The sequence below is a fragment of the Miniopterus natalensis genome, chromosome 14 (assembly GCF_054644295.1).
Source record: "Miniopterus natalensis isolate mMinNat1 chromosome 14, mMinNat1.hap1, whole genome shotgun sequence".
NCBI lineage: Eukaryota > Metazoa > Chordata > Mammalia > Chiroptera > Miniopteridae > Miniopterus > Miniopterus natalensis.
Window position 1 is genome coordinate 42345455 of NC_142094.1, and position 143096 is coordinate 42488550.

General features: G+C 42.6%; 5 protein-coding genes and 1 non-coding gene across 13 annotated transcripts; 1 reads left to right on the forward strand and 5 right to left on the reverse strand.

The window, feature by feature from the left end:
- Window positions 1–285: 285 nt before the first annotated feature.
- Window positions 286–35345, reverse strand: CHUK (component of inhibitor of nuclear factor kappa B kinase complex). 6 transcript variants are annotated; one of them, XR_001603729.2, is made up of 22 exons: window positions 35241–35345; window positions 31057–31151; window positions 29195–29309; window positions 27688–27757; window positions 26822–26910; window positions 25535–25624; window positions 24900–25024; window positions 24609–24716; window positions 23442–23577; window positions 18570–18764; window positions 17212–17314; window positions 14538–14661; window positions 13989–14140; window positions 11950–12011; window positions 10923–11032; window positions 10252–10301; window positions 5501–5597; window positions 5060–5207; window positions 4365–4501; window positions 3532–3767; window positions 2745–2876; window positions 2242–2329 (listed from the first exon to the last, which is right to left on the reverse strand). XR_001603729.2 is itself a non-coding variant. In XM_016219979.2 (21 exons), the coding sequence occupies exons 1-20, from the start codon at window positions 35343–35345 to the stop codon at window positions 2261–2263; spliced, it is 2163 nt and encodes a 720-aa protein (XP_016075465.1). In that variant the 3' UTR covers window positions 286–1472; window positions 2230–2260. The 6 variants fall into 6 exon arrangements, 4 of the variants coding, with proteins under 4 accessions (XP_016075465.1, XP_016075464.1, XP_087680630.1 ...); XM_016219979.2 differs by lacking the exons at window positions 2745–2876; window positions 3532–3767 and adding an exon at window positions 286–1472 and having other exon boundaries at window positions 2230–2329; window positions 4382–4501; XM_016219978.2 differs by lacking the exons at window positions 2745–2876; window positions 3532–3767 and adding an exon at window positions 286–1472 and having other exon boundaries at window positions 2230–2329.
- Window positions 35346–37774: 2429 nt separating this feature from the next.
- Window positions 37775–56815, reverse strand: CWF19L1 (CWF19 like cell cycle control factor 1). Of its 3 annotated transcripts, XM_016219985.2 has the most exons (14): window positions 56709–56815; window positions 54422–54506; window positions 54036–54114; window positions 53430–53531; window positions 51022–51236; window positions 48966–49084; window positions 47841–47925; window positions 46358–46498; window positions 45473–45584; window positions 44660–44739; window positions 41836–42045; window positions 40909–41028; window positions 40481–40578; window positions 37775–38200 (listed from the first exon to the last, which is right to left on the reverse strand). In XM_016219985.2, the coding sequence occupies exons 1-14, from the start codon at window positions 56729–56731 to the stop codon at window positions 38056–38058; spliced, it is 1614 nt and encodes a 537-aa protein (XP_016075471.1). In that variant the 5' UTR covers window positions 56732–56815; the 3' UTR covers window positions 37775–38055. The 3 variants fall into 3 exon arrangements, with proteins under 3 accessions (XP_016075471.1, XP_087680631.1, XP_016075472.1); XM_087824505.1 differs by lacking the exon at window positions 56709–56815 and adding an exon at window positions 55662–55972 and having other exon boundaries at window positions 51022–53531; window positions 54036–54098; XM_016219986.2 differs by lacking the exons at window positions 51022–51236; window positions 53430–53531; window positions 54036–54114; window positions 54422–54506; window positions 56709–56815 and having other exon boundaries at window positions 46358–46481; window positions 48966–51008.
- On the reverse strand, window positions 41221–41369 carry LOC148091562 (small nucleolar RNA SNORA12). The gene has a single exon (XR_015715671.1). It is a non-coding gene; the product is annotated as a small nucleolar RNA SNORA12 (small nucleolar RNA).
- A 2510-nt stretch (window positions 56816–59325) lies between the features above and the next one.
- Window positions 59326–65982, reverse strand: BLOC1S2 (biogenesis of lysosomal organelles complex 1 subunit 2). Its single transcript, XM_087824506.1, has 5 exons — window positions 65895–65982; window positions 65401–65517; window positions 62191–62310; window positions 61372–61476; window positions 59326–59784 (listed from the first exon to the last, which is right to left on the reverse strand). Exons 1-5 carry the CDS (start codon window positions 65956–65958, stop codon window positions 59753–59755), a joined length of 438 nt encoding a protein of 145 aa, XP_087680632.1. The 5' UTR covers window positions 65959–65982; the 3' UTR covers window positions 59326–59752.
- Window positions 65983–67429: 1447 nt separating this feature from the next.
- On the reverse strand, window positions 67430–91014 carry PKD2L1 (polycystin 2 like 1, transient receptor potential cation channel). The gene is given in 18 exon segments (XM_087824160.1): window positions 67430–68280; window positions 68282–68321; window positions 68630–68757; window positions 69006–69124; window positions 69980–70106; window positions 71060–71181; window positions 71392–71490; window positions 72338–72458; window positions 72770–72951; window positions 73132–73302; window positions 73940–74168; window positions 74336–74560; window positions 75523–75776; window positions 76218–76345; window positions 90173–90286; window position 90408; window positions 90550–90635; window positions 90774–91014. Coding segments are annotated over 18 exon segments (2514 nt in total). The 3' UTR covers window positions 67430–68153.
- Window positions 91015–112699: 21685 nt separating this feature from the next.
- On the forward strand, window positions 112700–128436 carry SCD (stearoyl-CoA desaturase). Its single transcript, XM_016220030.2, has 6 exons — window positions 112700–113195; window positions 113693–113975; window positions 117937–118067; window positions 119526–119731; window positions 121107–121339; window positions 124102–128436. Exons 1-6 carry the CDS (start codon window positions 112716–112718, stop codon window positions 124299–124301), a joined length of 1533 nt encoding a protein of 510 aa, XP_016075516.2. The 5' UTR covers window positions 112700–112715; the 3' UTR covers window positions 124302–128436.
- Window positions 128437–143096: the final 14660 nt, after the last annotated feature.

Consider the following 143096-nt stretch of genomic DNA (forward strand, 5'->3'; position numbering starts at 1 on the left):
GTTGTGGGAAGAGGTGAGTACTGTGTTTACCCAAAAGTCCTATATACAGTTTTTAAAAATATTTGGTGGTTTCATGTCCGCAGACTCAACCAACCATGGCTAGAAAACAGTATTTTCGCATTCCCAACCTCTGTTGGTTGAATTCACAGATGTGAAGGGCCAACTGTAGAGACTAAAATGATACTCAGATTTTTGACTGTGTGGAGGGGTTGACACCCCTAACCCCCGTGTTGTTCAAGGATCAACTAACTCTATTCATCTGGTTTTAATGAATACAGTAAAAAAGTAATTTAAAAATCATTTAATACACCAAGTGAAAAACTGTCTATAATACAAAAGCATTTCACATTTTTTAAAAACAAGCATCTTTTAAGTTACTTAACAAGATGATAGATCCACAATCCTTTATCTGAAGTTGTTAGAGCCAGATGTTTCAGAATTATGAAATTTTCAGGTTTTTGAAAGAATATTCAGTGCATATACCATACTAAATAAACACCCAGCAGCGTATGTGGCAGCAGCCTTCTCCACCAAATAATCAAACATGCTAATATTTCTGCAGCAAAATACATGAAGATTCACACTAAATGGGATAAGTAAATTCAATTGTCAGTTCAAGTTAGATTTGCAGCAAATGGGTTTTGTCACCAAGCTTATGAAAAACCTTGTTTTCAGAGCTTTTTAGATTTTGGAATTACAGATAAGGGAGTGCAGACCGTTCTATTTGTATGACGAGACATGAAAGATTCCTAAAAGAAATGACTCATTTTTACAAATGAAAAGACAGATAAGTTTTCAAATACATTATAAATTAACAGACATCTCTGATATTACTAAATGTACATCTTAAATACATATACACATAGCACACTTATGACAGCCCACTGATATTAACAGCACAGATGCACTGTCAAAGGTGTAATAAAATTGAAAATGGGCATGACCCAACTCCTTATGATGCCAAAAAGAGCACTGTTGAGGGCAACACAAGGAGGTAGGGTTTATTCTTCAAGAAGTACAATTTTACTTCTGAACTGTCTCTGCCACAGAAACACACGCAAACAATGTTTACTTGGAACACGTTAGTTGAGGTTTCCTTCTCTGTATATATTACTTTTGGCCTTATGCCCAAAAGTTAAATGTTGAAAGGTATTTTTAATCAGTTAAGTAATGTTTTACAAAGTTTAAAAACAAATAGGTTGCAGTGACGCTCCTAACTAGTTGTAGTATTTAAACAAGTTCACGGACATAAAATTCTATCTGTTCAGGGGTTAAAATTACCCAAAGCCAAAATATTACCCATGTAAAACCATGCATAGTTTTTGATCACAGCCATTTCTTCCATTGATTAGTGTCTGAAGAATGGTTTCATGGAGAAAACCAATTTTGAACACGTGCAACAACAACTTCCATTGGTTTGGGTGCAGTGAATAAGTGGCGAGTCATTCTGTCAACCAACTCCAGTCAAGATTCTAAAACCAGGCATAAAAAATTACAATTAGATGTTGACTATAAGGGGTAGGTTTATGGGTGTTGATTTTTACAAGTTTTCTAAGTATGCTTGGGCATTATATAGTCAAAAGTTTAAAAATTAAAAGCATAAATAAGTGATAGAGTTTAGTTTACCTTATTTTCTGCTAATTAAAAAAATACTTCAGTTTTCATAAATATTTGAAGCAAATAATTAATGAAAGAGGAAATATAAAAAGTTGACCTTGAGACTAAATGTAGTAAAAATTAATCCAGTAAATATTTTATTGTAGCTTCTCCAAGTTTTAACAAATCAGTAATTCAGTTACTAAATATTATTAATATAAATACTTCTATTAATTACAACTATATTAACAGTATTCATTTGTATATAGCAGTTACTATATTTGAATTATAATATAAATCCTGCCCCATCTTATTGAAGAAAATTGATTGTTGAAGCAAAAAGGTACATACCATTCAATTTTAGTGGTCATATTGCAAAGGAAGCTCACCAATCATTTAATTTGACCAAAAATGCTATTGTTGAAGATTATTGATGACATAATCCTAGTACATGCATGGGTAAGAGAAGATGGGGATTTGGGGTAAAGGATATTCCTCAAATGTTCTTTCTCTTTCCTCTGAGTTCTTCTATTACCCATATGCATCCCAAATGCCAGGTAAGGCTAGCATGAAAAGTTAAATGCTTTGCACTCAAATACCTAAAATACACATCCGTATTCATATAAAACTTACCATCATCCTACTACTCTTTTCCTCATTTACTTCATGAATAATAGTGTTTAAATGGCCAAGACAGTTCAAATTTTCTTCTATCATTTGTGTCAAGGACTCCCTGTGAGATGGGGGGAAAAAGAAGCCTTTTCAAATTCAGCGAAGTGCTTATGAATTTCCTCTACTTTTTGGTCTTCAGGGTGAGGATGATCGATGCCTTTCCTGCCCCCCAACAATACAGTTGATTCCTGTAGTCTTCAGTTTCCTCACCCTTCCCACCCAGAGGCACAGCCCTGCTTGTTACTCCAATTGTTGCCTCTGCCCAGCTTTAACAATAAGAAGTCCACTATAACTCCAATATGATTTTCCTTTGAAATAAAAGTGGTACTTATATACATCCACCTCACCCTCCCGGGAAATGCTAACTGGGTGGGGGTGAGGGGTAGATCCTTGTGGCATAGACAGACGAAAGATCTCTTTTTGTTTCTGTAATATTTCCCTTTCCTTACAAGTATTAAGAACATCAGCATGCTTACTTTTCAGAGACACAAATGCAGGGGAGAAGATACAAAAGTACAATCTGTTCTGCAAAGATCAGGGAATGTGAAAAACTCTGGTTGAAAACTACAGATGACAGCAATGAAAAGACGAAACAAGCAAGCTGATTCCTGAAGACAGCAGAAGAAAATGGTGTGACAGGGGAGCTGCCCAGAACCAAGAAAATTCCTAGAAGTTTATATTTAAGGAAATCCTTAAATTCTGGTTTCTGCCTTCCATGATTTCCTCTTCCATATGATCTCCATTCTCGCCTTTTACCACTCCTCAGTCTCTCTACCCTATTAGAATCAGTTCTAGGTCATGGATGATACCCACTATTAGCTTAGAACTAAATTCTAATTCAGCTCCTTTTCAACAGATGGAAAAATTGAGGCCAACAGTTCCCAATCTTTGGTAGCTAAGTACCACAGGTACATTAATAATTGAAACTAGTTTTCCTTTATACTGTATTCCTACTGGAAAATATATTTAAAATTCCTGTCAGATACACTTTTACAAACAACCACAACCTCAAATCTGAAATTCACTGTATAGAGGTGACATCTGCAACCATTAACATCCCCTAACAAACCTAAATGCCTTTAATGAAAATAGGTTAGTGTATTAAATTTTATTTAATTTAACTCTGATTGATGGAATTATTTCCTAAAGTCTATATAATTAATTATAGCCTGTGCTGTAGCTATGGATGTATTACACTGGGCCAAATCTACAATGACCCCAAGATATAACCTGGAACTTGCTTTCTTTAAAAAAATAAAATACCTGTTATCAGCTTGCCTTCCTGCCATGTGCTTTTCTCTCATAAAAGTAGAGTACAGAATATGCAAACTGCATGACCTCCTGAGCAGTGATGTAACATGGTTGCACTTCTGCAAAACTAATTATGGGCAGAGCTTCCAGGAAATGCTGGTGCTGTAGAGGTCTCCATGAGTTGTGAGAAAAGCGACAATACACAAGCTAGCAAAGAGCCACTGGCTCTGGATACGGCACATCTTATGCTGAGAAAAATAACAGAAATGGATAGTCATTCAGCTTTTAGCAGAAGAGCAGGAATTAATAAAAGAAAATATAGGGCTTCACACTTCAGTTCTTATTTGCAAAACTGATTTAAGGCATTAAAAAGTCTGATATTAGAATACTAAGTTATAAAATAGAGTAGATTAAACTCAACAATTCATTAAAAGGGTGATCAAGACCCCAAAATGGTAAATGCAAAAGGACAGCATAATTTCTCAGAGATAAATGATTAAGGAAAGAATAAAGTTTCGGTAAAAGAACCAATAAGCCAACAACAGAGAGAGAACTTAGAACTTGGATTGAACTAATAAGTAACATTTGCTGAATACGTATTTACTTCCCAGTACTTTATATGTGTTGTTTAATTTAATTTTCACAGCAGTTCCCATCTTACAGGTGAGGAAATGTGAACATTACAAGAGTCCAGTTAATTGCACAAGGTTATTACAAAGGGACAGTCAGCGCTCAACCCTAGTCTATAGGGCACTGAAGACTATGCCTTAACTACTATGCTCTACTGCCTCATTCCTATTACTGCTTATGAAATACAACTATCTATTGTTACAAAGTGAACCCACCCATCTTGAGGAGTTACCACGCATGACAGAGGATGTTCACGTTCTGCTGAAGTCGGGGGCAGCCATGCTGATGCCTGAGGGGTAGTTACTGCACCTTCTAGACTGGATCCTACAAGGGACCGAGCCGAACTCTGTGTCTGAAGGAAAATTAAAAAATAAGATTATAGATGAACATCTCCATTGATTTATACAATTTCCTAACATATTCCTAAGACTTACACTTCTATCACAACTTATGTGTATAACCAGAGTATCTCTGCACAAAACTATTTCCAGTAGTGGGTATTACATACCACTACTAATTCTGTCCCCAGGCCTAATCTTTATTGACGAAAACCAAATGTATCTACCCACCGAATTCCACTTTAGTTGGAGAAGGAAAAAACACCATTTGAACAAAGGGTTTTTTATTAACTAGTCAGGCACATCTATCCCCAAATCAGGTTGGGATACCACAGTGGTCTAGGACTGAGAGGGGTATAAAAACAGAAGACTGGAAAGGCAAGACAATGAAGGGTAATCATGAAGTCCTGCATCTGAACTGTTGTCAGACGCCAAGCAAAGAATATGAGCATCAACCCAACACAAAATATACAGGTTTTCAAAAGGATCCAGATCATGCTGACAAAAACCCCTTTTGCAGGGAATAACAGCATATCAGTGTCACATTAAATAATTCATTAAAAGTTACTTACACAGGCAATTTTAAGGAGATGCCATATTTCTTTCTGCCTCTTTCCCTGCATAAACATGACAGTACTGTCAGCTTCTTTGATGTTACTGAGGGCCATTTCCACCTTGGGCAGTAGATCAATAATCTTCTGCTTACAGCCCAACAACTTGCTGGAGAGATGAAATTGGTGTTAGAAACTTACACATTTCCCAAGACTATACACCATACTCCCAAACCCAGCTGAATAAATAAACCACAATCAGAGTCAGATTTAATGACTGATCTTCAAAGCAGTGCACAAAAACAGGACACCTAAATGTGCATAGCTGTGGTTGAGAGACCCAAGGTACTGCCAGAGCTCTTCCTGGGTCTACTGTATTTACCAAAAAGGGGTATTACACTTTGAAAGGAAGGTGATAAAAATACCCTGGCTTCTCAATAGGAAATAAAGTGATTTTTCTACCTCAGATGACCAAACAGCTCCTTCAGAACCCGGTCCTGACTCTGCACAGTATGCACAATGATCTTCACCATCTCCGTGCTGTCACTGTAGAAGTGATCTATAAAAGACCTCAGTCAGTGAGTATAACCTCTCTTCTGCACGAACATGTCAGCCTCCAAAACAAAAAATTCCTAAAAATCTGAAACTAGTTTTAATTAATAACATCTCCACTTAAATTCAAAACTGGATTAAGATGATTTTAAGATCATATAGCTATAATCATATATCTAAAAGTATGTGTGTTTGTGCATATATTATATATATATATATATATATATATACACATATATATACATTTATCATTGTATCTTCAGAAACCTTAGTTGCCTGTTTTGAAAAGAGCTTTACCTATCTTTAACTCATACTAACCCAAGCCCCAGACACACATGCAGCCTTCTAGCCAAGAGAGCAATCTTTCTTGGATGATTAACATCATTTATTTAGAAACAGTAGGACAATTCATCAAACTTTCACTGCCTGAGAAAAAGGAGGCCCTTGCCCTAACTAGATTGCATGTAATTTCAGGTTTATTCATCTGTTCGCAGCCCATAAAAACTTAGAAAAAGTGACAGACTTAAGCCAAATCTCATACACTACTAAAAGGACCTGTAGACACCCTGAAAGTTCAGTTTAAGGATAGGATAACATCTTAAGGCAAACTGGCAGCTGACAAATGTCCTCAAATGGGATGGTTATGTGCTCACAGTGAGTTCTACAGTTTTTAGATGTTACTTTAATTTAAAAAACAACAACTATTAATTGTTATATTTCAGAAAATGGCTAAGTTTTAAAAAATCAGATGGCTGCTCATGGATCATGCTGGCATTTCCTTGGACAATCTCAAATACAAAAATATTATTTGCTATTAACTACTTATAATTTTCTCATTTAACCCTCACAGAAGTCCTGTAAGGTGGCTACTGTTGTTATCAACATTTTACTATAGAAGAATACCAAGAGGTTTAGAAAAAGTACAATGTCCTTTGTTATCACTGCAAAGACCTCCCCCATAGTTCAACCTTATCTATTTCCCACACATCTTTCTGTCTCTCCCTCACCAACAACTAGATAAGGAGGCTCCAAAAAGACTCCTCTCCAAAGAGCACTCCTTCCTTAATCCCACAGATGAAGCCCGAAAGCTTTCCCACAGAACAAACTCTCTCAGATGCTCAAAGACCTCAGAATTTTCCTTCTCCAACACAGAGAATGAAGAAAGTTGGTTTTTACTATTTTCCACTGAACAGGAGTCTCAAGTCAACTCTAAGCTAGAAATGACACCAGAATATATATCGTGTGATTATATAAGCCACAACAATAGATGAAACTTGTTACAACTAACTAGTTTGTCACTTAAGGTGACTCTCAGTTCAAAGAAATTACCTGTATAGGACTTTTATCTCTGGGCCCTATGATACACTGATATGCTCTCATGGGTACTTTGTTATCTCTGGGCCCTATGATACGCAGACATGCTCTCATGGGTACTGTGAAGTTTTTATAAAAATCATCCAAATAAATGCTATCACTGACTGGAAACTCAATTTGATTGAGTAGATCAATGGAATGTTATATATCTTCATCTGCAATATCTAAATCATTGGCTAGAACACTGGGAGTAATGAATACTAATTTAAGAAAGTAAGATTTAGACTTCTCTATTTGATATCTTTAATTTTAGTATTTTACTCTAACCACAACTTCTATCACTTCTATTACCTTTTGTCAATATCTTCAACTTTTTGTCCTTTTATTCTATCAGTAAAATCCTAGCCCTGGATCGGTCTAACCATCTGCTCTATCAGTTCCTATATCCAAGCTACAACAGTACCAATAAAAAAAAGTATACTACCATTCCCTCTGTTGTCAACTATTAATTCACAGGTTTTCACCTCTTCTCTGGATTCTTAATAAATGTGCTGGGTCAGCAACATCTTCCATTGCACATACCAGCTTTTTAAAATCTTTAGCAGACTCCTTATATCTATGAGGTCATCACCTCATCCATTACAGTTAACCTCACTTCTCACTTCAGGACAGGAGGCCATAAGACCCTCACCTTCCAACCCCTACACTCACAAAAGTGTCTGTATCTACACCATCCTTCCTCTAACGCCAGTGGCAGCAAGCCTAATCCCTGCACTATTCTATAGAGTCAGCCTTTCAAACTTGTTCAGGGAGCTCCCTCTTCACAGGCTTTGGCCCCAAGCACATAAATATGCACAAGTCTTCCTTCTGAAAATTGACCTCCCTTGATTCTACATCTCCTCATAGCTATTCACCTCTCTTCTTTCCTTAAACGCCAAGCTTCTGGGGGGGAAAAAATAGCCTAGATAAACAGTTCTCAAACTTTTGATCTCAAGACCCCTTTACACTAAAAAAACTCTTAAAAACACCAGAGTATTATTCAGGAATTAAACTGAGAAATTAAAAAAATATACTTATTCATTTAAAAGTAAGAACAAACTATTAACATTTTTATTAAAAATAACTATTTTCCTAAACAAAAAGAAATGTAGTGAGAAAACTGGCATTGTTTTACATTTTTGCAAATTGTTTTAATATTACCACTCATCTCATCAGAAAAGTCTTTTAAGTATGGAGAAGCTAAAAAATTTTAGTTGCTGGATACAAGTTTTCTTCAATTCTGATTTTGCTTGAAACACGGAACTTTATCATTGACAACTAATATTGTTGGATATTTCTCCCTGAAAGTGACAGGCAGCATGCTTCATTAATTTTTGAGAAAATATATGCCACATACCCAAATATGAATAACCAGTTTGTCTGACAGTCTTTCTTTTAAGTAAAAATGGTGTTCCATTAAAGAAGTCAGTCCATAAGCAACGTAAACAATTGCTGAAGTGGTTTTCCTTAAGACAACCATCATACTTCAGTACACAGCAGATGCACTTATGAGTATTTTCCATTTCATCACACAGAATATTAAAAAGACATGTACTCAAGGGTTGAGAGTTAAATAAAATTTTTACTGCTTTATCAAGGACACTTAAATGAAACTGGCATTAAAAAAAACCTTGTAACTGCATGGTGGTGAAAAGTATAATGACTTCTAGCATAGTTTGGTGCTACTGCCTTGATTCATGCTAAGTAAGATGCAAGCCATTTACCCACCAATGCTTTTGCAGTATCAGTGAAAATGTCAACATAGTGAAAAAGGCAAATAACATCCTAGTATCCTGAAAACAGTTTTGACCTCACTGACTCCTTGAAAAGGTTTCAGGGATCCTCAGGTGTTCATGAAACACACTTTTTGAACTGCTGGTCGAGACTGACTTCTCCATTTCCTCCTGTCCCATTCCCTCCTCAGCTCACTACAATGGTTTCTCTTCCCAAAAGGCCAAGATCACATATATTTTGTCCAAATCACAATGAAGTCCAAACTGCTTAGTCCAATGAATATTTTATCATTTTTATTACTTACACTTCTGTAGCATTTCACCCTGATTACTTTCTTCATGAAACTCTCTGTCCTGACCCTATCATGTCATTCCCTCTACATATTCTGGCATTTCTCAATCTTCTTGGAGGGCTCTTCTGCTTCTAGCCATTTCTTCAATGTTGGTACTTCCTAGGATTCCATCCACCCTGGCTTTCCTACTCAACCTTCTTTTTCAGGATGACCACTTTATTCCTACAGCTAAATACTCTCAAAACAGCTGAATATCTAACTCAGACTTCTCTATTAAATCCATATGCATATGTATGTATGTGTATATGTGTGTGTGTGTACATATGTACATATATACCTCTATATATAGCAGGTTCGCAAATAACATAGTTTTGTTCAACATCATTTGGTTATAAAGTTGACAAGATGTCATAGGAACTTAACTTTTGTTTAAATCAACCAGCCTAGCGTAAAATTGGTTTCGCTATATGTCATTTCACTTAAAGTTGCAGAACCTACTGATGACATTAAAGACTTCCTGTTCATACATACATATATATCTAATACTGTTTATTTGACAGTTCTACTTAAATGTTCCACTGACACCTTAACATCACATACAAAAATGAACTCGCCTTCTTTTCCCATCAAATCTGTCATCCTTCCTTTACTTCCTATTATGGAGCAGTCCTACCATGCACCCAGCTGCCCTAGCCAGAACCTTAGGAGGCATCCATGACTCCCTAACTCCATCTCCAGCCACCCATGTTCAATCCATCAACCAACACTTTAAGTTCTACCTCCTGAATATCTCTCTTGCCTTTACCCTCCTCTTTACCCCACTGCCATAGTTCAGGCTCTCTGCCTTACCTCGTGGTTCACCCTATACTGAACTATGATTATTTCAACACCTCATAACTAATGTCCCGGTCTCTAGCCTAGCCACAGTTTAATCCATTATCCACATGCTAACAGAGTAGTATTTCTAAAATGCTAATCTGATCATGCCATTTCCCTACTTAAAACTTTTTAGGGTTTCTCTTTGGCATTCACCATAATGAAATCTAAACTTGTTACCCATGACATACCAGATCCTTTATGATCCAGCCACATCTCCTCCTACTTTTGCCTTTTTAATCTCATAAATTCTCACAAACTAAAGGCTGTTGTACCATAAACATCTCAAGGAAATACCAAAACTGGAATTTATTCTGCAGCTAGTTTAAAATCTAGTCCCCAGAATTTGTTAGGCTTCATATGGTTTCCTAAAATGCCTTTGTGTATTGTGATGAAAGTGTCTTACCTGAAGGTCTGTGCTTTAAGTGCTTATATAGATCAATGGCACGCTGTTCCCTAAGAAAGAGAAAACATGCTTCTATGTGAAGATAATGACTAATGATCCACAACTTGAAATGAACAATATTATTTGAAGAGAGTAATGATCCAATTTTAAAGCAAGTGTATATTGCCAATGAATATTTTACAGAGAATTTCACTGCATAATTAAAACGCAAAGTTTAATATACTTCTTATCTGCTGTGGTCTACCACCACATATCTGATCCTTGTATCAGAAACACTTAAATGGGCAAAAATTATGGCCTGTGATTAGAAAAAAACATCTGAAGTTTCTAACCCAAACATTTAGGAAGTTAACTTTATTTCAGGCATTTAATAGATAATACCTTGGACCATAAGTATGGTAAGTAGGGAAACAGTGTATAACTTGGAATACTTAAAAAATTCTTAACACTCACATGAAAAGATTCTTTGATTAAAACAGTAAAGATCAACCCAAAGAGTTACTTCTAATATTTCTGACGACTAAGAAAAAAACCTTCTTTTTAAATATGATGCCAACATATTTGGGGAAAGGAGAACTATAGAAAATAACCACATATAGGCTTTATGTAAACAGAAAGAACAATCTGCTGCAAAAATTTATAGATACCAACGACATGGATTATGTCCTTACAGAGATTCCATCAAGTCTCCCTGCCGTCTTCCATAAGGGCTTTTCTGTAGCTCCATGATTTCAGTGTGCAGGCACATGATCTGATCCTCCAGGTATCCAATGACACCTACCTACAATATGATGAAACATAAAAGAAGTGACAGGCTTACCACCACACAACACAGAGAACTCAGACAAAGACTGACTTGTTGCTGCTGTAGGAGAACTAAGTGATTTAATATGAAACACCAATTTTTTTCAAGCCGCTTTATCTTTCAGATTCTGACAATCTTTCACATGAGAACATACTTGTTCCTATGCTTCTCACTTTTCTTTCCTAACAACAATAAACTACTAGCATTTGCTTTCCCTTCCTGAGGAGCAAAAAGATATGTGTCACTAACAACAGAGAAAAAATGGCCATCTCAGTCCTATGATTTTGATTGCCTCTTTTTCCCGACTGCCTTGAAATAAGGATGCAATCCCACCCCAGGATGCCAACTGCCCCACTGTGTCCTCAGGGTAAGTTCTGGCACCAAGGACAGCAACAACTTAGTGGGACCATGGAAGATCTGAGGAAGGAACCTGTCACCTAGAGAATGATCTATACCTAGCGTGACCATATAATTTATTGTTCAAACATGCATAATTTTGAGAGTGAAAGTACTGTTGATAATTATGGCAAGACAAGTATAAATGGACTGTCCTAGGTAAACCAGGATGTGCAGCCATCCTATCTAAACCAGTTATAGTGATAACAACCACTTATTATTTATTCCCATTTAATCTGCATAACCTTACTAGAAAAGATACAGTCCCCATAATATAATACAGAAACTAAAGCTCACTGAGGCTTTAGTTTAGTCTCATTTGCCCAACACCCTTATTTTTATCCGCTATGGTACTTCCCTTTATATACACAAAACATGTACTAGATATCTGATATTCAGGATGACATGAAAAATACTCTACATACCAAAACCAAAGAAAGATTCTAAGGGAGACATCAGAAATTGAAAAACACACAGAATGAGCTCAGTGATTTTACCTCAGCATAGTGGATAGCTTTTTCTTCCATTTCCTTCCATGCTTTTAACATTTTTTCTGAGGCTAAAAAAAAAAAAAAAAGCCTTAATTGGATATCTTAGAAACTACTGACCTACCCACCTCCTTTCCTATCAACATCAAAAACCATATTATGGGTTAAGTTGTCCCCTCAAAAGTGAAGCTGAGCCCAGCCAGGCGTGGCTCAGCAGTTGAGCGTCAACCTAGGATCCAGGCGATCAGGGTTCGATTCTCAGTCAGGGCACATGCCCGGGTTGTGGGCTGCAGCCGATCAATGACTCTCTCATCATTGATGTTTCTATCTCTCTCTCCCTCTCCCTTCCTTTGTCTGAAATCAATAAAAATATGTTAAAAAAAAAAAAGTGAAGCTGAAGTCCTAACTCAGTACATCAGAATGTGCCTTTATTTGGAAATAGGGTCAGTGCAGCTAGTTGGCTAAATTAAGATGAGGTCAATTTGGAGTAGGTGAACCTTTAATCCAATATGACTAGGGTCCTTAAAAGAAGAGAAGAGAAAATAGACATGCAGTCATATGAAGGGAGAGCTTCATCTGATGACAGAGGCAGAGAATAAAGTGCTACAGCTGCAAACCAAGGAATGCCAAGGACTGCTGATAAACCACCCAGAAGCCAGGAAGAAACAAGGAAGGATTCCTCTCCACAGGTTTCAGAGGGATCATGGCCTGGCCAGCACCTTGACATTGGACTTTTAGCCTTTGGAACTGTGAGATGATAAATTTCTGTTATTTTGAGCCACCCGGTTTACAGTAATTTTTATGGCAGCCCTAGGATACTAATACAGATAGTTTTCTCTTTTAAAAAAGAAAGAAAATCATTAAAGTGACACCTGAAAATGAGTTTTTTTAAAAAATCAAACATTATAAAAGGATGTAAAAAGAAAACTCTCTCTTCCTCTCCTCCACAATCCATCCTATATGATCTTAATTTAATCATCTGTTATACAGACACATACCCTTTCCTTCACAAGTGAGAATATCTATACATACCTTTCTTTCTTTGCTTTCCCCCCGCAAATTAAAATATCACTGTCATTAAAGGTCCAAGTGATCTTTTAATATCAGCATACATAGGTCTATCTCATTCTTTTTTTTATTTTTACTTTCTGAGTGACACCTTTGTATATAATCTTATATACAGTTGATAAGGATTCCCTCTACCTCATTCTTTTTCTATCGGTATCAGATATACAACTGACAAGATAAGTCAAAGATAATTTGATGAAATAATTATAATGTTTTGCCATTCACCAGAATGTCTATAATACACAACTAGATATAAAACATCAATCATAACCGGCTCTAGTGGGTAAACTTATTCACCCAACTGGACACTGCTGATCATTTATTCTAAGATACACACACCTTGTTCAAGACAAGTATACACACAGGATTTGTTTCCAAAAAAAAGGGGGAGAAAAAAGATGTTTCAATGGAAAACAAACAGAAATGCTGGTGGTGGTGACCTCTTCAGTTTATTATTTGATTTTAACTCTGCTCTTTACATTTCCTTAGTATATCTGAAGGGAAACAAGCCTGAAATAAAAAAAAATACTGAAAAATTGGGGGCTATGTATACTAAAAAAGTGGGATTTACACAGTATGTGGTTTGAGGAAAAAAACCAGAATTATTTGTATTATTATTTACAGAAAGACAAGTAGTTTAGGACTTCCCTGGCTAAGAAGTCACTCCAATATGGATTTTGTATCTATTTTTTATATGTAACTTGAAAATCACAAATTCTTAAATCACTTTTGTATTTTTCTGGAGCTAAACAACTTTAGACCAATTATGGGGGGGGGGGGGGCTGTAAAGTTGCTCAACTAAACGTTAAAATAAAAGCTAACATTCAAAACAAACATGGTCTACGATGATCTAAGGTGCCCTGTCTCTTGTTCTAATGTTCAGTGTAAGAGAAACAATTGGGTATAAGGCAAGAAGGCAAAATAGCAGATGGCTTCAAAAGACTAGACACTTCTTTCAAATACATTACCCAAAAACTTACATATCCCATAAGTCATCTGCTCACTATATCTTTCCAAGTCAAGCTGAATGCTTTTGTGAAAAAACTCCAGTTTAGCTTTCAATTGCTGAGATGCTGAGATCAAGGCGTTCTTCATTTTTGTCAAGTTAGTATTATATCTAAGAAGACTTAACCTAAACCATAGCCAAAAAAAAATAAAAATTAACATTTCATAAACATTGAACAAAAATTTAAAAACTTAAGTTGCCATAAGCCCAAAGTCTAAGTTTCTACTATCAATCTATGAGAAAGAGCTGATCTCTAGAGCCTGCTCTCTAAAGACTTTCTGCCTGTGGTAACACAATTTCCTTTATACTAGAACATTCTGCTCAGAAACTACTCTTAAGCCATTGCAACTGGATGGTTTCATACCATTAGTAAGAAATCTACAAGTTTGATCAGAATAGTACATTTCAAATTGGCCCAATATTTTAGTATTGTATGGAACATTGATTAGTGAAAACTGGCAAGATTAATTCTTGAACATTAATGGGCATGATGCTGCCCCTATAAACAACAGAATCCACTTACATGGCTGCTCTTTGTCCCTGAAAGAGCCGGCTATAGTCCTCTTTTAGCCCAGACACATAGTGCACTGCTTCAGCCCATACTTTACGCAGCTGTATAATTGGAAGCTGTATTTTGCTGTCCCGTACTATATGTAAGAAGATGAGAAAAAGATAAGCGTTACTTTTAGAGTTCATTAATGATTCTTCGTGATTTCTAGCCCTTCCAAATATCATTCCCATGGATGCTAGAAAGAATCACTTGTCACTGTTTCATTCAGTTCAATATACATTTACTGAGCACCTGCAATACACAAACCCTGCTCCCAATACTAGGGGAAATAAAAATGAGTAAGACATAATCACTACGTAACCACAAAGCCTGAGATTATTTCTGTATCTTTTTTTTCTTGCATTCCTCCAACCTGGAATACTGTTTTTTCTCTCTCTGATAGAAATTCTTTATTTCTTTCAATTTTTAAATCAAGTCCCATCTCTTCCACAGTCTTCCATGGTCTTTCCTGCCTCTGACTAATAAATTTTCATCTCCTGGACTACCAACCCAGCTTCAGGAAAACATACAGGGTAAATAGCAGTTTAATAAGATATGCTTTCTTCAATGTCAGACTTGTGAAATTATCTATTTATGATTCTCTTGCTCTTTCTTTGATAAAGGGAATGCTACTTTCTAAAATCATGGCAGGTATGTATGTATGTTAAGTTCAATGAAATCCCATTTTAACATTACAAAATTATGTAGATGTTCTCCAAAAATGAAAGAGTCATCCTGTACACGAAGGTGGCAATTATATTGTTATTTTTTTCCACTGAAAACCTTCAGAGAAAGGTTGCTACACTAGGGTTCATAATGAGAAAATATATTATCTAAAGCAGACTTCAAAATTATAAAGTTACATATCTAAAAAGATCTTTGCCTCCCCTAATAATTAATAGCCTTAATTACCCTTTCTTCTTATATACCCACACTTATTCCTGAGGCTTCCTACAATAAACAAAACCAAAACACTTTTTAAAAAAGAGTCTGAGAGGGAAGCCTGACCAAAATAAATAATCTCTCTCCCTCTCAAAAGATAAAGCCTAAAAGGGCCTAAGAAATTATACCCCAGTAGCAAGAAGCACACCTAGTGTCCAGATCTTGTTTTCTAATATTGTTCTCCAATAATGGAACCAGGCTATCTTGGAAAACGGCTGATTCCAGGACTGGAGCAGGAAACATACAAGATGAGCCTGGAGTATATTGTAGTGCCAGGAAGTAAGGAAGTGCTAAAAAAAGAAAACTCGCATTGATGGGGCAAGTAAAAGAGACACAGGAAGCCAATTAAAAGAGCTCCTAATGGCCAAAGCTGCAATGATTTGAACCAAATAAATAAACCAGTATTGGATTATAATCCAAAGTATAAAATAAATATCCATGAATCTACATTGATATAATAAATAATTGAATAAATTAATGAATGGAAGCAAAGAGACAAATCTCATGTGCAGAATTCCAAATAAATTCTGTAGGTGTCCTACCTTAAAGGAAGGAGAGTATAACTTCCCACTCCTTAAGTGTAGGTTCAGCATAGTGACTTCCTTCCAAAGAGTACAGCATTGAAAGGGGGTGGGGAGAGACTAAACTATACAGTGGGAAAACCTGACAAACACTAGTTTAGCCAAGTGATCAAGGTCTACACCAACAGTCATACACCACATTGACAGTATGTATCCTTTATATAATATGATAAAAATGGTACTTCTGTGATCTTTCTCTCAAAACCCCATAATCCTAGTCTAATCATGAGGGGGAAAATCAGACAAATTGCAACAGAAGGGCATCCTACAAAATACTTGACCAGTACTCCTCAAAATAGTCAAAGTCATCAAAAACAAGGAAAGTCTGAGAAACTATCATAGCCAAGAGGAGCCTAAGAAGAAATGACAATTAAATGCAACGTGGTATCTTGGATGAGATCCTGGAACAGAAAAAGGATACCAGATAAAAACTAAGGCATAAGGCATTCTGAATAAAGTATGGGCTTTAGTAAATAATAAATATTGGTTCATTTATTGTAACAAAATGTACTACACTAATGTAAGATGTTAAAAATGGGGAAACTATGTGTGTGGGAGGAGGATAACATGAAAACTCAATCTGCTCATTTTTTCTGTAAATATGTCCTTAAAAAACTAATAAAAAGGTAGCATAGAGGAAATATTAAATAATTTTAGCCCTTATGCACAATTTTGTTCTTGATTTTACAATTCTGTGCTTGATTTTAGTTTGGGGTAGGCAGAAATTGACCACTACCTTCTTCAACAGAAAAGATTGATCTTCACAGGATAAATGAAAACAACTGAACATTAAGCAGTACTCATAGGGTAAAATGCAGTATTTGAACATGCTTACATAATGAAGAAGAAACTAAAAAAGTGGGCTTACTGAATAATGGAGATTCATTCTTCTATCTGAGAGAGGCCTATCCTCAGGACAGTAAGCCTTTTCTCCAGGTTAGGAGTGGCGATTTAAAGCCTATCTTTTCACATTCCAAATGACAGAGATCCATTTTTCACATAAATAGGAAGCTGAGGCATGAGATACTCAACAAAAACACCAAAGACCATTTCTACTAATCATATTGAACCAAAATTATATTACTTCAGATTTAAATCTCAGTCAGTAAATGGACTAGACTTACCAATATAATTTACACAGTCAGATAAACTTCTGGAAGCAAATGGTCCTTCATATACAGTCTTACTTTTATCAAACAAATAAACCATATAGCTATCACAGCCTCTCTGAAAAAGAAAGAAACCATTTTTAAAAAAATCCTTGATAATTATAGGTTCTCCAAGTACCATGTGACTTCCTCCTCTGGAATGCAAATGAACAAAGTCAATGTTCATTAGCATACATCTTACAGATTTAAGGTCTAAACTTATGCTTGGGAAAAATAAGTAACTTCAGTATGGGTTAAAGTGAAAATCAATCACCAGACCCAAGAGGACAAAAGCAAAAAAAAAGCCTTAACAACATATAGCCATAGAATGGGAATACTATTCAGTAACCGAAAGGAATAAAGTACAGATACATGTTATGACAAGAATGAACCTCATAATGCAAACTTAATACTAAATGCAAAAAGTCTGACACGAGAGACTATAGGTTGTATTATCCATTCATACGAAATGTTCAGAAAAGGCAAATCTATAGATAAAGAAAGTAAGTTAGTGATTGCCTGGGGTGGGCAGAATGGAGATCAACAGTTAATGGACATGAAAAATCTTACTGAGATAGAAATGTTTTAAAACTGATTTATGGTGATGGCCACACAATTAAGTAAATTTTCTAAAACAAAAAACAAAACCCTAAATTATATTCTTGAAATGGGTATATAATATATAAGGTATACCTCAATAAAGTCAAATAAAATGAAAAAAGAGCCCTGGCCAGTTTTGCTCAGTGGTTAGAGCGTCAGCCCGCGGACTGAAGGGTCCTGTGTTCAGTTCTGGCCAAGGGCATGTACCTGGGTTGCAGGCTCAATTCCTGGCCCAGCGGTGAGTGCGGTAGGCGACCAATCAATGTGTCTCTCTCACATTAATGTTTTTCTCTCTCTCTCTCCCCCTTCTACTCTCTCTGAAAAGCAATGGAAAAAATATCCTTGGGTGAGTGAGGATTAAAAAATAAATAAATAAAGATGCTTTAAAATAAATAAATAAAATAAAACAAAATAAAAAAAAGTCATGACCACAATCACATTTTACCATCCATCTATCCTCTCATTTCAAGATTCTATTTCAAGTGCAAAAGGGGGGGAAAAAAGGGAGGAGAGAACTAGCACCAAAGAGAAAGTCATAACAAGTTCAAAATAACAAATGTTTCACTTCTATCTTGTTCACCTTGCAAAGCAATATGAGAAATGAGTAGGATAAAACTAAAGGAATTACAAGATGTGCATCATCCCCCAAATACACATCCAAAAATGTAGGGCATTCAACCCCTCTACTCCAACAGATTTCTTATATTCTTCTAGGTATATTAGAATTTTCTTACTACTCCTTCTAGAACACATTGAGAGGCTGGTTTCCGAGGATCAAGAGAAATTCCCGTCTCTGAAAGAAGCTCTTGAGAAGCAGTATTTATTCCAGTTTCACGCTCAATACGAGACTGCAGTGAATGAAGACTTTCATCAGGTGGTAAGAGAAAAGAAATTATCTTTGCAGAAGTCATATTTAGTATGTGCACTATCTGTATAAATAAGAAAAAAGAGAAATGATTATTAACCATCTGCTACATAAAAAATTCAGTGCTAGATACTAAAGGAAATATGAGCAAAAGGCATTATCTCTGTACTACACAAGATTCAATTTCCAAAGTGAAATCTCCTTCTATAATTATAAAATGACATCTGAAAACTCAAGACTTTACTTTTCTACAACAGATGTTAGTTCCAAGGAATAAAGTTTCAAAGTTCTACATATGCACAAAGTTCTAGGAATGTACAAAAACCCCAATTTAAAAAGGCAACACTTATTTATTCTGAGAAACATATCCCAGACCTGGAAGGAAACATTCCCATTTATGAAGTGCCTAATAGATGCCAACCACAGAGTTAAGCGCTTTATGTTTAACATAACATTCCATTAATTAGCAAAGTTATATTTAACATAACACCCTGTTAATTAGATCTTCTAATCTCCATTTTGGCAGGGGGAAAAAAAACAAACAGAGCTCTGAGGGATCACACAGCTGATAACTGGTAGAGCTTAGATCTGAACTCCTATCTGTCTGACTACCTTACATCGTCTCAAGAAATAATCATGATAGAAGAACTAGGCCTCTCTTTAAACACGAAGAGGTATTGTTATCTTCATTTTTCAAGTAAGAAAACCAAATCCCACTGTGGTGATCTACCAAAGGGCCCAAAATTAGATAAGAAAATAGTCTTATTGCTCTTACCTAAAGACCCACTAAAAGCAGGGGTAGCCTAATACAGGCCAACTAAGTGTGAAACTGAGTTAGGTGGGGCTCTACCCAGGTAACCAACAGTCAGAGGTCACAGAGTTAAAGGTAACAGAGTCAGAGGTCACAGAGTTAGAGGTCAGCCTTTTGAACACATGACTTTAAGTCCTCTTCCTTCCACTACCCTTAGATGAGCTATATAAAGATAACAGCTTGTTTCTCCAGTGCCTTACACTGACAGTGTACAGGGGCGGGCAAAAGTAGGTTAATAATAACAGTAAGTAATACAATAATTAATAAGGAAATAATATTACAAGAATAAACTGTTTCACATACTCAGAACTGTAAACTTACTTCTGCCCACCCCTGTATTCAAATGATTAAAATTATCTCTCCTGGAAATGCTTCTTACAGAGGTAAAGCATTAACTTTCCTTTAATGTATAATAACTTGTTATGTTTAAAAAGGGTAGAGGGGAACCCTAGCCAGTTTGCCTCAGTGGTTAGAGCATTGCCCTGTGGACTGAAGGGTCCAGGATTCGATTCTGGCCAAGGGCACATACCTTGGTTGCAGGCTCGGTTTCCAGCCCTGGTGGGGAAGTTTGCGGGAGACAACCAATTGATGTGTCTCTCTCACATCGATGTTTCTCTCTCTCTCTCTCTCTCTCTCTCTCTCTCTCTCCCCCTTCCACTCTTTCTAAAAAGCAATGGAAAAAATATCCTCAGGAGAGGATTAAAATAAAAAGGTAGGGGGGAAGAGAAGGGAATCTTCAAAGTTGACATGGGTGTACAGTACAAGTATGAAAACCCTAAGGTAAACATTTACTTTTATATGGGGTATATGTCAAACCAGGGTAAGTGACCATAGCATCCCACTATCAAAGCTGAAGGAGAAGGGAGCAAAAGAAAAGGAAAGAAATATAACTTAAATTTATCCTTTTGTTGACTCAAATATTTAATGAGTGCCTATTATAGTAAACATACTATCAACTGTTTTGTGGTGACAGTGAGTAAGCAAATTGAGTAACTTATGATCCTTGCCCTCCATAGGGTAATAGTCACAAAGAAGACATTAAGAAAACTAAAATACAAGGCAAAATGCAGTAGGTACTATAATAAAGTACTGTGCAGATTCCAAAGGAGATTACTTGGTAGGAGGAAAGGGATGCTTTTTATAAAAAGGGCACAATTTGAGCTATACTTTGAAAAGGAAGAAAGATTAGAATGAGAAAAACTGAAAGAAAGGTTCTATGAGGCAAAACAAGGTAGGCAGAGAAGTAGAAAGGGATAAGCATAATCAGAGAATATAAATAATCCAGTTCAAATGAACCTAAAACAGTGCCCCCAAGGGCCTAATATAAGGCTGGAAGTGTAGGCTGAAATGAGACCAACATAGATTCTGAATACCAGTGTAAGGATTTAGATTCAATTCAATAAGCAAAAACGGAACTATGGAAAACTTTCTAAATTAAGAACCTGACAAGCTCAGAATTGTTAAAACATTCAAAAGATAAACCTGAGAAAATAAGTGAATACGTAGATGGAAGGGGAAGGAACAGACAGCCAAAGTTTCCAACCGAGGTAACTGGAAAGGTGACAGTGCAAGCAAAAGGCACAGGAAATCCTGCAGATGTAGATTTAATGAAGCAAATATGCTCCTTTTTAATAAATTAAGTCTTGGGTGCCAGTGGGACCACTAGGTGTAGTGATAGAACACTTACAAATACTCTGCAGAAAATTCATAACTGAGGAGAAAATTTGAGAGTTATACATATTCAGTTTATAGTTAAAGTTATACAACTGAAGAAATGGCGGAAGAAAAAGTAACATGGAAAAAGAGAAAACCAAAAAGAGACTTTTAGGATATAGTTAGCGGCATGGAAGAGGAGGCAAAGAGGAAATTAAATACTCCTGTTTCACCTTATCCTTAGTGGAAAATTCAGTGTACTTTTCAAAAACCTTTCTACAAATTTAAAGTTTTTCATAGTAAATAGTTGGAAAACATGCAATCAGACTCTCTAAACTATTTTTTTTAAATCCTCACCTGGGGATATGCTTTCGCTGATTTCTAGAGAGAGAGGAAGGGGGGACATCGATGTGAGAGAGAAGTATCTATCGGTTGCCTCCCATATGCGCCCCAGCTGGAGATCAAATCTGCAACCTAGGTATGTGCCCTGACAGGGAAATGAACCCTCAACCTTTAGCTAATGGGATGACACTTCAACCAACTGAGCCACCTGGCCAGGGCACTAAACTATTTTTTTTTTTTTTTAAAGAAATATTTTAGTAATTGTTTCGTTGGTTTATTTTTACATGAAAACCAAACAGATGCCATTCCCTCACTGAACAATGTAATAAATACTTCAGAAGAATAACACCAAGCTATTCTGCAGTTCATGCTTGTGTCCATATCCCTCTGCCTGTTCATCTTTGCCCCTGCCCTTCCCCTGATTAATCCTTACTCATCCTTCAAAATTCAGTCCTATTTTCATGTATAGGAAGTATCCCTGAACTACTATGAATAGTACCCTATATGTTCTTTGTACTGGACAACCTCACAATAACATTGATCCTTTAAAGAAGCTATTACTGTATTTGAGCTATGACTAAAGTCTATAGACCAAAATACACAGGGAGGAATCTTTCCATACACTCTACAACAAGCAGATGATCAGAAACCCCTTCAAAGTAGAAATGATGTTACAATTACCATGAAAAGTCTGAAAAAAGTCTGAGATAAAAAACAAAACTTACTGGTGGTAACAGAGAATTAAAGGTATCACCAAGTCCTGCTTGGCTAACACACTGAGGGGTGCTTTATTCCTTGGCACAGTAGAAGAAAATCAAATCAAGAAGCCAGGTATCTTTTTAGTGTAGGTCACAAATGGCATCAGCATGACCATAAGTTCCCCCATTTTAAAAAAGTATTCTAAGACTAGTGTAAAACCTTATATGATTATACTTTTTCATTTAATTTTAGAAACCCTATCTACTACAAGAAACCAACAAATATGGAAAGACTGCAGGTTGCAGATAAGAGTTGTTGCTGGGTATATAGCATAAAAGAACTTCTCATTCATATCAATGAAGATTTACTGAGAACCTGGTACATGCTCTGCTTTATACAGAATGCCAGGGTAGGGATGGCATGGTGGTAGGGTGGGCAATTGTTAATTAAAAACAGTAAAAACAATCTCAGCATTGAAGAAGAGAAAGGAAAGGAATAAGTGGAAGATGAGAAACAATTAAGAGAATATAGTAAATATGACTAAATGACAAACTGTGGCAGAGACCATTAAGAGAAAAGGAGAGTTGAGTATATGCAGTGTAGGTGAGGAGATACACGGAGATAGAGATCATTCTGGGCAGAAGGATAGCAACATGGATAACAAACACAGATGATGAGTTTGATGGAATAAGAAGCAGTCACAAGCTGGTCCTGAGTGAAGGGTAAAAGAAGCAGGTACGAGGCAAAAACTTGGTTGGGGACCTGCCTTAGGAAAGCCCCCAAAAGCAAGGCAGATCAGACTTTACTTAATAGGCAAGGAAGAACTATGTTGGTTTCTTGGACAGGGAATTAAAAAGTGTTTTCAGAAGATGAAAAGGGCAATTCATGCTGCATGGATTACAAGATGGGTAGAACTATAAAGGCATGTAAGCCAGGTAAAAACCTTTCTCACCAAACCAAATCCAGACCTAAATGAATGAGGTGGTGATAGCATCAATCTGAGGAAGGGGAAAATCCAAAAGATGCTTCAAAGGAGTAATCAAAAAGACCACTTTAAAGTAAAACTGAGAATGCTTACTAAAATAATAAAAATACATCCACTCTAAAAATATAATTTTTTTTATCAAATAAGCATCAGGAAAATATTATTAAAATACATTTATGCTGATTTTCCAAATAAACTTATTAACTTCAATGCAAGTCTTATGAAATAGACCCCATTCATAAGAAACTAACCTTCAAATTTAGAATGTGATCCATTAATACAAAACATCTTGGCTGCTTCAAAGTAAGATCAACAGGTCCTCCTCTCTGCTGAGGGTCCCAATTCAGCATCAACTGCAGCCAGTTTTCCATGGGTTCTACTATTAAACTAGAAAACACACAAAAATGGGGTGAAAAATCCTTGTTCCAATTTTCCTTTAGTACTGCAAAAAAGGTCATTTTATAGGTTGTCCATTTCCTTTCTGATTACTTGTCTGTATTATTTTATATCTTACTTTCAAATAATTCATGAAATGGCCTGGCTAGAGTGGCTCAGTTGGTTGACCGTCATCCTGTGCACCAAAAGGTTGATGGTTCCATTCCCAGTCAGGGCACATGCCTGGGTTTTGGGTTCAATCCCTGGTTGGGGCACATGCAGAAGGCAACTGATCAACGTTTCTCTCTCTCATGTCCTCAGGTGAGGATAAATAAATATAAATAAAAAGAAAAACAAATAATTCATGAAATGATAGGGGACAAACTTTTTCCATAAAAAAAAACCCAGCCCTGGCCAGTGTGGCTCAGTTGGTTGGAACTTCATCCCCTTTGGGTTTGATTCCTGGTCAGGGCACATGCCTAGGTTGCAGGTTCAATCCCTGGTCGGGGTGTGTATAGGAGGCAACCAATCAATGTTTGTCTCTCACATAGATTTTTTTTATTATCTTGCTCTCTCCCTCTCCCTTCCTCTCTCTCTAAAAAACAACAAAAAAACCCAAAACCTATTTACGTAAGTTAGTTACTGGCAACTCCAGGAGGCAATTCCAGTAAGTTCCATTCTCCAAGGAACTCATTTACGTCAGTATCCCAAGAGTCTTCTCATTATCTAAGCCAATCAGTTGAATGGCAGCATTCATTGTTTCCACTAGACTTGTATGGTCCAATATGGAAGCTATTACTCACAAGTGGCTATCTGCATTTACACTGAAATTAATTAAAATTAAATAAAATTTAAAATTCAGTTCTTCAGTCACACCACTCACCTTTCAGTGCTCAATAGCCTCATTGTGGTCAGCAGATATAAAACATTTCCATCATCGCAGAAAGTTCTACTGGATGATGCTACTTGAAACAGACAACTCTACTGTCCTTTTACAACCCTGAAGAAACTGAGGCGAACTTCCTCAACTAAAATACACTTACCTACAAAGGCTATTTGGTTGAGGTAAATGACTACTAAACCGAACTTCTCCTGTCATCTCTTCACATGCAAATATACACTTTGGATCCTTCTTCTTAATCTTCTCATGCCTATAAAAAAACAGAAAAACTACCTCAGAAGACAAACTAACTCACAGAAAATGCTAAGATTTTTGCCATTTAATTTTATTCAATTATGTGTTTAAAAGGCAATTACTTAAATAGAGAAGGAAAAAAACAGGCAACTGAAAATTTTCATTCCCATTAAGCACACCAAAGCTCTCCATTTCTTACCAGGTAAATGGCTGCAGGTGGTGTAAAAAAGGCCTATATCCAGCAATACATTCAAACACCATGGTCCCAAAGCTCCAGTAATCAACAGTGGCTGTGTAAGGCTTATTCTCAAAGAGCTCTGGGGCCTTAAAAAGAAAAAATGCTTTAAACATCATACTATAAGAGAAAAGCTACTTCATTTTATTTATTTATTTATTTATTTATTTATTTATTTATTTATTTATTTATTTATTTATTCATTTATTTATTTATTAAATATATCTCCATCGATTTCAGAGACAGAGGAAGGGAGGGGGGGGGAGAGGGGGAGAGGGAGGGAGAGAGAGAGAGAGGGAGGGAGAGAGAGAGGGAGAGAGAGAGAGAGGGAGAGAGAGAGAGAGAGAGAGAAAACATCAATGACAAGAGAGCTGTCATTGATCGGCCGCCTACTGCACGCCCCAACTGGGGTCTGAGCCTGCAACCTGGGCACATGCCCCAACAGGGAACTGAACCGTGATCTCCTGTATCTTAGGTCAATGCCCAACTGCTGAGCCTGCCAGGCAGGGCTTACTTTATTTTTTAACTACTATATTATGACCTTCAGAAATAAAGAGAATCTTGAACACTTAAATTCAAAGAAACAATACATGTCTTACCAGATACTGCAATGTTCCCACAAAAGATGTACACAGACTTCCTTGATCAACATCTTTGGCATATCCCAGATCAATTATTTTATGTATAATCTGCAAAATAATAAGCATTAAAAGGTTGAAAAATTTGAAATGGAAAGGCAACAATGTCCTGATAAGGCTCTGGAGAGGGGGGTGGTAAAGAGCTTGAGCTCTGGAATAACACAGATGTGACTCAGGCCTGAGCTCCAGCACTTAACTAGCCTTGTGATCTTGATCAAGTTACTTAATTTCTCTTGATTTCATATATAACGATACTACTAACAATCCCTACTAACAATCCCTACTTCACAGAACTGTTATTAGGATTCAATGAAACAGCCAAAATAATAATAATTTAATACAGCGCCTGGTACATGGTAAAAATTAAATATAGATTGGCTATTAATTTTTATTTTGGTATATTAAGAATAAACTTGATCCATTCTACTGAAATGCAAAGGTAAAGGTGACTTCCAAAGGAAGAAGCAGCATACCATCTTACAGTGGATCAATGTAAATATCCATCTAACTTCAAAAATACCCTGAAATCTTTGGATACACAAAAAGGGAGAGATAGTTGGTGCCAAGTGCACACAAAAGCTTCCTAAGGGAAAAAGCATCATCGAGGTTCATAACTTCCAACTCACCACCATCTTAACTAACTACAAGACCACACAATCCAATTTAAAGTTCAGAGTTTTGGCTTTGCGTATTTATTGGGAAGGAACTTCAGTGCAAAAAGCAAAAAAACTGCTCAAATTATTCTGATAAAAATAAATATTTCAGGAGTCAATTCACAAATTCTGGTTTCTCTCAAGATAACTAATTTAAGAATCTGAGAAATCAAGGTTTTGAATATTAATTATAAACTTAGGAATTTGTGGAGAATGAGGTGTTTTGTTTTTTTAATATAAAACATACTTAAGTAACTGTACTTTTTTTTCTTAAAGTAAAGCAAACTCAAGATGCATGTGTTTGTTTTTTTTAATGCCCTTCGTAAGGATTAATAAATTACTTACTCACTGCCTACTATCTCTGTTAGATGATGTGCTGGAAAAACAGAAGTGAACAAGACAGGCGCGGTTCCTTCTCTAATGGAGCCACTGTATTAGCAGAGGAGACAAACTAAACACAAAACCATAGTTCAATGTAGTGAGGGCTGTGTAGGAAAAGTAAGAGTGCTATGGAAGGGCACCAAACCTCAAAGACTACCTACCTCAGGGATACTATATTCAACTGTCATGGAACATTTCTCCAGTTTTCACCTACCTTTCCACCAACATCCTGAAGAACTATGTTTTCGGGCTTTAAATCACGATGTATAATTTTGTTTTCATGCAAATATCGGATCCCAGACCCTAAGTAAAATTTAAAATGTATTTTGAGGTAAGAGAAAACACTGACTTTAAAAAAAAATTATCTACCATTTTGTACTTCTCTAATGCTCACATTTATAGGGACTATCACAACTACTCAATTAATACTACAGCAGTTCATATTTTCTCCACAGAAAATCCAGTAACACTTAACAAATACTACAGAATTATACGTTCATTTAATTTATGAGAATTAACATTAAAAAGAAATGGAAAAAGCAATTTAGAAAAACCCTGCATTTATCCTCGTAACCTTTCCCCCCCTTTTCAACTAAGCTTTGGCCTCCATGACCCAGGAAAAGAAGCAGAATCGAAATACATAGGGAAACATATTCTTGGCTTTTGAGCTTGCTCCAAGGGCCTAGGTACTGATTATTTTAGGGATTTTTCTAGGAATTGTTCTGATTAAAAAGATATCTCACCCTAAGAGTTGACTTGAGAATCTATTTAACAGATGCAATGTCACTGATAAATAAAATTACTATGTTAATCAAGAAGGGTGGGAGAGTAAAACTAAATTAGGTCATTTAACACCATTTTTTGTCAGCAACTGGAGCAACTATTAGCCAAAAATTGACTCCAAGCCAAAAACAAAAAATAAGAAAATATCCTAGTTTTAATTTAGCATCAACGATAACAGTTACATTTTTCTGATAATTTCTTAGATGCTAAAAATCTATGCTTTATAGTAGTATATAGAATCTTTTATGAACCAAGAGGGAATTAAATCATGATGGTATTTTCATATTGATTACATACCTATATCACTCAGTAAAGAAAGTATCTGGCTTTCTTTAAGTCCGCAGCAATTTTCTGGTTTGTTGAGTAGCTAAAGAAAAAAAAAAGTCTAAAAATGTATACTGCCAATGTTGCTGGGCAGTAACAGTGACACATTAATCACTATATTCTAACAGAATATTCAAATAAGAAAATAAGTCATGATTAAGAAAATATAAGAGGGGGAAATTGCCAAATCCACACAAAGAACATGTGAATTTCATGACAAGGCTCATACAAGTAAAGATAAAGGGAGAAAGTATTTGAAATTTAAAAAGGTTGAAAAATCTCACAGACATGTGTATATAAAAAAATCCATATGGCAGATTTATTTTTTTAACATACTTTTATTGATTTCAGAGAAGAAGGGAGGGGGGGGAGAAAGAGAGAAAGATCAATGATGAGAGAGAATCATTGATCAGCTGCCTCCTGCACACCCCCTGCCAGGGATCAAGCCTGCAACCCAGGCATGTGCCTTGACCAGGAATTGAACTGCAATTTCCTGGATCATAGGTCGATGCTCAGCTGCTGAGCCATGCTGGCCAGGCCATATGGCAGATTTAAAACAAGATGCGAAAGAAATATTTGCAATAGAGAAAATACTTTTAGAAAAGACCCTAAAAGTTGGGGTGTTGGGGGACTGGGAGAAAGAGGTGAAGGGATTAAGAAGTACAAATTGGTTGTTATAAAATAGTCACAGGAATGTAAAGTAAAGCATGTGGAACAGAGTTAATAATATTGCAGTAACTATGGATGATGCCAGTGGGTACTGGAAATATTGAGGGGATCACTATGTAAAGTATACGATTGTCTAACCACAATGCTGTACACCTGAAACCAATACAAAATAATATTGAAAGTTAACTGTAATTGAAAAAACCCCACTTTTTTAATTTAAATTTTTTATTGTTGACACTATTGCAGATGTCCCCCATTTTCGCCCCTTTGCCCACCTCCACCCAGCCCCCCGCCCCTATTCCCATGGCCCTCACTACACTATAGTCTGTGTCCATGGGCTATGCATATATATTCCTTAGCTAATCACTTCCCCTTCCTTTATCCAGTCCTCCCCACCAGTCCTATCCATGTATCCATGCCTCTGGTTCTATAGCAGCTTTATTTACAATAGATAAGATTTGGGGGGGAAACTCTTTTTTATAAACACCTTAAACATTGATATTTTGATCTAACACAATGAATACAGTCCCACCCTACAAACACCACCACTAATAAAAGAATGCATGTTCTAAATCAGGGGTCAGCAAACTTTCCCTGTAAAGAGACAGACAATAAATACTTCAGGATTTGCAGGACAGATAGTCTCTGTCACCACTACTCAACACTGTGGCTGTAATCAAAAAGCAGCCATAAAAACAGTTAACAGGCCATAGTTTACTGACCCTTACTCTAGATTATCACACTGAATGTGATTCAAACACTGTTAAAGGTCATGATTTACTATTTCATCATCTCAAAGCATCCACACTACCTTCCGGAGATCTCCTCCAGAACAGTATTCCATTGCTAGAAGAGGCACATCGTTAATCAAAAAATTCAATTCCTCAGGAACATCACAGGCCTTTACAACGTTGGAGTGGTTCAACCTAACAAAAAGGGGAAAACACTATAATCACAATTTTTTATCCAATGAAAAGGAATTGGGTTTGAAATGGTAGTTAACTGAGGGGCAGTGAGGGAAGAAAGGCTGGCATTATTTGTAATATTCTAATTTCTCATTTGTATAATTAAAAAGTAATAAATAAAAATACTATCACTATTACTACAATTATACTTCTATATGCCAAGTAGTAAGCACCTTATATACATTAACTCACTTACTTGACATATAATCTTACTATATGTAGACTTATTAATAGTCTCATCACACAGGACAAAACTGAAGCACAAACTGATTAAGTAACGTAAGATCTTAAAGCAAGTAGATGGTCAAGTAAGGATTAAAATCTGGCAGTCTGGCTCCAAAGCCTATATCATACTGCCTCTCCTATAATCATAGAATTACCCAAAGGTGAACACTTAAAATTTTGGCAAATTTCCTTCCAGTTTTTAATCTGTGCACAAATATATTTTTTCAATAAATACTACATCATGCTATACATTGTTTTCTAACATCTTTTTATTTTAAACTTAAAATATGTCATCCCAGCCATTATAATTATCATTATCATCACCATGCAGTGGATCTCAAAACTGGAATAGATTCCCAGGTCCTAGAGACCTAAAGAAACAGAATCTCCATGAATAGACATGAAAAATTATATTGTTATCAAGCTTTCCTGGTGATTCTGTCAAAAGCCAAGTTTCAGAATCATTAAAATGAATTGAAAACAAATACTAAAGTCAGAAAGTGCTTCTTTCAAAGCCAGACTGTCTTACCTACCAATTTTATGGCTCTATGAGCTTCAACTTTCTCATCTATAAAATACGAGTAATACCTAACTAAATACAGGTTTGCTGTGACAACTAGAAGAATAACTTGTAAAGCACTTAGCACACTACCTGTGGAGGTTTTAAAATATGTCCACTTCTCCCTTCAAGAGTTTAATTCTCCTCCCCTTGAGTGTGGGCTGTACTTAGTGACTCATTTCTAACAAACAGAATGTGGCAGAAAGGATGGAGTATAACTTCTGAGGAAAGATCATAAAAGATATGTCAACTTTCATCTTGCTCTCTCTCTCTGATCACTCACTTTGTAGAAAGCAAGCTGCCATGTCATGAAGACATTCAATTCATTAAAAATGCTTTTCTATCCTTTAAAACCTAATGCTGATAACTGAACAAAAATATCATTTGTGGAAAATAAAGCTTCACTAAAAACTGAAAAAAGACATTCAAGCTTCCCTATAAAGAGGCCCATATAGTGAAAAACTGATGCCTCTAGCCAACAGCCATATAAATGAGCTTGGCAGTGGATACTCCAGCCCCACTCAAGCCTCTGGATGACTACAGCTCCACTTAACATTCTGGGATGTTTCAGGAAAGATCTGCATTAAAACCACACAGGTAAGTCATCCCCAAATTTCCTAAACCATAGAAACTGTGAGATTCTAAATGTTTGTTGTTTTAAGCTACTAAGTTTTGGCGTAATTTTTTACAAAGCAATAGATACACTATTTAACAAAACTAGGTGAAAGTAAGAAATGAGAATAGTTATTGTTATTTAACTAGAAAGTTAAACAGATGAGCATTGCCCAAGATCCAGGAGAAACATATTCTGCACTCATAGAGCTGAATCTGATAATACCTAGCTGACTTTTGCCTGGTGTCCTTCTCTGTGATAACCTCTGGCTGCGCTGCAGAACTTAGGAAGCACAAGTCAAGTACACTTACTTTTTCATGATCTGAATTTCATGGCACCACCGTTCTCTGTTTTTGGTACTCAGCTCTAGACGACAAGACTTAATTGCTATTTTGAGATCAAGTTCCTACCAAAATAGAAAGTTAACAGAAAAAATATAAATTAGGTTCTTGTGCAGATTTACTTGCTACCAAAGAAATACCAACCTGGGGAAACAGAATGCTTTACCTTTACTAATTAAATATATTTGTCCACAGCTCTCTTGAGCCAATGCTTTTGCTAGGTAAACCATGAGAACCAATGTTTTAAAAATGATCAAACAGACAAAGCACACAAGCACAAAGTAACTGAGGCTGGTCCTATAACAGATCTCTTCAGAATACTGTCTCATAAAATACTGCTAGGAAATACAAAGACCCTGTCTCCCCAACAAACCCCTTTTTGAACTTAGTCAAGACAGCTAGCAAAGGTACCAGCCTCCCAGCAGAGCTAGAATGAAGAGGATACTTCAGGGCTCTCTGGCCTCAATAGCAAGAAATAGTTTTAATATGACCAAACCTAATACAAAAATCTCCAAATTAGTTCCTGATTTCTTTGCATTTCAAATGACATAGAAAAATCCTAACAATAACTGTACTTCTGTTTTCATATGTATAAAATGAACCTAACAGCTCTCTCTTATAGTTAGTAATTTACCCAATTCTGAGTGAAACTAAACCCAACCTAATGTGCATTACAGGAAATAGCCAGACTTCATCACATTCTGGCAACAAAAATAATGCAGCTCAGGAACAGCAGTCAGAATCAAACAGAAAGAAAGAAAATATATAGATGAGGAATCAAGACATAACTTGTATGGGATAGTCTAAATGGGGGTGGAAGACACTAGAGATAAGATAGTAGATGTATGGAGAGAGAAGAAAGGAACTAAGACTACAATCTAGGCTAGGCTAACCACAGTCCTGTGCCCTTCAACCTTTCTTTTGTTTTAAGCAGGTACCAGCTATAGTTAGGTCCCAAGTAAGCTTTTACCACCATGGACATAATCTGGTACAACCTTAAACATTAAACCCAAATTCTCACATGAATGAGGCAGGAAGCTATCTATTTCAAAAAGATCCCATTCTGTAAGATCCTTCAACTCCTCAGTTTCTATTTCACCTGATCTTAAAGGCTTTCCTCATTCTACCTTTTCACAAAGAATGTTCTGTGGAAAGTTTGTAGATGTCCAGCAAAAAAAAAAAAGTTCTGTGTTTACAAAAATGGGAATATTCCAGAGACAGACAGTGATGGTTGTACAACAATGTAAATACACTTAATGCCACAGAACTATACACTTAAAAATGGTTAAAATGGTAAATGTTATGTATATTTTACCACAATAAAAAAATGGAAAATACTAAGTTAAATTGGTTTCTTGAGGAGTTCTCAGAGCTTTTAATATGCTAATGTGGGTTATAACTTTCCAATGAAGGAAAGGTGTCCCAAAGAAATGTATACACACTTTAACAGCTGATAGCTCAATTTTGAAAATGAAAAGTATTTTAATAAACACTGCTTTTATCATTATTCAAAGTGTGTGTATACATTTTTGGGGGACACCCTATCTATGCAGCGTTTACCCAATGTATTTGACCATAGTATCCTTTTTTCAAAGTGTTTCAGGGGATTCACTTTTCTAGACACACTTTGAAAACTGTTACCCTATTCCCTAGGAAGAGTTCTTTGGTTATTTTGCCATGCTCCTATATTACTTTACAAATGCCTTCATTAATAGGTTACCAACTGTACTTAAGTGTTTCTGTGTCTACCTCTCCCACTAGACTTGAAATCTCCCTGAGGGCAAAAAATACTTATTCTGTTGACTTGGGCACCATCAGCCTCCAGCACAGTAATCAGCTAAATAAGCCGTCTCACATCCTTTCCTCTTCCTCATTGTGATTTAAGAGGTACAGATGAAACATTAGGACAAGGCTTCCACTAAAATGCAAGGATCTTGAATGCTGTAAACTCAAACTGTAAGTCAGGCTTGGAAAAGTAATGATGCGGTTTCCGGTCTTATGACAAGGTATTTCTTTTCTTCTCAATACAGGCTCAGCTGTCAAATGTCCCAGTTTGGGGGAAGTCCACTCTGGACACCTACAGAGTTCCTGAGAGATTTCTAGGATTCTAGAAGACCAAAATCTCTTCCATTTAAAAGGTGATAAATTCCAGAGAGACAGAAAGTAGAACAGCGGTTAACATTGGGCTCCAGGGAGGAGGAAATGGGGAGTTATTGTTTAATGGGTACAGAGTTTCAGTTTCAGAATATGAAAAAGATCTGAAAATGAATGGTGGTGATGGTTGCCCAACAATGTGAATGTACTTAAAAGCCACTGAACTGTACACTTAAAAATAGTTAAAATGGAAAATTTTATGTTATATATATAAATGTATACATAAATTTTATGTTATATATATATATATAACATATATATACACATATATTTTACCACAAAATTTTTACAAAGTGATATATTCATCCATCCCCAGCCAAGGACCAAGAAAAGCAGTCACAAAGCATGCCAGCATGCATACTTTCTTTTTCTTATGATCAGGATGATGGTCAGGCTTCAATAAAAAGACCACAGGCAACATCCACTGGAAATATGTGGCTCCCCTCCTTTTCTCTCCGAGTGCCTTTATGTCCTCTCTGATGGTGAGAATTACTAAATTTACTGCTTGTCTGGCTGTCAAAGTACTTAATGCCTTAGTCCTCACCTTCCATTCTCCCTCTCTCCAAGTCTTCCTCCTATACTCTATCTGGAAACCTACCTCACAAAATGTCCTCAGTTCTATCAGTGACATTTGTCATTGTAACTGTCACACAAACATGCCTATTCCTACCAGGTACGCTCTCATCTCCCCTATCTCCCACCCTATATTATGGGCGCTCTACCCACACCCGTATTTCTTAAGACAGCAAATCATGACTTGTCCTCTTGAATTCACTTCTCCATTCACTGCCAATTGCAAGCATTCTAGTAATATCGTTATTGCTCATCTTGGCCCATAAGTTTTTCCACTCAGATTTATCTTTCACACAAAAAATCTTCCAAGAACACCACTTTTAACTAGGCATTTCCTTTTTTAAGGCCAATTAATGATGAAGATGATGATAATACCAACAACACAGCAGCAGCAGGAGCTAACATCTGTATTGTACTTAGTTTTACAGACATTATCTTATTTAACTTTCAGACTCATATACATTATTATAACCATTTTACAGATGCCCAAACAAAGATTATACTGCAGGGGTTGTTAGTCCAGGGTCTATACATCTAAAAGGTCTGTGAATGTCCTTCAGGAAAGCATGAATTCCTCAAATGGCAATGCATAAGATTGTGTGAATGTGCCTCTGTGCATTTTTCTGGGGAAAGGGTTCATAGCTTTTATTGGTATGTCAAAAAGTGCATAGCTCAAACATGATTATTACCTGCTGCTCATTTGGCTAAACATTTTTAATTAAATCAAGGCAAAATTCCCAAGTTGGATGTTCTCTGTCTTCTGTCCACTAGAGCAATTCGCCCCCAACCTATCTCCTTTCCCTGGGGAAGCCATGGTCATTTTCAACAGCGGATCCTCATACTGTTTCCCACCTCAAACCCATTCCCAATTCCAAAGCCTACCCAATGTTTCCAAAAGCTTAACTGTGGCCCCACCGTGAAACCTTCCTCGTCTACTCCAGCCCCACTGATGCCACACGGCCTCCAGGCACACACAAGTACGCACACCTTCCAGCAGGAAGCCCCCTCTTCGGCCCCATTTTCTCATCCCCTCGTGCTCACAATGCACACTCTGCTTCACACACCCTGACACTCTACGTTCTCATGGACACATACGCACTGCCGCACTCGGTAAACACCTTGTCACATCTTGACAATACTATTAATTCTCCCTAACAGCTCTATCCCGCACACGCTGACCTAGGATCTCTCTCTCAATCTGTTTCTGTCTTTCTCTCTCTCCCCCCCCCCCCCACGCGCGCACACGCACGCACACACACACGCGCGCACACACACACGCGCGCACACACACACACACACACACAGGCTCACCGGCCGACAATACCGCCCCAGGTCTCACCGACAATCTTTCACAAACTGACAGTCGCTGTGCTCCACAGCCGCTCTGACAAACACCCGCCGCCGCTCCCTCGCGCGCCCCGCCTCACCCGATGCTGGTACAGGCAGACGTTCCCGAAGCCGCCGGTGCCCAGCCGCTCCCGCATTTCCCAGGGCCCGCCCGCGCCCGGCCGCAGCCCTGGGGGCCGCTCCATGGGGCGGGAGGGCGAGCGGCCTGAGGTTCCACCACTCTCAAGGCCGGTTCCGGGCCGCCGAGGCTCGCGCGTCTTTCTTCTCGCGATATGGGCTCGTCACTTCCGGTAACTGCCTCAGGGAAAGCCCCGCCCCGCGTTTTTCCCTCGAGCCGCAGCCTCCGGGCGGGAGTGATGGTTGGGAGAAACGGGGGCCTTTCAATCGGTGAGTACCCTGGACGTTTTCCTAGCCGAGAGAACCCGCTTGTTTTTTCCAGTCTTCAAAAATATAAGATCTCTCCAGGCCGTACATTTCCTTCAAATCACTTTCCAAGCCAGTCTGCCCCGTGTTGGTCTTTTCTAAACTTCACGTCGTCTCCACCCCTATCTACACATCACCTTCCGACCTCTGCCATCTATTCGTCAACCCCGCCACCCGCTGGGCTGGCACTGGCTAAGGCCATCAATGATTTAAATATTGCGGAATCTGAAGAACTTTTGAAAGAATCCTGCGCTAACAGGCCCACTGATACATTAGCCTTCATAGTTCATTTTTTTTTTATATGATTAATCGTCTTCCATAGACTAGTCAGGCTCTTCTTTTGCTTGATTTCCTATACACTGCCAGGATATCCCTGTAATCCCAAAAGTCTCGAGGATGTGATGCTGTTTCAGAGCAAAGAACGTTCCCCCTGACTTCAAGAGCTTGCTGTTAAGTAGTCCTACAGTGTGCCAGTGCCCTAGCTCCTCATGGTGGGGATTGTCTCATCCCTGACGCAGGCAGGGCCGCAGAGGAAAGCTTTGGGAATACTTTTAGTTCAAAAACAAGTGCTTCCAGTGGCGGAATCCCTTAGCATAGGGGAACCAGCCCACCGCTTTTGCTTTGAGTCATCATACACTTCTGTAACTGGAGAAGCTCTTCAATCACTTCAGGTATCACAATCAGCATGGAATCAAATTCTCTGAAGAAATGTGTCATTTAGGTTGAGCATGGTCATTTGAGTCTCTTTTGAGATCATGTGCACTTGGACCATCATTTGTACAGCTTGGCCCATGAACTCAGTACTTGGAATTCCTACTAACACTTTGAGACACACAGTTTTGCCACCACAGATGTAACACATGACATTTAAAGGCGGATACATTGTCTGCACCACAGCAATGTCTCTGGCTACTTTGAAAGCACTGAATCGGCTTTTGGCAAAGCAAATGTCACCAAAATCCTTGAACAGTGCATTCAGATTGTTGAGCACTGCATGATACAAAGAGAGTCATGTTGTAGGTAATCAGTAATGTGTGGCATTGGAAATTCTGGTTTCCCATACATGCTTCGTAGCCATGGAGCTAGAGTCAGAGTTGGAGGTGATTGCAAATGGCACTTCTAAGAATACGTCCCTTAGAGCTGGGCAGTCTGCACTGATGATTGTGATGAAGATTGTACTAATGGTATGAAGCCTTCATTTGCTAGGTGGATAGCATAGCTAGCACTGGAGTGTCTGATCTCCACAGGTGGGACCGAAATCTAATTCTCACTTGGAAGAGCCAGGGAGACATGCTGAGGACCTGAGGATTCTGATTGGACTGACCCTGAAGTGGCCATCTTTGCAGGAACCTGGTTATTTCCTGTAGTTTGCTCTTTGAACATCCCCATTCACATAGACATTGCACAGTTTATTTTTAAATCCTGGGCTGATTAACCCCAGGCTCCTAATATTCAAGTTTGCCAGTCTGTTTTGTCAAGTATAAAATGGAGGTAATAGTACCTACCACATAGATATTTTGTGAGGATTAAGTGAAATAGTGTCTGGCCATTAAGTGCCCAATATATAGAAGCAATTATTTTCTTTTGGCTTTCAAGATATGGCATTCTCCTGTATTCTCTCTGTGCTTCTTCTCCATATACTTGTTGGATCACTCTGTTTCCGAGGTAGTCATCTTCAGCTTAGGACTGTATTCACCCTATCTTGTTTTCATCCATTCTCGTAATTTCATCTGTGGCCAATACCCTGATGATCCCCAAAGCCCTATCACCAATCCCAGATCTCCATGAGTTTATAACTATCCAACAGCACACTAAACTCAACATATCTAAAGCAGAACTCATTTTCTTTTCTTAAATCTGCCCCTTCTCTTCCCAATTAGACTGTAAACTCTGGGACAACAGAGACCATGTTAGGACATAGCTATACTCCTGGAGCCTAGAAAAATACCTGGCACATAGGAGGTAAGTATTTGCTGAAAGACTGAATGAGCTTTTTTGCATCAATAAGATGAATGCTATAAGAAGAATGGCAAAGGCCCTGGGTCCATTCTCCATCCTAGGTTGCTCAGGGAGAAACCACCTGTGAGATCTGGGGATAACAGCCGGGCCTAAAGCCCTGGTTCCTCCTATCATATACCACTTCATTTCAATGGTTATAGATAACATAAAGATAAGGCACCTCCCAAGCATGGAAAAGTATCTGGATTTTATTTGATAATTTAAATTTTTTGGAAGTGTTGATAAACAAAAGCTGTACTTGGAGCTGGATGACAAACATGCTTTAACATAGGATTTTCATCCTACAATGTGACTTTTTCCAAAAAGATTCAATCTTAGGCCTCTTGCTGCAGACAGGTTCCATGGGAATGTACCAAAAAGAGGCAGGGAAACAGTCCCCATGGGAGACTAGTTTCTTTAAAAAACAGGCTGTTACTACATCCTGTGAAGTTCATAAAGTGCCTTTCCCTTTGCTTAGTCGTCCAGAGTGAAGTCAAAGGGCTCAAAGTCTTTCCTGAAGCGGCGAGCCAGAGTCTCCTCCTCTTCCTTGCTGATCTGACACTGCCTCCAGTCAGACTTGTCAGGAATATTAAGGATGGCTTCACTTGCCAGGACCTCCCTGCAGAAAAAGCACAAAGAAGTAAAAATAGAATCAGTTTGAAACTCCCTCCTCCATTCCTCTCCAACCAGAGTGCTCTCCTCAACATCACCCAAAGACGACCTACAAATTCCTCTGACTTTACTCACACCATTTCCTCATGCCCTGAGTGCCACCTCTGCTATTCTATCAAAATCATATCCATTTTAAGTGACCAGCTCAGGTCCTACCTCTTTCTTAACCGCTCAAATCCCATTTACTTCTCTGAACTTGGAACTACATTTATTGGTACTTAGCAAAGCCACATGGCACAGGAGAATTGAGGGCAGGCCTGGTGCCAGAAATATCAGAGAGAGTTCCATTCTTAGCTCTGCCACTTGCTGTCTATGACTTGAACAGATGATTTCATCTGAGTCTTGATTTTCTCAACTATGAAATGCAAAATAAGGGGTTTGTGAGGTATGGAGGTAACATAATAAAAGCACCAAACCCCTTAAACTCTAGCTTTGTCATCCCAATTAGACCAGGAGTTTGCTAAGGGCATGGTGCAAAGTCAGGCACCTAGTACCATAACCCACTCTTTCTGCCTCTCCTTTTAGAGGATTCAAGCCTACACAGGCACAAAAACATGGGCTCAATATAAAAACAACTTATCTTGGCTCTTAGAATTAAAAAATAACTACATACAGACACATATACAAGCTAGCTTTTAATTGCCACTGCTTTATATTTATTTTTACTTATTTTGCTATATTAGAAATAACTCTATTTGTGTATCTATATGTTCATTTTGCACTCTGAAGCTACAATAAATAGAAGAGTTCAAAACAAATCACAAGTCTTCTAAATGTCAAAGGACCTGAGTGTAATTTCTAGCTGCCTTGAACCTACTTCTTCACCTGTAAAATGAAGATGGAATCACCTTTATTGTACAACAGGGAGAAAAAGTGTCTTTTCATGTATTTTGCTAACTATAAAATGCTATATAACTGTAAGTTAGCATTTTGAAAAATACTCAAAATGTTGAAAATACAACTATCATGAGCATAAAAGCAGAGAATCTCTCTCTTGTAGGCTTATGTACCTGTGTGTATCTGCCATCATGTGCCTATGTCATCAGTGTCCACATGTGCATCTGCTGCTGAGGCAACAGCAAAAAGATAATGTCCAATGTTTGAAGCTTTTAACATACTTGGTCATTTGTCAATTATCTTTTTGAAAATATAGACAACTACATTTACTGGACTTATCCAATGGTGGAAATCTCTTGGAGGCTTTCCAAATTAGACCAAGAAGGGCTCAAGGTTGACTCAAAGCTGTTCCAACCACGGAAGAAAAACAGCTCCAATTCACAGGCACCAGCGGCAGATAATCTGTTCTCCCCATTTCCCACTCCCCTCAAGAACCTCTCTCTTCTGGTCAGCAAATTCCTGTGTTTAGTCTTTGCCTAATTCATACCACTCCCTGTGCAGTTTTGCAGTCACATTCTCTGCCTGATAGGAGGAGAAGAAAATTAAGCCTCATCCAAACCTTCAGGATACTATGGAATAATGAGGTTGAGACCTCACATTCTGTGGTCCAACTGGCCTGGATTTGAACCTACCACTGTGTGGCCATGGACAAGCTAACCATTCTACAGCCATGCTGTCCACTATAGGAGCCAGGACTCAAATACAGACATTTAAATTTTAATCACAATTAATTTAAATTAAAATTCAGTTCCTTACCACATTAGCCACATTTCAAGTGCTCAGTGGTTATTTGTGGCTAGTGATTACTGCATAGGACAGTGCGGACTTATAGAGCATTTCCATTACTATAGAGAGTTCTATTGGGTACTGCTCTAAAGCCTCACTTTCTGTACTGGTAAACTGAGGTGCCAGTACCTACCTTACAGAGTTGGAAAGATTAAATGAGGCAATGCACGTAAAGTTCTTGGCACAGTGCCTGATGAAGATTAATGGTTCAATTAATGGTAGTACTTTATTCCAAGGCTAGAATTCTGACAGTCCAATGTTTGCTGTCTAAATCTCTCTCTTGCTCAACCTCAACCCTTTCACATGTTAGATATGAGCTCTCCCTTCTCTGAATTTCTAAAATACACTGTTCCTCAAAACTTTGTTATGGTACTTTTCACATTACTGTCATGTGTGTAAATATTTGACTTGCCCTAAGACTACTCCTTCCTTTGGTCAAGAACTCTTTCTTATTTGGCTTTTTATTTAACTGTCCAAGCAGCCCACTACTTTGTTCAGAGTAGGTCTAGTAAAAATACATTTAAAACAAGAAAGCTATACAAACCTTCCAAACTGCAAAGGAAAATTCTTTTTAATTCTGTGGAAAAGCTTCTCTCCTGTGTCAAGTTCAACATAAAAATATGCTGCTCCTGGCTGTGCAATCTAAAGTAAACAGAGTTGCATGAGGACATAGAATAGTGCTTTAAAAATCTAAAATCCCGGCCCAAAAAGACAAACTGGCAGATACTAAAGACCCTCCCAGTGGCACCCATCTTTCTAAGTTCCTGCCTTAGGAAGTTTCTCATTTCTTGCTCTTCCCAGGAAAGTACTGAGGCATTGCCATCTTTGTCTCATCTAATCAATACTCCAGGCTCCTGTTGCAAGCTGTCATCTATTTAACATTTTTGGAACTCCTTGACAGTACCTCAGGCTCAACGTGTCAGAAACCAGGTTTTTACTTCTCCCTGAACATCACCTTGCCCTTCTGTTTACCTGCTTGATGTCAGAGTGCTCTGGGATTTCCAACAGCTCTATCTGTTGCTCCTGTGCCTGGGTAATGAAGGCGTCTTTAATGTCATCAGTAGCACAGCGGCTGAGTGGCACAGGAATGACCTGGGGTGGGGGTAGGGGAGATAGGAAAAATTCTTCATGTAGGTCCGAGAGAGGTCATGCCTCCTGCAGTTCCTGAGAAATAGCAAATCCATCACAGGGGTGGAAAAACACCCCTCAGCAGAGATTCTCCTCAGGCCAGGCAGGTCCATGTCAGCCTGTCTGTAAGGACTTAAACTTATGAGATAGCCTGCCAGATGTGGGAGCCAATCTCTGATGTGGAAAAGGCTAGAGAGAGCTTTTTTTTGTCATCAGGCCTTTCCCAGCTCCTATATAATATATGTGGCAGAGTCAGGCCCATTTGAAAACTTAACAAATGTGCCAAAAAGAAAACCACCACAACTACAAACAAATTATCCATAATAATCTCCAAACGACTAAGCTGCTAGCCCAACAGGCTCTGAGACTATTTCCTACCTCTGAGCGGTCACTCGTGCTGGGCTTCACACAAATACCCAATCTCTTCCAAGCTCTACCTATCCAGGCCCAAATCTTTCTTGTAACCTTCTTCAACTACCCATTCCTTTCCTAAACAAGGCACTTACCGTCTGTGCAGTTCACTTATACTGACCATGCACTTCCCTGTGAACTCTCTGGAGTTACCACCAGAGACTCTTTAACCTTTTAAATGAATATTATTTAAGTATTAATATGAAAATTCAGGTTAAAATTTTTAAATATAAAATAGTTTTAAATTGGAATCAAATATTTAAATATTAATCAAATTATTAAAATTAACATCATTTAAATATTTATCAATATCTAGGTCCCCACAGGGCCCTTCCAAGTTCTTGGTCAGAGGTTACCTACCTGTAGCTGGAGGTGATGGCTCTTATAATTTCTCTCAAACAGAATACACCGTTTCCCTCGACTCTTAAAGAACCTCCTCAGTGTAGCCTTATACTTCTCCACCTCTTCCACCACCTCTGCTGAAAGCTCCACCACTGACTGGTAGTGTCCAATGGGCAGGATAAGGACATGGTCATCAGATAAGCCTCCTTTGGCCAGGGCAAGGTAGCACTGAAGATGAAGCACACAGCAGCGATACATCAATACTGCATGTATGTCTTCAGGGAGAAAAGCCTATTCAAAGAGTGAGCCTGGAGGATGTGGAAAGAGAGCTCACGAGGCTATTAACAGAAATTCTCCAATTTTTAAAAACCTAACTTTAGAGATTACAACAATGTTCTCAAGTACCTGCTGAAGAATGAGATTAGACGCAACAAATTTCTCTGCAAGTATCAAATGTATTGGGAGCAAATGAGCAGCACACAAACAGGCTTTTGGTTTTAAACACGCCAGAGCCAAAAGGGACCAGAACAACAAGCAGTTGGTTTTTCTTCCCAGGCTCCAAACTTAAAAACAATTTTTCAGTTACTATCACCTTCAGCCACAGAAAGATACCACTTCTGATTTCAAAATGACCACTCTCCCTAGAGTAACATCCATCCCACACCAAATACACTCCCAGGCTAACAAAAAGGGCTAAGGTGACATGAAGCATCCAATGTCCCTACAGCCTTAAGCTGCTGACTAACCTCTACAAAATGAAGGCAAACATATGACCTAATAGGTGGGATGGAAGAATGAGAAACTTCAAACTGAAGTGTATCCAAAAAGGTGGAAAACTATGGTTCCAACAATGGCAGCTTTTTAAAAAAGCAACTAAAAATACTTGTCAAAACCAAAACATGGCCCTGGCCAGTGTTGCTCAGTGGTTAGAGCATCGGCCCAGCACCAAAGGGTAGTTGCTGGTTTGATTCTGGGTCAAAGGCACGTACCTGGGTTGCGGGTTTGCTCCCCACCCTTGGTTGGGGCACCTGTGGGAGGCAACCAGTCAATGTGTCTCTCTCTCATCGATGTTTCTCTCCCTCCTTCTCTCTCCCCCTCCTTTCCTCCTTCCCTCCCTTACACTCTCTCTGAAAAGCAGTAGAAAAATATCCTCAGGTGAGGATTAAAAAAACAAACAACATGTAAGGCTGCTCTACACTCAGACATTCTTTGAAGGAAAAAACACTGAGTAGAGAAAAGCCAATGCATACCAGTGCAGGCAAATGAAGGTACTAGAGCTTTAGAAAGAACAATCCAAAGTATACCTTTAGTATGGTGGATTCAGTTACGGCTGAAGGAAGGAGTCATTTATTTTTCATTTACACTGAGAAAGTCCAATAGAATGGCAACGCAGGTGGCAGAAACCAACTAAAGCATGATCATCCTTGATCTACTTAGTACAGAGGAGTGAACATATCTACAAAGTTAATTTTCCAGATGACTACAGTTCATCAAAACCTCATAAGCACTAATGCATTTTCTTTTTATAACAACTGTTTTTGATTGTTTCTTTTTAAAGCTTACTCCAGAAGCTTGAGTCTTCTAGACCTCTCGTTATGTCAAAGGGCCACTGCTATAAATAGCAGTTTTTATACTCTGATGTGCATTGAGGCTACTGAAGCTTTCTAGTCTAGACTAACTAGCAAACCCCAATGCAGTACTTTCCAATTCTTGTGAATAGTTTCACACTTGCCCACTCTCCTTCCCCCCTTTCAAACTCTTACCTTCTAATCTATTCTATACTTGATTATCTCTAATTGTACCTCAAATGTATAAACAGGACCTGAATGAATGCTTCCCCCATAGTAAAATATATAGACTTTGAAGGAGTTATTTTGGACTCTTAGCAGCCTTCTCCTCCTTTGACCAATTTGTGGCCATGGGCCATTAGCATAGTTTTATGTACATCCCTTGAGGAAGGCATGGCAAAGACAGAGAAAGCCAGAGGGGAAAAGTAATGAAAGCAGATCAAGAGGAATAGATGTAGAGAGGGGACTCCAAACCTTTTGTCAAACAAAGGTCGCCAGAGGTTCCAGAAGGTTTCTACCAGACCAAGGACAGCTAGGTAAGTGTAGATTACTAGGTAGGTGCTAAAATCCTCATGTGGCCTCCTACCTGGGGTGCTAAGCTGAGCCACAATCAAGACCTAGGATGCTCCTTGCCCCTCTAATTTCAGGTCCAAATGAGAAAAACAACAGGTTCCCTTGATTATCCCCTAAGTTCATTCCCTGGGTAATAGAAAGGTGACTTGAAAGGATAGGACATTTCTTCATGAGGCCTAGAGCAGCACTGGGCTAAGTTAGCATTCCAAGTCTCTTTTCCCCAACATGGCATTTTGAACCTAAATGTCCATCTACTGATGAATACATAGACAAAATGTAGTATATATCCATACAATGGGATACTATTTGAAAAGGAATGCCGATAGATGCTACAACATGGATGAGTCTTAAGAGTATTATGCAAGAAGCCAGACACAAAGATCACATATTCTGTGATTCCACTTTTATGAACTGTCCAGAAAAGGTACACCCATGGACACAGAAAGCAGACTAGTGTTCGCCTGGGGCTGAGGGTAGAAATGGGGATTAACTGTAAATGGGCACATGGGATCTTATTGGAGTGATGGACATGTTCTAAAACGGCATTAGGTGATGGTTGCACAACTTGGTAAGCTTACTAAAAACCGCTGGGTTGTACACTTAAAGTGGGCAAATTTCATGATACAGATGTTGATTCAATAAAGTGATACAAAACAAACACGTGTCTCTTTCTCTGTAAAAGCTCCATGAAAGTAACTTACATGTGTGCCAATGTTGACCACCAAATGCTTCTCCACTTCAGGGCTGGCAAGGCAAAACCAGCAGGGTCCTGGAGGCTGAGCTTCACATGGGAGAAAGGCAAATGTTACTACGGTCTAAACACTCCAGCATATAACCACCCTTGTCTGATCTTTATATCCTACAAAGACTGGTATATAGCACTGCCACAATGGGCTGGGCCTGCTGTGCTCACTATGACTCCTACACCATCACCACTATCAATGAAACTAAACCTCTATTAGAAAAATTCTGAATTTGTAACCATTCCACAGGTAGGTGATCCACAAGTGACAACCACATATTGGCTAAAGTAGCATGTGACTGGCAACAGGCTGCAATGAAAGAACACTGAACTGGGTGTCAGGAGCCCCGATTTTAGTCCCCGCTTTGCCACTAGCTAGCCACATGACCCTGGGCAGTAAGATTTCCCAAGGTCAGCTTCTTCATCTTTGAAAAGCGGGGGTGGATAAAAAGGATCTCAATGAAATAGTCTTAACGTCTCTCCCACCATTTTGATTACCCTATTATTTTATGAACCTACATTAGTTTTGTAGGCTCTTTAGCTCACGTTTACAACATGAATGAAAGAAGTTGTTTCCATAATTCTCATAGGAACAGTCTCAGCCTCAAAGTCAGGCCATTTTTGTAAAATTTCATTTTTATTACTGGTCATAATGACTCATTGTATAATTTCCTCTGCCAGAAGAGGCTCTCTTAGCAATGCTGCTTCCCAAACAAGACCTGAAATACCAGTTATTGCTCACACAGGAGATGTCTGGAACTGAGGTACTTACGAGGTTTGCGAGGCTGCTTTGGGTGAGGAGACTTGCTATCTCTGCCTGTAGATGAACGCTTCCTTCCCTGCCTTTCATTTAAATCAAAGAAAAACTGACAAGCTGACTCTTCCTGGAAGGGCCAAAGGTAGAAGAGTAGATGTTAATAAACTAACCTCTAGTCAAGTACCAACCATTCACATACAAAGGAACATTCCTGCCATGTAATGTCTATCTTTTATCCCAGCCTTTTCTGCCTATTCTAAAGAAGGTGTCTGGACTCAGTCATATTCCTCAGCACTTATCCAAGCTGCCACCAAATCCATCTCTTTGGAAAAGCAAGTTAAAATCTAAGTTATAGAGTAATTCTTGTCTAAAACAACAATATGAACTCATCCAAATTCCTTTCCCTTTCCCTCTAAATGCAGTCCTACACTTCACAGCTCAAAGAACTGTAATTGAGATTTTAATTAGAAGAAGGTTGCTCATAAAGAAAAAAAAAAGTCTAAGAAAGCATACTAATTTTCCCCTCATTTTCATTCCTTATTGTAGTGAAGGAGAATATTTAGGAATTTCTTTAGAGTGAATCTTATTTACCTACTAGCACTCATAAAATCACAGATTACATTGCTAAACAGTTGTTGGATCCTTGCCTGAAAAGTTAAGAATAGAGAATCAACTTTAGATATAAAAAAAAAAAAGTGAAACTATGAAACTGTTAAGCTCAAACTACAATTAAAAAAACCACTGACCTTACTTAAAAACTAAGGCTTTCTAAACAGCACCATGATTTCCTAAGGGGGGAAAAATTAGATTCTAGGGATTAAACTTGTCTTACGAATTAAACTATAACACAGGTAAAGGGAAATCCTGCCCAGAAGATGCTACTTCTCAATCAGAACATACCTCAGGGGCAGGAATTTGCTTTCCTGTGGATGCTTCCTTCACGGATTTCCTGTAAGGATTTTCAGTGACATCTGGAGGCTGTTTTACTAGTTCAGCTGCATCCATTCGTTTCATGGGAACAATACTGAAGGCATAAAGATACTTTGGAGAAAAACAACATAGTAACATTAAGGGAAATACTGTTTATCCAAATGTAATCAATCTATTTTATTGCGAAGATTTCCCAGAGGCTTCTGAAACTAAGTAAAATTAAAAGAGCAGCAATTGGCCCATCTGCAGCTCAGAGAATACCTAGTAAATCAAATGCCAATTCAGTGATCTCTGCAGGGGCTAACCAAGGGCTGACAAGTAATGAGCAACAAATCAAAGTCCCCACCCTTACACAAAACAACCATCACTAGAAAGCCCAGAAGGACTTGTTCTATAACCTTTGAAGACAAACTGCTTCTTTCTCTGAGTCCTGTATCTTCGTGTACTTCGTCAACAGAATCATGGCACTGCCATTCTTTTTTCTAATGAAAACTAAATTGGACAACTCAAGTGTTCCCTCTGACATATAATTTCTGCTGTATATACTGATAAATTTTCTTAGTAGCAAAGATGTAAATATTCATAGGAATATCTAGAATCTCAGACTAATTGCACAGTTATTAAGGACTTTAGATATGAATGGATGCTTAACCTCACTACTGATCACAGAAATGCAACTAATTAACAATACAGCATCTTCATCTATCAGAATGGCAAAAACTCTTAATAAAAATTTGACACTACCCTGTGAGAATGTGGATAGAAAATGAACTCATACACTGCTCATAGGGGTGTAAACTGGAGCAAAATTTTGAGACGAGTTTAATAATGCTCCCCAAATTTTAAGATGTGCATATTCTTAGATGGAAGTACGAGTTGCTTAGGGCTGAAGCTAACACATCCCTAAGAGTAAAGCAACAGACTGAAAATACTATGAATGATATTTGGTCTTTAAAAGACAGTAAAAAATTTTAGAAATCTAAACTTGTTAAAAATGCACTGGGCTTAAAAACTTAAGACATTATGGAAAATGCAAAATATATATTCACTTATCTTTTGCATGTACATTGTTTATGGCATGTTATAGTGAAATAATCTCCTAAGGAGGATTTTATTATTTCTGCTAAATAAAGTTGCTAAAAGAAGCAAAGGAAGAGCACCTTCTGAGGGCAAACTCATGAATACCCACAGAGACCACCACATGGACGTGGGAAGAAACATCATTCATTTGAAATTTTGCGTTTGTTCCCCAGGCCTATTTTCCCAAACCCTTCTCTAAAATCTCCTACAAAGGACACAAGAACACCTGACCTTTCATTACCATATCCTTACAGAGGAGTCACTGAGGTGCTGGAGCACTGTGGTTGGGGAGAGGAAAAGACATGAATGCTAAACTGGGAAACATGAGACAGACAATGATTATTAACCTACCCTCAAATACTCAAATCTTTACCTTTTTCTTTTCTGAATTTCCAACATTTGCCAGAGCTATGAACCTGGTGGCATGCTGTGCATTTTCCTGCAGAACGATGTGGTTTCTATAATATATTTGAGAGATTACAGGTTACCAAAAAACTTTACTTTTGATTTACAATGATAAAATATGTAGACTCCATGGGGCCATGAAAAGAGTCGTAGGTCCATCACCACCAGTAATGACGGGAACAAGTTTACTCAAAATTAAATGGAAGCTTTAATAATACACGAAGACATTAAGGAATATCCTGAGAAGTATCCATTAGGTGACGGACATTTGGGTTGTTTCCACTGTTATGAATAATTATGGATAATGCTGTTAAAATCATTTGTGTACAACTTTTGTGTGGACCTATGTTTTCATTTCGCTTGGAACAGGAGTGGAATTGCTGGGTCATATGGTAACTCTCTGTTTACTCTTTTAAGGAAATACCAAACAGTTCTTCAAAGCGTCTGCACCACTTTACATTCCCACCAGCAATGTGTGAGGGTTCCAATTCCAACGCATTACCTTGCCAACACTTATTATTTGCATTTTTGATGGCAGCCATTCTAGTGGGTGTGAAGTGGTATCTCCTTGTGGTTTTGTGAGCATCTTTTTATGTGCCTACTGGCCACTGGTATATGTTCTTCAGAGAAATATGTGTTCAGATCCTTAAAGGTTGAATAGGTTTTGAGTGGCTTGCTCCCATAACCTTTGTTTTTAATGCACCGTTTTAGAGAACAGTATTTTCTGGAATGCACATATGGAGACGTTAACAGAAAAGTCTGTAAGTTATGTCTTACACTGTGGTACTATGGGGAAAAGGAAGGTTATCCTCTTTGCTCAGCTATATTTTTTGAACTTTCAACAACACATATACTACTTTTGTGTAAAAAAAAATTTTTTATACATTATTTTAGGGATGCCCTGGCCAGTGTTGCTCAGTGGTTAGAGCATCAGCCCACACACCAAGTTGAATGATATGAGAGTCACCTGTTTCAGTGCCTGAGTAACTAAAAGGAACCAACATGTTATATGGCTGAAATGAACATAAGAAGTTAACACAAAAGATGCAAGGCAAATTCTTCAAGAATTTAAAAAGAATGAAATGTTACTCACCGATATGGAAGTCTCTCGTAATAGGTCTTTTCCAAAGCAGCAAAATGGTATCTTGGTTTCAGGCCTATGGCAAGACTGGAGACCAAAGCAGAGCCACATTTTTTGGTATCCACTTCTCCCTAGTAAACAGAAACTCAGTCATCCTAACAGACCTAAGAGTAACCAAGAAATGCAAAGAAATAACACCACTTTGAAATGTCTTTGAAATTTGTATGTGGATACAAATGTGGGCAGAATTTGCAAAGTAAATTCCATATGATGGCAGTCAGAGAAATTTCAAACATACAAGAGGAATGGGGCTATTATGAATACAGAAATAGGAATAACTGCCAGAAGCCAGAGGTTTAAAGGTAAGTCAGTCCTCCATACTAATACCCAAAGCAGGGTTTATGAAACCTCTTCAAATCTTTTTTGGAAAGTAAGCTCTATGTCTGAAGCCCACAGACTATGCTTCTATAATTTACTTTGTTGTGTACCTACAGTTCTGACAATGCAGATAGTTTATTAAAGCACAAAACAGAACTTAAAGCTAGCTTTCAGAGCCCCTAGGGCCTATAGAATACTTGGTATGGAATATTCAAGGACTTCATCCCGTAAGCATGCAATCCTTTATTTGCTTCAGTTAAGGAAGGTATGGTTTGTGGAAGAGCACATCATGTCCTTGTTATAAAGTTTACCAAAAGTTAGGCTTGTTCCCAGAACATTCCTAGCTTCCATTAACAACAAATTATGTGACCTCTCATCCATAATGTTAACTATGAACTCTAAGAGAAGATATTAGCTGGAAATCAATTACCAAAATTAATTTTCCAGTAAGTAAAGCAAGAACTCCCCTTTGTTTTTGCCTGTCTCCTTCAGGTTTCTGCTGAAGGGCAGGGAATTGGCCTTGAGGTTGGTTGTGGTATCTTAGGGACTGGTGAACTATCTTTTCTCCCCTATAAATATCTTGTATAGCTATTTATAAACCTGAATCAAAATCTTTTTTTAGCACCCCCAAAATGAAGGAGCCTCTTTCTTCTTTTCCTTTCTTACGGAGTATCACACGCCATCCTCCCATCGTCCGCTTAGCAGGCCTCTGGATCCTTCCTAGCTCTGCTGTATCTTCTCTACGCTGCATCAGCACTACCCCTTGTGGTCTAGGTGAGGAATAACCCTGGATTTATGGAAGGGGAAGAGAGTGTTGTCCTTTTTCCTTTCAACACCCTGCCTAACAATGCCTGGTATCTTTTTGGCCTTCCTGGTCACAGACACATTGTGCTAAAGTCGTCGAGAGTGCTCTACAAGACCCTTTTCTGGACCATCACTGATAACTCTGCATCTATCAACTAATATTTGCCTCTAAATGCATTCTTACATTTCCCTTCACTGAAGTTCAGCTGATGATTTCTGCCCTCACTCACAAACTCTCCAGGTCTTCATAGGCTCATTTCCACCAATATAGTATTTCCCAACCCATGACAGCTGTCACTCATCAACCAGGTGCACACCCTCTTCTAGAATGCTTAAAATATATTAAAATCAAATGCTATGGTGAGCTCCAATGCATCCCAACATTAAAGCTTTCACATTAGAGAAGTACCAAGTTTTCAATATCTCATTTCTTATCTTTATGTCTTCAGATCACTATCTTTGATCCTATAATGATTCCATCTAAAAAATATTTTGATAGCCAAAAAGCTATAATCTGGAATGGGAGGGGAAAAAATACAACTGCAGAACTGCCACCTGCTGTAAATCCTTTCACTGAAAATTAGTGAACCCTCAAAACATACTAAGAGGAAGCTTGAGAGAGGGCACCTGAAGCAACGAACATAATTTAAAGAACCATTCATTTATAATTACGATTTCAGCAATCTCAACTGTGAATCAAGCTTTCATAATATTGACTTTTGCTTTGGTCAGTTAATATAGCTTTAAATATCCTGAAAAAATTCACACAAAAATTTCTACTGAAAGGTACTAAGAGCTGAAATACTTAATATAAACAGCAGGAAAAGCCCAGATTAAGCCAGTGCAATTTGCTTTTAGAAATTCCAACTGAATAAACACTACTCACAGAAGAATTCCCAAAGTTCCCCACATACTTGGGCCAAGGGGATGTGAGCAAGATATCAACACCCTTAAACTGGGATGTCGAACACAGCATTGTTCTCAGGGAAGACACATCCTTGGGACCAAAACTGTAACCTGGGACAGGTTCATTTAAGGACTCTGTCCCACTGAGGTACACAATCTGCAGCCCCGAGCTTCCTGTGAAGACGCCTTTCCGACCTGGGTTCAAAGGAAAATGGAAAAGTTTCAATCAAAACTGCAACATGAAATGTCATTATGGTGATGAATCTCCCCATGCCACGACTCTACCTCCCTGCCTTTCTACATGTCTGAATGAGTGTAAACTCCTAGAGCCCCCTTCTCGCTGCTAGGTCTCAATGTTGGATGGCTACAACAGCATTCCTGTTCAATAAGAGTGCCCTACATGGAGGCTGCTGGAGCCCACTAGCCAGTCTGTTTATCCCAGGTGCTAATGAAAACAGTTGGGAAGCACTGAATAAAATAGGCTTTCTACCTTCTAGAGGAGATTCTACATGGATTAAAAGAAACTGAACACCTGAACATTGGGAGAAGCAATGAAAAAAAAATAACTACAGTTCTGAGGAAGGTATAGTCTAGAATAGATGTAATCTTCATGGGGGCAGCAGCTTCCAATTGAAGGAAAACATTTCAAAAGAACAACTGTTTGGGAAAAATTAGAAACTACCCTCCTAAATTTATTCCTGGCTTGCGTCTTTAAGACCAAATTGTTCCATCAATTTTCACCTTCCTTTCCTCTACTGAATCTCTTCTTCTCAACTGGTTCTTTCCATTCAGGAAATAGAATGTTAAACATACTAATTAACATACATACTAATTGATAAAAGCACATACTAATTAATAAGCATACATACTAAGGAACACACATACTAACTGATAAGGAAACCTCTTGCTCTTCAGTTTAAATTTTTCAAGGGTAGTCTGTACTAAGTGCTTTACTTCTTAATTAGCTCCTTAACCCACTGCAACCTAGTTTCCCTCTCCCACCATTCTCTTAAAGGTCATGAATCACCAATGGTCTCTACTCCTAAAACTACTCTCTTCACTTAGTTTATGAACTAGATAATATCTTTACCTTTCCCAACACTTCTCTAATTACTTTCACCTGTATGCCTATCTTCTACATGAAGATATATGCCCCCCACAAGATACTATCTGCCTGCTTCCCTTCTCATTATATTTCTTACTCAATAAAGTGATCTTCTTCTCAGCTTTGTCATCTTTATGGGACCAGCTCCCCAAAATCTATACTCTTCAACACAAACCTTGTTTATAAACTCTAGAAAGATCACGTCTTACAATAGGTTGGAGTTTTGCCAGCACTTCAAGCTCAGTATCACATGTTCACTATTAAGTTCATTGTTTGCTTCTCCTGCTGGATCTCAAAAGATCTCTTTCACAGAAATAAGTCAAATACCTCAGCTGCTCTTTCCACTCCAGCAGTAAATTTATATGGTAAAATGGCTGCCATAAATATCTACAGCAGTGGTCTTAACCCAAATCTAATAACCACAGTGAGAACTGCCATAAGTCAGGCCCACATAAAGAGCTACAACAAAATGATTTCCAAATGTATATCTCACAATGGTAGTTAAAAACAACAAAAATCTGTCCCTCAATTTTTTGCCTAAAGCAGCCCCAGATGATTGAAACAAGATGAGAATGCTTATAGGAGGGCCATAGTTAGATGCAAAGAATCAAATAAAAGCCAAGATGGACTATGGTGGGCAGGGAAAAGAAGGAAATTTACAACAAAGAAAATCTAGAAGAGAAATGAGAGGCCAAGAAAGAGGAAATGTGAAGAGCAGTGGAGCCATTTTAGGGGGAAAATGAGCTGAATGATCCAAGAGGCTGTAGACTGACAACAGGTGAAAAGAAACAAAAGTGGCCAGACATTGAGAAAACCACTAAAAGATAGTCACAGGGTGGGAGGAAACAACTTTAAGCTGGAACCAGAGAAAGGACAAAGTGAGTGAAAAACCAAGAATCAGCACTAAAAACTTCAGTTTGCAAAAGCCTAGCGAGATCCTGAACTACATACAGCTAGTTAGGAATCTAACAAGTAAGCTGTATGTTATATGGTTAGGCTTTTTTAAAACATAATTTATACCTTAAATACCCTATATTAGTCAAGTAATTTATTGCTCTGTTTGGCTGAAAGAGTATGTATTTGGTTGTGGGAACACAAGGAGATTGGAGGGAAATGGGGCAAACCACAAAGGAAAAAATGCTACAGTCTTAAGTATAGACTCAGACTTTGGGAAAGAACCCCCCTGGTCCCCATTCTCTCAGATAGTAATGGCAGAATCCAGCCACAAATTTCCTGGAAAACTTTATTATGTTCATTACAAACACAAAAAAATAACAACTTACCCAGATAAGTAATGTTTTCAGCTAATTCACACCCATCAGTATCTTGGAAATATTTTACTGTTTCCTGGTTATTGGCACCTAGCACATATGTCTGAATAGGAGCTAGTGAGAGAAACAGACATGACACCATAGAGTTAGCAGATCTGCTTTGGAACTTGAGGGATGCTTCCCCACAGGAAAAATCATCATAGCTGAAGTAGAGTCTGCAATCCTACATGTGCAATGTGATCACCAGTTAGGATACCCTACATCCAGCCTTGTGCCCTGATTGTTAAATAGTATCACTAGGATGGTGAGGTGACATCCTAAAGAGGATGGTCATTATATAATTAGGGAAACATAGTCCCTAAAACGCTTAATAGGAAAGAACACATGTGGTTTCATTTATTCAATTCCTGCCTACTTAGAAGAGAATGATTTTTCTGGAACTAATTCCAACCAAATTCCACATGTGAATATTTAGATGCATATGCATCCTTCCCAGCTCAATGCAGAGCTCAAGGGGAAATTCTTAAAGAACTAACACTTGTGAAAACAACCCAGAAAAAACTGTAGTCTTGAAACTTTATTAGAAATCATTTGTTAAATAAAAAATAATTTCTATACCTTTTTTGATGCCAGTTTTATACTCCTCCCATTCAGCATCTGGAGTGGAGCCAAAGAAATTTCCTACACACAACAGCAGCTAAAATGAGTTTTTTAAACAGATATATGAGATTTTTTTATATCAAATGGCACATAATAGTAACATTATTCAGCTTATTATCCAAGTAATGGTCTCAAACCAGGTTTTTTCCTTAATCAATCTGCAGAATTTCAATACATAATTCTTTAGTAATAATTGTATAAATTACTATGTTTCGTCTCACTGTCAAATTCAAGTTGGGGATGGGGAAGAGGGGGTCCAGGGGAGTATGCAAGAAATGAATAAAGGAGCCCAAACTTTAGTATGTTGAGAGTAAAATAAAATTCTGAGAAAGGAAATATCTTACGTCAAAGTTTCCACTTTTCTTCTGAACTGCTCGAACTCTATTGAATAAAACATCAAACTTCCCTTCAACATCTCCACAAGCCAAGCTGCAAACAAGAGGTAAGCATTAAGGCAATTCAGGAAACATGAACAGGCCTCCCTGCCAGGTCTTCCTGGATCACGCAGATATGTGGTCCAGTGTCCCTGAGGCTACCTGAGAAGTTCAGTGCACGTGAACTATTACTGACCACTGGGCAACTTCACCTGAAAGTCTCACCATATCTAAAATTTATCATTTCCTCCAAAATTGAATCATCTTCTTCTCCTCACTTCCCAAATTTTGTGGATGGGCCTATCACCAACCTAATCATGGAGAGTCAAAAATCTCCCCTCCAGTAACTCAGTCCCATCGACCCCTTCCCCCAAACACATCACACATCCATTCTGTCTTCCTCATGTCCACTGTCATCATCTTAGTACAGGCTTCAGCATCCATTCAGAATGATGGGTGTCAAACAAAGATGGCGAAGAGAGAAACAGACAGGGAATACAAATTCTGAAGACCTGGACAAAAACTGGAGTAGGATGGGAAATGAGGGAGGAGGAGGAATAGAGGACAGCTGCAAGGCTGAGTCCTGTGACATGGCAAGGGCAGCAGCAGTACAGTGAACCTGGTGCTGGACACAAAGTGGAGAATACACTTACATTTCCTCTAATGCCTTCTCTTCCTCCTATCGTCCGACATAAAGCCAACAGTTTAATGTTCTTTCCTCAAAAACATTAAGAGAACTCCACTGCGTGCAGAACCACAGCCTTCCACAAGTCCCTGATCTTTCTTCCCAGTGACTTCTCCAAGTTTCCCTAACAGAAATCTTCCCTTCTGTCAATCTGATCCCTCTTTGCCTCTGCTATCCCCTGGGGTAGTTACTTCTCTTAATAGTCCCATCCCACCAATCCTGAGTCTAAGTTTTCCCCATGCTTCAAACCCTGGCACATTTCTAAGTCTTCCTGACCGGGTCAGAAAGTCACTCTCTCAACTTCAGAAACCCATACAGCATTTCAGAGCAAGCTCGCTAATAACCTAGTAAGCATTTTAACCTTCTCAGCACCACCTCTTCTAGGAAGCTTTCCAGTCCCTATCAGTCACCAATTCCTGGTGCTCCACAGGATCCTACACTTCCTCTATCACAGCAGTAGTCACATGGAATTATAATTATTTCTGGGAGAGCCATGGTTCAGTTTGTACATCACTGAACACCTACCTCAAAATTCACCATCTCCTCATCTGGGCCCTTTTCCAGTGTTTCCTATCCAATTGAAAAAAGAAAAAATCTAGGATCTCAGCAGTGCAGACTCCGTACTCACAATCAAATCATCTCCAAGCCCTGTTCATTTCATCTCCTTCATAAACTATGAATCTTCTGCCATCAGTCTAATCCTAGCTGCTGTTCTCTAATTTGGCTCTAATTTTTTCTCCACATAGCAGCCAGAGTCACTTTCCGAAATGAAAATTTGATCATGACAAGTTGTTCTTAAACATTTCAATGGCTTTTTTTTTTTTTTTTAGGATAAAAACAAAAATATTAAGCCTCAATCCTCACTCCCCGTATCCCTCACATAAAGCCAAGTACTCCCATTATACACCCTCCCAGAACTGTGAACCTTTTTTGCCTGACGTTCATCACTCCCGCAATTGTACACGCATCCGGATTCTTTGAATACTGCCTGTTTCTCTTCACTATGAGCTCCGTCAAGGCAGTATCTCCACCTGTGCAGCGCCTGGCACAGCGCAACTGTTCAACACATATTTGTTGGCTGGATGGATGAACGGAAGTCCTCTCCAAGGTCCCAGGGGCGCTCCCCCCACCTCCCCCCAAAGCGCGCCGGGGCAGAGGCCCCACCCATCCACTCAGTCCGCCGGGGCCCAGGCCCTTCAACCAGCCCCATGCCTAGAAATCCTGGTTAAATAAATGGAGTGCGGGAGGAAAGAAGGGGAAGTGATGTGTCCAAAGCCGGCAGCCTGGCTGGGAAGAGGCCTAACTCTGGGAGCCTCCGCTTCTCTCCGCCAGTGTCGCCGACAGCTCCGCCGGGAGCGAAAACGGCCGAGGAGCGAGACCGGCGCGGCCGGGCAAAGACGCGACCGGAGCCCCGGCGCCGCGGCCGCTTCCCCCGCCCCCCCCCCCGCGCGTTCCTCCCGCCTTCGCATCTCCAGAGAACAACCCGCGGGTGGCCACACGCACGTGCGCGGGCACGCGGGGACATGCACACACGCGCGCGCACACACACGCTTCCGATTCAGGGTCACTCACAGGCGCAGCGGTTTCTCAGCCATCTGTCCCAAGCGCCGGAGTTGAGACCACCACGGAAAATTAGGACGCAGCACCCACGCTCCTCCGAAAACTGCGGCGGCAGCGCCGCGAGACGTCAGCGCGTCCCAGCCAATGAGGCTCAGGGATCTACGGACAGCGCCGAGGGACAGAAGCCCTCCTCCCGCAGGGGGCTTCTCCTCCAGGAGGCATTAAGGGAGTAAAAAAGGAAAATGCGAAAAGGAATCCCAGTATGATATTTTATTTCAGGGCAGTTGAAGCGATTGAGCTGCTAGAAAGTTCCCAGCACGGTGTTGGACCCTAGCCTAGCCTAGCCTGACCATACCACGCTAGTGAGCAAGACGCTCCCTCCACACACGCTTTTCACAGGTTTTGAACCTATAGAAAAATTAAAATAATAGCCATCGCCTTCAAGGTGCACAGTTACAGAAAGTAAATTGCAGACATCAAGAATACCTCTGCGTGTATTTCACAAGAAAAAGGACCACCCTCCTATAGACCATAACGCCATTAACACACCTAAGAAAACATTAATTCCATACTATCATCTAACACATCCATATTTTAGAGTTCTCCGTTTGCCCCCCCCCCCAGCCAAGTTTATTTTATAGCTTTGTTTTCATTCGGAATCCAAGTTTCACACTTGCGTTCCATTCTAGCTCTAGTCTCTTTTAATCTACAATACCCACCTACTTTTTTGGTTTTGTTTTTCATGACACTGACTTTTTGGAGAGTTCAGGCCACTTGGTAGGAGATAACAATGTTTAAAGAAATGGAAACAAAGGCCAGAGTTCCTGACAACTGAGGGGCACGGGAAACTCACCAAGGGCAGCCAAGCAATTCAAAATTAACTACATCTTATAAGTTTAAGGAAAAACAGCAAAGTTCTGGTTTTCCTCACAACTTCTGCAATGCTTTTTTGGGCAGTATCAAGTTCCCTGCCTCATAAATATTGATCCCCCTGCTTTGCTGGCAAACTAAGCACGTATTTTTCCACTTTGGGGTAATACAGCACAGCTCAGGAGTGGAGACCAAGCCTGCATCTTGAAGAAGAGTAGAAGTTTGCCACACAGGGACGGGTAATAATTTCAGGAAAAGGAAACAACAGTAAGAAATGAAAACTCATCTGTGAAATTCTGTATTACCTTCAAAACTTTTCTGCAAATCTAAAACTATGCTAAAATAGAAAGTTTATGAAAAGAAAGTCATCCACAAGAATTTAGATCAAGATAATTAAGCACAATGTGTCAGAGTAACAAAAAATATAATTGAAAAAAGGAAAAAAAACAAGAGCCTTGCATGCATGCCAAGTCTGGCTTTAGAATACACATTCTTTTCTCCAGTGCACATGGAACATTCTCCAGGATAGTTCATATGTTAGGCCACAAAACAAATCTCAACAAATGCAAGAAGACAGAAATTACATTGCCCTGGCTGGTGTGGCTTAGTTGGTTAAGCATCAGCCCGGGAACCGAGAGGTCGATGGTTCAATTCTGGGTCAGGGCACATGCCCGGGTTGTGGGGTTGATCCCTGATGGGGTGTGTGCCAGAGGCAACAGATCACGTCAATGTATCTTTCTCCCCCTCTCCATTCCTTTCTCTCTAAAATCAGTATTTTAAAAAATAATAATTTAAAAAATAAAAAATATTTCAAAGGAGATCTTTTAAAAAAAATTCTATCAAGTATCTTTTGCAACCACAATGGTGTGAAACTAGAATTCAATTAACAGGAGGACTAGAAAACTTATGAATATGTGGAAATTAAACAACACACTCCTGAACCGATCAACCAAAAAACAAATCAAAAGGAAAATTTAAAAAAATATCGAGACAAATGAAAATGGAAACACAACATACAAAAACTTATGGATGTAGCAAAAGCAGTTCTAAGAGGAAAGTTTATAGCTACACATTATTAAGAAAAAATACCTCAAATAAACAACCTAACATTACACCTCAAGAAACTAGAAGAGTAAACTAAGCCTAGAGTTAGAAGACGGCAGGAAATGAGAGCGGAAATAAAGGAGAATCTAGAATAGGGGATAAACAGTGGTGGTCTGGGACAGAGACAGCGGAAGTGATGGAAACAAGTTAAGAACTGTTTGGAGGTGGAATCTGGGACCTCAGGCACCTTCCTTGCTGCTAACACCCAACTCTGCATAAGATTACCTGCCTTCTAAACTAGACTGGTGCGTCAGTATCCTACACCCACTGACGTCTTTACTTTAGTCTGGGAGGAAGATGATCAGGTTCCCAGAAGCCCCCCTGACCCTGCAAACACAAGCAGGACAGTATTTTATAAAATGCTTTATTTTATGAGTGGCAGCCCCAAAGCCCACCTCACACATACACATCCCGTCTTTGTCTTTATCACATTTCCAAAAGGGAGTACATGTCAGGATGTCATCCATCCCCAGACACCTGACTCACACAAAGAGACAGGAGGGACCCATCACATACACCAAGCTATCGCAACACCTCTTTCACTGTTTCTGCTCAGTCTGGAAGACTCACCTGAAATTATTTTAAGATTTTCTATTATTTGCAATGTTATGGAAAAGTAAATTTACTGAAACTCACAAGATGAACTGTGAAGAAGTTTGTTTTGTTTTCCTTTTTTATTTTAGATTCTTGTTAGCAATACATTAGCTTCAATAGAAAAAACCACCATTTACACAGTAACTCAAAATCCAGCCACTTAAGAAAATAACGTAGAGAAAATAACCCCTCATTTGATTCGACTGAAAAGCCCAGGTTTATCCTGAACTTTCAGAGACTCTGTGTCCTAAATGGATAATTAAGCATTCAAGTAAAAGGTAAGGGGTTTTAAGTGTGCGTTTCTGAAGGATACTGGCCCAAGAGAAATTCAGGAGTAGCCACAGTTCTCCAGTTTACTCCAGTAGTGGGATGTTTCTGAGATGGCCAGCATGGTTTCCTTTTGAGGAGTTTTGACAATTCATCAGCCTCAAGATTCAGGTCTCATTCTTCCACATTAAAAAAGACTTTGTTCCACAGGAATAAGTTTTTCATCGCTTCTCCAGCTTCTTGTATTTGGCTTCTGTGCAGCAGGCGGGGGGGAGGGGAGAAATTGTATTTAAAACTGGCTCTTACAAAGATATTTTTTCATTAGCACTTCCTAGCAAGCTAAAATATGTCTGTTACATTTTTTAAAAATGTATTGGCTTCAGTCTCATCAGCTGTTCAAACTGTGTCCAAATTGTAGGCACACAATAAATGTTAACTACCGCATTAGCTAAGGACAGATATTTGGATATCTATCAAAATTTTATTGATAGGCATAGGTTAAGGTAAGAAGTTAAATACACACACATAAAGGACCCAATACAAGTTTACTATGTTCTAACCCTGTCAACAGTGCCTCCTTGGATGGTTCCACCAGGAGTAAGCAGATCTACTGGCACTTGAGCCACCAGGAGCATGAGAAATTGCCTCTCCAGGCACTGCACCAGGCACCCTCTGGGAGCTGGACTGGAATTCTCAGGAAGTATAAATGTATGTTTCACCTTTTATTTTCTTATCCCCGGAAAGCAATTTTGAAAGATATAAAGATCTAAAAAATCATCAAATAGGCTTTCTAATGTAATGAATTCCCTTTTTCTTTAAAACCTTAAAAGCACCTTGGTACAATGCCTTCTATATAGTAAGGTTCACAGTCACCATTCAGTAAATTTAATTGTAGACAATGAAACTGTTAATCACCACCCACATCAAATCTCAGTCTGCTATAAACCACTCTCTTGAAGTAGTCAACAATTGTCAATGATGAAAATTATATCTAGGATAAAAACAACTTTGTTATTTTTAGTCATAGATATGAGCCAGACCAGTTAGCAAGCCATCAACACTAAAAGTACAGCTTCCACCTTAAAGAAAAAGTAATATTTCAAGAAAGCCCTTGACTGACTACTCTGTTTTTTAAGACATATGTATCTACATTATTAAAGATGCTCTAGCTCTAGCCTGCTGAACCACAGTTAAAAGCTTGAGCTCTATAATCAATCAGACCTGCTTTGGAATACAGCTCTTCCACATACTAGCTTTGTACCTTTATGTAAGTTATTTAACCTCTTCAAACACAACCTCCTCTATAAAATAGGGATAAAATCCTGTACTTACCTCATAGGTTACTGGAAGGATAAACAACAGTGTATATGCAAAGCTTAAGAACAGCGCCTGACATAGCAAGTACCCAGGAAATGTTATTTGTATTACTACTGCTGCTACTAGATTATTCTCGCTAGGTTTTTGTGAAGATTAAAATAGATCACTGTAGCCCTGGCTGGATGGCTCCGTTGGTTAGAGCATGTCCTGTGCTCCAAAAGGTTGTGGGTTTGATTCCTGGTCAGGGCACGTATGTAAGTTGCAGATTCAATCCCCAGTCGAGCCCAGTATAGGAGGCAACCAATCCATGTTTCTCTCTCATATCAATGTCTCTCTCTCATATCAGTGTTTCTTTCTCTTTCTCTCTCTCTTTCTCTCCCCCCCTTCCTCTCTCTAAACAGATCCTTGGGTGAGGATTTTAAAAAGACCATTGTAGGTACATCATAAATATTAACAATCATATTGGCTAAGGTCATGCTGGCAGGTACTCTTATTAAATGAAAACAGAAATAAAAATAGTTACCCAGTTTTTTTGAATATGCATCCAACTTGTAGGCTGCCTGTTCAAGAGCTGCTACCTGCTCCTCAATTACATTGATTTGATCCAGATAAGGCTGTAGTTCAGCATCTTGAAAAACAAAGACAGACCACATGTTTATATGGTCTCAACAAGTTGAACAGAAAATAGTGAAAAGTAAAAATGCTAGTGTCTCTCCAGCTCTGCCTAAGACACACAAGGTGGGAGGCCATGATTCTGATCATTAGCAGGACAAATGCCTTAAAAGACAGTAGCTAGCTGATCAGGCATGACTGTGACCTAAACAAAGCAAGTCTCTTTCATCCATTAACTTTGTCTCTTTTAAATTCCTTGTTCCTCAAACAATCTTTCCTTCCATTACTGATTCCATTTCTTGGGTACTCCCGGACCAAGAAAGGGATAGAGAACACAAATATAAGCTAATGGGAAAAATATTCTACCAGTCTAAATTAGCAATTTCCATTTATAGAGGTTCTGGTTTTCTGTTTACAGCGTAGTCCTTTATGGATTTCATTGTTAAATCAATTCACTGATTTCATTGTTAAATCAGAATCTGGCCACACTTTCTTTCCCCCATCCCTTTCCAGGAATAACCTGATCAAATCAAGATTTAGAAGCAGAAATAACCATACCACCAAAACATGCTGCTCCTCAGAATGGAAGAAATTCACCTTAACTTTGTAATTCACTTTTAGAAAATGAGCTCCCTGAGTACAGGGGCCATGTTCCCTCTCCTTCTCCATGGCCCCAAGCACAAAAGAACATTTATTACAAACATGTTTAATTATAAAAATTATTACTTACACTTCTGGTTTAAGTCCTTTAAGTTTCTACTAATGTTTATAGCAATATCTTTCATTTCAAGATACTTCAGGCTGGTTAATTTATTCATATTTTCCAGGAGCTTATAGTCTTCACTGGTGGCTTTAAAACAAACAGAAGATAAAATGCTTTTAATATCTATCTTATATCATTGGAATGTGGAATTAGAGGCCAAGTGGTAGTTCAAGGCAGGATCTAAGGAATGTCAAAGGAGGAAGCCACTTTTGATCTAAGACGTTTATACTCAGCCTGTGTACTCTGAATGTCTAAGTAAAAACTCAGGCAACAATCAGCAGACTATTTAAACCAAGTAAGTCCATAAACTTCAGGATCTGGGTTAGCAAGGGATATGATAAACTATGTCCTGAGAAAAGAGAAGTGAAATAGTCTTGGTATTTCTAGTGTGAAAACATGTAAATTGGGGAACTGTGTCATATATATATATATATATAAATAAATATAAAACTAGGACATCATCACTTCTTAGTAACTCACTTATTACTGTGTGATTCTATATTGCATTTTATGCACTGACTTTTCCAAACCATTTGCCTGCTTCTCATATCCTCAATTCTCTTCCCCATCCCTACTCAAAGCACATGGCTTCTACTCCAATTTTCCAGAAAGCCAAGCCCACTTACATAAGCTTTTTGCCTCACTTCAAAATTTCTCTGTACCTTAATATCTTCCCAAGAGGCAGAAGTGCTCCTGTTCCTGCCAAGACAACAACTCCTGCTGTGCTCTTGATCTCCAATTCTTCTACCTCTTCGGGGCTTCTCTTCAATCATCTCCTTTCTCTTGTATTTCCAAACTCTTTCCACCCTGGATCTTCCTCTCTATCTAGAAATATATTCAGGTTTCCTCCAGTCCAAAAGCATTCATTTGCTCAGAAAAGCAAAGGAAGTTCACTGCTAACCCTTTTGAAAGAGTAGCTTACACTCACTGCTTCCTCTTCCTCACCATTCACCCACGTGAATCCTTGCAGTCTGGCCTCTGTCCCCACCATCTTGAGAAATTACATGTTCCAAGGTCATCAGTGCTCTCCTAACCATGAAATCCATAGTTATTCTCCTGAACCTCGCTATAGTATCTGACACTATGATCTCCCTCTCTTCAGGAAATTCTCCCTTGGCTGCTAGAGCACTGTACACTGTGTTACACTGATTTTTAAATCTCCTTCTAATGGTTCTTTTTAGGTTTCTATCCAGATCCTTTTTAACCCAACATCCTTAACTATCGGTTCTCAGCTTTTCTCAGCAGTGACATATAACTGATGTTTATATGAGTGGCACAGTCCCATGGCATTCCCATTGTGCTCCCTTTCAAACTCAAAAAAGCATTTGTGCAAGTAAGAATGACTATCGGGGGAAATTACAATCTGCTTAATATTAATTTTATTAATCATTTGAAAACCTGGGTACTTTAAATACTGTTATTAAAAACAAATTAATTGCCCTATACCAGCATTCCCTGAGATTTTAGTCAAGGCGCTCTTATCTACCTCTAAGCTCTTCTTTGCCAATCTCATCCTGCACCGCCTCAGCTCACAGCACTATCCAGGTGGCTCCCAAATCAGTTTCTCCTATTCTGATCACTCTTTGAACTCTGGACTCATGTGTGCAAGTCACCTAAGTCTTAATAATAGTCAACTGAGTGTCTTGGTAATATCTAAAATCAGCCAAACCATACCTGAAAATATTATTTTCACACTAAACATGGTTCCTCTTTCCAAGTTCCCTATTTTGGTTGATGGTAACACCCAGGCTTAATAGCTCAAACACATCCATCTTAAGTTACTCCCATCCCCCAATACCCACTTTAACAAGTTCTAAAAATTCCACTTTTGTAATGTTCTTGCACCCATGACCTCCTTTCCATTCCTTTACCACCCCTCTGTCATAGACCACCATTACTTTTCACCTGAAATACTGTTCATCTGTTTCCATCTCTCTCCTCCATAGCCATAGTCTCTACTATCAAATTAGTCTCTTTAAAACAGACACTCAAATACTTAGGAGCCAGCCAGATCATGTAAATGAGTGAAGCAAGTCAGGTGTTTGCATATTAAACACCTACGAAAGCTCACTTCCACAAAGAATATGCTCTCTCCCACTTCTTGGAATATGTGGTCCTCTTATTCTGTCACTTACTTTACCAATTTTAATAGAGATATTGGTGCAGAAAACCACTTCTGCACCAGTACTAAAAACACAATATAAGAACAGTTGCAAGTGGCAACTGACACTAGGTCTCAGTAAAAGGGAATGTAGGGAGAAACTGCGCAGCACTAGTCCATTTAAAGGAGACAGCTGCTCAGCTCTAATCAATCATAGCCTCACAAGAATGGAAGACTATTATTGCCAAATCTTTAGAATTTTTAAAGAAAAGCCCGAAATCTAGATTTTCTTATTTGGTTTCTCTTGCTCATAGATAGACAAAATGATGGGTAATCAGACTGAGAGAGACAAGCCCTTCTATTGTGCATCAGGCCTTTTCTCATAGATTCTGGCTCCCAAATTTAGCTCACAGCAATTTCCAGTGGAAGTAAAACAATATAATTAACTGCTTATGAGAGGCCACACTGGACCAGACTTCACCTTTTGGACCCTCCTCCACACATATATCATGTGGAGATACACCATGAACCAAAAACTTAATCATGTCCCAAGGGGTGAGTCACCAAATCCTCAAACCAACCTAATCGGTACCTAAACCTGCAGGTCACTCCCCATTCCCCAATCCCCAATCCCTTTTCTCTTCGCCCCAGTAAATAACAGTAGTGTGTTAGCCAAACACACTACTCACTAATTCCACTTCACTCACTCACTAGTTGGGGCAATCCACTTTTGGGGCAATCATTCCCTTCACAACCCTGCTTAAAATACTCTTCCCCCAAGGAAGCACTTCTTGATGAATTCTTTTTTGTTTTCTCAGCGATAGTCTGCAATACGGAGACCTATAGAGTTGTATTAAGTTCTTATGTGTTTCTAAAGATAGTTCGTGAATTCCTCCAGGGAAGGAATGGACCCCTTCCCATTCATGATGGCCCCCAACTTCCAACAGGCAGTTTCAGGGCGGGGCGGGGGGCGCTGGCCGATGCTGCTGAAGCACCTCCCAGGTCTCCCCAAGCCGGACCGCAGCTCCAGCGCGGGGTGCACCGCACCACCCGAATCAACCCAGACCCCGCCTCACCGGTCAGTTCCCCAGTCAGGTAAGTTGCCATTTTGGAGAACATGTCCCGACAGAGCTCCGTGATGTCAGCTTCCGCGGGCTCCTTCGCCTCCTCGGCCGTCTCCACGGCGGCATCGTCTGGATCAAGGGAGAATGACTAAGTGTCCCGCCCACACGCGGTCCTAATCCAGCCACAGCATCGGCTCCCCACATCCCTCCACCTGTCCTCACTCGACCGAGTCGGCGAAATTCTCCCTGTGCCATAATTTCCAGCCCCTCACTTCGTCCTCGCTCCTCTGTCACATCAACTCTGCTCCCTGCACCGGCTTCAGCTCGCTCGCGATTCCGCGGCCAAACCGTCTCACTCGCCGGGACCGAACACGGGACACACACTCGCACACACAGCTCCGCCCCTCCGCCCCGCGCGCTCCTGCCAGGCGAGCCCCGGCATCGGGGCCGCAACCCGGGGCCCCGGGCCTCCCCCTGGACACTTCAGCCCCATCCACTCGGCGCACCTCTCACCGGCTCCTCTCGGAGGCTCGCCGGGGCGCTCTCGGCCGCCGCAGCCGCCGCCGCCATGCTCCGGCCCGCGCCGCTTCCGGTTCGGGATGCGTGCGCATGCGCCCCGGGAGAGCGCCGCCGCCCCCGCCCCGCCCCCCACGAGCCCCGGGTTCCCAACGCTGTCTCCCGGGTAAGTCATGCCGCCCGCTAATGAGCAATAAAATGTCAACCAGAAGCCGAAACCGGAGCTAAGAAAGGTTATCGTGAGTTGATCCACTGCCAAGAGGCGCGACGTCTGGTACTGAGGATGCGCTCGTCCCTGCGGCCACTCCCAAGAGGGGTCGTTAGTCGGACTCGCCGCCTGCCTGGGTCTCGTCTGCCAACCGAAGGCGCCGGAGACGGTCACCCCCCGCAGACGCCGCACCCGGGCTGGTGTTGGTCGCCAAGGACTGCTTCGGGAGCCCACGCTTTTGAAAGAAGGCTCCAAAAAGCCAAACGGTGCTGCAGAGTTATTAAATTGAGAAACTCTGTGTGCATGGTGTGAATGACTTTTAACTGGGTATTAAATCATAGAGTTAACAAGTTGTAACTTAGAGTTACATTCTCTGAAAATTTGCCTTTTTGCTCCCAGTTTTTGCTAAAATCTGATATACTGGATACTTTAGCATAATCCCAGAATTATATAATTTTGTTGCATATAAAAGCTACCTTTTATAACGTTTATTATTTATTAATTTATTAATGCCATTCTTTAAAAAATGAGTGAGAAAGTAGTCTCATTCAGGCTTAGGAAAACCTTCAGGCTTTGATTCCTGAGCCGAAATACTCTCCCTTCCAAAGTCCCGGATTAGCACCGGCTCTTTGGCCCTGTTTTCTTAAGGTGTAAGCTGGCACCCACTTCTCTTCGGTTGATCAGCCTTTCTATAAGAAAGCTTAGGGCCAGGGATACACTGTGGTTATCATAACTGCATTTAGCTATTTCACAAGTCTCCTAGGTGTAGATGGGATGGGAGAACGGGTGAGTGAAGGAAATGAATGAGAAAAAGCGACTGGGAGCAATGGAAGGTGCAAAATGAGGAAGGGACAAAGCTCACAGGGAAAGGGGATATATAGCAGGCCTTGGGGTGCAGACCTGTACACCCAAAATCTTGGTGTAGAAGTTTTTGGTCTTTTCCCTGGTTTTCCTCCATCTGCACCCTCTCACTCTCCCACACACAGCAGCTACACCCCCTACACACACACCCTAGAGTAAGGGGGCTACCTTACTCTCTTCATCCTGAGGACCAGGTCTCCTTAGGTCACTGTCTCCAGCCTCTAATGGTACAGTCACAGTGTCCACCAGTTCAAACCATTCCTATGAGCCAGAAGTTCTTATTCCAGGACTCCTGGAGCAGCCCAGCTCCTCCATACTGTCACTGCCTTCACTCCACACCTCCCCGCAGGGATGAGCTTTCCCCAGCCCAAGTACAAGGATGGCTCACAGTTCCAACTCTCTTCTTCCCTTTACAATCCCAGAAGCAAGAGCAAAGTCTTGATTTTCCTAAGGATTTTTATTGATAGTCACCAGGGAAACCCACACTGCCCAATGGAAGAATAGAATCAGAGCCCAACACATCTTAGTCCAAAGATCTCTTAATCCCGAGGTCATTTCTTTGCCTGATCCTCCTCAGGCTCCATCTTCATCGTGGTTTACAGTGTTCTGGGGAAGGTTGGGAGTGGGGCGGGCCCCTCCACTGAGCATTCATAGGCTGTCTCCTCAGGTTCGGGGAGATCATCACTCCAACTCCTCTGCAACATTGTAACCTCCACACATGAGAAAGTCTATATGACTTCCCCTTCTCTTCTACAGGGAAACTCTATGGGGAAGACAAGACCCCAATAGGTGCTAGCAGCCGATCTCTAGATACCCAACCAATAAGACTCACCGGCAAGTGGGAAGACATCTAGATATTGCTACTCTTGGCTTCTACTTTTTTCCAAAATCATGGCTCTCCAGATGCTTGGGGAAGTCATTACCCTCCCTTCCTTTATTCTGTTATTGACCTTTTGTTTGTTTGTTTGTTTGTTTAATCACTATAGCAGAGATGGGAAGCACAGGGAGTGAGAGCCCAGTGGGAAATATTATTTCACAGAGCTATGCAGAGCTACATAGCTACACACAGAAACACTGAGTCACAAGCCTAGGCGCAATGCCCAGTTACACACAAAAACATGGGCTCCAAAGGCCAAACACAGGGTAGGACTCAGCGGCAGCAGTGGTGGGAACTGTTGCCCTAGAAGTAGAGGGCATGTGTAGAGGGGGCCTCTGGGAAGGCAGTGAGAGAGGAGCCTGCTGTCTGATGCTTTAGAACCCCTCCCCCACCACTGTCCTGCCCACCCTGGACTCCCCAGGGGGCTGCAGACGGCTGGGGCTGGCTGCAGGTGCTCCCAAATGCCCGTTCCTCCTGTTAGAAGAAAAAGGGACAGACAAGTCATTAGGAAGAGGATATTGTGTCCCACTTTTATCAGGATCTGATTCTCCAATCCCAGACCACCTCCTAGAGGCCAAGGCATCCCTCAGGCCAGAGAAACCACATTTAGGCCTTCCCCCCACCCTTCCCCCACCCCTTACACACCGACTACTGTTGCCCCATGTTGCCCCAATAACCTGAAAACAGGTATCTCAAAAATGTTTTGCCTCCACCCACTGAGTAGAGCAGATCGTAGGGTTCAGCTGTGGGGAGCCAAGAGGACCCAGGTGCGGGGCTACTCACCATGCCTGGGGAGGGAGCCAGCTGCCCCTTCCTCTCCAGCATTTTTAACATTGAGCCCACAGCATCAGCCTGAGCCATGACTCCTTCCAGGACAGTCTCCAGCTGCAGAACTCTCCTTGTGAGCCTGTGCAGGATTTGAGAGAGACTGAGGAAGCAGTAATATGTGTTTGGGGGACCAAGTGTCTACAAGGGAGGGCAGATGGAATGGTGTGTGTCTGGATGGGAGCAAAGAAGGTAAGGCCCAGGCTTTAGGGAGAATTAAAGGGGGGCTAAGGTTCTTCTAAGCTAGGACAGGGGCTTAGAAGGTTGTGAAAAGAAGCTCAAGGTAGGATATTTAAACATAGTCAGCCCTGGGTCCCTGGCTGCACGTACGTATAGAATTCTTCTCCTGAAACCCAGTCACCTGCTCCGGTAGCCTCTGGACCCGACTTGCCTGGTGAACTTCTCACAATGGACCGGCCCATGTTCTCAATTTCAGTATTGATGGCCACCTGATCAGGAATTCAGAGGTCAGAAAGGAGGTGACTCTGGGAAGCCATCAGCTCTGGTTCTAATGGGCTCTCAGGAACAGGCCTTGGGTTGTAGCTCTTTCTATGTCCTTTCCCTCCCAAACTCTGGAGACAATAGGATCAGAATAGTGGTGCTGGACACAAAGCTGGCCCAACCTCTGGGAAGGAATCACCTCCCAAAGAAACAAAACAAAACAAGAGCCTTGATTAATGAGGTGTTAATTAGATGCCAACTCAGTTTGGGAAAGGAGGGACAGTACCAGAATTCCTTGCACTGTCCCTCCTGCCCTTGACTTTTTGGTCTACACTAGATAAGGATGAAGCAGGCATAGTAGGGACAGCTAAGGATAAGAGTCTGAAAATCCCAAAAAGAAGGAATTGTCAGGGATTCTTGAGCAATTGGTCCTTTCCCCCTAAAGACTGTTTTAGAGCAATGGTTCTCAACCTTGGCTATGCATTGAAATTACCTGGGAGTTTTAAAAAATACTGATTTCTGGGGTCCCTAACACATACACAGAGATTCATTGATCAGCTGCCTCCTGTATTGAACCCACAATCTAGGTTTGTGCCCTGACCAGAAATCGAACCCACAACCTTTTGGTGCTTGAGAGGATGCTCCAACCAACTGAGCCACCTGGCCAGGGCTCAGTATGAGGATTTTTAAAACCTCTCAGGTATTCTAATGTGCAGCAATTTGAGAACCACTATTCTAGAGAGCTCTTTCCTGCCCATCTGTTGGAGGGTTTTCAGTTTGGGTTTGGGTTCTGGACGTGGTGACAGGGAGGGTCAGATGAGTAAGCTCCTTATACTACCTCTTCACCACCCAGCTGGGCTCACCCTCTCCTCCTCCGGGTCCTGTCGCATTCGTTCCTGCCCCTTCTCATCCAGGACGCGATTCCCATCTTGGTCAAACCTGGTGAAGGCGGCCGTGAGCTCAGTGATCTCATGCTCTGCGTGGCCCAGTCTGAAGAGAGCATGGTGATGAAATAATTTTTGACATGCCACGGCAGTGATCTCTTGATTATGGACGCCCTACTCTTTCAGCCATACTCTGGCAAGAGTCTCATTCTCTAGAGAAGAAGGGAAGCACATAGGAAAGCCAGGATCTCCAAGGTCTAACAATTTTACCCCCAAGAAATCACTTGAATCCATTTCTTTTATCCCTGTCTCCTGCTGACTCAGTTCGGGCCCTTGTGAGCTCCTACAGGGATTAGTGCAAAATCTCTTTGCCTCTAAATAACATGCCCCCCCCCCCCGTTCCCTCAGCTTCCCCTTTACTCCCTACCTGAAATCCATTCTCTATAATGCAACTAGAATAATTAATCTTTCTAAAGTGCAGGTCTAAATATATCCCTTCCCTGCTTAAAGTGCCCCTTGGGCACCCTATCCTTTGGATAGATTAGTGGTGTTTAAGGCTTCTTCCAATGTGGCCCTTGCCCATTTCTATGGCCTCATCTCCTGCTATGTCCCACCTTTCATTGGATACCTTAGCAATGATCAACTAGTTATGACTCAGTGTCTGGCCTACAGCTGATGCTTACAATATATTTCTTCAGTGTTTGTTTAACTGGGAAGCTGGGAGAGAATGGCTACAAGAATAGACCAGTATCTGTGGGGGAGCATGGACCCAAGATCAGAGTTTTGTGGGAGTGAGGGATGATCAGGGAATTATATTACATAAATCCCAAGAGTTGGTTCAACAAGGTCCAGAACATTATAGAACATGGTCAGAGACTTTTAAACCAAGGACACGATTCTGAAGGACATGATCAGAGACCTATAGGTGGAGGTCAAAGGCCTATTAGCCAAGGTCAGAGGTCCATAAGCCAAGATCAGTGGTTTGTAGGCAAAGGATGTATGGTTGAGTGTCAAGGACCTACAGACCAATGTCAGAGAAAGTTGGATCTGATTGCTCACTCCCTCAAGGTGTTAGTGAAATCCTCAAACTGGATCTCTTGCTCCCCACCCTGCAGGACCTTCTGTGTATCCAAAACCTGTTTCTTCCTGAGACGCAGCCTCAGTAGGGTCTTATTGTAGCCCTGGAAGGGGAAAGGAAACAGGTACCAGTTCCCACAAACTCCTCATCGTCCCTTGCCCCCGCCACCCCCCAGAGGATGGCACGCTTCTAGAGATAAATTGAAGGCACACAAGGGCACAGGCCTCTACGGTAGTCAGGAACAGACCAGGACACAGAGCCTTGGGCCTGAGCCCGGAGATAGATATGCAGCTCAAGGAGATTCAGTAGTTACCTGTTTCAGGAGGTCGGAAATCTGTAGCTCATCCTTCTGTCCAGCCAACTCCTCCTTGACCTCGGAATATGTGTCATTGATGATGGCAAGGAACATGTTCTGGAGGATTAAGCGGGGACATAGGTCCTCACCCCCAGACGCACCAAGAGCATTGAGCCCACTGACCCCATTAATGTTCTAGACACATGTTCTAAAGGGGCCAATGCTTTAACCCCACTAACCCCCCCATCTCAGGGTTCCCAGAGCTCAGCCTTTTAGCACAGTCCTGTTAATGGTGGATCACGCTCCCTCATCAACCTGGTGTCCTCACTCAATTGCTGCAGTAACCTGGCCAGAGAGATACCCCAACAAATGCCACAGACCCCCTCCATGTAAGGGCCCATGGAGCACTGAAGCCAGAAACTGTTCAAGTTGTTAATATAAGTGTGCTCTCTTTGTCAGCTACCCCTAATCCATATCTGTGTCCCCATCCATTGATCAAATAAAGAAACCTGCTGCTTTTTAAATAAAAATCAAACCCAGATCTTTCGTGGTTGTCAGGAAGAGATTACAAATACAAAGCTGTGGTGGTAAAAATAGCCAGTGATCCACAGAAGAAGGGGCGTTTTGGAGAATAGGTATAGAAGCTTTTTGGTGAAGTCACTCCTAATGAGGCATTTTTCTCTCTTTCCATCCTTGGGGGATAGGGATTTGATGTTAGTGAGGGAGCCAGCATATTCCCTTATTCTGTGCAAACTACCTGACTGTGCTGACCATGCCGACTGACCAATCGCATTAGCCAGTTCTCAGAAGATCCAATCCCCCCCCACACTCCCCATCCTTGATTTGAGAAACCCATTGTAATTCTGAATGCAGAACAGGGTGGGGGTGTCAAAACCCCACCCTGCAGGCCCTCTACATCTTCCCCCTCAGATTCCAAATCCCCACCTCTCAGAAGGACCCTCACCAGGAGCACGAAGAAGACGAAAAAGACGTAGGTGACAAAGTAGGCAGGTCCCAGGATGCGGTTGGCATTGTTGATAGCGTTGTAGTCAAAGTCCCCCAGGATGATCCGGAACTGAGTGAAACTGAGAGACCAGGGTCTGGGTTTTCCCCAGAGCCTAACCGTAACCCCAACCCCAGCCCATGTCCCCATCCACTTTCATAACTGCTCTTCAGTGGACTCAGACCCCTCACTGCACCTCCAACCCGATCTGAGAGAGACAGAGTAAGGTGCACAGACACTGGAGCGCACCCACAGGGCCTCCAGAGGCCCTCACACAGGTGCTTTAAGCACAGACATGCCCACATGAACATACTCAGCTTCCCCAAGGATGCATACACCCATGGAGCTGGAGGGTGAGGGGCCAGGGAGGAGAGAAGGGGCCAGAACACACACATGCACTTGATGAAAGTGCTGAAGTTTTCCACTTGGGTCCCAAAAAGCAGGTAGCCGAGCTGGGCATAGGCGAAAAAAACAATGAAGAACATGACGGCAAAGCCCAGGATGTCCTTGGCACAGCGCGCCAGCGTGGAGGAGAGCTGGGTCATGGTTTTGTTGAAGCTGATGTACTTGAATATCTGGAAGGACCATGTTGAACCAAGCGATTAAGGAAGAAAAGAGAAAATCTTTTAAGCTTCACTCCGGGGGACTATGGAGGCCACAGGAGTTGCCAAACCAGGCAAGGAAAGTTAGACAAGTATTGAGGAGGGAGAATGAGTGCCCTCAGGTGAAACTGGGAGGGAGGCACCCCAGGGTACCTTGATCCAAGCAAAGAAGAGGTTGACGGCATTCATGTTGTTGTACTGTGTCTGCCAGAAGGCGAGGAACTCGAAGTCAGCATACGTGTTTGGCTGCTGCAGGAGTTTCCCCATCAGCCGATTCACCTCAAGAGTTCGGAATATGTGGAAGCCCACAGCCAGAATGGAGAGCTGTCATCACAGGGGTTGGGGGTGGTCAGAGAAGGCAAGGAGATCTCAAGGGAGGTTCAATGACGAAGTCACAGGGTACGACAGGTGGGAAACAAAACATCCTTTGCTGCTGAGTTGACTATCCCAGGATGGGATTACTGGGGAGTGTGTTAAAGCCCAAGAGAAGGTTCTGGGGCCAGTGGTAAATACCTAGGTTGTAAAGGACCATAGAGAACTGGAACCAAGTAATTTTATTTCCCCCACCACTTCCCAGCCTTGGTCAGGAAATGAATGTGTCCTGTTAACAGGAAGGAGACAGAGATGAAGAGGAAGGATATTTTAATACAAGAAAAAAGGCAGGAGTTTCAAAAGGACAGGTCATAAAGGCAAGAGACAGAAGAGGAACAGAATATCAAGTACATAAAGAAAGGAGCAGGGCCTGGATCCAAGACTAGAGGGAGAAGGGGTGTGGGAGACAAGGCTTTCCCTGGGCTGAGACAGGGGGGCATCGGCCTCTTGCTTAGAGGGCTGTTACACAGGGGTTTGACCAGAAGTCATAAGGAGCACTTGGGACTCCAAAAGGAATAACTCAGAGCCTCTATCAGGGTGAAACCCCCATCTCCTCCCTTTATGTCCCAAATCCAAGATAGTTCCTCACCAAAATGACCACCAGGTCCAGAATGTTCCAGATGCTGCTAAGGTAGCGAAGTTGGTGGGCACGGAGCTCCAGGATCTCCTCCACCACATAGTAGAAGATGAAGATGCAGAAGATGATCTCACAGCCAACGATAAAGAAGTCCCAGTTGCTGACATAGCGGATCAGCTTAACTGTGCGTATCTGCCAGGATGGGATTGCACCTCCTGTAGCTGGAAACTCCACCACCAGTCTGTGAGAGGAGGGGGAGATGTCTGGTGGGGTCTGGGCTGGGACAGTTCCTCCTATTCCCTCGTCTCCCCATTCCCACCACAGGGTACATGTTTAGGGGAGGGTCAAGCAGAGGACAAGGAACCAGGAGCCATGGATGGAAGGAAGCAGTAGGGAAAGAGGACCCACCTCAGAACACAAAAAAGATTGATGTTGGCATTGTAGACTGAGAAGTCGATGAAGACCACCCGAGTGCCCCTGTCTAGCCACAAGCCCTCCTGAAGGTCCTGGAGTGCCTCTGCACTGCCCTGTCGGGAGCCTGGAAGGTCCAAGTAGTAGCCACCTCCACTGTAGCTTGTGAGCTGGCCCCAGTGAGAGGAGCCCCCCAGCTCATCCTGTGAGTGGTATGTCCACCTGCCAAGGAAGAAGCCATCTGAGCAGATGTCTGAACCAACCTAAAGCTGATCTCCCAAGGCAACGGCAATACTTTATGATTATCTGAGCTTTACAGTTTCACATATATTACATATACATATCACATGTATGTATATTTCACATGTTATCTTGTTTGATGTTAACAACTGTTTGAGAACTGAGGGTAAACATTATCCACATTTTGCAAATGAGGGAACCAAGACTCAGAGATGTCTGAGATTATCCAGCTAGTTAGTAGCCGAACTGAAAAGTCAAATGTAAATCTCCTCATTTTTCGTCATGTCACCCAAGACTATGGATGACATGAAGCCCCACTTTGACCCCAGCCTGAGTAGTCCACATATGGGAAGCACCTGGCCCATAGAATCCAGAAAAGACCCTTTCTGCTGTTATGGTTGTGCACCTGGCTGGGTAAGCTCATGACCGTTCTGATCACAAACTTTCCACCCTGGACCCTTATTTCTTCCCCCTTCTTCCCTGTCCTAGCATCCTTTCCCCCTTTCTGCCTAATTTGTCATCCGTACTTGACCCCTTGCTGCTCTCCCTATCAGTTTCAAGGGTCAGACTTCCAACCATGATTCATATGGCAGTGTCATGCTTCCTCAAATCTCCATGCCCCCAAGGGACTTCTGGGCAAGAAAAAAATGCTTTCTCTGGCAGGACTGCCTCTGGAGTAGGGCAAAGGTGACTATGATCTGTGTTGTCCTGAGGCTATGGCTGTGTCTGCTAATGTACCTTCTCTGTTCCTGAATGACTCAGACCAAGGTCTCTAAACAATCACAGTTGAGACTCAGAAAGAAGCTCCCATCCCATTTCCCTAGAGTACCCCAAGTCTCTACTCTACCTCTCCCTAAGGCTCTGTGTAAGTGGTTTCCAGACCTTGGGATGGTGTCAGGCTCAGAGGGACAAGCCCTATAACATTGGTGGAGGGGCTCACTCACGCTGTGCCATTGAGGGGCCCAAAGGGGAGCTGCTCTTCCTTGTCTGGAGAGTAGACGTCATAGCAACTCAAAATGTCCTCGCGGAAGTCCTCATGCACCACACAGGAGTCATTGCGGACCCTCAGCTGCCGCAGCCTTGGAACCCCCAGCAGCAGGTTCTCATAGTAGATGAAGGAGTGGGAGCCATGGCCCAGGCTCTGGTTGTTGTACCATTTGGTCCAGTACAAACTGTCCAGTAGTGGGCCCTGGGCAAACTAGACCACAAGTAGGGTTGGGCCCGACCCAGCCTCATCCTGACCCCTGCTCTTAGAATGACCTTTGCCCTCACTCCCTGACCCCCTAGCTTGTCTCCGGTCTGTTTCTGTTGGACTCCTCAGCTGACCCATGAACGTTGATCAGATTGTGACCTAATGTGGCTCATTCTTTATTTAAAATATATTTAGAAGTTCAGCCTTACCTCTGATTTCCAATACTAGTCCAATTACTGACTTGACCCCTGATTGTCATCTTGATCTCTCATCTACCTCCACCTTAACTCTAACCTGACCCATTAGTTCTTTCATGACCCTTTGACTCAGCCTGATCCTGGAATGACCTGTTCTCTGGATATGGCCTCATCCGCTGCCTGACATCCCTAAACCCTGGCCTTTAGGCCATTGAGAAGGAGAGAGGAAGGGTAGAGGTGATATACTCACATCCCAGAAGTCCGCCATGCTGCTGATGGCCTGGAAGGAGACTCTGGTGTCTGATGAAGTTTGTAAGAAGAGCTCAGACATCACTTTGGTGTAGTAATAAGCACTGGAGCTGGTCATTCCATAGGTCACTAGAAACCAAACCAAGAGGAATCCTGCTCACTGTTTCCATCTCCATTCTCCAGAAAACAAAAACAAAACAAAAAAATAGGAAATTCCATTGCCCTGGGGCCAGCAATGTTACCTAGATGGAAGCCCATCAGACCCACCCTTAGAGTTGACTGGGAGGCTGATGGTGGTATTGGGGAAACCAAGGACTGCATTAAGGAAGAATTGAGGCTACAAGGTCTCCTCCTTTCCTCCCAACTCACCTCAGAAAGGCTGAACTCCACTCAGTAAATGTCTCGTAACATTATCATTCTGAAAATTCACTTTTCTCTTTCTAAGTCAGCTTAACTTCCTAATTTTTACTCCCTGGAGCCAAAAAATATTCACCTTCTGCATCAGATAGTGCTTCCCTTTATTTGTCTTATAGTTATGGCCTTGGGAAAGTACCTCCAAATTCTGGGAGGACCCTGGCCAAACACCTCATAGTAGAGATGTGGTCTCCGTGACCCTGGAGTCACTGAGTCTGCAGGCACGGGAGTCGGAGGTAAGCATGGTACCTCTGGCCCCAGTACATCCTGATGGGCACAGTTGTCTCCTGAGAGAGGAACTCAGAGCATACTCAGATCAAAAAAGACCTGGCCTTTGCCCTGAAGAACTGGATCTCCTCAACCACCCTAAGACAGACACCCAATCTAAAGTAGGGCTGTCAACGGAAGGTATAACTTTCCTGGTTAAAAGGCAGAATTTGAAGAGTATAAGGCATTTATTTTATAGATTTTCCCTCCATTTAGATTTGTCTGATGTTTCCTTGTGTTTAAATTCAGGTTATGCATTTTGGTGAGGGATACCAAAGGCACATATTATCTAGTATTAACTTTGATTCCTGCTAAGGCAGTGTCTTCCAGCTTTCTTCAATGTAAAATTATTACTTTTCTCTTTGTAATTAATACATACTTTGTGGGGAAATACTTTGAAACTACATCAATGTCCTGTTACTCATCAATCTTCAACCTACTGGGCTTAGCATCCATTGATGACTTTTGCCTGGTGATTATTATTATGAGCGTCAAATTGTGATTTGCTCATTCCATCATCCGTTCTGCATTTATTAGTTGGCACTCTCTTTAGGAAGAGCTTTCCCATCTTCCTCATTTAATTTATGTATGTCAGAATAAATTCCTGGATTATTTTTTTTCTGTAGTTTATAATTTGCTAATATTATGATTTATTTTGTTACTACACATTTTAGCTAGGTCATGAAAGAGAAAGACTAAAGAATTGTTGTAGATTAAAAGAGAGTAAAGAAACATGAAAACTAAATGCAATATATGCATTTAGTTATGATTATATCCTGGACCATAATTATTTCTTTTGCTATAAAAGCTATTAGTGGAATAATTGGTGAAATTATAATAAGGTCTGTTCATTAGATGGTAGTATTGAATCAATGATAATTTTCTGACTGATAAAATGATGTCCTTGTTTTTAGAAAATACACATTAAAGTATAGGAGTAATGGGGCATTTTGTCTGCAATTTACTCTCATACAGTTGTATGTATATGTAGATAGGAATAGAGAGGTAGAGAGAATGACAAAGGAAAGCAAGCATGGTAAAATGTTCATATTTGGGAAACCCGGGTGACTGTATATAAGAATTCTTTGTATTACTCTTGCAACTTTTCTGTAAGTCTGTAATTACATCAAAAAATTTAAGTAGGGTTTGCTGGCCTCTAATAAGCAATTCCCTTTGAGAATTTTCCTTTTCAAATCTTGGGCTATATGTTCTCCCACCACCCTACCTGAAAAGGGAAAGGCTTGGGGTGCCCTGGAGCTCATCCACAATCTTGGAGGGAAAAGGGGCCAATGTGGGCTCAGATTAGACACAAGTAACCTCATACTTTTCCAAAGGGGAAATCAGCAAAAAGGAGGCTTGTTACTTCACATTTCCCCGTTCCATTCAATGAAGCCCAAGAAATGACTTTACTTCTCTTTAACTGGAATCTGTGATTCCCTATCCTAAGTAGCTGGAAGACTCAGACTCAGCTTTTCTGGATCTGGAGAATGGGCTGGAAAACAAATTTCTGTCTGCTGAGAGCCTATTCCATTACACAGCTAGAGCTGATGGTCAGTGAGCGGAACTTTTCCTAATGACATAGGCTGATTAAATTGTTGCATCTTCTGGATGGCCACTAGGTGACACTCTTTGCCATATCTTTTTCTCTAATTCTCCAAATCTGTTGCTGCTCAGAACGAGCATTGCTCCGAACTGGCTGTCCACCCTTTATGGAGGCATAACATCTCTGATTAATATCCAAGACAGGAAACGATTATGCATTGTGAGAAAAATGGTTTCACCTGGTCAAATGCCCACTGATATGCAGAGCACCTATTACATGCTTGACATACCTATTTTATTTAGTCCTACAACAACCCTATGTATTAGATATAATTAGTATTGTTCCCATTTTCCAGTCTCAGAGAACTGAACTTTGTGACCACTAGTGCTTTTAATTATGAAACAGACCATTCACAAACATCCGTTTCACCTCTGAGAGTGTCAGCTAAAGACTGAGGATCAGATGGAGGGGGCTCCTGCAATGGGCAGTGGCTGGCCCTCCTGGTTCCTTCCTCCCAGTGACGGAGTGGAAGTGCTCTGTGTGTTTCAAAATGTGACGCTAGGCCAGAGAATGGTGGGAGCTGGAAGGAGTTGAAATTTGAGTAGGTACATCAGATGTCAGTATGTCAGTATATTACTACCTTTTTAATGTATCGAGGGCCTCATTCCAGGAAATTTTCAGACACGGGACAATAACTGCATGGGAATGCTACGAAGAGAATTCAGAGACCAGGTGATGGCTTCACAATCCAGTACAGACTATCTGATTTTTTCGTCTTCTCTTGGACAGAAATTAAGTTCTCTTAGACACACTATACCATGCCTTTTAACCTTGGCCTCAGATCCTGTTCACAGTTGCTGAATAATAACAATAACCGCCATTTATCGATACTCGTTTTTCACAGGGCTATGCATACATTGTCTCCCATATTCCTGAAAAAAATAACACCTCATAAAGTAGGAGCTACTATCTGCATTTTATGCAGATAACTGAGATCCAGAATGTTATTAAATAATTTGTCCACGGATCATATAGCAAGCAAGTAGAACCTGATTTTAAACTCAGGTCTGCCTTACTCCAAAGACCATGAATTTAGCCACCACTCTAATTACATTAATTATCACTCTTCTACTCAAAATCCTTCTCATTAGGGACTCTGACTCTCCGTCCAAAAACCAGCCCAGCCCTGGACAGTGTGGCTCAGCCGGTTGGAGCATCATTCTGTACACGGAAAGGCGGAGGGTTTGGTTCCCAGTCAGGGCACATATCCAGGTTGCGGGTTCTATCCCTGGTCGGGGCTTGAACGGGAGGCAACCAACTGATGTTTCTCTCTCACATCCAGGCTCCTCCCTCTCTCTCTCTCTCTTTTCCACTCACTCTGAAAAGCAATGGAAAAAAATCCTCAGGTGAGGATTGAAAAAAAAAAAAATTTAAAAAAATAAAAAGGCCAAATCTTATCGCAAATCTCTTGGTTGGAAGCATCTACCGGCTAGGCAAACCCTTTTCGTTTTCTTTGTAGGAAGTCCCCTATCGAGATATTCTTTGTGGGTGTCCTGCTTCCCAACGGGGAAAGGCTGCAGAGCTGTAGGCAGAGGCAGTGAGAAGAAAGCAAAGTACCCGAGGGGAGAGAAGAAAAGAAAGGAGGGGCGTCCAGAGCGCAGAGCGTCCAGCAAGAAGCGGGGTTCCTGCCCCCAGCTTTTGCCGCGAGCCAGCAGGCGGCTCGTTCCCTGCAGCTATTTTGAAGGGCGACTTATTCCCACAAAGCGCATCAGGACGCCCGCCCAGGCCGACTTAGCCCGTCGCCCGCCTTAGCAGAGCCTCCCACGCTGGTTTGACCTCTGAGCATTTGTCTCAGGCAGCATTCGTGTTACTTCTCACAGCTTTCTTGTGTAAACCACCCACGGCCTCCTCTCTAAACTTCATGTGTGTTTACATGTGCTTAGAAAATGGCTGAAATGATATACACCAAAGTATTAACTGGTTAATAGCAGTGACCTTTAATATCCTCTAAATTATTTCGCTTTCTTAAAAAACAAGGACTGTGTATTAGATACAATTTTAATTAAAGATATTCCCAGGCTTTGGGGGAAGAGGTAGGATTATTTAGTAGTGGAATGAGGAGCTCTTCTCACTTGCATTTTTCTCTGAGACTTGACCTTCAAGACCCTGGTTATGGCAAAGCCCCAAGGCCTGTTGATTCCCCACATCCCTGCTTCCTCCAGGCTGAGAGCCAGTAATGTTAAAACAAACAAGCATGCAAATGACAATGACTTTAGGCCTCCCTGGAGACAACTCGGGGTCTCCTCCCACTTGACTGGTTGTCTTTCTCTGGGATCTGCAAGCATTCCTAGGTCTCCTTGACCGCATCTTGCCAGGGTCCCAGATCCCCCTCCACCACAGCGTTCATCATGCTGTATGTCGCTGTTGGTTTAACACGACAGCCTCCTTTGTTCCTTGAAGGCTGAGGTTGTGTCTTGTGTACTTTAAAACCTGTGATAGTTGGTGTAGGGCCTGACACATTGGGACTTCATAAATGTTTGAATGAATGAGTGTGTGAATCCTCAGAATCCTGTACTTAGTTGGAACCTTTTGCTAATAAGCTCTTACCATCTCATCTCATTTCTCATCATGTCCTTTTTCGTGCTGTGAAATAATCTGATTTGACCAGATCAGACTCAGTCTCAAAGCCAGTGGTTCTCCAAACGTTTCGTCCTCAGGACTCCTTAGTAACTCTTAAAAATTATTGAGGACTCCCAAAAGTTTTTGTTTATTTAGCCTGAATCTATCAATAATTACCTTATAGAAATTAAAACTAGGAAAAAAATGTAAATATTTATTTATCCATTTAAAAATACTAGAGGTAACAAACCAAATACATGTAAACATAAATAACAGTTTTATGAAATACAACTATATTTTCTAAAACAAAGCAAAACAATTTACTGAGAAAAGTGGCATTGTTTTATATATTTTTGCAAATCTCTTTAATGTCTGGCTTAATAGAGGACAGCTAGATTTTCCTATCTACTTCAGCAATCTATTGCAATCTGTTGTTCTGGTCGAAGCATACAAAGAAATACTGACCTGTCAAACTATGTAGTTGGGTTAGGGAGAACCTCACCAATACCCTGAACGGGTCTCAGGAAGCTCCAGGGGCCCTTGGAGCACACCTTTGAGAACCATCACCCTGTGCCTTATTCCTGTGACTAGAAACTCTGACCAGTCCTGAGAATCTGCCTGAACTAAAAACCCTAGCCTTCCTGCTGCCACAGCCGAAAAGCATAAAGAGGTGATCGATATTATATTCCCTTACCTGTGTACCACATTTGATGGTATTCAGAGAAATTTCCCATGCAATGTTTCCCAATAGCCTGTCAGATTATTCCACTTTACTCAGGAGGAGTTTTCTAGAATCATGAAGTTCAGAGTGTGTATGATTTGCTCAGGGTCATTCAGCAGGCTAGAGGCAGAGGCCGTACTCCGACTCACGCCTTACAAACAGGAGCTACGTGTTCTTTCTCTGGCCACTTACATTGGCAAGGCCACAGCCTGATCCCATCTACAAAAATCCACACTATCTAAATTTCATCAGCTAGTGCAGCCGGTTTTTCTGTACTTGATCAAAGCAGAGTTCTTGATAAAAACTGTTTCTTTGATCCCAAGAACTTGCACTCAAACGTACCACTTTATTCCTAGAAACAAGTGACAGCCCCACATGGGAGAAATGTCAGGCTGTCACTCAGCACTGGGCGACAGGATATGCACGGGCCCACCAGTGTTGGAACTGTAATCCGGGCCCTGGGGATTCTGGGACACCAAGAAATTCTGCTACGGAAAGTATAGGCCAAAGCCTGCTGGTGGGGCCCAAATCCCTATCGTTAAGGTTGAGCTGGCTCAGGTCATTTCACCTTGGTACAAAAAGGACTTTGTAACTCTGTGTCTGGATGGGCTGTGGTAACTGAACGTGCTAGGAAAGGCATAAAATCGTCATCTTATGGCCACGCCTAATCTCTGGCAACCGCTTCTAGAGGGCTAGTCTTTCTGATCCTTCATAAGCGTTATCCTGATGCTTTCAAACAGATCTGTTTTCCAGTGGGTTAAATCTTACTTTTCAATGTTTTTTTAATTGATACCTTGATGTGGAATGACAAGTGATATTTATTGAAAGCCCACTATGTGCTAGACACTATACTAAGTGCTTTATTTGGTTTCCACTAGTCTCACAAAGGTAGACATTATCCTCATTGGATATATAAGGAAATCAAGGCTACCAGAGATTTAAGTATCTTGACTTATCTTGCCAAAGGCACATGGCTAATGATAACAGGTTATACTATCATATGAACCAAGGCATCTTATTCCAGGTTCCATGCTCTCTCCATCACCATTGTGCCATCACTAATGTCATAGCTCTATGTGACCAATTTTTTTCTGCCATCATTATATGGCTGTACCACATAGGAAATAGAAGCTCACCCACAATTTCCTACATTTCCAATATATTTCTGTTCCATTCCCATGTCAATTCTAAGAATGCTCAGTCAAGAAAGATAGCTTCTATGGAGGTTCCTCAAAAAGCTAAAAATAGCCCTAGCCGATTTGGCTCAGTGGTTAGAGCGTCAGTCAGCCCACAGACTGAAGGGTTCGATTCTGGTCAAGGGCACGTACCTCAGTTGCAGGCTCAATCCACGGCCCTGGTTGAGGCACATGTGGGAGGCAACCAATTGATGTCTCTCTCACATTGATGTCTCTCTCTCTCTCCCCATTCCACTCTCTCTGAAAAGCAATAGAAAAAATATCCTCAGGTGAGAATTAAAAAATATATATTAAAAATAGAACCACCATATCATATGATTTAGCAATTCCACTTCTGGGTAGTTATCCAAATAAAATGAAATCACTATCTTAAAAAGATATCTGCACCCCTGTGTTCACTGCAGCATTATTACAAGAGCCAAGACATGGAAACAACCTATATATTAATCAACAGATGAATAGATAAAGAAAATGTGCTGTATATAAATACAGTGGAATATTATTCAGCTGTCAAAAAGGAAATCCTGCCATTTTCAACAACATAGATGGCCCTTGAGGGCATTATGCTAAGAAAAATAAGTCAGACAGAGAAAGACAAATACTGTGTGATTTTACTTATATGTGAAATCTAAAAAACAAACAAACAAACACCCAGAACACCAAACTCATAGATACAGAGAACAGATTGATGGTTGTCAGAGGCAGGGGGTGAGGGGGGTGAGAAGGGTGAGTGAAATAGTGAAAGTGGTCAAAAGGCACAAACTTCCAGTTATAAGATAAATAAGTCCTGGGGATGTAATGTACAGCATGGTGACTACAGTTAACAATACTGTATTGTATATTTGAAAGTTGTTAAGAGAGTAAATCTTAAAAGTTCTCATGACCAAAAAAAAAAAAAATTGTAACTATGCCTGCTGATGGATGTTAATTTATTCTGGTAATCATTTTGCAATACATACATATATCAAATCATATTGTACACCTAAAACTAATACAGCATTATCCATCAACTATATCTCAATAAAAAAGGAAAGATATCTTCTTGATCTCCAAGCTTACTTCAACCTCTTTTGTTAATGCAAGCTTCTACCAATCTATGGACAGAACCTTAAAATCCACTAAAAGAAAGTAGACTGATAAGAGGCACTCATTTCCTTATAGCCAGTGATGGGTACAGGACATCCAGTTGATGTTAATTGGCATGTAGTCACAAGTCACCAAAGGCCAAGGGTCTCTGCCCTCCTCCCCAACTCCATGGTGACCAGACCCAGCCTTGTCCTGGCTCAGAGCCACTCCTATACAAGGCCAGTCCCAGGTGCACCTTTGAGATAACAATACTGTCTCCTAAAACAAACAGCTATTGTTTCCACACAAAGACCTTCAATGTTTCCTCCATCAACAAAAGGCCACAGCCATCCTTCCAAGAAGACAAAGGACTGGAAGCTGTTTCATAAATATCATGATGGTGAGAGGGGAGGGGTGGAGACAGAAAGATCATTCTCCGGCACCTTCTCTGTGTAGGGAAAGGACCAACTCCGCCCATCAGGGACCATTCTGAATTTGTGATCATCCCTCAACCATTCATAATGGCAATAATAACAGCTTCCTGATCTGTGGAAGAGAAATAATAATATCTGTCCCTTACAGGACTGTTGTCAGGATCAAATGAGATAAAAGGTGTGAAAGCTCTTTGTAAGGTTTAAAGGGTTGCAGAACCGATATGGTTATTATCAGAAGATTGATGGTTCACCCACGTTGCCTGCATTAAAAAGATATCTCTATTTTAGCCAGATGAGACTCCAAATAGCCCTGGTGTCTAGGTCCACCCAGTTCCCAGAATAATGGCTGACCATTATAGTTTTCCTGGGTCCATCCCAGGCCAAATTGCTGTGCAAGTGATATCTAACTTTGTTGGCTGCTTTTTTCAGCCCCAGGAACCCAGATCCTGGAAATGAACCCCCTGTGGTTGGTCCCTCACCTGGGGCCTAATGCTCCAAACTTCATCCCCCAATTGCTCCCTTGCCTCTCTTAAAACATATCTTTCATATGCAATTAACACAAAAATAAATACACATAATAAATTAAAACATAAAAAAAGTATCCATCCTTGCTAGTGATCAGGACAAATAAATGTAGGCAAATTGTACCACTCCATGCTTACTTAATAATTAAAATTATAAATAAGAATATCCAATGTTAGTGAGGTTGTGACAAAATTGGTGTGATCTTACAGTCCTAGCAGTATAATAAATTTGTATGATCCCTTAGAGAGGCAAAATGACAACCCACAGAAAGCACTGAGAAGATATTCTTATCTTTTGGCCTAGTCATCTCTCTCCTTGGAAATTCCCAAGGAAATGATTCAACAAAAGTGAAAAAAAAGCCCCAAGAATAGATGTACCTACCTATAATAGGCAAGTATCGAGATAACAAAAGACATGTTTTAGTTAATTGTGGTGTGGCTCTAATCATTAAAGAGAAAAATATAAAAATTACTTACAAACATGAGGAAATGTTTATGATATAATTGTAAGTGACAGTTAAAATATGATACAACTAGGTAAAATATGTAAATCTATGGATAAGGACTGGTAATGTGAAAAAGCGAAAATATCTTTGGTGTTGTGGTGAATTATAGGTGAATTGCATTTCAAGATGTTCTTTAATGTTTATATCATCTTTTAAATACAGCAATGCAAAGAAAGAAAAGCAATCAGCTAGTAGAATTCTATCAAGAGTCTGCTTCTGTTGGGGTGGGACAGGGAGTTATCCTTGCTAAGATGTTGCTAAATTAACGTGTGACCCATCATCATGCAGAGAGACTGTAGTAGACTTGAGCAGATAAAAGCCTCAGAATTTGAGTCAGGCCACCTGACACTGAATTGAATTCCTGCTTCTGCCATTTGCTCTCTGTGTGGCCTTTGGTGAGCTATTTGACATATCTAATCCTTCCCTGATTTGTAAAATGATAACAGAACCAATTTCATGGAATCATCAGGAGTAATCAAGGAGGTAATGTGGATAGCACAGTGCTAGGCACATTGAAAAATTATTCAGTAAAGGCTTGTTGTTTGTGCTGTTAATAATAATGATGGTGGTGGTAGTGGTGGTGATAAACTGAGGTCTTCTTGAAAACAATGCCTTAACTTAAAGGTCCAATGTCAGAAGTGATGCTGCTCAAAGGACACTACCCCTATATGTGGCGCTAACTACAGACTGGGTATTTTAAAAATAGACTTTACCTTTTAGAGCAGTTTTAGGTTCCAAGCAAAATTGAGTGGAAGGTACAGAGGTTTCCTATATATACCTCCCCCCTATAAAGCACAGCCTCTTCCTCTACCAAAACCCCACAGCACAGAGGCACATTTGTCACAGCCGAAGCACAAATCAGGGAGGGCTACACTGGCATGTCATCATCACCCAAAATCCACGGTTTACTTCAGGGTTCACTCTTGATCTTGCCGATTCTATGGGCTTTGACAGAAGCTCAACGTGCTTCCATTATTCTAGTGCCATACAAGTAGCTCCCTACCCTAAGGATCCCCTCTGCTCCACTGAGTCATCCCTCCCTTCCCTTGAGCCCTGGCAAGAGCTGGTCCTTTCACTGTGTCCATAGTCTCTCCTTTCCAGAACGCCATATACTTAGAATCATACAGTACGTAGCCTTTTCAGATCGCCTTCCTCCTTGAAAGGCTTTTTTTACAATCAGTCTAGAAGCCTGAGCGTTCTGAAATTCCATTAGGTAATATAAAGCTGGTTACGACAAGTGACTGTGTTAGATTCTCTGTACAAGGTCTCTCCGTCATATAAGTGACTATGTTTGTTCTACCAAAAAGGAAGTACCCAAGGTCACAAAACCAGTGAGTGGCAGAGCTGGTATCTGAACCCCGTTTGTCTGACCCCAATGTTCACATCTTTCCACGATGCCACAGTGTTTACCCTAATACCGAACATGGGCCCTGGAGCCTCTGAACCCAGTCACAGGCGCCGACAGGGAAAAGCACACTAGTCAAAGCGCATGTCCAACCCCATGTCACTGCAGCTCTTAGAAGACAGCACCCCGATAGGACAAGGCAGCAGCCACCCCGCAGGCTTGCATCCCTGTTCTTAGGCAGAAGAGCTTAGCCAGCACACTTTGTCAGGATACTACTAGCACCCCAGCCGGCGTGGCTCAGTGGTCAGGGCATCGGCCTGCGGACTGAAGGGTCCGGGTTCAGTTCTGGGCAAGGGCATGTACCTCGGTTGCAGGCTCAATCCCAGCCCCGGTCGGGGCACATGAGGGAGGTAACCAATAGATATATCTCTCTCACATCTATGATTTTCTCTCTCCCCCCCTCCCTCCCACTCTCTCTGAAAAGCAAGGGAAAAAATATCCTCTGGTGAAAATTTTAAAAAAAAGAATACTACTAGCAAAATTAGATGGGTCTAGTTAAGTGCTTCTTAGCCTTTCTGCATTACTTCCCAACTCAGGGGCCTCTTCACATCTTTTCTTTTTAATCATTCCGCACCCCAATTAAATTTTAATACTACATACATACTCTATATTTGTCTATGTACTGTGGCCCTTTGGAGGGCCCAAACTATTGTAAAACCTAAGTGTTTTGCCCTTTAAGAAACTATTTGAACCCCCTTAGGGTTCAGGGAGGCTGCCAGGGTGTTGAGATGCCAGCAAGGTGAGGTCAGGACCTTGGAGAGCACCAAAGTAGCCCTACTGTGACCATGTCGAAGGCTGGATGTTGTCAGATTTGCCCCCAAAGAAGGAAGAGGCCAGGAGAGGTTGGGGGCTCAGAAACTAGCATCAGTACTCTCTGACTGAACATTGTAGGGACCATCAGCATGTAAAAGCCTCCAATTCCTTTTCATAAGAAAGTTCTTGAGGGGCCTGGCACTTTGTGGACAGGGAATTCTCAAAGTTAAAGGCAGTTAATGGCACATCTTCAGGTAGTTGAATGGTTTCAAGGTCTTTTACTGAGAGCCCAACCCCACAGCAGTTGGAGGTTTTCAGAAGTTTAAAGTATCACATTAATTCTCCATCACCCTCCCTTACTTGTTTGGTCATGACACTGCAGTATAGTTTAATAGTGTCTGTTGTGACTTGAAAATGATAGTAAGTATTATTTATCATGTGCTAGGCACTGCACTAAGCATATTAGTGGGCCATTTTATTTAACCTTTACAACAATCTTGTTGGGTGGATCTGATCATTGACCAAGACTAAGAGATGTTAGCAAACTTGCCCCAGATCCCACAGCTGATAACTGGAAGTGCCAGACCTTGAACCCACTCTGGCTTCAGAGAGTAACATGGAGGTAGATGGCTCAAGAGAAGAAAGTTCTAAAAAGGAGAAGGTAAGCCCCTGAAAGGCCCAAGAATCAGTCATTTCTATATCCCTCAGTCCAAAATCTGGCACGGAGGATGGGGGTCCATGGATAGATGGAAATAGAGCTGCCCAGCAGTAGAATGTGTTCCCCATGAAATGATGAGATCCCCATGGAGACTCCCCAGAATAAAGCTGGTTTGACACTTGATAGACACTGAGGAGGGATCATAGAGAAGGGATTTCTGCATCCTTTACTTGGTGACCTCTAAAGCTTGTGAATTCTGTAATTATTGGACTGAGTCTATGACTAAGACTTTGGGGAGTCACAGACCACCTAGCATTCAGCAGTGCATTAAGATCTTGAAAAGTGGAGAACATGGGTAGATGGGACTATGGGCTTCCAGAACCCGCATTCCACCCCCTTCCAGTCCCTTACAGAGGAGTCAGAAGTGGTTCCCCATAACTCTGGGGAGCTAGAAACCTCCCAGTCTTGCTCCAAAGGCTAATCTGGAAATATAAACATTCAAATCATTTACTATAGAGAAAGGCTCTGCCTGTGGGCTTCAGCTGCTGTCATGGGACGTGAAAAAGAAGAGGAACACTCCTTCCTAGCAGATGGTGAAAACAAAAAATCAGTATGTCAACAAATGAGTTTCTGACAGTCCCTTGCTGAAAGGAATCAAATGGGACCCACAAAATGCACACTGGCTCAACTGTTGTTCCCCACATGCACTGTCTCTTTTCAGTCCATGCTGATGGCCCATGGTAAACACTCAGAAATGCTCCCGCTGTCCCCATGGAGTGAGTCCCAACAGGAGACAGCTAGATGCAAGTGCTTTCTGCTCAGCTTTCTAGAGGGCTCACACAAAGATAACAAAAATTTCCATCAGCACTGATGTTATCAGACCTTCAGATTCCACTGTCAAAAGAGCCATGCATCCTAAAAACATAACAACAAAAACCCAGAGCCTTCTGCGGGGCATAAGGCCACCTAGCAATGGAGGTACCTTAGTTGTATGATCCAAGCTGCAGCTTTAATCAACACACACACATATACACACTAGTCTATGAAACTAGCCAAACCTCACTTGTGCAAGTTTTTTAAAGAAGTAATGTACAAAGCACTCTCATCTGCAGGCTTTGCAGACTCTGTTAGGCTCAACATCATTATGATTTGGAGTTCTTTGCTTCTATCCTTTTGTGATTCACCATTTTATCTTTTCACTTGCTTCTCTCAACTTGGAGACCAAATCTTTCCAGTTTGTGTCTATAGCTAGAGACTTGCATCTTACCTTAATGCCTGTGGCATTGGTGTCTCACGTGGGAGAACCTAAACTGCATTGACCAACACCACACCATTTGTATCTCCAACCATTTTTTCCAGGGATCTGAGCTCTAAGACCTGCTGAATCTTTGTCAAACATGGAACAGACGTAGTATACTAACTATGTGAAACCCACCAAAGTATTTTTCCCAAACAGAAAGGAGTGGTCTTCCACTCTTCAAAAGGGTAAAAACTTCCACCTGCCAGCAGAAACCAGTGGCTGCTGAGTAGGTGTCAGGAACTTGAATTCTAAAACCGGGTTCTTCTTGTAACTCTGGACAAAGCAACTTCTATTAATAGCTTTTGAACAATCTACCTTCTTCTCCCAAACTCAGTAACTAGTTCTTGACTAGTTCTTTTCAAACAATATTTTTAGCTGAAAGGGTAATACATAGAATTTTATTATTGCTATCAAGATCCCAGGACACAGTCTGCACACAGATGGATGCTGTCCCCACAGATGTTGCCTGCCGAAGTATGTGCCCAGATGTTGTACACATAGATGCTTCTCACAGACAGATGTTCCTGCGCCCAGAGACAGGTGTTACTCACAGAGACAGATGTCCACCAGGAACACGATGTACACCAAAAGCTCCCTCAGGGTGGTCTTGACATAAAGTTCCCGGTTCTCAGCTGTGTTCTCAGTCAGGGTTGTTCCCCAAAGTCCTAAGGGGCATTGGAAAGATGCCCAGGATCCCCAACAGCAGGGCCCCTCCCAGTTATTCCCACCCATCAGTCCCTGTATTTTACTCCCATTTCCACCCCAGCCCCTTTCCTCACCCATCACCCTATCTCTTGGCTGAATCTAGCCACTCTAACCATGCCTGCCCTCCTCAATCAAAGGCCCTGAATGAAGACCTGGGAAGGGGGCGCTTGTTCCAGATGGGGAGCCTACACCCATGTCTTTCCTCAGACTAGCTCCCACATACTTTCTAGGCCTCCCAGTGATGACCAACCTTGCAAGCTTCTCCTCTGGGGAACATAGGCTGGCTTTTGTGTTCTGGGGCATGCAGCTCTGACACAGACAATTCACAAACCTCAACAAGACATTGAGATGCTACCTCTTCTTCAGGTCACACCTCCCCCCAAAGCTTTTGGTGACCCCCTTCTCCCAACTCCGGTAGCCTAGGAGAACCCTTCCCCCACCAGCTACCTCTGATGCATCGACGAATCTGAAGGCAGCAGCCGGACACCAGGGTCCTGCGTGCCTTCTCCTGGAGTCTATCTTCAGGCTTCGTGGGCTGGGGCTGGGGCTGGGGGGGCACTGCACTGGAGATGGTGCAGATCCTCAGCGTCCCGTGTGGGGTGGGGGGACCACTGTAGGCCGGGTTGTCCCAAGCTTTGCTCCCCAGATTTTGCAGCTCCTGCCCCTCAGGACTTCCCATAGCATTCATGGGGAGTGAGGTGGGGGACCTGACACGTCAGGTATCCACTCTCACCTGGGAAAGAGCAAAGGCCCAGCCCAGCCAGGCCAGCAGAGGGCAAAGGGAGACTGAGAGCAGCTGATCTCACTGGCCTCTGCCTCCTGCCTTTTGTAGGGGGAAATCTGTGGCTGCTTGGGGGAGGGGACAGATGGGAAGGGGAAGGGGAAGGGTGGGGAATGCCCATCAGTCCTGCAGGGGCTCTCTCCCTTCAGCTGCACGCCCTGGGGGACCAGAAGAAAGGGGTGGGAGGGATTTAGGAGGCAGGTGATTGATGTGAATCTGGGGGTGGAGGCGGTGGGGGGGAAGCTGCTCATAGGTGGGGCCTGATGGAGGGCTGGTCCAGAGTCCAGAGAGACAGAAGAGGTGATGCAAGAGCCACGGAGGAGCTGGGAGAAGAGGAGCTGGCTGACTGCTGCGGGTCTGAGCTCATCTCCACTAAAATCTCCTGAAAGGGCTGACATGGATTGGGGTGCGGACCAAGGCCAGGGCCCGGAGGCTGCAGGGCTGCCCGCCTCCCCCCCCCCCCCCAGGCTCAGCAAATGGTGCCTGGGGCTGCCTTCCCGGCTCACCTTGAGCTGCCCCCCCCCCCCCCCGTGGGATGCAAGAGGGGAGCTCCGCTCCCTCACGTCACCCCACAGCTGGGGGAAAGGATAGTGGAAGGAGGACCCTGTTTCAGATACTTAAGGGACAGGGTCGCTGACTGCTGATGAGGAAGGGAGAAGGTCTGCAGAGTTTCAGGTTGTATCCTTCTTTCTTTTTTAAATACATTTTTATTGATTTCAGAGAGAGGAAGGGAGGGGGGGGAGAGGCAGAAGCATCAGTGCTGAGAGTCGGGGATCGGCTGCCTCCTGCCTGCCCCCTGCTGGGGACCAGCCCGCAGCCGCAGCCGGGCGGGCGCCCTGACCTGAGGGAACTGGGGCCTCCTGGCTCAGGGGCCAGTGCTCGGCTGCTGGGCCGCGCCGGCAGGACCGTATCTTTTTTTTCTGAGGTCTTGATGTAAAGTTCTAATTTCTCAGCTGTGTTCACGGCCTGGCGTGAGCACTACAGATAGAAAGGCGCTCCTTAAGGGAGTGGGGCTCAACCTAGGGAAAAGGCTAAGCCCTGATTGTGAGGATGGATCAGAGAGGACAGGGTGACTTGGGACTCCTTAAGGGTAGTGGGTTCTGGGCCCAGCTATGAGCGTGAGCACAAAATGGGAATGTGAGAGATATCAGGGCTGATCTGCTTTCTTTTCAGTCTCAGGTCTCTGAATTTAAACCCTGGCAAGAGCCCTCAAGCACACCTCTGTCTATGCCCAGCTCTGGCCTCTGATCACCTGTCCTGGCTCATGTACAGGCATGTGCTGTGGCCCAGAAAGGGGCTGGCCCCACAAGTGGGGTAGATACCTCCCCCTTGAATGCTGGAGTCGGGGCTGCACTTTCCCCAACCCCTGACTCCCCATCTGGGCTACTCTATAGCTGTACTGGCCTGAAGCCCCCCAGTTTCACACTCAGTAAAACATGAGCCTGGTGGAAGTCATCAGTCTTGAATGTCCCAATAAAGAGATCCTGACCCCAGACAACCCAGGGCCAGGCTCAGCTCCTTGATGAATAAGTGTACCCCAACATCTGAGACAGGGCTGGAAATGCAGCACTGTCCTACCACTGGGTCCACTGTGTGGGTCTCCCGCTCAACCCAGACACCGGTAAGGGAGCTGACTCTCGTCTGGGCTGGAGCTAAGGCCTCTCCGTGAGCCCTCCAGGATGGAGGAGGTCTCAGCTCTCCATTTTATTGGCTTGTGAGACACATTCTAAGGTACTTGTTTTCTTTGAGAAGACAAAAAATAAGGAACTATGCCAGTACTGACAATTTTGTGTAAAATCAGCTGATTTTGTGCCTGTTACCCACAAGCTTTCAAACAATTGCAAAAGGACCCCTGGCTTGCAAAACGGAACACTGGGACAGGGGTGATGAACAGGGTAAGGAAGCTAGCAGTATAGTCCATGGAAGTGGGGAGAGGAACCGGAGATGGTTTCTGATTTCTTTGCGGTAATTCTGTATTTTGAGGGACGTCTTACATCACCAGGGCCTTGAACAGACTCATCATATGACAGGTTCATCATATGACAGGTCCCATGCTCCTGAGAGCTTATGGCCAGAGCTGGACTATGGTCATCTACCTGGACAACCTTGCTATTCTCTGCTCAGTCTTGAGCACTCTCCATTTGTGTAGATCAACCCACAATGCCCTTGGGAGCACAGGTTATACAACAGCTTGAGAAATTTCCCCCCAAAATGCTCCTCATTTCTAGCATTTGGTCTTACTCAAGAATTTGCTGATATTGTAACTTGATGATTGTGTGTCTAGCAGTTCTCCACGTCCTCAAACTTCTACTGGCACTTGGCTTTTCTTGTGTGACCCTATTAAAGAGGGCAAGCAATTTCAGGGGAGTCCCATGGCTCAGGCTACAAAACCCAAGGGGCTTGAACTTGAAACCAAACTCCTGGGTGTAACTCTTGGCTCAGCACTTTCCTAACCATCTGCTTCTGGCCAAGTCACTTTTGAGACTTAGTTTACCTCTCTGCAAAGTGTTGGTAATAAAGCCTGCCCTGCTAACCTTAAGGACTGTTTTAGGATTAAAACAGTAGAATATAGAAGTCTTTATAAACAGTGTACTATAAAGCGTGATACAAATTTATCTTATCATAGCATCCATCCTTGTGCATTCAGCTCATGCACAGCAGTTCAGATTTATATACCTTCATCCAGGACTCTGGTTATTTTTCCAGAGGCACAAGAGCCCCAGAATCCTCTGAGCCCACTCCCATTCCATTTCAGCTGACACCAACGAAATGGAATAAGGGTACTTCAGCTGGAGCGTATTACAAAAGTCCTGGAATGAAAGCACCGCTGAGAAGTTTTATAATCACATAAAAAGCCTTGTTACCATCAAAACCAAAAGACCTCTTTATCACGATGCCTCTTAGCCCACTTGGTGCATTGGTCCCATTGCTTCACAGGGATAAGATTTTTGCTCTCCTAGCTCAGACACCGAGAAGAGAATTACCCTATTTCCACCACCAGTACACTCCCTTTGCACACGATGCCCATCCCAGTCAGATTCTTTGTGTTATTCAGATCTACAAGGCCCCGACAAAGCCCAGAGACATCAAAGTCTGTGGGATGAGAACCTGTGGTCCATCTCCCTACAAGTTTTCCATATAAGTTCCCCTGGGATAAGCCACCTCCCATATTCTAGAGGAAGGAGTCTTGGGGGCAATTTACAGTCCAGATTCTACAGGGAGAAGCAAGCTGCAAACCATCTTTGGTGTTCCACATAGTGACTCTCAATCTCCTTCATCTCAATAAACATGAACAGTAGGACATACTCTGTAAGTAGCAGCGGCTCACTATGGTGATGATCCTCAATGGAAGACATTGGAAACCACTTATCTATAAGAAAGAACCCTGCACGTAAGAGCTTAACCTTGACTAATATACCACCAGAGTCACCTGCAGAACAAAAGTTCTGAAATCTGAGTAGCCCAAGTTTTCAGGAACAAACATGGTGGACCAAGCAAGCAGGCCTGAGTAGGCTGAGCCCCAAAGAGTCCTCCCCTACCTGTCTTTATGTAACAAACGCCACAGCGTGGCACCAGGGGCCTCCACAAGCCCTAGCTTCTCAATACATCAGAATGGACAAGCCGGATCCAGATCCATTGGAAGATTTGGGTGTATGGGGTCCTGTTGCAGTTGTCCCAGCTCAGGAAGCCAAGAAAATGGCACTAGGTTCTATTTCATCAAGGACCTCAAAGAGAGGCTATAGGTAAACCCCCCCCCCGACACACACACATACATTAAAATGACCAACTTTAGCCCTTACTTCCTTCCTAGCACCTCCCCAATTTCACAAGTCCTGCTAGAATACTATTTGCATCTTCCATCTCTCCAAAGAGAACCTTTTTGAATGAGACCCTCAGCTTTCCTCCCATTTCTAGAAGACCCTCCTGGACATCTATGTCCATTTGTCTATGCCTTCTACAGAAGACTGGACAGATGGAGGGAACCAAACCAACCCAGGTGGGGGGAGAGAGATGATGCCATCAACAAAAATGAGGAAGTGAGTCCTTAGTTGGCTGATCACGCCCCTCGCTGAGTGTAGTCCAGACATGGAGCGCTCACATGGCCCTGAAGTCACCCACCAGCAGAGCGCCGGCTGTCGCAGAGTCCTGCAGCTGCTGCTTAGCGTTAAGTCAGGCCGCCTGCTGGAGGGGGTGGTGTGGGGAAGGAAGGGGCGCCATGTGCCCTTGAGACACCAGGCTGGAAAGAAAGGGGAAGGGAGAGAAAGAAAGGCATGTGAGGAAAGGGCATGTATGACAGAGAGGCCTTGGGAAGAGGCCCTGAGAGAATGCAACTCCTCTTTCCCTCAAAGCCACTCACCAAATGTCACATGAGGCGTGACTGACCGAATGCTCCTGTGAAGAGGGGACCAGGGCAGATCCCCCCAGTGCCCACTCTTCCAGCATCGTGTCAGGGCCTCAGGTCAGTCACCCATGACACCTCCTTGTCTCAGCCTTTGAGGGCCCAGTTCCAGGAGGCGCATATTTCCCCCCCTGAGCTCTCATCTCATGGATAATCATTTGCATGCTGACTGTACGGCAGGGACCACGCTAAACTCGAGGGTAAGTAAAACCATCGGAAGCTTACATCCCGCTGAAGAAGACAGGCCCTAAACGAACACACCAACAATTTTTCATCATAAAAAGTTCTGCAAGGGAGGAGTGCAGGGCGCTCTGAGGGCATCCAGCAGGAAACCTGACTTTCTGAGGCTAATGAGAAATGAAAAGGATTTCTACCTCGCTTCCCCTTTCTTGTCCCTGCAACAAACAAGGTTTTCTGAGATTCAAAAATGTTCTACTGCTAGAACGCGCAAGGAAACAGACCGAGTTAAAAAGAGAGAAAGTTACAACACCAAAAAAACTGCTTAAGACTTAAGTAATCTTGATCCCTCATGGTCACTGGAATGTAAGTTGAGCTAAGCTTGAACTCTCGTATTAGATTCTTTTTTAAGACATGGAATCCAACCACATTTTTCACTCCTGAAATTGGTTATCTCCTCAACACTTAGAAGAGATAGAAATTAATACGAAAGCTAGAATATAGCTACTGACTACTGGCTTTTTAAGAATAATTATTTTTAAATTTAGTGAGTGGCTTTGAGGGAAAGAGGAATTGCATTCTCTCAGGGCCTTTTCCCAAAAGCCTCTCTTCCCTCAGCCTTTTGTATGTCAATCATGCCTCAATAAAGGTCAATCATACTTCCAAATTTTTTTTTTTAATTTCATGAACAGGAATTCAGAACTAAAAGCTTTATTATTTTTTTTTATTCCATTGGTTCTTTAATCCAAAATCCAGAAATCTATCCTGCCATTTCTATCAGAATAATTAATAACAGTTTTTTTGAAAGCTGAAAAAGAGGAAGCCTAAGTATCCAAAGGTGGGAAAAAAAATTAAATAAATTAAGATACATTCACATGATGGGTTATTGTGTAGAAATTAACATTTAAAAATAATATTTAATGTCATCAGAAAATGCTCACCACATGTTATGTGAAAAATTCTGGCATATACATCTACAGAATCCAAATTTTATGTGTATATTATACTTTGATGCATAGGAAAAAAAGGCTAATATTAAAGAATATAAAAGTTAGTACTGGTATATCTAGAAGGTGTGATTAGAGATGCTTTTCATTTTGTTAGTTGTTTTCTATGATTATGAGTACTTTTATATTCAGAAAAATAATTACTTTTAAAAAGCCAGTAGTCAGTAGCTGTATTCATAAATACTTGAGGTTCATTTCCATTTCAGGCTCAGAGAACCTCTTGGCTGGTTACTTTCACCACCCTAGCTCCCCATGTCAGCAAAAAATCATTATTGTTCATTTTTTGATGTGGGAGTCATTTAGGCAATAGATTTATTTACCACCTCCTTGCTCCAAGGCTTTGTATTAATTGCTGCTTCCTTGGAGATAACATTTGGGCACAAATGTGGGTGAAATGTGTAACCAGTAGGAAAACAGCTACAATGAGAAGTCATGTAAAGAGAAGTTGAGCATCTAACAGAGGTGCAGAGGAAGGAAGGTGATTGGGTTTGGAAGTGGGACAGTCACAAAAGGGATTTTGAAGGGAGTGGCACTGAGATGGACTTTGAAGGGTGGGTAATATTTAAGAGACAGAAATAAAGTATAGCTCTCATTTATTAACCACCTCCATGCCAGACACTTTGCAGTGCATTAGCTCAGTTCATTCTCACACCCTCCTCTGGGGTAGATTTTTATTATTTCCGTTTACAAGTGAAGAAGCTGAGGATCAGAGACATAACTTAGGGTGAAATCAGGCTTCTGAATTAGGTCTGTCTGACTACAGTGATAGCGACTTCCTGAGTGTCATCCGTGCCAAGGCCGGCAGGGGGGAACATTGCGCACCATTTTGGAAGAACAATCCCACTTTGGCTAGAGAACAGGAAGCCTGGTAAGAGGGTTAAGAGTGAATATAGAAGGTTTCAAATGTCAGACATTTAATTCGTTAGGCAATGTGAAGACAAGGCTTCTGAAGAGAGGAATGTAGTCCAAGTAGTATTATGTGAAAAGCAGTCTGACAATAGCATGGGTTGGTTTGGGTGTGGGGGCCGGCGGGGAAATTGGAAGCAAGGAAATCACTGGGCAGGCTGTTGTGCTAGTTTAGGGCAGGTAGTGAACACCTGAACTATGGTGGAGAAATAAAAATAGAAATGAATGGAAAGACACACAAGACATCTCATAGGTAAAACCTGTTGGACGAACACCTGACTGCACGAGCGGTTAAAGGGAGAGAGAAATCACAAGTAGATCTAAGGTCTCAAACCTGGGCAACTGGAAGGATGGTGATGCTGTTAAAAGGAGGTGGGAAGAAAGACCAAAGGGAGCAGGTTTCAGCAGGAAGGTGATAAATTCAGCTGTAGGTATTTTTCAGTCTGGAAATGCTAGAGCTTGAGAGGAAATAAAGGCTGGGGAGAGCGGATGGGGGATCATGTCGCTGGAAGTGTTCGTTGGAGCCACAGGTAAGGCTGAGATCGCCAAAGGATCCACTAAAGATGGAAAGGAGCTCAAGGGTTTGGGGGAGGGAAGGGGAGACAGAAAGGGGGGGAGTCACAACAGCAGGAGAACCAAGGGCTTTCAAGACACGGAGCCAGAGGAGTGTTTTAGGAAGGGGATGGTGATTGACAGTATCAAATGTTGCTAAAACGTCAAGGGTTCTGGTAAAAGCCTTTGGGTGTTTACACTAGAATCCTTCAGGTGACCTTGGAAAGTGAGAAGGGTATAGATGCCTGATTTGGAGAAGTGGGGGTGGAGGGGTTAAAGGGTGGGTAGTGAGGTAATAAAAGAAGTAGCTCCACTTAACTGCACAAGTAATTTATTAAGTATTTATGGAATACCTAATATGTGACCTTCTTGCATGCCTGTTTGGGGATGTCCCAAGAAACTAAAACCAACCATTCTCATTTTCATGTTCTAAAAGCCTCAGTTCATCCCAATTCCTCTTTTGGTGCTGATTTTTAAAAACAACTTCATTGAGATATAGTTTACAATCCATACAATGTAACCATTTAAAGTGTATAATTCGATAGTTTTTAGTATATTCACAGATATGTGCAATAATGGGGCTGATTTTATTATTTTTTTTTTATTTTTTTTTATATCTTTATTGATTTCAGAGAGAGGAAGAGAGAGAGACAGAAACATCAATGATGAGAGAGTCATTGATAGAGCCCACAACCCAGGCATGTGCCCTGACCGGGAATCGAACCCTGCTCGCCTGGATCCTAGGTCGATGCTCAACCTCTGAGCCACGCCCAGCTGGGCATGGCTGATTTTAAAGGAGGAACGCTTTGGATTTAAAGTTTGGAATCAATTCCTATAATATATGCTGTAAATGAGGAAGAGAGAGGACCCCAAACACCAGAACAAATTCTCTGCTGGCACCCTCTGGAGCAGCATCACAGAACTGAATGGGAGCCGCAAAGATGCTTTTCCCATAATGGCCACCAGGGGGCAGAAGGACCCTTGTCCTGTCTCCGTCAGTAGGGGAAAAAAAAGCAAAAAAAAAGCAGATGAACCAGTTGGGGGGACTGTGTGTTCAGAGGGTCCCCAGCCTAGGGGCCATTTTTATTCCAGGCTCCTTCCTGTTACTTATTATTTTCTTCTGGGTAACTCTAAAGGATCATGTCTGGCCCTGCTAACAGGTCTTACTTAAGCTGTGGGTATTTATCATTCTGGCGATCTACTTCGTATCCTCTGCGTTAGTATGGGTCAGCTGAGAAGCAGACACCAAGACTGAGTAATGGTGAAGGGTTTTAGCTGGGGAATCACCTGTGAGAGAAAATAGGACGGAGCCAAGGAAGGCAGGGAGAACTGTCAGACCATGATAGAAGTATGATGAAGGAGAGAGGGCAGGAAGATTGGTGGGTTTCTGCGGAGTAGTTAGCCTAAGAAAGGTTTGCCAAGACCCCAGGGAACCAAAATAAACCATCGGGGGAATTCTGTGTCTCCCAGGAAGAAGCCTACTTTAGTATCCCTGTTAAGTTCAATTATTGGTTGGGAGTGTGGCCCAGGTGAATGCTGTTGGTCAATCATTGCCCTGGTAGTTGGAGATCTATGAGGCCCACCCTTGTGGCCTCCACACCTTCCCGTGGAGAAGGGGTAGCCTCAGCCCTCAGGAGCCTCTGCCAAGTGCCATCTGTATTCCCCACCACTGAAGAGGGACAATTGAATCCCCGCCACTCACTTCATGTGCTGATTTCACTCTCTCCTCATCTCTCTCCCGGTGGCCAGATAGGCTCCTCCATTCCCTGCATCTGACTCTTTCTGCTCTTCTGGATGAACCCAGGTACATGCACCTTCCCAAGCAAGTCCTACCTTTTCCCTAACTGCCTTTGGCTCCTTCTCGCTTATAAGTCCTGAAATGTGAAGGAGATGATGGGATTAGCAGGGTGGTGGCTTCAGCCCTGACCCACAGGCACAGGTGCCGGCCTACCCTGACAGGAAGCTGGCCAGCGCCAGGCCCCATCTCTTTATAGAATCCTTCTGTCTCAGATGACCCTCCCTTGACACCAAGTTATGGCCTCAGCCAAAGCCAAGCACGTGGCAGGCTGCCATACTTTTGCCAGGTGGTCCAAAAGGACTGGTAGCTCTTGGGGATCAGAAAGAAGAAGTTGCATTTGTCTGGGGCAAGGAGAAGTTTGGGAAGGAGGGCATTAGGGGAGAAGGCTGCTGGGAGCCCGGCAGGACAGGGACTGACTGGGTCAACAGCCCCTGTGGGCCTCCCTGATGTTCTAGGGGCTGAAGGCACCGCTGTCTCTCGCCTTTCCACCCGGCCACTTCTCAGCTGAAAGGCAGGCTTGGGAGGGATGGGATGAATATAGTCGGATGCCGCTTGAAAGGACATGGAGAAACCAAGGATTCCGCAAGAACATGTCTGGGCCAGAAAGCATTGCGAACCCGGAGTCTCCTGGGGAAATAGGAGGAAATAACTCCAGGCTTTAAAAGGGAATCCAGCCAACCCCTGGTGTGGAAACAGCAGAGAAATAGCTTGTACTTTAAACCTTAGACATAATTATTTTGCATCTTAAGTAAAGCTAAGGGCAAGTGTGGGATTTCCCCTTTCCTCTCTTGGGTAGGGAGAGAAAGAGAAGAAAGGTGGAGGTGGGGAGAGGAGTAGAATGAAGATGCCTTGAGGTGACCCAAGAGGCCTTTCACATTGGAACTTGCCCAGGGGCCAGGGAGGCTGGATGGGACCGTGGAAGCAGTGGTGGATGGTGGGAGGACAGGGGAAGATCAGGACCCAGCAAATCTCCTTCCCACTGTGTGCTTAGCATGTTTGTTTCTGTGCTCAGAAAGAACGACTTGCTAGACAAAATCTGTGATGTACCTACCACACACCTAGCAAGCATATCTGATGTCTCCCCACCACGTCACCCCCCAGCCAGTAACCCCAGGCTGGTAGGACTTTTCTGAGCCTTGTAAAAGAGGGGTAAATATGTGGGTGAATATTAATAGATTTTCAAAGCATGTAAGTACACATAAGCAGACATTTTTTAAAATGCCAAATGAGTGTGTTTCAAGCCCATTTTCTTCCCCTAACTAACTCTAGGAGCCCCTCTATAAGGAAGGGCCCCTCTCCCTCCCTGACCCATACCCTACTTAATATGGCATGTTTACCCTCGGCGACATCAGATACTATCCTGCCCAGATGGCTATTGTGCTTTGTCCTGTTTCTCTTGGAGATCTGTGAGCTCCCCAGGGGTGGGCCCAGAACTCTGGCTCCATTCTCCCTCCCACAGAGCTGGGAGGGAATTAATTGACTTTCCCCTGGGCACACGGAGGGCCCAGTCAACACTCAATCCCCAGGTGGATACATTGGCTCAGAAAGACGGAATGAGAGAGCAGCAGACATTTGGGGGAGGGGGGAGCTAGAGGAGTTGGGGAAGGGGGGGGACAGGAGGAAGCTTGGCTCAGAACACAGCCAGCTGCCCTCTGGACCTTGCAACCCTGCTGAGCCCCACTCAGCTGCTGTGTTAGTGCAAAGCAGGGGGTGACATCAGCCTGGGAAGAGGTTACTGTCAGGCAAAGGGAAGGCCAGGGGAGAGTGGACTGAGTGTTTGCAACCCTCCCTGTGCAGGAGGCTAGATGACTGGGGAAAGGTTGCCTTGTGGGGAGGGGAAGAGCTCTGGCAGGGGCCTGCTTGTGGGAAGGGAAAGAGGGGAAGAGAGAAACAGAGTGAGGGGTGAAGGGCTAGGATTGGTTAAGGTCTCATACCTTTCACAAATGGGAGAGAGCAAGGCCCTGGTTTGAACTTCTGGAAGACGGTTGTGGCCTCCTCCAGAACACTCTTAGCAACTACAGAAAGCAAATGGAGTTTACCTCTCTCTGGCCACAGAGGGAAGTTTGGGGCAAGCCCCTCCCCTCTCCCCACTTTGGCTCCAAAGCACAGTCAGGGCAAGGAAGACTTTCCTTTTAGTTCATGAAGGCACTGGGCCTTTATCTGCTTGCCCTCTTCATATGTCCATCCTGGATGGAATGCTCTGGCATGGGGCTGGCTTTCCAGGCTGGGGAAAGATTCCCTGTGGGAGGTCAAGCCACCACAGAAATCAGCCTGACCCTGGTTTTAAGACTTCTGTCTCCAGGTCTCACCTGCCTAGGCTATCAGCCATATACTCTGCCCCAAGAGAGGAACTGTTCCCAGTCTCATGCACTATGTGACCTGCAGACATGCACCCAGGTCAGAGATACAGGTAGTAATAACCTGGTAGAATCCGCTCCCCTGGTACATACACCGGAGCATGCAAGTGTGTGCACACGAACTCTCTCCCTCTCCCTCTTCCTCTCCCTCCCCCTCCCTTCTCCCTCCCCCTCCCTTCTCCCTCCCCCTCTCCCTCATTTCTCTCAGGAAAAGGGCTGGAGAGAGAGGTAGGTCCTAGCTCTCTGCACAGTGTGGTAACACAGGGAACTGGTAGGACAAGTGCACTGGCCTCTTCTTGACCAGAGTCACTCAGCAGACCTGCCACACCATCTGTCTGGCTTGGGGCCCAGGAGGAGCCATATTCGAGGGTCCTAGTCAGTACAGTATCAATTTAGAGTCTCTTTCCTTTTTCTGGGCTTCTAAACTTGTCAACTGCCCTTCTCCACATCTACATCTCAACAGCTCCTTGGGATTTAGCACTGCCACCTCCTCCAGGAAACCTTCCCTGATTCTCCTGAGCTGGCCCTGTGTGACTCTCTTCTGGAGTCTATAGCATCCTGTGTTAAGTATGCTCCATAATCCAGCATCATAAGGCTCTCCTCCCCTATGCTGAACTGCCAAAGGTCAGGACGGCCTTAGCGCTTACCACTGCGCCTGGGTACACGTAGTGCTTCATAAACATTTGCTGAATGAGTGAACCAATATACTCATAGAGGTGTGGGGGCCCCATCCCGTTTCACTCAATCTTCTCCGGAAGCCAATGGTGCCCAGATGGGATCCAGAAGAGCAGAGCAGCCTAGTCCCCTCTTCTGTGGGCAGGACAAGGGGAGTCCAATCACACTAGCTTTCCTGGATGTTGCTGCCTGTGACTCAGCTTAGGCCACAAGACAGGGAAGAGCTCACAGTGCTTTTGCTTGGCGTGGGACAAACGCTGGCCCAGACTCAGGAGCTGGCTTTCATCCCTTGTTCACATCGCCCTCTGTTCCATGGGAAAGCCTGGTAGGGTTGTGAGGACAGTCTGTACAGCTCTGGCCTTCTCCCCTGGCACCGCGATGCCTTGTACAGTGCAGCTGGACAGGTATGTGGGCCTGGGTGGATCACAACTTGTCTCTGTGCTTGTTTATTTGAGCAAGGTGGAACTTTAATTTCAGGATATGAAGAGACTGTGGCTTGAAGAATGCTTCCTCCAGTACCTGTCAGGTATGGGGGAGGAGATCACCTAGGTTCTGTCACTCATGGGGCAAGGCATTAGGTCAAGGGCGTGTATTACCTTTACTTATGTAAACACCCCAAGTTTGGCTTAGATCTGCGGTAAAAAGTGTAAGAGAATTAGGAAGAGTAGGTAGGGAAGGACAGAGTGGAGGAGCAGCAGGCACAGGCTGAGCCTTAGGGTTGCTGCTGGCCTCTCCTCGCAGGCCGCCCCAGGGACAAAAGGAAGGGCATGTAAAGTGGGCAGGCCGGTTGCATGAAGATCTGTGAACGTCCTATCCTCCTTTTGCCATATGGCTAGGGGCAGTCACAGACCTCGAAGGAAGGCCTTACCCAGAGACCACCCCCCACCACTGGGCTGTCCCTCCATCCCTCTCTTCTATGCCATGACCCCAGGCGTGTGTCCCCAAGCTTCTTTTCCCCAAACTGTATGGAAATAAGAAGAGGGAGGCCAACACCGTGCCCAGTGCTGGGCCTGTGTGTCGTAAGTAGGTATTCACGAGAACAGCATGATCTCCTGGGATAAAGGTTGCTTGTGTGCAGAAAGCCTATCACAGGGGCCTCTCCCTTTCCCCAAGCTCCCAGGAGACCAGAGCTAGGTAGATTGACTTCCCACCTGCAAGGGCAATACATGATCATTGAAGTCAGCTTGCCCCCATTTCACAGAAGAGAAACTGAGGATCAAAGCATCGAAAGAGCAAGTCAGAGGCTACAGTTGGAAGAGACAGAAACAGTCTCCAGAATCTTGTTATTTTCCATCCTTCCAAGTGTTCGCTTCTGTTCTGAGCACGGTCAGCTACTGTGTCACCCCTTTCCTACCGTGACATAGGGAGAGAAACTGAAACCAACAAAGGGTGTTGATTTTTTGTTGGCCACAAAACAATGCAGCATCTGTGTCATGATGCCCAGGATTCTGGGGTCTTCAGCATGACCCCAGGAAGCAGAGACCTGAGAAACTGAGTGTGCCCATACCTTTCAAAATCCTTGCCCAGGCCAGGGCTGGGTCAATCAAAGGGAACATCTGACAATAAAAAGGACATCGCGGATGATTTTACGGGGAAGAGTGACTCACAGCCACAGGCAGTGAGAAAGAGATAAGCAACAACGCCCCACAGGGCTGCTTCCATCTGAAAGCTCTGGGAGTGGCCCACCCTCCCCACCCCGATGCCTGGATGACTCCCCTTCAGAGAGACCTCGGCATCCCAGGGAAGCCCACTGCACTGTTGCTGGGGTGCTTAGAGTGGGAAGCCCAGCCGAGCGTGGAGCAGTGAGGCCATTAGACAGGCCTCCACCCCGGGGCGGGGCGGGGGAGGCTGGGGCTGATGCTACTGTGAGAAGAGCCTCCACGCTCAAGAGGCACAGCTCTGTCTCTCTCACCTGCCTTGGCAGTGACCTGCTTGGGTCACATGCTTTCTTTGTAGGTAGAAGGAAATTTTGACAGGACAATCAACATGTTTGTCTCCTTAGCAGTGGGAAGAGGTGGAGAATTCTTCAAACTGTCCCCCTTCTGTCAGGTGTCTGTGAGGTAGAAGTGAGATCAATGCAACAGTGCAGGTGCTGGGGATGGTTTAGCCGCCAGGACTCAAGAGGACAAGCAACACCAAATAAGAGCTAAGCCACAGGACTCCTCACCCCTTGCAGAGGTCAGGGTGGGGTGAGAAGCCAGGCCCCCCTGGTGATCCCTGCCCTAAGGCACACTCCAGAAATCACCCGAGGGACACTCTGGGTCCAGCCCTGGAAACACCCAGGAGGGCAAGTCGTGATTTCCATATTTGTGGCCCAAGGGGAGCTAGGAAAGTCACTCTCAAGTGGGAACTCAGCTAGGAGGATTGATTATTAGACACAAACATGGAAGCCCCAGGCATATAGGGTAAGTGGGCAACAATTAAAGAAAAAACGAAAAAAAAGAATGGACTTTGGGTTCCTCTTGAGCAAAGATGATGCCTAGAATCTCGTAAGTTTCTGCATTTAGTAGAATAATTTACTTTAAATCCCTTTATCCTGTTTCCCCCTTCCTTTATATATTGGTTTATTTTAATTGTCCTTCCCACCAGAATGTAAGCTCCAAGAACATGGGGCTTATTCACCAGTGTCGCAGGCTCCCAGGACAGTGCCTGCTCAGTAGTAGGGGCTCGATACATATTTACTGCAATGAATGAAGCAGATTTTAGGGCTGCTTTTCCTGGGCTTATACTCTGGTTCCCAATCCTTAGTAGTTAAGTTGAGGTATAATTACCATACAATAAAATGTGCAGATATAAAAAAAAAAAAAGTGGAGATCATAAGTGTTCAGTTTGATGAATCATGACAATTGTATACACTCAGGTAACCAGCAACCAAAACAAAATATAGAACATTTCAACCATTAAAATCTTCCCTCGGGACCCTTTCCAATCCAATCCAATCCAATCCAATCCAATCCAATCCAATCCAATCCAATCCAATCCAATCCACTCAACTCAACTCAACTCACCCTATCCTAGGCGGCCGTGTTTGGACTTCTCTCATCACAGATTGTTTTTTCCTGTTACTGGATTCCATATAAAGGGAATCAGTCAGTACTTACTGATGTTCGTAGCAGTTAGTACATAGTTGTGGTGTTCAGCTTCTTTGGTGTGTTTATGAGAATCATCCATGTTGTTGCACATACTTGTAACTCATTCTTTGTTTCTGAGTACTGATTGCATGACTGTGCCATCAATTGTTTATTCGCTCTTTTATTGCTTAAGTTTCGGAATATTTCCCATTTGAGGCTATAATAAATTTTAGCTGCAAAGAGTTTTCTTGGACAAGTCTTTTTGTGGACAAACATTTTTATTTCACTTAAGGAAATTCCTGAGAGTAGAATCACTGGATCTTAGGACAGATGAATGTTAAATGTTACAAGACACTGCCAAACTGTTCCCAAAATAGTTGTACCATCCTATGCTTCCACCAGCGATATAGGAGAGTTTCATTTGTTCCACATGTCTATCTACACTTAGTGTTCTGTTTTTTTAAACTTAGTCATTCTAGTGTGTAGTGGTATCTCACTGCAGTTTTTGTTTTAATAGCTTGTTGAGATGTAATTTACCTACCATACAATTTATCCACTTAAATTTTGCAATTCAGTAGCTTTTAGTATATTCACAAAGTTTTTAAAAAATTTTAATTATAGTTGACATGCAATATTATATTAGTTTCAGGTATACAACATAATGATTAGACATTTCTATAACTTGCAAAGTGATCACCCATTTGAACCATACATAATTACAACATTATGGACTATATTGGCTATGCTGTACTTTATATTCCTATGACTATCACAACAATTTTGCAAAAACAAATATTATTATTCTCATATTACAAATGAGGAAATTGAAGCTCACAGAACAAAGTAAATTGACCAAGGTTAGTGAGTGTCTCAGTAAATTTTCAGACCCAGGATCTCAGCCTATTAGCTCTTTTTTTCTCCCTTTTACAATGTTGTTTTACAGTTGTGATCACATAAATACATGTTTTTGTCCTACCTTCTTAACATTATAGCATGAACATTTTCTCATGTCATTAGAAATGCTTCTTGCAGAATATTTTTATTGGTGTGGCTGCATAAAACTGTATCATAGGCTCTGGCTGGTGTTGCTCAGTTGGTTGAGTGTCACCCCATGTACCTAAAGGTTGCTGGTTCAATTCCTGGTCAGGGCACATTCCCAGGTTTTGGGTTCAGTCCCAGGTCACAACACATATGGGAGGCAACAAATTGATGTTTCTCACATCGATGTTTCTCTCTCCCTCTCCCTCTCCCTCCCTCTCTTTTCCTTTCTCTCTAAAATCAATAATTTTTTTTTTAAAAAACCAGCTAGATTTAATAAATAAATTCAGCGAAGTAGCAGGATACAAAATTAACTCCCAGAAATCGATGGCATTTTTATACACCAATAATGAACTCTAAGAAACATAACCTAAAAAAAGAAAAATCCCATTTACCATTGCAACAAAAAAAATAACATACCTGGGGGTAAACTTAACCAAGAAGGTAAAAGGCCTGTACTTGGAAAATTATAGGACATTGAAAAAGGAAATAGAGGAAAATACAAACTAGTGGGAGCATATACTGTGCTCATGGATCGGAAGAATTAACATCATCAAAATGCCCATACTACCCAAAGCAATCTACAGATTCAACACAATCCCTATTAAAATACCAATGGCATATTTCACAGATCTAGAACAAATATTCCAAATATTTATATGGAACCAAAAAAGGCCCTGAAAAGCCATAGCAGTCTTCAGAAAGAAGAACAGAGTTGGAGGGATCACACTACCTGATATCAAACTATACTACAAGGCCATAGTAATCAAAACAGCATGCTACTTGCACAAGAGCCAGCAAATAGATCAGAACAGAGACCCTAGAAATTGACCCACACCAATATGGTCAATTAATATTTGACAAAGGAGGTAAAAGCATGCAGTGGAGTAAAGACAGTCTCTTCAATAAACGGTGCCAGAAAAATTGGACAGTTACGTGCAAAACAATGAAACTAGACCACCAACTTACATCATACACAAGAATAAACTCAAAGTGGATAAAAGACTTAAATGTAAGTCATGAAACTATAAAAATCCTAGAAGAAAATGTAGGCCATAAAATTTCAAACATCTTACGCAGCAGTATTTTCACCTATACATCTCCTAGGGCAAGAGAAACAAAGGAAAAAATTAACAAATGGAACTACATCAAAACTACAAAGCTTCTGCATAGCAAAAGAAATCATCAACAAAATGAAAAGGGAACCTACCATATGGGAAAATATATTCGCCCATGATAAGTCTGATAAGGGGGTACTTTCCAAACTAAACAAAGAACTCATACAACTCAACACCAGGAAGACAAACAATCCAATTTTAAAAATAGGGAAAGGACTAGAATAGACACTTTTCAAAGAGGACATACAGATGGCTAAGAGACATGTGAAAAAATGCTCAGAGGCACTAATCATCAGAGAGATGCAAATTAAAACCACAATGAGGTATCACCTCACACCTGTCAGAATGGCACCATCAATAAAACAACAAACACGTGCTGATGAGAATATGGAGAAAAGGGAACCCGAGTACACTGCTGGTGGGAATGCAGGCTGGTGCAACCACCATGGAAAACAGTGTGGAGGTCCTCAAAAAATTAAAAATGGAGATGCTTTTTGACCCAGTGATCCTACTTCTAAGAATATGTTCTAAGAATTCTGAAATACCAATCAGAAAGAATAGACGTACCCCATGTTCACAGCAACGTTATTTATAACAGCTAAGATCTGGAGACAGCCCAACTGCCCATCAGTAGATGAGTGGATACAAAAGCTGTGGGACATTTACACCATGGAATACTACTCGGCTCTAGAAAACAAGGATCTCTTACCCTTTGAGACAGCATGGATGGACCTGAAGACCATTATGCGAAGAGAAATGAGCAGTTAGAGAAATGTCACATGATCTCACTTATATGTGGAATCTAATGGACACAATAAACTAACAAAGTAGGTGCAGAGGTACGGATGCATGGAACAGAATAACAGATCTCAGTGGGGGTGGGGTGGGAGGGGGCAGGGGGAGATTAACCCGAGAGCATGTATGCATATATGCGTAGCCCATGGACACAAGCAACAGCATGGGGAAGGCCTGGGGTGGGCTGGGGTTGGGTGCAGGGAGACATTTGTAATACTGTCAACAATAAAAACAAACAAAAAAACCTGTATCATAGTTTATAGCTTTTATAATGTTATGTAACATTATTTTAATATTGTAACTAATGTTGTGGTAAATGTGTTTGTGAATCAATTTACCCTCCTACCAAAGACTTGACTATCCTCAGGTCTTTGGTAGTGACAATTACATATCATTATTATTTGATATTGAATAATTAGTAAAAGTTTAACATGTTTCAAGTGTTTGTTTGCCATCCATATGTCTTCTCTTATGAAGTGCCCATTCAGCTCCTTTGCTCCCTTATCATTTAGAGTTTCAGCGAAGTTTATCAGCCTGGATGAGCCCGTTACACATAATGGCTGTTTACTGTGATAATTGTTGGGACAATTTGTTTCTTTTTCTGCCCCTTGACCAAGAAACAACTTAGAATCCAAGTCAGTGTGTTGGTTTGACGATTGTCACTTAGAAGCCACAGAATGACCAGGGCCAAGGCGAAACAAATTCCCAATTAAGGAAACAGTAAAAATACTCTCATATGATTAATTTGAGGTAGCTTTCTTCCCCCAGCACAATCACCTCTAATTTTTTTATGCTAATAAAGAAGGGGGTGGTGGCTGAAATAAATGCAAACACTGTATCATTCCATTCTAAATTATGTTTTCATCAGTTTCATGTCCAAAGTAATGACAATTTCCCAAGGCTGTGGCTGAGAAACAATTATAATTCTGGCAAACTGTTGCAGGGAAATAGCCCTCTGGGTCTGTCATGTTACCTGGCTGTGCTGGATAAGAGGCCTCAGGCTTTTCAGGCTTAGAGCACCAGGACACCCAGAAAAAGTGGGGGTGAACCAGAGAACTTTTCCAAACATAGATTTGCATTCCCAACCCTGTCCTGAATATGAACAATTCCTTGCCTAGAATAGCCAGGTCCAGAAACCCTTGAGACAGGCTGAATGAACAGGGAGATGGTTTCCTGTGACTTCCTGCTATTGACGCCTTATTTATGTAAGATGGCTGAAGGGCATCTGTTCTTCTTGCCCTTTTGAATTCAAGAATCAAAATGAAGTTTAAAAATTGCCATGGTACCTTGTGCCTCTTCTCATAGAAGATTTATAGCTCCAGTCTCCATCTCCCAAGCGTATTTTGTGCTTTCCTCTTATATAATAAAATATCTATCATCTTATATATAAACTCTATGGTGTACAAATATTGATCACAGACTTATTTACAACTTCTACTTTGCCATTGGCCTAATACTTCTTGATATCAAAGCTCATGCTTTCCCATAATATTACTTCTACCATGTGGTCATATTTTGTGGGCAGCAGCAAGTCACTGAGAGTTTTAAAGTAATGGGTGACACATTCATAGCTATGCGACATGGCCTGGATGAACTTCAGGGAGGAAGCGCAAACTAGGGAACCAGTCACCTTTCAGTCGTAGTTATCAATAATGAGACGGGCTCGGACCCATTTCCCCCCGAAAACTCTCTCCCCAAGCCAGACCCTCCCTAGACTCCCAAAGTTTGCCCCACAGGATAGCATCTTATCTGTAGAGAGGAATAAAATACTCCGCTTCTACATTTTTGTCTTAGCAGGCTTCCCCTTTCTCAGGCAGAAAATGAATTATTACTAGCGCCTGGCTTAAGCACTAAGTAACACCAGCAGTAGCATCTATCAGAGTTTAAGGGTGAGGAGAGCAGTTTCCAGGAAACCTTGATTTTTTCATATTACTTCCTGATAAAGTCCAGAGTCTGGAGGAAACAAAGTCAGATATACTTCTGCAGTTAAAGAGAAAGAAAGCTGGTCTCAATGGTAAAGTCAGCATCAGCCACAATTAAAAATACATCCCCAAAGAAGAGAGAGAGCCTGAAGAGGAACAGACTTGTCTTCCACATGCCACGCATTTCTGAGCCGTGACAGGACAAGCTGTCCATATCTGAAAACATCTAGATTCATTCAAAACTTCTGCACTGGCCCTGGTTGGGTAACTCAGTTGGTTAGAGCGTTGTCCTGATACGCCCACCAAGGTTGGGGGTTCGATTCCTGGTTAGGACATCAACCAATAAATGCAGAAATAAGTGGGACAAAACAAATCAATGTTTCTCTCTCTTTCTCTCCCCTCCCCCCAAATAAATAAATAAAAATTTAAAAAGAAAATAAAACTTCTGCACTGGACAGGGAGCCAGGGCTGGAATGGAGGTGCCTGGTGACTGACCAGAGAGTTGGCCTGACCCTGAGACCAGTGGCCAACAAGGATCTCCTAGTCTTCCTCTCAAGCAGTCCCAGGCGCCTGTCTTCCTGAGAAGCCAGTTGTTGGCACACAGTCCTTATTTCTCCCTCTTCCCGGGGAAGGACCCTGGGCTAGTTTGGGGAGGCACAGCTATGGAAGGAGGCTGGGAGAGTGCATAGCCTGCCTGGTTCTCAGCTTAGTCTCCTGGTAAGGCTCGCACAGGGCTAGAAAAGACAGGGGGGACACGAGGGACAGGTGAGTGCGGTGGAGCACCTCAAGAACCCAGGGCCCTGCGCAGGGAATAAAGAGTTTGGGCTCCTAGCTCCCCCACTTTAGGGCTGCAAGTGATTTAATCTCTCCATATCTCACTTTTCTCATCTTTAGAAGGGAACATGGACTACCCACCTCACAGGGTGACAGTCAGGATTGAATTAAATGCTTCTTGAGAATTGGCTTGGAGTAATCATTCCTACCTGTTAGCTAGTCCAGTTTCATGTAACCTTTCTCCTGCTTTGGGCGAAAGCACGTGTCTGTACTTCCTGCATTTTTTCCCCATGAAAGAAATTTCAAAATTACAATCTATCTGAAGAATCTCCAAAACATCCCGCACGCCGTCCGGAGGCGTGGGCTCAGGGCGGGAGCGCTCGCGGGCGCCGGGGGGAGCGAGCCGAGGGGCGTGCCCGCCGGCCGCGCGTCCTGCGCGCGTGCAGGTCCGCACATCGCCGGCTGCGCGCGTTCGCTCCTCCGCCCGCGCGGAGACGGCGGGCTCGGCGGTCCCGGGTTAGCTCCGCGGAGCCGGTGGGCGGGGCAGGCCATTGTTCCGCCGCGGACCGAGGCCCCGGCGCTCGCTGGGGAGGGCGGTGGGCTTCACCGGCCCCAGGCGGTCCCGACCCCGCGGCTAAAGCCGCGTCTTTCCTCCCCACGTGTCCCGGGGAACCGCAGGGAAAGCGGGATGGAGTTGTGCGTAGTGGGCGCCCCCGTGGCTTCTCTACTGTTTTCTGCGAAACTTCCCCGGCGCCCATCCATTCGCCAAGTGCCGGGGGCCAGTCCCGGCCTGGTCCCCGTCCCCCGTTCCCGGATCGGGTCCTCTCGGTCTCCCGGAGAGAAGGCTCCCGCGCGTCTCCGCGGCCGCGGGGTGCGGGACGGAGGCCCGGCGGCCGGTGGAAGAGAGGCCGAGGGGAAGGGGCGGGAGGGGGAGCGAGGAGCTCGCGGCAGAGGGAACAGCAGATTGCGCCGAGCCAATGGCGACGGCGAACGAGGTGGCACCAAATTCCCCGTGGCCAATGACGCTCCAGAGTCTACAGAAGCCCATTAGCATTTCCCCAGGGGCAGGAGCTGCGGCGGCTGAGCCGCGGTATGTCTGCAGCATCCAGTTTTCGCGTGTCCTTCCCCTGATACCCCTTGTCCCTGTCCCCTCCCCTCCCCGCCCATGCAGGGATCCCACGGCGAGCCGACTCTGCGCACTTTGCCCCTGTTGGCAGCCAATAAAAGGAGTCCGAGGAAATACGGGACACTGCCATCCTCGGCCAGCTCCAGCCTTTAAGTCCCCAGCCTCGGCTGCTTCACACGCAGTGGGTCGGGTCGGACATCCATCCGGCGCGCACGGCGGCAGGAGGATCCCGAGCGCAGCGCCCCGCGAACGGGCTCAGCCACCGCGACCTCGCCGCTGCCCGGCCGCCCGAGCCCGCTCCGCAGCCTCAGCCCTGGGACGGCGACCCCAGCGTCCGAGAGCCCAGATGCCGGCCCACTTGCTGCAGGAGGAGGTGAGTTTCGCGGCGCGGGCTCCCACCCCGCGGGGCCGCGCCGCTGCGCTTCTCGGTGCCGCGTGGATGGAGGAGTGGAGACCTCCGCCGAGGGCAGAGCCATCTTTTGCGAGTTGTGCCGCCTTCGTTTGTTGGGAACGTGCATTGTAATTTGGTTACTTGGTTTCCGAACTTTTTGTTTCTTAAGCTTAACCGAAAAACCGGGTCGTGCCGATACCCCCCTGCATGCCTGCGGGGGTTCCTTTGTGTGTTCGGAGGGGTGAAAGTGTTTCGCTCCTTCCTATTGCCCCTTCACCTCGAGGTTTCACCCCCCCCCCATCTGCACGGTTCCTGGGGACTTCCTTCCTTCCCTCCGGGGTAGACCCCGCCTTCAGTTAACCTGGGTATTGGGGCTGGGTCTGCGCTAATACCCCCCTCCCCCAGCTTGGTTCGAGGGGGGCCCCTGCTGCCTCCACGTGGGCCCTCCTCTCCTGACTCCCCCTTCCTCGCCCCTGCAGATCTCCAGCTCCTACACGACCGCCACCACCATCACAGAGCCTCACTCCAGGATCCTGCAGAATGGGGAGGGCAAGCTGGACAAGAGCCTCCTACAGGCGGAAGAAGACATCCGCCCCGAGATGAAAGATGACATTTACGACCCCAGCTACCAAGACGAGAAGGGCCCGAGGCCCCAGGTCGTGTATGTTTGGAGGAACATCATCCTTATGTTTCTGCTACACTTGGGAGCCCTGTATGGCATCGTCTTGGTCCCCACGTGCAAGGTCTACACCTGGCTCTTTGGTAACCACTTTCCTTGTCTTCCTGACCCAGTACCCCAGGCTCTCTCCATGATTAATAAGATAGGAGCTTTCGAGGAACAGAGGCACCAGCCCCTCCAGGCCCAGGTTTTCCCAGAGATTTTTGTTGTTGTTGTTAATCTTCACCTGAGGATATTTTTTCCATTGCTTTTCAGAGAGTAGAAGGGAGGGAGGGGGGAGAGAGAGAGAGAGGGAGAAAACACACACAGAACTATGGATATGAGAGGGACACATGGCTGGTGCTGGTTGCCTCCCGAACCTTCCTGACTGGGGGGCAGGGTGTGAACCCGCAACCCAGGTAAATGCTCTTGACCTGGAATGGAACCTGAGACCCCTCCCTGCACAACACTCTAACCATTGAGCCACATGGGCCAGGGCGCCCAGCAATTTCTAAGAGGCTGAGTGGGCTGGGAACAGAGCCTAGGGGAACTGGGAGGCAGGAGTGGCAATGCCAGGGTCTTTCCATATGGGTGTTTGGAAGGGAGCCCAGAGATCATGCGCTGCAGGCATTGAAGTGAGTAGACCTGTACCAGAAAGACCTTTTCTGTTTCAAGCCATTTGCTTGGCTGCTTCTCCCAGCCCTGCCAACCACAAAAGAATCAAGGCCCCTACCTGGGAGGCATGGAAACATGGACGGAGACCAGTGGTTTCAGGGGGTATATGCTGAGCACACTCCTGGGACAGCAGGAGAAACTGCTCAGGAAGAGAGTAGGAGAGGGAGGAAGAGAGAGGTGGTTACCCACAAAGTTATTTGCCCTGACCCTTGGCCCACCAGCCTCCTTTGTTAGAGAGAAAGATGAAGGCTCCTGTAGGACCCAAGTTAAACAGATGTGGTCCTCTGTGACTCCCTGTAGGTTTCCAGGGCACTGTATGCACCACTCAGCATACCGTGCCTTTGAAATAAGGTTGAAGGAATGTTTCACATCCCACCCGCCATCTAGCCTGCTCCAGCCCCTGTCTCCTGATCCATGCAGTCTCTCCTTGCAGGGACAGCCAGACCAGGCCAGAAAAGAGCCCCAAACAGCCCCAGCCTTGAGGCTGCCGCAGTGAGGGAGACAGTTCCATTTCTGTCCCTGACCTGCCCTTAGCTCAGTGTTTTCAGGGATCCATGGGTATGAGCTGATAGCAGGGCCCTGCCCCCTGGAATCACACATGCGCTTTGCAGGCATTTTCACCTCTGCCACCATAAGCCTGAGTTGGGGAGGGGAGAGCAGGGAACTCTAAAGAGCTGGGGGCCCCACATTGCCACTCTCTGAGGGTAGTGAGCCAAAACTCTCTCCAGAAAACAACCTTAGGGTTTCCAGAGTAGTCTCAGGTGTGGGGTGCCTGCTGAGAGCTGTACTCCTGGAGGCTAGTTATATAGAAGGGCTGGTAGGCCAAGTTTTAGCTGATTCTCCTAGGACCTCTTACATCTAAAGGTGTTGGGATCTGGTCCCTAGAGTTTCATGCTGGGAAATCCTCTCAGACAGTAAAATGCAACTGGGTAGCTCCCCTCTCTCAGGATCTCAGTCCTTCCAGGTACAAACTAGAACAACAGTACTTTTTTAGGATCAGGAAGGTAGTGGTCCTTAGGTTACAGGTGTGTCATTGCTAGGGCTGGCCAGGCACCGGAAATCAGTTCTTCTGCGGACCAGGAACGACTTTTCTGTTTGGGAGGGGAGGGGCACATCTGTTCTCCAGCCCCTCTGAGAACGCAGCCCAACTTCCCTTGCAGCATGAGGATTCCCCAGGGAAATTGTGGGCTCTGCTCCCCACCCCTCCTCCCCCAAAGAGGAGCCTTCACAGGTAGCTTTGTTGCGGGCAAGCCCCTTCCAGCCTCAGCACTCCCTGTAGGTCTGGTTAAGTCCAGAGTCTGGCCAGGCTGCTTCTGCTTGCTCCGCACCCTCGGCTGCTGGTGCAGGGGGCAGAGTTCGGTCCCCAAACCAAGGCTGTGCTCACTACCTTTTTGTGCCCCGCCCATTAGTGTGCACAGTGCCTTTGGACAGAGAATTGTGGCACACAGAGACTGGATGGTGACCATTCGTATACTCCTTTCCCTGGGCCCTGTGGTAGACCATCCTGATAGGGGGATATCAGCACTCCTCTGTCTATCCCCAAGGACAGTGTTAAATTAGCAACTGGTTGTGATTGCAGCATTTCTCGTGACCGAGCAATTTAGAGAGCCTCCCAGAAGGGCCCTTAGGGGTAGGCTGAAGGGATATCTCTGGCAACACTGTAGGCCAGGGAGCAAAACTTCTGTCTCTTAGGGCCAAAGCCATGAGATTTTGCTTACCCATCAATTTGGACATTAGAGAAGAATGAGCCTCCTAGTTGATAGGCTTAGAGGTATTGATGGAAAAGGCACCAGAGTGCCTGGGTCCTTTTTCCAATTCCCCCATTAATAAGAGTATCTCCCGTGCTTTCTGAGTTAACTCGCTAGGCTCATCTGTGGCCTGAAACAGCCCCAGTAGCTTCCTTGGTCCTGAGCCTTCTGCTTTCATGCCCAAAGCCGTTTTTCATTCTTTTTGATTCGTGTGCTTGTGGCTCAGCTGTCATTTTCCCAGGTGCAGATGCAGGCAGATTTTGCATCTGGGAAGATACTTGCCACATGGCTCGGGGCCAGCAAGTCACAGCGCAAAGGGATTAGAGACAGAACTTCCACTGGGATAGACTCTGGCTCCACGGCTGTCCTCGGGATCCTGTAGGAGGGGACGGGGGGAGGAACATAGGGCAGGGCAGAGGAGGGGGCTGTTTAGGCAACTGCTATCTATGGCTCTAGAAGAACACAGAACAATTTGTTACAATGTGTGGTGTCTCCAACTGCAACTAAATTCTGTGGCCACTGAGGATCCATTGTTTCTAGCTGTTTTCCTAGGAATGAAACATTGTCAACAGTCAACTGCTTTCCCAAGGCCTCACTTAGCCCCTGCCTCCAAGAGCTACTGAACAGAGGAAGATGGGTACGCCCAGCAACCTGCTTCCCAGCTAGAGGTTATAGCTGGCACCTCCTGAGCTGGCAGGCCTCCAGGAAGGTGACGGAGGACAGTCCTGGGTGTTCCACGGACAGTTTTGAGCATATCCCACTATTGTCTAAAATTAGCCTTGCCAGAGAGTGTATGAGCTGACAGAGGGACATGGCAAAGGAGAGACACAGGAACTGTATGTGCATGTCCTGGGGAGCTGGATAGTATAGCTGGAACATGAACGCTTGTTGACAGAAATCCTAGTTTCAAACCATGGCTCCACTTCTTACTGGCCTTGTGACCGTAGATGAACACAACCTCTCTGAGCATCTTTTTCTTCAACTGCAAAGTGAGGCTATTAAAGCCCATTCAGGGGATCCAGAGAATCAATCAGAGAATATAAAATTCTTGGCTAAGCTTAAGACACTGTGCAGATAGGACTTATATGCAGGGCAGATTGTCCCCTGCATATGGCCACACTGCCTGTTAAATATTGAAATGTTTTTGTACCAGTTGGTAAATAGCCATAGTTCTGAGCCCCCGAGTGTCCTCTAGAACCCAGAGCCCTTAGAATTGGTGAGTGCCCGGACCATACTGGCTGTTAAAAAATTTAAGACCACCCTTGTTTATGGGTCCTAAACTCCGCAGGAGTAGTCTGTGGTCCTTAAAATTTAGGGGAAGCTTAGCTGAAGATCAAAGGAGATGGGACCTGGGATAATGTTCCTCATCACTGAGAGTGACTGGGTAGCAAGTGCTCCCTTCTCTCTCTTGCCTTCCCAAAGTTCCTGGAACTCCTTAGCTTATTCCATTTCCTAGGTGGAAAAGATGGGAGGTGATGGTATTTTTCAAGTAATAAAATCAGAGAGACCTAAGAGACCAAGGTGTCTCTGTACTTCAGGGAAAAGCAGATCCTCACCGGAAGCCTCTGAAGACACAGCCAACATAGAGAAACCAAGTAAATGTTTTCCAGATTATTGACCTCTCACTGTTTCTGCCTGGCAGCGTTTCTCTATTACCTAATCAGTGCCCTGGGCATAACAGCAGGAGCCCATCGCCTGTGGAGTCACCGGAGCTACAAAGCTCGGCTGCCCCTGCGGCTCTTCCTGATCATCGCCAACACAATGGCTTTCCAGGTAGGAAGCCAGCTCTGCTCAGCTCTTCCCTCCACTCCCTCAATGGTCGGGGGCAGATGGAGGAGATCAGCACTTGGAGAGGAGCAACACCTGGACAGCCATTTCACTCTCCTCTCTCCTGTGGTCACCTCCAGTGCAGGCCCAGTCCTGAAGTCCATAAAGCGTGAGCATACTTCTGAGTCACTAGGAAAGGGAAATAGGAGATAAATTGGAAATACTCTGTTCATCCTAAGGTTCCTCTGTTATCGCACATTCTGGTTGTTGAGGTCCTTCATCTTTAGGGGCTACAATGCACTAGCCTTAGGTTATGATGCTGGTTTCCTGGGCAGACACTGGACAATAGATTCACCATTTTAGGTGAATATCTTAGGACTCCACCATGATGGGACTGAGTGGATGTTTCACAGACTCAGGAATTCTCTTGTTTTCAAGTGATAAGATCAAACACTTACAGCCCTGAATGTGTGCCTGGTACTATTCTAAGCGCTTGACATAGATAACCTTATTAAATCCTCGTAGGAGGCAGGGACTGTTCTTATTCCCATTTCATAGATGACAGAATTATGCCACTGAAATGTTAGGGAGACCAACATTATGGTCCTATCTTAGGCCACCAGGCTGGCTAAGTCAAGTATGGATGTTTGTTGAGGCAGAAAGTTTATAGCAGAGAGAGAATGAAGGAAACTGGGGGGTGGGAACTCATAGCTATTAAGTGGTGGCAATGGGCAAAGGATAGCATGTGATGTGGGGCTTGGCTTGGAGCAGAGGGGGAAAAGGGGGGGCAACCAAATTTGTTCCCTTCCTCATGGCAATATTCTAGGTACTTACCGTAGTTATATAACCATCTGTGCCAAAGGACTTAATACCTGCTCCTGATATTGGGGCAAAGATAAGGGATATTAACCCGTTCTTTAAGGGCTGAAAAGAGGTCCCAGAGGAGCCCAGAGGTTATTTGTGAGTGTGGCCAAGCTTGTGATTTATGTCTGGCCTTGCTGAGTTGCGATCTGTCTCTGGCCAAGGCATTGGAATGGAGCTCCCTGAAGCTTCATCCACTGACCCCGGTCCCCAGGACGAGAGGCTGCCTGCCTTGTTCCCCCTGCCCAGGATTAGGCACCCATAAAGACCTTTTCCAACATTTCTTGCTCGAAGAATGCAATGTTCTCTCCTAATGAAGCTGTCTGAGCTCTGTGATCTACCTCCATTCTGCTCTCTGTGTAACCTTCATGAAGCATCCAGGCCTATCCATGTGGTCCTAGGACTTTAAGTTGCTTTTCCACTTAAGCTCCAGTGTCAAGTTGGGGGGGAAGCGGAGGGAACTCCATGACCCTCCTTTGGTGCCCGGGTTCCTGGGTATTTTGCGAGGTTGGGCTGAGAGCCATGGGCTCTTGAAGATGCCTACCCATTGGGATTCCCCTAAGGGGTGTCTCTCCTCCACTACATTCTTCTCTGTCCCTCCAGAATGATGCTTACGAATGGGCCCGAGATCACCGTGTTCACCACAAGTTTTCAGAAACAGATGCTGATCCTCACAACGCCCGACGTGGCTTTTTCTTCTCTCACGTGGGTTGGCTGCTTGTGCGCAAACACCCAGCTGTCAAAGAGAAGGGTAGCTTGCTAGACTTGTCTGACCTAAAAGCCGAGAAGCTGCTGATGTTCCAGAGGAGGTGAGTGGAGTGGTGATGGAACTGGGCACCTGGTATTTGGGGAGCCCCCCCTTTTTTCTCCTTATAAACATAAGCTGAGAAATTTACTGGGTTTATATATTCAAAATCAGAATTTAAAACGCCTAATTTTTAACAACCCCCAAGTCCACCGCCGTAGACTATTGTTCTTTCTGAGCTATCTTAATTAAACCAATTAAATTCAACAAATGTTTATTGACCTAGGAAGCCATGGATACGAAAACGACTGTGTCATAGTCCTTACCCTAAAGGAGTTTATAGCCTAAGAGGCATGAAGGATATGGAGAATGCATAGTGGGGAACAGCAGGGAAGGGTTTGTGAAGAAAGTAGTTTTGGAATCCACTGATGGGCAGAGATTTTCACAGGTGTAGGGAGAGGGAGAAACAGTACAAACAGAACAGAATGCGCTAAAGCCTGAAGTATGTTCCAGCAACGTAGTCCTTTCGCTTGAAGTATAGGGTGTGGTAGGATTAAGACTGGAGAGGGAGGCTGGTGCCATTCTTGTAGGACCTCAGAAGCAGGCTCCGGATTTAACTCGATAGGCAACAGGAAACCATTCCACGTTTTTGGAGTGGGAATGTGTCGCGGTGGGAGGCACGCTTCAGAGAGATCACGCTCATGACAAGTGAAGAGACCGTTGGCGAAGGGGGTGAAAAGCAGGGAGCGAAGGGAGGGAGCGAGGATTCGTTAGGGAAGCAGCGGCCAGAATGGAAAGGAGTTGGATGATATAAGAGCCTAAGGCTCGACCGCCGAAGAGATGCAGGAAATCAAGTCAGCGGCCTGGTCTACACTTGAGAGACTGAATTATGAGTCAGGGCCTCCTGCAGAGGATCAGAGACCTGCAGGCATCAAAGATCCTGAGGGGAAAGAAGGGGAAGGATTATAGGATGGCTGGCAGGAAATGGAGGCGAGACACTAAACATGGGCTCTGCAGAGAACACTGACAGGGAAGAGAGAGAAGCCCAAAGGCGGAATGGAAAAACAGCCTGGCAGGAGAACTCAGTGTACTCGTTTGCAACCTGGACCTCGCCTGTCTTACCCACATGGAATTATGCTATAGTAAAAAAAAAGAGCAATGAATTTGGAATCAGATGACCAGCATTCCAATTCTTGTTCCACTGGTTCCTCGTGGTGCAATCCTAGAAAAGTCACTTAACCCCTCATTACCTCATCTTAAAAGTCAGATAATAACACAGCATTCTCACAGGATTTCCCACCCCATCCCTCCTGCTCTGTTTCCTGCCACACTGTCCTCACAATGTAGAAGGAAAGAGACAGCCCAACCCTGATGACGATGGCAATGGGCTAGGTCCCAGGCCTCTGTCCGCTGACTCGGCACCTGGTCTCTCGATGTAGGTATTACAAGCCCGCCGTCCTGCTGATGTGCTTCATCCTGCCCACGTTTGTGCCCTGGTATTTCTGGGGTGAAACTTTTAAACACAGCTTGTACGTCGCCACGTTCTTGCGGTATGCCATTGTGCTCAACGCCACCTGGCTGGTGAATAGCGTCGCCCACCTCTACGGATATCGCCCTTACGACAAGAACATTAACCCCCGGGAGAACATCCTGGTCTCGCTGGGAGCTGTGGGTAAGTGGGCAGTGCGCCCCAAGACTGCATCGAGTGGTCTGCTGTTTTGGGTATTAGACCGGGAACCAGAAAAACCAGATTAACTTGTTTTATGACCTCTCTCTATGTGTTTTCCTACTCTTAAATTAAGGGGCAATATATTAGAAAACTCTTGAGAGCCAGGTAACAAGTCTTATATAAAAAGGAAAGGGTAAAAAATAACAACGGCTTTGATTCCAGGTTCTAAAACAATCCCCAAACGCACCGCAAATGAGCTCCTTTGGGCTTCCCTTTTGCCAGTCACCTCTGGGCTGGGCTGCAGTCTGGCTTGAGGCAGGGAATGTATAAACGGAACTATAGGGTCCTCTGGATGGCTGGTGTGCCTAGTGGTTTATATTTAAATATGCCATATAAAATGTAGAATTAATACTTGTCATTTAATTCAGGAAACTTTTATCTTTCTGCTGTATTCAGATAGGCCCTGCTTGCAGTGTAAGCCTTGCCTCACTGCCTGGTGATGCTGATCTGAAGGACAGCAGAGCAGCTGTTGGTGGCCCTTTCCCACCACCTGCCGTTCTTGTCTCCTGTCCTGGATTTCTCTCTCTTCTGCTTTATTCTATGCCGGGAACGCCCCCTGCCCCCAGTATGCCTTAGGGACCCCCTGCTAAAGCAGTTAGTTTGATCACAAGTGCCTGCTGGCTGATCTAACGCTGGCTAGTCATGAAATTATTCGTTTCTATAATTTGAGTCCTAATAGCCAGAGTCCGGGACAGCAGGGTTCTACTATCTGTCTCCATTTTTTTTTTTTTTCTGTCACTGTTTTCAACCAAATAGGAGTTAGCTTTCCTTAAGCAAACCCAGCGACCCCTTCCTCACCGGTGATCAGTACCGTTGGCCACCCGCTACATCTAGGAACCTCACTGTTCCACGTGTTTATGCACGTCCTGGCCTAAATTCACTTTTTCCTCTTTAAAATCTTCCTTCGTCGTCTCCATCCTGACCGTCTTTATGAGTACTATCTGTCCTCAAAGTGTTTGGGGTTTTTTCACATCTCTTTTTAACTTTCACGCCTCTCCCTCGTCTTTTCAGGCAGCTTGTACCATTGCGCATGTCCTCACTCTGAACCATGTTTGAAACACACCACCTAGGCCACGGAAGTCTAGGATTTTCATAGAAATGGAAGTTTCTGGAATGTGATTTGCCCTGTATACTGCAAATGGATCTTTAGTGAGCTTCCCAGCTGCAGCCTCTTTCTGACCACCCGTCCGTTCAGAGTGGCTCCCTTGTGGAAAAAAGAAAAACAACAACGCGGCTCCCAGCATCTTCCTTTGCCTGTTATTTATTTCTCTGTACCTGCAGCTTTCCTCTGTTATCACCTCGCTCTTTGTTCTCCAGCTCGCTTCCTGCCTTCCTAATCTTTTCTTCTTGAATTGCCTTCCCCACGGTCACATGTTCATCTTCTTTCTGCCAAAGCTGACCTCCCTGGAGCTTTTCTTGGGCCATATCTTGCTGCCCCAGTTGCAAAGTCTTGTCCTTCTTCTATCCATTGTCAACACCCACCCCCCCCACCACCCACCCCACCCCCGCCGTGGCTGTGTGTGTGTCTGATTCAGTTTTAAATCTGATAAGTATAGGCCTGGTGAGTGCCCGACACAGAGCCTATTTGCAAAGCGATTTATGGAAATTAGCAATCCCGTGGCCTTTAGCCTCGGGATCATTCCACCCTCCTACTCAGTTCACACTGCGGATAATCGAGTGTCACAGAGAGGACGCGGCTGGAGGTGCCTCGCAGGGTGTCATTTACTTTGCCGGACTTCCTGGGCTTGCTCACTGTTAATGTCATTACTAGCTACTGAGGTTCTTTTATCTTCAAAGGGCTCGATGTGCGCTTTTACTAGACATTCTTTGCCTCGCTTTACCCCGGCCTTATAAGGGTCAGTATTGTTAGTGCTGAGTGCAGTTCAGAAAGAAGAGTTCTTCCAAAGGTGGAGAACTCTCTGTGGAGTTTCCGAAGTTTCATCCGTTATAGAAATCATCGTGAATCCAGAATTTTGTTTTTCCTCCATCCGAGCAGAGTGAACTGCTCATCCCAGAATCTCAGAAGCCAGAGCGAGTATCTAAGCACTTTGGGTCCGGCTCCCTCGGAGAGCTTCTGTTTTATCTGCATCACCACCACACCAGGGTCAAAACTCAGAGAACTTGAAGTCAGAGAATCTACTGAACCAGTAGTGGCCGAGGACAATCGAGCCCCTGGGCTGGGCCTCCTTCCTTCTGACTTCTGGATGTTGCTGTCCGACTCTGTTGGCGTCTCTCACACTTGGAGGTGGTACCAGGGCAGGCGCACTCCTTGGCTCACCTTTCTATGAAACACAACAAAAGTTCTTCATTCTGGACTCTCCTCTCCCCACCCTAACATGCACAGACACACAGAGCCTTGAGGATCTCAGACCAATATTTAGTGAAGCCCTGGAATTTTCCAATCTAAAATCCATTTCCAGTGATAGCAGTTTCTTTTAAGTCATCTTATCCTCTGAGAGAAACTGCCAGTCCCCCTCACCCAAGGGCTCCCAGCCAGCCATGGGTGCCTCCCCATCCATTTCTTAAGAAGCCTCTGAAGGGATCTGTTTGGTTCAGAGTAGAAGAGACTGGTTTCACTTATTCATTCAACAACAGCAGGTTTCTACTCGGTTTGAGGCACTCTGCTAGGTAACTGGTGTTCCAAGGTCAGGAAGATAACAAGTCACCGTAGGGTGTGGTAACTTCTTTCTTTGTTTCTGTTCCAGGTGAGGGCTTCCACAACTACCATCACTCCTTTCCCTATGACTACTCCACCAGTGAGTACCGCTGGCACATCAACTTAACCACGTTCTTTATCGATTGCATGGCTGCCCTCGGCCTGGCTTATGACCGGAAGAAAGTGTCCAAGGCGGCCGTCCTGGCCAAGATTAAAAGAACTGGAGATGGAAGCTACAAGAGTGGCTGAGTTTGGGGTCCCTTGGTTTCCTTTCCCAAAAGCCAGCAAGGCAGAGTTTTAATGTTCTGTTTATTAACTACTGAATAATGCTACCAGGATGCTAAAGATGATGATGTTAACCCATTCCAGTACAGTATTCTTTTAAAATTCAAAAGTATTGAAAGCCAACAACTCTGCCTTCATGATGCTGAGTTCTTCTCTTCTCTGTCTTCTAGACCCATCGCCCTTTTCTTTGCTTTGGTCCTGTCACCTTCCTTTCTCTTCTCCCCGTAGCCTCCCAGACAAGCAGCTGGTAAGGCATTGTTGGGTGTCCAGCTTCTGGAGTCTAGGCAGCCTTTCTATCCGAAACTAGTGGTTCTGCCCCAGGTAACTCTTTCCTTGAACTGTTCTGAGCTTCAAGGTAGGTGGCTCAAGCTAGAGATTTGGCAAAACCTTCTGGGAAGACTCCTATTAATGATCTTCATGTCAGGCTTTTGCTAGATGGAATGGAAAAGCAACTTTATGTGGCACAAAGCTTCTAAAGCAGGTAAATTGTCAGGGGAGAGAGTCAGCATGCACGGCATGATTGATGAGTAAGGATGGGGTGAGGTGGGAAACAAAGCAAGAAGCTCCTGATGTGAGCAAACATATAGCTGCCTGCCTAGTGAGGACATGGAGCCCCCACACAGCGTGCTTCCTTTCTCTCCTGACTCCGAGTAGGGAATGGCCGTGGAGCTTGGCAATGCTAGAACACAAAAGCAAATCTTAGGTCCCAAGGGACTGTAGGCTGAGGATAGAGAAGAAGCATTTAGTTTGTAGTACAAGTGGTCTTTGATGGAGATTTATTTTTTCTTTAATAACAGAAAGATTTATTTCATATATCAGGAAGTCTTGAGGTTGGTTGTTTCCAGAATTGGTGAATCCAATCGCTCATGGAATCATCAAAATTCTTTCACCTTTCTGCTCTGCCATCTGACCCTTGGGATATGGGTCAGCTCCACTCATAGTAATAAGGTGGCTGCAGCATTTCAGACATCCAAAAAAGGAATGCATTGGTGGTATCACGGTGAGCATTCCAAAAAAGGAAGGATTTTAGGAGGTAGGTCAAACAAATATATATATATATATACAGATATACTTTGCTTAGAATATGAAATAATTCACTCAGAGTATTTTCCTCTGAAAGAGGAATGCTTGAAGAAGAGGAAGAGTTAGGTGGGTTGTCTACTTTGCCCCCACTATTGGACAGGGGATAGAGAGGTTGAGGAACAGGGTCTGTAGGCAGTTCCTGAGACTTGACTTTACAGAAGAAGGACTTTGAGAATGCATTGTCTGGGGATATGGATTTGGAAGCTTACTGAGTAAGTTATTGGATGTCCTAATAGGAAAGCTGGTTATCCAAACAAGTTAGTTCTTAGGTTCATTCATTGACTCCTATTTCTCCTTGGAATAAGTAAAAACTAGAAGGCTTCTCACTACAGTGTTAGGCTATTTCACTCATTTATTCTCTGTTAACATCTAGCCCAGTGATTTTCAACCTTTTTCGTCTAATGACACATGTAAACTAATTACTAAAATTCTGCAGCACACCAAAAAATATTTTTACTGATCTAACAAAACAAAAAAAGGTATAATTTTGATTCAGTCACACCGGATGGCCATTGTTGTGTTGGCTGTTGTCATTTTTTAATTTGACAATCTAAAGGAAAAGAGGTCAGTGCCCCTGACTAAATAGTCAAGTATTATGTGTTTTAAAAATGTGGCACGCTGGTTGAAAATCGCTGATCTAGCCTAAAGTACAGGACTGCCTGGGGCCAAGCAGGAGTCTTTTAATTACTGATTATTGATTCCTGGCTCTACCCTATCTGTCCATTTCCCCTACCGGTTCTATCTATTCCCTGATGTTTTCGTTTTTCTCTGGACAGGCGGCCTCCTTTGTGTATTCAGAGGCAGTGATGGCTATTGCTGTCCAGGCAGACAGAATGCTCAGGGTCACTGAACCACTGTTTCTCTTTATAAAGTTGAGCTAGCTGCCACTCCCACTTGGCCTCCAGAGTCTCTCCACCTCCACCCCTGTAATCCCCCTACCACACTGATGACTGAAGACAAGGTTGGCAAACCCTACCAGAAACACCCCTGGCTCAGGCGCTCTCTCATGAGGCACAGCCAAGCCGAATGCTTGCATCATGCCAGTGAGCCAGCCATGGAGCAAAAGAGAGTTTGTTTTCAGTCTCTTCTGTCTGGGTCAGAACCAGAGAACATACTGGATGCCCCCTGCTTGCTTATTTACCCTGCCCAGATTTAGTCCGTGCTCCCAGCTGACTGCAATGCTGGTAGAAGTAGGAGGGAGCCTAGACTTCACTGGGAAGCACAAGAAACAAAGGCGAGTTCCAAAGTGCCTCACTTGAAAGGAGGCCCTGTTCGCTCCCTGGAGCCAGGGTACACTGCAAAGCTTTGGCTGAGACTTGGGATCTGAGATGCCGTGAACTGTGCTGAACAGCATCTCTGTTCAGCAAACTAACCAGCATTCCCCAGGACACAGCCTAGGGTAGACAATAGTGTAGAAGAGGTCTGGAAAAAAAAAAAAATCAGTGTTTTGAGAACCTTGGACCAGTCCTGTCCCTGTAACTGAGTCATCAATTCAGAAGCCTGGCTTTTCTCTATCAAGATTGGAAATGTACAATACCAAATTCTCTGTCCACTGTTGAATCCCAGTGGGGGAAGGAAGGGGAGGGCCTTTCTTCCTATATTAACTAAATAGATAGAGGCCACAGGGGTAGTATGCCTGGTCTAAAGGCATCTTCGTCTTTTGGGCTGTTCCTCTCAGTAGAAAAGAATCTAATGGAAGATCACTAGTTTTGATCTGCTGACCTGTGCACCTATCCCTGGGAAATGTCTGTTGGATAGTTTTAATTCCACAGCTCATCAGATGCCTGCTTTATAATTTATGATCAAAACCAACTTTATCTTTCTAATCATGTTCCATGGATCTGATCTATGCCATGACCCTACACAAGGTTGGACGGGGTCCTCAGGCTGAGGGCCCCAGTGTATATGGGGGGGGGGTCTGCTGAGTAAGGAACACTTTTCAAGATTCTAAAGCTGAATTCAAATAATTCATTAATGATCCAAAAACTCAGATCTGATCAAGTCTGAATTTCTAACAGTCTTTGCTTTGTGGGTATGCTGACAACTTATTTGGGTGCCTTACATCTTTTCTAATCAGTGTTGCATATGAGCCTGCTCTCACTCCCTCCTTGCTCCTCTGTGGAGTTCCTTTGCACCTGAGAGCCTACAGAAGTGGCTGGTAGAAAAGGGGGCCTGGCTGGAGAATTATCAGTACAGCTGTTTGCAGGATTCCCTTCTGGGCTTCATTTTGGAAACTTTTCTTAGGTCTGTATTTGTTGAGTGCCCACATTTGATGGAGAGTGGAAGTAATTTGAATGCATTTGATTTATGGGGGTTTTTTTTAGGTTAAAAGATTGTTGTAGAATTTAAAATGGAAACTTTTTCTCCTTGGTTTTCTAGTATCCTGAGTATATTCTCTGTAAGTATAGCTCAAATGGGTCAGCATGAAAGGTTAAAGAAAGCAAGATGTCAACACTACCCGGGTGGTTAAGACCAAGGCCTCTCCTACCACTGTGCCACTGACTTGCTATGTGACCCTGGGCAAGTCACTTAACAATAATGTGCCTCAGTTTTCCTTCTGTTAAAATGGGGATAATAATACCTACCTCAAAGGGCAGTTTTGAGGTGTGACTAATGCTTTTTACAAAGCATTTTGGGATCCTTCAGCAGAGAAATTCTCTTAAGTCCTGAGTATTTTTATAGTAGCAGTATCCACCATGAATTTGTGTCCACTATGAACCATGTGTCCCAGATGCTATCATTAATCTATATGGTTTTCTCTGAGAAATTGAATAAATCCATTGGATAAGTGGTGGATAACTAGCCAGACAAAATTTGAAAATGCATAAACTCATTGCCATGGAAACATGCACAGGATACCTTTTCCTTAATTGGGTGGGATTTTTCCCTTTTTATGTGGGATAGTAGTTATTTGTGACCTAATAATAATTTTGGAATAATTTCTATTAATAACTCTGAAGCTAGTTGTACTTATCTAAGATTGTGTTTGTTCATAATAAAAGTGAAGTGAATCTGATTGTACTGTGTCTGGGAGTTTTTTGGCTGAGATTCAAAGTCTCCTGGGACTTATCTCTATGGTACGCCATGGTATCTAGGTCCTGTTCCTGTACCTTTATGAGTAAAAAAAAAAGTAAAAGCTACAAAGATTGACTCATACCCCAGTAATCCACCCTGTCCTTCCTAAAGGTAACTTTAGGTTAAATTCAGTCTTGGCAGCAGGAAACCAGGAGTCTGCTGCCATTAAACCAAACACATTAATACCAGCTGATACTTTGGCCCTGGGGAAATGCCAGGTCTCTTGTGTGTCATATGGTCACAGGGACCCTAGAGGAAGTTAGCAGCAGGAAAAACACTCTGGGAAAGCAGGTTTTTATCACCAACCTAGGCTGAGCAGTCCAGGTCATTCCTCCAAAATGTAGTCCAACCCTGGAACAACGTGGCTTCCTGGAAATGCTGATTAACAGCAGCAGGAAGAAAGGAGAAACAGTCCAAGGGAAGGTCTGCAGATTCCTGGGATAGAGGTAATCATAAGGTGGAAAAGGCTTTCACTTTTACTACTTTATCTGAGAATCCTCATGTGGAAAAGAGAAGGGGGGCTTTTTACAACTGGAAGCTGCATCTTCCAACAAGGGCCATCTTGACAATACCTAGGCTTCTGAGTTTCCTAGAACCAACTCCCCTCACTTTCTCATGTAAAGTTGCCCTCACCTTAAACAAGAAGCGAGATTCAGGTTAATTCAGTGCATCCAAAATCAACTATATTCATTGAGGTCTTGCCAGACAATAATTTAAGTTGGCTTTCCACCTCTTTCCTTGTTTTGCTTAAAATATTCAGGCTGGACCTTTTTTTTTCTTCCTGTTCTATAATTGCACTGTTCCTTCCAAGTCTGTTTTATTTCCCATTAACCTACATCCAAGTTAAATAATTTATCCTTACTAAGCCCTGCTGTTTTTCATTTCCTCCTGTTTTATACCTGGCTGTCCTCCCTCTGGTTAAACATACTTCTACATTTCCTTCAGATGTTCTGTATCTTATGTTTGTTATTTCACTCTGGGCCTGTTGTTTTCTTTTATTACTATCTGCAAAAATTCCACAAAGGAAGAGGAAAGGGAAGAACGCCTAGAACTTAATTGGTATGTTCAGTTGAGTTCAAGCTTGAGAGGGAAAGGGAATTATGATTTTACCGTTAAGGGTACATTGTAAAACAGCACTTGCGGGCAAAGTAATGAGCTCTTGTTTTTGACATGTTTTATATGGAAATAGAAAGAGGTTAAGGCTCTACTTAATAATCAAGGTTTAACCATGGGACAGAGGATAAAAAGTAATTTAAGAAAATAATGTGAAAGAGCACAGAAGTGAAATTCCTGATGCCCAATGGCCACCAGTTTTCCCTAGAGGAAAGACCAAGATAGTCCCTAAACATACGCCTGCCAGGGCACGAAAAGAACTAAAGGCACCCAGATCGAAAAGGAAGAAGTAAAACGATCTCTGTGTGCAGATGACATGATTTTGTTTATTTAAAAACCTTACAGAACCCACCCAAAAAGCTATTAGAACTAATAGACAAGTTCAGTAAGGTTGCAGGGTACAAGGTCAATATACAAAAATCAACTGTATTTCTATAAACTAGAAATTAATAATATGCAAATGAAGTTAAAAGAATTCCATTTATAGCTTCGAAAAGAAGAAAGTGAATAGAAATAAATCTAGCAGAAGAAGTACATAAGAATGGCACACTGTCAACTACAAAGTGTTATAGAATTTAAAGAAGACCTAAATAATGGCAAGAAATCTCATGTTCACGGATTGGAATACTTGAAAGTTGGTAACACAACTCAAACTGATCTACGGATTCAATGCAATCTTTTTTTTTTAACCTCACCTGAGGATATTTTTTCCATTGCTTTTCAGAGAGAATGAGAGGGGGAGAGAGAGAGAAACATCAATGGGAGAGAGACACATTGATTGGTCACCTCCCGTACATGCCCTGATTAGGCTGGGGATCGAACCTGCAACCGAGGTTTGTGCCCTTGACTGGAATCAAACCTGAGACCCTTCAGTCGGCTGATGCTCTAGCCACTGAGCAAAACTGGCCAGGGCTCAATGCAATCCTTATCGAAGTTCCAACTGCCTTTCTTTTTTTTAATAGAAATTGACAGCTGATCCTAGAATTCACACAGAAATTCAAGGGACCCAGAATAGTCAAAACAAACTTGAAAAACGACAAAGTTGGAAGACTCACATTTCTTGATTTTTAAAATTTACTTTTGGAGGGGGGAGGGAGAGAGAGAAAAACATCGATGTGATAGCAAAATATTGATCAGCTGCCTCCTGCAGGCCCCCTACCGGGGATTGAGCCTAGAGCCTGGGCATGTGCCCTGACCTGGAATCGAATCGGCGACCTTTCTGTGTATGGAACACTGCCTACCTAGCTGAGCGACACTGGCCAGGGCTCACATTTTCCTGATATCAAAATTACTTCAAAGGGTCAGTAATGGAGACAATGTACTACAAGTATAAGGACAGGCATATACATCAATAGAATAAAATTGAATGTAAAAATAAACCCATACATTTACAGTCAGTTGATATTGACAAAGATGCCTAGACAATTCAGTGAGGAAAGGATTTTTTTCTTAATAGATGGTGTTAGGACAACTGGAAATCCACATGCAAATGAATGAAGTTGGCCCACTACCTCATATTATATACAAATATTAACTCAAAATGGATCAGCTAAAATTATAAAACTCTTAAAAAAAAACAAAGGTATAAATCTTTATAACCTTGCATTAGGCAGTGGTTTCTTAGATATGACACCAAAAACTTCAGCAACAAAAGAAAAAAATTAATTGGACTTACTCAAAATTTAAAAATTTGTGTTTTACAAGATACTATCAAGAAAGTAAAAGGACATCCCAGCTGGGTGTAGCTCAGCGGTTGAGGGCCAACCTGTGATCCAGTAGATCGTGGTTCGATTCCCAGTCAGGGCACATGCCCGGGTTGCGGGCTCCATCCACAGTAGGGGGCGTGCAGGAGGCAGCTGATCAATGACTCTCATCATTGATATTTCTATCTCCCTCTCTCCCTGTCCCTTCCTCTCTCTGAAATCAATAAAGATATATTTTTAATTAAAAAAAAATGAAAGAAAGTAAAAGGACAACCCACAGAGAGAGCATATTTGCAAGTCATATAACTGTTAAGAGACTAGTACCCAGAATATAAAAGGAATTCTTACAAAAAAGACAACTCAACTTAAAAATAGGCAAAATATTTGAAAAGACATTTCTCCAAAGAACATATACAAATTACCAATAAGCACATGCATAGATGCTCAACATTATTAGTTCTCAAGGAAATGCCAATTTGAACTATGAGATAGTACTTCATACTCACTAAAATGTTTACAATAAAAAAGACAGTTAATAACAAGTGTTGGTGAGGATGTAGAGAAGTGGGAACACTCATACATTGCTGAGGAAATCTAAAATTGTGCAGATGCTTTGGGAAACAGTTTGGCAGTTCCTCAAAAGTTTAAAACATAGAGTTACCATATGACCCAGCTACTTCTAGGTATATACCCAAGAGAATTGAAAACATATGTCCACACTTGAACATAAAAGTTTATAGCAGGATTATATACTATATAATAGCCAAAATGTAGAAACAACCTAAATGTCCATCAAGAAATGAATAAACACAATTAGTTATAGCCATATAATGGAAGATTACTAAGCCAGAAAAAAGAATGAAGTACCGATAAAACTACGACATGGATGAACTTTGAAAATATTGTTCTAAGGGAAAGAAGCCAGACACAAAGACCACATATGATATGATCCCATTTTGGGGACCCCATTTTTGGGATCATACCAAATATTGAGTGCCTAGAACAGAAAGCAAGTTGGTGGTTGCCAGGAGCTGGGGAAAGGGAATAAGAAGTGAATGCTAGTGGGCGTTTTTGGGAGGTTGATGAAAATGGTTTGCAGTTATATATTGTGGTGATGGTTGCACAACTCTGAACATGCAAAAACTGAATCATATACTTTAAAGGGTAACTTATGGGATATGAAATATATCTCAATGAAAAGTATGAGAAAAAACATTTCATGTGTTTTAATGTTTTTACCACTAATTGTAAATAGCTGAGATTCAAACCCAAATATAACCTAAAGAAACACTCCATTTTCTCTTACTTATATAATGATGTGGTCTCTAATCTCAAACTACAGGGAGACAGAGACACCAACCACATGAGAAAAGGCAAGCTGCTATAAACTAGAGAGTCTAGGCTGATTTTCTTGCTTTACCAAATTCCTCAGAAAAATCCATATACCATGTTCCACATTAGTTAAAGGGGTTGAGGCCACTGCATAAACACAGATCTAACAAACTTTTAATGCAGAAAATCCAAGTTCTGGGTGCAGTAGAACTGTGGATGCAGTGATAGCAACAACATTTACTACAAGCAGGCATTCTACAGAGTGCTTGACAGTGTGTTATCTCACTGTATTGCAAGCAGGTGATATTATTATCCCAGTTTTACTGATGAGATAACTGAGTTTACTTGGAGAGAAAGTAGCTGTGAGAGAGTAATGGTGCTATAAGCCAGCTCCAGAACAATGTCATTAGCTACTCTCTATATTGGGTGTGGAATAGATAATAAACTAGATAAGCCCAGTTTGCATAAATCTCTCATATATTCAAGTAGATGCCTGGAGATGTTTAATTATACTCAAAGGCAAAGGCTGGTTATGATGGCAGGGAGCATAAATTATGCAAAGTTAAACGGCAGAAGTGTCCTCTGTTACAGAAGAACCCAACTCACTCCACCTGATTACCCATTTTAACATTCAACCACACCTGAGTTTTAGGCTCTATTCTCAAACCGTAGAAACAGACCTGCCATTTCCTCTATACTTTTCCAAACAATACTCCACCCTTCTGTCAGGTTTTGAGATCCTTAAGGGCATCTTTTTGTTTAGAAATGTCTCCTGCACCTAAAGAAGCAGTGTTTGATAAAATTATTGAAAGGTGTCATTTTAAATTCTCTCTGCCAAGCCGTGTGAGATGTCACAGGGTGTGGTAGTGCTGACCTATAGTTAACTTTCTATGCTCTAGGCAAAGCGCTGATTCTTGTACACTGACTTTGGGGCAAATGCCACAGACCTAAATTGCAGGCTCCAAAGAGCTGAGTTTCTGTACTGGGGTTGTAAGGCGGAGCACTTCCCATTGCGGGACCCAGGCCTGTCCCTCCCCCATGCAGTCCTGCCCCGCCAGAGAGAGCTCACAAAGACCAAGTGTCTGCTGTGCTGACTCACCATGGTTCCCGGCCCAGGCTGGATGGTCTCAGAGGGGCCAAAGCGTCCTCTCCCTCCTGGCCATTTCCCATAGGAGCTGTGAGTAGCCAGGGCTATGCCTGGCTTTAAAAGATGCTGTGCCCAACGAGAGCAAATGAGCAGTGAGAAGAAAGCGAAAGTGAAAGGCAGCGGAGGGAGCAGAATTTCTCATTACTGTATTTCTACTCCTTCCTTAGAAAATTCTGGACAGCAGTAAGGATTCACCCTTCGGTGTTACATATATAAAAATTGAAGTAAAATTTACGTGACATAAAATTGACCATTTTAAAGTGACATTTAGTTCATTCACCGTGTATCGCAACCACCACCTCTATCTCGTTCCAAAACTTTTTTGTTACCCCAGTGTAGACTGTACTTGTTAAACAGTCACTCTCCGTTTTCTCTTCCCCCAGGCCTGGGCAACCACCAGGCTGTTTTCTGTCTCTATGGATTTACCTAGTCAGGATATTTTATACAAATTAATCCTACAATATACGACCTTCTGTGTCTGGCTTTTTTCTTTTAGCATAATGCTTTGGGGGCTCATCCACACGTTAGCATGTATCAGTACTTCTTTCCTTTTTATTGCCGAATAATATTTTATTGTACGTGTATAACACAACTGGTTTCTCTCTTCATCTGTCGGTGAACACTTGAGTTGTTTCCACCGTTTAGCTATTTATGAATAGTGTTGCCACGTACACTGGTGTGTATTTGAGTACATTTTCAATTCATTTGGATATATACTAGGAGTGGAGTTGCTGGGTCATGTGGCAATTCTATGTTTAACTTTTTGTGGAACCACCAAACTTTTCTACAAGTGGCTGCAGCATTTTATATTCCTGCCAGCAGTGTGTGAAGGTCATCCTTTATTTTTAACTTGAACCCTTTGTTCCTTTCCTCCTCCCTACTTCCAGGTCCCTTGGAGTAGCAGGAAAGACTCTCATCAGGCAAAACTAAGCAGCAGGAACCCTTCTAGCTTTACACTCTGCCTCCACTCTGGCCTTTTCCACAAATAGGATTCCGCAACCAGGAACAGGCAGGACAGGCTCCCATCTCCCTGCGGCACACCCACCACAGTCATTAATGTTAACCCGTAAAACCACCCTCCTCGAGCCCTCCAGCACCCCCGTCCTTGCACAGAACATGCCATTAAACCCTCTTAAATAGTCAAGGCTAAGTGCAGAAAGGAAGCAGCTGTGTGTGGAAGCTGCCAGCCCGGCTCAGCCCCGCGGGTGGGTGTTGAACTCTCAGCTCCAGCTTAAGATCTGCAGACACCACCTCCAGCCGCGTCCTGCCCTGCCCAGCCCCCTCAGCTGCAGGCCTTGCCTGTCTGGGCCTGGCTCGGCCGCAAACGTGAATGGAGACGCAGGGCCTCCCTCCGCACCTCTTCCCACCGGGGTTACTATCGGTCACGGAGCTATTTACATTTGCAACAGCCCCACAGCGCCTGACCCGGCCGGAGCCAATCAGCAGCCCGCAAGCTTGTCTGACTGCGTCTGCTCCAATCAGGAGGCGCTGCCCGGACAGCCCCTCTCTCTTTGAATGAAAGGTCGCCTGTCGCCTCTTATGCGGGGGGGCGCGGGGGGGAGCCTGACTCAGAGTTCTGCTCCCCGGGATCTAGCTCATTGTGCTCTTCCCTAGAGTGGGGAAAATGCCGAAATGTCTACCGTTCAGTTGGGCGGACGTCAGCTCCACAGAACCCCAGGAGAGGCTTGCAAAGGGACGGAGAACACTGTCCCTCCCGAGCACGTATCCAACGCTTCTCTGCTGTGAAGAAACGTAGAGGGTTTAGCCTCCCCCCTCCCTCGCTCGGGATTATCCACATGGGCTCTTAATCCACAGCTGCCTCGCTAACCGGGGCAGGACGGTAGGCAGGGCTGGTTTTCTGTGGTGTCTGCAAAGGTGCAAACGCCTATCGGGGAAGAGGCGAGGGAGCGAAGCGGCAGCAAGACGGGCCGGCACGAGGTCGGGCGGGGCGGGAACGTGCGCCCAGGACCGTCCGGGGCTGATGCAAGCCGAGCAGGACCGCGGGCGGGGAGGGAAAGCAGAAGGGGAGCCCCGAAAGCCTGGCTGCAAAGCTCAGCCTCGCGTGCGTAAGCGATAGGGAGCCAACTCGCGTTTGTCAAGCGAGAGAGGAAACAGTTTTTTCTCCTGCATGTTTTGGAAAGTTAACTCTGGTGGCAACATAAAGAGATCAAAGGAGGCCCAGAATAGGACTGGAAGGGCAGTTAGGAGGTCCTGGGGCCTCAAATCGAGGGTGGTCACGGCGGAGACGGGAGGGAAGGGCGCGCGCCGCCCAGGGGCATTCTGGAATGAAAGCAGCAGTGGCGCTGGGTTGGGTATGTGACATGAGGGAGGACGGGAGTCACCGGTGCCTTTGAGCGTTCTCGCCTGAGTGACGGGAAGGGTAGCGCCTCCGCTAACTGAAACAGGTAGTAAAATTTAAAAAAATATATTAAGAGAAGCAGATTTTGGAAAGGGAATCGTTTAATTGGGGAGTTCAGTTTTTTATTGTGTGGAGTTTGGGTTGCAAGAAGAATATCCACGTGGAAATAATTCCCAGTAGGGAATAAGGATTGTGGTGTTCAGAAAAGAAATAGAGAAGAGATCCAAATAATTTATAGTGAAACGAGGCAGAAAATCTATCACTTAGGAAGGGATTACAGAAGTGAGAAGATGGAAGGGCAGAATTTTGAAGAAATGAGTACTTTTAGACTGAAAAGGGGAGGTTTAAGGTAGCGGACTTAAAATATGCCATAGAAGAGGAAACAGACCCCTTCCTGCTGCTCCTGCGTGTTGAATGAGGGGATGAGAGTGTGGTTGTAGGGAAAGAGGGAGGTAGGGCCCACTTCAAGTGAAAATAACTTGCACTTTTACGATATCTTGGAAAGGGTAAACACTGCTCACCAGAGCTGGTCAGCCTGCCCCAGATGCTGTGAGGAGGTTCCTGCCTGGTGAGGTAATGGACTATATTACCTCTTAGGTTTCACCTGGTTTTAACACTGATTTCAAATACATGAAAGCTCTTTAAACAGAAGGTGCTACGAGTTAAGTTTTATTTGCAGTCTGTGGGATGAATTTTTTAAAAATTTATCTTTATTGTTGAAAGCATTACAGATGTCTCCTTTTTTCCCCCATTGATCCCCTCCATCCCACATCCACCCCACCCCTAAGCCCTCCCCAGACCAATGTCTGTGTCCATGGACTATGCATATAAACATATAAGTTCTCTGATTAATCTCTCCCCACCCACTCCCTCACCCCCACCTTCCCTCTGAGATTCCTCAGTCTGTTCCATGCTTTTATGTCTCTGGATCTATTTTGTTCATCAGTTTATTTTTATTATATTACACATATGAGTAAGAACATGTGGTACTTGTTTTTCTCTGACTGACTTATTTCACTTAGCATAATACTCTCCAGTTCCATCCGTGCTGTCCCAAAGGGTAAGAGATCCTTCTTTTTTACAGCTGCATAGTATTCCATGGTGTAAATGCCCCACAGCTTTTTAATCCACTCATCTACTGATGGGCACTTGGGCTGTCTCCAGATCTTAGCTGTTGTAAATTGCGCTGCTGTGAACATAGGGGTGCATGAGTTCTTTCTGATTGGTGTTTTGAGTTTCTTAGGGTATATTCCTAGAAGTAGGATCACTGGGTTAAATGGCAGCTCCATTTTTAATTTTTTGAGGAAACTCCATACTGTTTTCCACAGTGACTGCCAGTCTGCATTCCCATCAGCAGTGTAGTAGGGTTCCCTTTTCTCCTCGCCAGCACTTGTCAATTGTTGATGTATTGATGGTGTCATTCTGACAGGTGGGAAGTGATACCTCATTGTGGTTTTAATTTGCATCTCTCTGATGATTAGTGACTCTGAGCATTTTTTCATGTCTCTTGGCCATCTGTATGTCCTCTTTGGAGAAGTGTCTATTTAGGCCTTTTGCCCATTTTTAAGTTGGATTGTTTGTCTTCCTTTTGTTAAGTTGTATGTGTTCTTTATATACTTTAGATATTAACCCTTTATCAGATGTGTCATTGGCAAATACGTTCTCCCATATAGTGGGCTCCCTTTTCACTTTGTTGATGGTTTCTTTTGCTGTGCACAGGCTTTCTATTTTGATGCAGTCCCATTTGTTTATTTTCTCCTTTGTTTCTCTCGCCCTAGGAGATATATCGGCAAACATATTGCTACCAGAGATGCCTGAGATTTTGCTGCCTACATTTTCTTCTAGGATTTTCATGGTTTCATGTTTTACATTTAAGCCTTTTATCCATTTTGAGTTGATTTTTGTGTATGGTGTAAGTTGGTGGTCTAATTTCATTTTTTTGCATGTACCTGTCCAATTTTCCCAACACCATTTATTGAAGAGACCGTCTTTACTCCATTGTTTGTTCTTGCCTCCTTTGTGAAATAGTAATTGAGCATAATGGCTTGAGTCAATTTCTGGGTTCTCTGTTCTGTTCCACTGACCTATATGTCTGTTCTTGTGACGGTACCAGGATGTTTTGATTACAGTGGCTTTGTAGTGTAACTTGATATCTGGTATTGTGATCCCTCCAACTTTGTTCTTCTTTCTCAAGATTGCCGGGGCTATTTGGGGTCGTTTTTGGTTCCATATAAACTTTTGAAGTGTTTGTTCTAGATCTGCGAAATATGCTGTTGGTATTTTAATAGGGATTGCATGGAATTTATAGATTGCATGGTTTTTTTAATAGTATCTCAACTTAATTTTTTAAAAATATGTTTTTCTTGATTTCAGAGGAAGGGAGATTGATAGAAACATCAATGATGAGAGTCATTGATCGGCTGCCTCTTGCACGCCCCCTACTGGGGATAGAGCTGGAAACCCAGGCATGTGCCCTGACCAGGAATTGAACCACAATCTCCTGGAACATAGGTCCATGTTCAACTGCTGAGCCACACCAGCAGGGCTCCACAATTATCTTTAAAAGGGCTATTAAAATACTCTTCACTTTTCCAACTATATATCTGTATGAGATTAGATTTTCCTCATATACTTCAAACAACACATGGCAATAGGTATGAAAATTCACCTATCTTAAGTCAGACATTCAAGAGATTAGTAAAAATGTAAAACAATAACATTACTCTCATTAAATTATTTTTGTTATGGAAAATAGTTATTTTTCATAAAAATTTATGTTAACATGCTATAGGTCTATCATTTCAAGCAAATAGATAAATACTTAAAACATTTATGTTTTAATTCCTAACATGGTGAATGTTTAATAGATATAACCACATAAACAAAGACTCTTCAGGGTCCTCAATTTTTTTAATAACAGCTTTATTGAGATATAATTCACACACCATAAAATTCACCCACTTAAATTGTATAGCTCAGTGGTTTGTAGTATATTCACAGAGTTGTGCAACCATCATCACAATAAATTTTAGGATATTTCATTACCCCACAAAGAACCCCCTACTCATTAGCAAAACTCCTTATATCCTTCCAATAATACCCCTCCTACTCACTATTTCACTTTTTGTCTCTATAGATTTCCCTATTCATATAAATGGGATCATACAATACGCAGTCCTTTGTGACTGGCTTTTCTCACTTAGCATAATGTTTTCAAGGTTCATCTGTGCTGTAGCATATTTTAATATTTTATTCTTCTAATTACTGAATAATATTCTGTTACATGGATATACCATATTTTGTTTATCCATTCATCAGTTGATGGATATTTGGATTGTTTCTACATTTTTGGCTATTGTGAATAATACTGCTATCAACATTTATGTATTAGTTTTTGTATTTATATATTTTTTCAATTCTCTTGGGTATATATCTAGGGGAATTGCTTGGTCATATGGTAACTGTTTAACCTTTGAGAAACTGCCAAACAGTTTTCAAAGGCAGCAGCAACATTTCACATTTTTACCAGCAGTGTATGAGGGTTTCTACTTCTCGGCATCCTTACCAACATTTGTTAGTGCCTTTTTCATTATAGCAACAGTGAATTGTGAGTGTCAAGTTGTATCTCACTGTGGCTTTGATTGGCGAAGGGGTTCAGAACACTCCTCTCCAAGATGTGATCCTTGGCATGTGGATTATTTTGAGCTGAAGGCAATTCAATCCCTGAAGGCTTAAGAGAAACTTTTACCTCTCCCTGAAGGAATTTAAATTTGGGGCCTTGCCCATAATATGAGTTATCACCAGAAATACTTTTTTATGGCCTATCTATAGGCCTGGAAAACATCTAATTACTGAACATCTGCTCTTCTTATTGCCCTGCAAATGACCTTCTTTCCCTCTGAAGCCCCAGGCTCCTGACCTCATTCCTTAGCTCAGGATGTCATATAAACCTCATTTTACTTTTCTGCCTCTGAACCTCTTGTGTATATGGAGTCTATGACTCTCTCATGTATGTGGGGGTTCCCACATGTGCATATATAATTAAACTTGGTCATTTGCTCTTGTTAATCCCTCATGTCAATTTAATTATTAGACAACCCACAGAATGAGAATAACCGAGAAGGGTAGAAGAAAATGGGTCAGAATAACCTAGAAAGGTAGAAGAAAATATCTTCCTCCCACACACTGGCCCTGCCAAGGCAACCGCAGACGGGACTCAAAATTCAATAAATCTAAGAGCTTTTTTCATAGCTAAATTTCAAGTTGATAATTCTGTATGGCCCTCGAATGATGTTATAAATATCCAACTGGCCCTTGGCAGACAAAAGGTTCCCTACCCCTGCCCTAATAACTAATGATGCTGAGCATTTTTTCATGTGCTTACTGACCATTTGCATATCTTCTTTGGAGAAATGTCTGTTCAAGTCCTTTATCCATTTAAAAATTGAATTACTATTTTTAATTGTTGAATTATAAGAGTTCTTTGTATATTCTGGATACTAGTCCCTTATCAGAACCAGTAGGTTGCTAGTGAAAGAGAAAGAGAAGATACAGGTAGTATTCTGTACAGAAAAGCCCCCCCATAGCTAACAGTACCTGCCTCTTACCCTCGCTGAAGGCAATCCCTCGAGGTGAAGAGTAACAAAATAGCCTGTTTCCCAAGTGCCACGGACTTTGCAACCCCGGTACCTGCCAAAGGCCATGGATTCCGAGGCCATTCCTGCTTCTAAAGGAGGGAAACCTAGAGAAAGACGTACAAGAAGCTGCATTTAAAATCAAGGGTTTTGGAATCAAGATGGTAAGTGGAATGTAAGGAAAAGGAAATACATTAGGAGAGACGATCTGATTTTGATATTTGTAGCTTCAGTAGATAGCCTTTGAATTGCTAGGAAGAGGTCAGCTACTAACAATGACTAAAAACGACCTGGAGCCTCTAAAAAATTCTGACAGAACAGGCCCCAAACTAAAGCAGTGTCTCTCTTTCATCTCTTAGTAACCTGGTTTGGGGGTTGAGGTGGTGGCAGTGTGTGTGGGGGGGTGAAATATAAGACAAGACAATGCTTGGGTGGGTGGGTGGGAGCGGTGTCCTAATGGGGCCTGTCCACTTGAAAACTCTTATAGTTTCTTTGCATTTTGTGTTTGTTTTAAACCTAAGTTATACTTGTACATAGTTGAAAGAGTCAAATCATTTTATAAGGCTTGTTTTGAAAAAAACAGCAGCACCCAGTCCACCTCTTGTCACCATTTTCTGCTCCTCACAGGTAACCATTTTCGACTCTTTTCAGCTGGCTCTTTGGACGTCTACCTCTGTATCTCCAAATGACATTGTTATATGGCTACTTACTGATTTTAAAAATATTTATGCCTTACTTATTGACTTCCCCCCATGAAAGATGAGCATTTCACCTCTTTCAGCATCACCACCGACACAGTCACTCATTCACACGAGCACGTGCCTGCTTCACTTTCCCTGACCTCTCCATAGGGTTGTGTTGTAATTCTTAGTCATATCCCTATCCATTGTTTATGTTACCGTCTCTGTGCAAATAGCGTTTACACATAGACTTGTAATAGACCAGTGATTTCTCTCTTACACAACTTTTTGTTTTCTTTGGATCTCATGTCTATTTTTTTTTTTTTTTTAAGTTTTCTCTTTCTATGTACTTATCAACCAATTGTCTATATCTCTTCTCAATACATTTGGCCACGTTGGGTATTCTGTCTCTTTCATCTTCTTGAAGAAATCTCTCCTGGAACCTTCTCACCTGCTCCAACCTGGACTGCTTGCTAAGCCTGCTGCCCAGCTCTTGTCCTGGGAATTCTCTTCGACATCATTCTAGAGATGCTCTTTTCTTCTTTCTTAGGTTGGATTCCCTTCTTCTAGATCCTTTGTGTTCCTTTTGGTTTCTCCTTATTTTAAAGAAGTCCATTCCCGATTAGTCTCATTTTTAAAGACTACTTCCTTCACCTCCATTTTCTTTGTTCTCTCTCACTCTTTCTAATCTCCAGAATTGATCCTCTATGTTTTTTAAATCTTTTTCTTCTATTTCCATGCCTTTTTCTTTTGCTTGGTTTTCTAGGTTGTTTCATCAATTTCACCTTATAAATCTGTTATTTGATCACAATAATGATAGAGTTTAAGTGTCTTCAGCTAATAGAACTTCCTGAAGAACAAAATTATAACTACTACTTATGTGTACTTAATTGCATGGAATTGATTTATTTGATCCACACTGATAAAATGCCTTCGATAGGCCTGACATTGTGCCAGGTATTGGAAATGCAAAGATAAGGGAGATGTGGGTCTTGTCCTCAAAGAACAAATGTCTTGTTGGGAAGTCAGAGAAATATGAGGAAGTGAAAGGAATAATCGCTACTTTCCTATCATTATTCCCCTTGTTAATGAGACCAGAGGTTCTCACCTAGATCCCACAGGACAGCCTACATTCACTCCCCACTCTGGGGGTCCTGACGGACCTGAAGAAGCAGCTTGATGAGGTGGGATAAAGTGTGTGGGCTCTAGAGCCACACTGCCTGGGTTCGACTCTAAGCTCTAGCATTTACTTCTGACAGAGTGTTGATGAGCGAGCTGTTTAACTTCTCTTTGCTTCAGTTTATCTGTTAGCTGAAGACACTTCAACTCTATCATTATCGTGATCAAATAACAGATTTATAAGGTGAAGTTGACAAAACCACCTAGAAAACCAAGCAAAAGAAAGAGGCATGGTAAGAGCATGCATCTCCAAAGTTTGTCATGAGGATTAAAGTGTTTACATCTAGAGTGTTTAGAACAATGTCTGGCACATACTAAGTGCTTCATAAGTGTTAATTAGCTATTATTGTGGGATAAATATTGTTCTTTGTTTTTGACTGTTGCAAACACATTTATCTTGGAAATTTTTAATTGAAGGTTTTGATTTAATCAAAGAAAGCTTTGTAGCAAAGGT

What these genes read in the sequence shown, in the direction of transcription:
- CHUK (XM_016219978.2), bottom strand. Translation starts at nt 35,345, where the DNA reads ATGGAGCGGCCCCCAGGGCTGCGGCCGGGCGCGGGCGGGCCCTGGGAA. An exon ending in AATGTGTTCTAGAAGGAGTA is followed by an intron (nt 17,315 to 18,569) that starts GTAAGAAAATTC and finishes TTTCTTTTTCAG; the next exon opens with AGAGGCTGTGATAGCTATAT. An exon ending in TGACTGTGTAAATTATATTG is followed by an intron (nt 14,662 to 17,211) that starts GTAAGTCTAGTC and finishes TCTTACATATAG; the next exon opens with TACGGGACAGCAAAATACAG.
- CWF19L1 (XM_016219985.2), bottom strand. Translation starts at nt 56,731, where the DNA reads ATGGCTGAGAAACCGCTGCGCCT. An exon ending in AGAAAAGTGGAAACTTTGAC is followed by an intron (nt 54,115 to 54,421) that starts GTAAGATATTTC and finishes AACTCATTTTAG; the next exon opens with CTGCTGTTGTGTGTAGGAAA. An exon ending in GGAACTTTGGGAATTCTTCT is followed by an intron (nt 49,085 to 51,021) that starts GTGAGTAGTGTT and finishes TCTGTTTACTAG; the next exon opens with GGAGAAGTGGATACCAAAAA.
- BLOC1S2 (XM_087824506.1), bottom strand. Translation starts at nt 65,958, where the DNA reads ATGGCGGCGGCGGCTGCGGCGGCCGAGAGCGCCCCGGCGAGCCTCCGA. An exon ending in CCTGACTGGGGAACTGACCG is followed by an intron (nt 62,311 to 65,400) that starts GTGAGGCGGGGT and finishes TTTGTTTTAAAG; the next exon opens with CCACCAGTGAAGACTATAAG. An exon ending in TGCATATTCAAAAAAACTGG is followed by an intron (nt 59,785 to 61,371) that starts GTAACTATTTTT and finishes CCTGCTGCACAG; the next exon opens with AAGCCAAATACAAGAAGCTG.
- SCD (XM_016220030.2), top strand. Translation starts at nt 112,716, where the DNA reads ATGACGCTCCAGAGTCTACAGAAGCCCATTAGCATTTCCCCAGGGGCA. An exon ending in CCCACTTGCTGCAGGAGGAG is followed by an intron (nt 113,196 to 113,692) that starts GTGAGTTTCGCG and finishes TCGCCCCTGCAG; the next exon opens with ATCTCCAGCTCCTACACGAC. An exon ending in CCAACACAATGGCTTTCCAG is followed by an intron (nt 118,068 to 119,525) that starts GTAGGAAGCCAG and finishes CTGTCCCTCCAG; the next exon opens with AATGATGCTTACGAATGGGC.